At 45.6% G+C, this 142141-nt stretch overlaps 5 protein-coding genes and 2 long non-coding RNA genes across 21 annotated transcripts; 4 read left to right on the forward strand and 3 right to left on the reverse strand.

Moving 5' to 3' along the window:
• Nucleotides 1-4960: 4960 nt before the first annotated feature.
• ANP32B (acidic nuclear phosphoprotein 32 family member B) lies at nt 4961-29692 on the reverse strand. 5 transcript variants are annotated; one of them, XM_020890977.2, is made up of 7 exons: nt 29275-29692; nt 19815-19964; nt 15817-15939; nt 10348-10537; nt 8134-8258; nt 6371-6446; nt 4961-5440 (listed from the first exon to the last, which is right to left on the reverse strand). In XM_020890977.2, the coding sequence occupies exons 1-7, from the start codon at nt 29326-29328 to the stop codon at nt 5373-5375; spliced, it is 786 nt and encodes a 261-aa protein (XP_020746636.2). In that variant the 5' UTR covers nt 29329-29692; the 3' UTR covers nt 4961-5372. The 5 variants fall into 5 exon arrangements, with proteins under 5 accessions (XP_020746636.2, XP_070336312.1, XP_070336311.1 ...); XM_070480211.1 differs by lacking the exon at nt 29275-29692 and adding an exon at nt 24030-27257 and having other exon boundaries at nt 6371-6438; nt 8210-8255; XM_070480210.1 differs by lacking the exon at nt 29275-29692 and adding an exon at nt 24030-27256 and having other exon boundaries at nt 6371-6438; nt 8210-8258.
• HEMGN (hemogen) lies at nt 27487-80618 on the forward strand. Of its 8 annotated transcripts, XM_070480204.1 has the most exons (9): nt 28966-29304; nt 39398-39505; nt 42282-42364; nt 43630-45483; nt 60929-61045; nt 70007-70131; nt 71934-72027; nt 76376-77481; nt 79846-80618. In XM_070480204.1, the coding sequence occupies exons 6-9, from the start codon at nt 70053-70055 to the stop codon at nt 79950-79952; spliced, it is 1386 nt and encodes a 461-aa protein (XP_070336305.1). In that variant the 5' UTR covers nt 28966-29304; nt 39398-39505; nt 42282-42364; nt 43630-45483; nt 60929-61045; nt 70007-70052; the 3' UTR covers nt 79953-80618. The 8 variants fall into 8 exon arrangements, 7 of the variants coding, with proteins under 7 accessions (XP_070336308.1, XP_070336307.1, XP_070336305.1 ...); XM_070480205.1 differs by lacking the exon at nt 42282-42364; XM_020890980.2 differs by lacking the exons at nt 42282-42364; nt 43630-45483.
• Nucleotides 48058-49160, forward strand: LOC139039462 (LYR motif-containing protein 2). Its single transcript, XM_070480203.1, has one exon. It carries the CDS (start codon nt 48104-48106, stop codon nt 48368-48370), a length of 267 nt encoding a protein of 88 aa, XP_070336304.1. The 5' UTR covers nt 48058-48103; the 3' UTR covers nt 48371-49160.
• LOC139039463 (uncharacterized) lies at nt 76037-81680 on the reverse strand. Its single transcript, XR_011492718.1, has 2 exons — nt 81554-81680; nt 76037-76371 (listed from the first exon to the last, which is right to left on the reverse strand). It is a non-coding gene; the product is annotated as an uncharacterized lncRNA (long non-coding RNA).
• A 791-nt stretch (nt 81681-82471) lies between these two features.
• On the forward strand, nt 82472-93649 carry TRMO (tRNA methyltransferase O). Of its 4 annotated transcripts, XM_020890985.2 has the most exons (6): nt 82472-82637; nt 82975-83188; nt 85328-85502; nt 86305-86462; nt 89425-90066; nt 93180-93649. In XM_020890985.2, the coding sequence occupies exons 2-6, from the start codon at nt 83050-83052 to the stop codon at nt 93437-93439; spliced, it is 1374 nt and encodes a 457-aa protein (XP_020746644.2). In that variant the 5' UTR covers nt 82472-82637; nt 82975-83049; the 3' UTR covers nt 93440-93649. The 4 variants fall into 4 exon arrangements, with proteins under 4 accessions (XP_020746644.2, XP_070336313.1, XP_020746645.2 ...); XM_070480212.1 differs by lacking the exon at nt 82472-82637 and having other exon boundaries at nt 82970-83188; XM_020890986.2 differs by lacking the exons at nt 82472-82637; nt 82975-83188 and adding an exon at nt 83200-83326.
• Nucleotides 93650-125297: 31648 nt separating this feature from the next.
• FOXE1 (forkhead box E1) lies at nt 125298-127830 on the reverse strand. Its single transcript, XM_070480163.1, has one exon. It carries the CDS (start codon nt 127828-127830, stop codon nt 126709-126711), a length of 1122 nt encoding a protein of 373 aa, XP_070336264.1. The 3' UTR covers nt 125298-126708.
• An 858-nt stretch (nt 127831-128688) lies between these two features.
• Nucleotides 128689-130320, forward strand: LOC139039415 (uncharacterized). The gene is made up of 2 exons (XR_011492674.1): nt 128689-128844; nt 129614-130320. It is a non-coding gene; the product is annotated as an uncharacterized lncRNA (long non-coding RNA).
• Nucleotides 130321-142141: the final 11821 nt, after the last annotated feature.

Raw genomic sequence — 142141 nt, forward strand, 5'->3', positions numbered from 1 at the left:
TGCTTGCCGCCCCAGGGTCCCGTCCCCACTCCGACTCCTCCAGGGCCCTGAGCGCCCCTCTGCTCAGACGCCCGCTCCTTGCCCGCTTGCTGCTGCGGCGGCAGTTCCTTGGTGCGCTGCTGTGCACGACCCTGGCGGCATGCAGCCGGCCTAGGCTGCCACCGAGAGAAGCCCGTGGTGTAGGCTGTTCCCAGCCGTTCCCCACATTACCCCTCATGGTGTCCAGCACTTTCACACTCATTAACTTAAGGCAGAGAGTGTGCAGGGCAGCCCCAATTTAGGAATGGAAAACTGAGTTCCAAGAAGCAAAGCCTCTTTTGCTGGCTCGCTAAGTTGGTATATGGCAGGGCTGCTTCTCTCAGTGTGGAAGTATCATGATTAAGAGTGGTAGTTGTATTTGTAGAATGTTTGCTGTCTGCACCCCTGAAACACTTCATGGTTCCACTTCTGAAACCTAGCTCTCTTGTTACTCTGCCCTGAGCCTCATGTTAGCCTGCATCTACTTTGCTCCAGACTGAGAAGAAATAGGTCCACTAACATGCTCATTAGAACAGAGTCAGGGGTCAGACAGTCCTAAGCAGGAGCATTTAGCCATCAGCAGAAGCTGTGAATTTGGGCAGAGCTGGGTTGGAACTCCAGCTAGGCTGGCTATTTACTGGCTACTTGACTTTGGAGGCTCTTCACCTCTAAATCCTGCAGTTTCCACAGCTGTGAAGTGAGGAATACAATTTCCCTCCCTCCCTCCAACTGAGAACATTAGTGCCCCCCAGGGGCAGATATCCATCCTGCACATGCTATGGTGAGTCTATAATGCTCTAGATACTCCCCAGACGACTAGTCTGACTTGTTCAGTTGCTCCGTCGTGTTGGACTCATTGCGACCCCACGGACGGCAGCACACCAGGCCTCCCTGTCCTTCACCATCTCCTGGAGCTTGCTCAAACTCATGTCCATCGAGTTAGTGATGCCGTCCAACCACCTTGGCCTCTGTCGTCCCCTTCTCTTCCTGCCTTCAATCTTTCCCAGCATCAGGGTCTTTTTCTAATGAGTTGGCTCTTCGCATCAGGTGGCCAAAGTATTGGAGCTTCAGCATCAGTCCTTTCAATGAATATTCAGGGTTGATTTCCTTTAGAATTGACTGGATTGACTTCCTTGCAGTCCAAAGGGACTCTCAAGAGTCTTCTCCAATACTGCAGTAGTAAAATGGATTTACTAGTATCCCTGTTGCAGTTTTTGGAAGACACCTCATTCACCATCAGTCTTAGTGGTGCAGCCCTCATGCAGACTTGTCCGGATAACTGTAACCACCTCCGCACTGACCTCTTGCTACAGGTCTATCCCCTTCTACTCCATCAGCCTAAGGCACAGCTTTCATATTTTCCACCAGCCCAAACCCTTACCTGCTCCTCAGGAAGGCGGGGTAAGTGGGAGTAACAGCTTGAGTAACTACTATCATGTCTATTGCTGGTTAGAACTTGGGAGTATATATACCTTGTCCCGGATGTATATAGCTATATCAGTGCTGCAAGCTCACTTAAGCTTGGGCTTCATCTTTCCAGTCGAGGAACTGAAGCTTCCTCAGGAGAGTCAAATATCAGCTCGTGGCCGGGCTGGGGCTAGAACAGATCTCCGGGTTCTCTTTGAGGCTTCCCCCACCACACCTCCACTCCTCTTCTCCAGGGCTGGGCTGAGGCAGTGTTCTAACGAACATCCACAAGCTGGTCTGGGTCAAGTCCCCTTAACAAGACAGAGTAAGGGTCATTCTCTTTGTAATGCCCTTCTGACACCTCTGGGACAAGTTGTAATATACTTGGAGATTACGAAGCTGACCTAATTGGCTCTAGAAAGAACGTCTACACTTGCTTCAATCTTGGTGGTTTTCCTGCAGAGCAACTGTTTGGCAGGTGAAGCGTCAGTCAGTTGGTAACTTGAGTCCCTTTTCAAACTGTCACCACAGTGGTATCACCAGTCTCATTAAAATTGATGTCAGCACAACTGACAGGGCTGGAGAAGAGGGAAGGTCATAGCCTAGGGACAGAACCACGTGGTTCTGTCTCGTCCTTCTCTGACGGGAGGGCGGTGCAGCCCGAATAGGACGCCAGATGTGAAAAGGACTCTAATTCTGCTCACGTGTCCCAGGTAGGAGTCCCAGCGGTGGCGACGAGGAGCGTGGGCGAGCATTTTACACAAAAGTGCTCCGAATTTCCATCAGAAGTGTCATTCACTCTTTAGGGCCTGGATTCCTACAGCAGGAGGAAACTAAAGTTAAGAGCCAAGCTGAGAACAGGGCCAGGTTCTTTCACTACTTCCTCAGGAAGCCTTGGGCCAGCCCTTGATGCTTTTCTATGCATGTTTCCCCGTATGTACACGGAGCAAGAGTTCTCTTGTTTTCTGAGTATCTATTTGGCTGCACCGTGTGGGACACAGCCCCCAGAGCACACGGGCTCTCGGGAGTTGTGGCGCGCGGGCTCAGCTGCTCTGCATGTTGGATCTTGGTTCCCTGGGATTGAATCTGCGCCCCCTGCATTGCAAGGCGGATTCTTAACCACTGGACCACCAGGGAAGTTCCTAACCCTTCCTTTGTTTTTAAAAGACAAATGCAATCATGACATTCCGTGTCACACAGAACAGGGTCATTCTTGGACCTGTGTGTGGTCCTTGGAGGGCAGCTATGTGTGGGAAAGACCCCTCTCCCCACCCTGCAGGAGGCAGGTAAGGACCAGTTATCCAGCCCATCACAGCTCCCACCCAGCTCAGATGTTTAACTTAAAACATTCACTGCAAAAGCGGAGAGCAAGTCCACTCCAATGTCTCCTTCAAAGGAGAGAGAACTCCAGAAACAGGGTTTGCTCTGTGACCTCATCACCAAATAGCCTGTTTCTCAAGAAGTTTAAGTCTTCAGTCGAGAGCACCTAGGCCTCAAGGCCCTATCAGAGGTCTGCATGTTACAGGCTTCTGGAAATTTTCATTTTAAGACAAGGAAAAGCAGGTCTGATGGTTCCCTAGAAATCCTCATTGGCCACAGGTCATAGGTCAAACTGACATTTTGTAAAATGAATGCGCAGAAAAGCTCTGCCGTTCAAGTCCCGCTGGGATAAGGTCCCAAATCACTGCTCATGTCTCACCTGCCATTCCTCTCTTCCTCCTCATTCTCTGGTCAAACTTGCCTATTTGAAGCCAAGCGTACACAATTCCCTACCTCTGACCTCTGTCCATCATATTCTTCCCTCCTTTCTCCATTCGTATTTCTAGTCACCCATATCCGCATGTGTGGCTCAAATACTTCCCTTTCTAGGGAACTTCTCTAATTCTCCTAGTTGAAAGCTACCCTTCCCACCTCTGAATCACCCTCTTACTGGACCACTTGTTCTAGGTCTTGGTAAGTATCACTCCGCGTCTTCTCTTCCTTACATTTCCAGTGAGCATCCAAGAGCTGGCTTGTCTCTATCCCAACCCCCTCCCTCTTGCCCAGCCAAGGAGAGCCTGGCATATCCCAGGAGCTTGGAAGATATCAAAAAGTTCTATAAACTTGAAAATGCAGGAAAACAAAATCATCCAAAGTTACTGTTCGTTATTTGACAATATATACAAAACTTATGAACACTTAGGTTGTACAAATAACTTTATAATGTATTGAAGGTGTGCCAAAGGGCACTGATTAAGACCTCGTGGTTGGGGAAAATATGTCAAACCAGAAATTGATTTTCCTAATATTCCTTTGTAAAAAGCAACATCCACTCTAAAGCCTAGTTGCTGTTGTTGTTGGTCAGTCATGTCCAACTCTTTGCGACCCCATGGACTGCAGCACGCCAGTCTTCCCTGTCCTTTACCATCCCCGGGAGCTTGCTCAAACTCATGTCCATTGAGTTGGTGATGCCATTCAACCATCTCATCCTCTGTCGCCCCCTTCTCCTCCTGCCTTCAATCTTTCCCAGTATCCGGGGGTCCACTGACACTATGTAACTTTTGCTAGAACTAAATTCAGATTAGGTTCCAACCTTTAACATTGCTTTTACATGTGTAAAACCCCACTCATTCCAGTAGCTTACAGCTAAGAGTTACCAAAAAAATCCTCTACAGTCCAACTACAAAAATTATTGACAAGTCACACGTGTATTGAACCACTGCATACAGACTGCAGAGTATTTTACCCCCCTCCCCAAGTCCTTTTAACATCTTTAAGAGAGCAAATTTCCATCTTTCTGCAAAAGAAAAAAAAAAAAAAAGCCGAGCTGACCTCAGGCAGTGCCGACCCGCTCCCCAGCCAAGCTTCTCATGTCATCCTCCTTAGCACGCCTGCCTTTATAACCATACTCTCTCCACCTGTCAGTCAATCCCTACATGTTTCAGCCTTAGCACAAAGCTCATTTTTTCCTTCAGACCTTCCTGTCAGTGAGGGTCAGAGACCATCAGTGCTGCAAAAGACTGTCAGAAGCCATTTGGTGGCACCCCCTCGATTTTCTAGACTGGGAGGTAATCCAGAGGGCAACCCAAGGTCACACAGGAAACAGCAGCTGAGCCAGAACTACCCAGATCTCCCGGACTCTTCTCTGTCATGTGACCCACCTTTCCTTAATCCATCTATTATTTGGACCTAACATTTTTCACTGCCTTTCCGGGGTTCCACAGCACTGAATTTCAAACATCATTTTTCAAAAGTGTACATCATTTACTTCCATAGTCGTCAAGAATGAGGATTAGGTTTAAATGCTCAAAGATCCTACACACTTGTGTATTTCTCAACAACCAGTAATAAAAAAAACACCAAAGAAACCAGTTCTTTAGTGTGTTTTAACACAGGCTTACAAAGTCTTAATTTACAAATGTAAGCATACAACTAGGCTTTATCAAAGAGGAATGTGTTTATTTCACTTAAATTCTTAAAAATATTTTTTTGCCAGTTGTCACAATGTCCTAATGTAAAAAAAAAAGTCTTTGAAAAGAAAAGCATGAAAAAAACAGACCCAAAATGTTAAGATTTTATTTACAAAGCTTCTTTGTTGTACAGAAAGTAAAAATGCTGTTACAATCTTGGTGTGACTGGCAGCCACGGACAGTTGACTCACCAATCACAGCTATCCACACTACAGCAAGTCTTACACAAAAACCTAACAACGCTTACAATTTTGTTGGGGTGAAGTCCCCAAGCTTGGTGGTGGATTTCCAAGAGGGACTAAATGGAGGAAGGTGGAATGTCACAGGAACTATTCTTTGGCTCTTTGGGTGGGTGGGTGTCCTGGGGTTTGTATCACAGCTACCTTTTTTTTTTTTTCTTTAAAAAAAAAAAAAAAAAAAAAAAACAGCTACCAAATCCATGTCAGCAGTCCAACCAATACTCAACAGTTCTTTTTTTTGCAGGTTACTGGGGTCTTATTAATCATCTTCTCCTTCATCATCTGTTTCTCTCTTCCTCTTTTCACCTTTCCCGCTTTCTTCCTCTTCTGTATGAGAACAAAAATTCACTTTGAGACAACTGGAAAGGCATATATGTACTTTCCCTAACTGCTGCAATTGGAAGTAACAAGAATGCATTTCACGGTTAGGAGGTGAGCGCCTTCAGCCTATTTTCTCACTAGTGAAATAGGGACAATGGCATTGCCTCCACAGGGTCATTCTGAGGATCAGGTGAACCAGTGCAAAGTACTCAGCCTAGAAAACGGCAGGACTCAAACTGCAGTCCACATTAACTTTTAAGAGATTTCTTAGACTCTAGGTATTTGAGACCCAGAGACTTTCACATCGTTCTGTCTTTTCAACTACTAAACTCATGATTACTTTTATGAAGTTAACTAAATCTGCACTAAACGCTGTTTTAAAAATCCCCCTGAAGGCAGAGACCAGGCCCTGATCACTGCTGTATCCAAAGTAATTTAGTTCTGAGACGGGCACAGAGCAAAGATGCTGCTGGGAAGTATAAACTCACAGAAAGCACAGCAAACAATTCAGTGCTCTGAAACTTACACCAGTGCTAAAATCTACTTTTTAATAAACAAGTGTTTCTTTGGTTTAATTGTGGCAGGGAAAGGAGAACTGGAACAGTGCCATTTATCTATCCTGCAAAGATTACACTCCAATTAAAAAAATATTTTTTAATGAATAAATTCTGAACACAGGAATCTCCTGCCTAACAGTGACACAAATGACGGGGTCTAAAAACACAGCATGCGGGGCCTGAGGCCAGGGCCTCCTTCCCTCACACAGGCATCACTACCTGCTGTGGAGCAGGAGGGTGAGCCAGTACACACACACTCACAGGCCTTTATCAGTGCCTCTGAAGACCACCAGGGCCAAAGGTATTTTATTTTCTTCTCCATGATTTCCAATTCTGTATTAATGAACTGAGGGGGACCAAAGTGCATGCCTTAACCCACCTTCATCTTCATCTTCATCTTCATCCTCATCCTCATCATCTTCATCAACTTCTCCATCTTGTCCAAATTCTTCTTCCTAAAGAATGGTAAACAGCATACCATTATTAGATTGTACTTCTCAGCTGGGCAGAATTAAAGAAAAATAAGAATTGTCAATAAACTTAACAGTTCATTCAAGGAGAAAACTGTAACGTTACTTTTATTTATTTAAGATACTGAGAGCTGCTGGTTTTTCTTTAATGGGCTTAACTAAAAATTTTCTTTAAAAACTGCTTTTCAGAAGCACTTTATTTGCCAGGCGTTTTTCATTAGTATACAACTTACAATGGATAACTCCAGAATTAATTTTAAAGCCTTCAACTTCAAAGCAGGTTTGGACAAAGATTTCTTAATTACTTCTCGGCTCTGCTGGGCCCTCACCGCTGCAGGCAGGCTTTCCCCGGCTGCAGCGCGCCAGGTTTCTCATCCAGTGGCTTCTCTGGCTGTGGGGCGGGAGCTCCGGAGCATGTGGGCTTCAGCAGCTATGGCGCAGAGGCTTAGCTGCTCCCAGGAACGTGGGATCTTCCCAGACCAGGGGCTCAACCCACGTTCTCTGCACTGGCAGGGGGATTCTTAACCACTGGACCACCAGGGACGTCCCTGGACAAATATTTCTATATCCACCCCCCCCTTTTTTAAATAAATAAAATGCTTCTTTCAGAAACTTAATTTCATTAGCTATCTACAAGATTATACAAATGCTCAGTCTTATATCTGTACTATAAAAGAACATTTTTTTAATGATATCTAATTTTCTTGGCCTGTGGTGTTGAAGAAGACTCTTGAGAGTCCCTTGGACTGCAAGGAGAGCCAATCAGTCCATCGTAAAGGAGATCAGTCCTGGGTGTTCATTGGAAGGACTGATGCTGAAGCTGAAACTCCAATACTTTGGCCACCTGATGTGAAGAGCTGACTCACTGGAAAAGACCCTGATGCTGGGAGGGACTGGGGGCAGGAGGAGAAGGGGATGACAGAGGATGAGATGGCTGGATGGCATCACCGACTCAATGGACATGAGTTTGAGTAAACTCCGGGAGTTGGTGATGGACAGGGAGGTCTGGCCTGCTGTGGCTCATGGGGTTGCAGAGGGTCAGATATGACTGAGCGACTGAACTGAACTTTCTTGGCCTGTTTTTACCAATCCGCATCAGGATTAAAGCCACTCCTTTCTTATCCTTCCATGGTTAGAAGGATAGCTACGGCTTCTTCGTCAGCTCCTCAGAGACTCTGTTATTACTACACGTCCCATAAGTTAGACCCCTTGCAAGCTCCTTCAGAGTATGACCACATTTTTATTCAACTTTGCACCCTTAACTCTTTATCACAGAAGGTACATAATGTACTTATTTCTTTAAGCTGTATATACAAGAAGCTTAGACTTGGTAAAGATACCTTTCTTTTCAATACAACAAAAGGAAGGACATCTCATCAGTTCTCGATGTTTCCAGCTTTCTCACCCTACTGAATGAATCCTCAACTTGTTACTGCCTCCCAAAGTTAAAGGGTCAAGACTTACTCTGCATAGCCAAGCACGGTCTAGTTTAGCGGTTCAGTAAGTATTCCATCTAGTATTAATATTTAATAAAAGGGGGACAAAAGCTAAATTAGTCAAACCACTATTAGTCTATTTACAAGTATAATAATTTCTTCAGAAGAGTTTTCTTTTTTAAACAATCCACACTTTAACTACAAGAGGGAAGCAGGGCAGCAGGAGGTGCACTGACCTCCCCACTGACTTCATCTTCATCCTCCTCCCCTTCTACATCTTCATCTTCATCGTCATCCTCTTCATCATCAAACTCTTCTTCCTCGCCGTCTTCATCCTCCTCCTTATCCTCATCTTCTCCTTCTGAAAACAGTCCAAAAGGAACACATCAAGGAATGCCTACTGAGGTGGCAGAGAGCTTTGGGTTGGCCCACGGACAAATGCTGGGCCACACCAATATCAGGGAAAACCATGAACCACAGTCACCTCCTTCCTCAGAAGCTGCTGAGGCTCAGGTCTTCTGACCTAAGATCCATAAAATCCAGAGGCCAGGAGTCCTATGTACATTATAATACTTACTGATGAAATGAACTCCCAAACAACCAAAATCCCCCCACCAACCTCCTCCTCTGGCGTTAACCCGTTCCACCACAAACCAGCTGTGCCAATCAGGAACCTGGGGAACACCGGCAACAACTCCATGACGGGGACAGCGGTGGCGGCCAGGCGCCCGTGTCCTGTATCTTTACTGCATTTGGCGCAGGCCCCTAGTCAAGCCGCTCTCACCTCTCCAGGTCCTGGGGCTCACTGTGCCTCCTGCCCCCTCCCTCTCCTTCCTGTATGACTAACCCCGGCTCAGCCCTCAGGTCTCAGTCAGACATCACTTCCTCAGGCCAGACCCGCAGCCTCAGCTATACGCTCTCACACACGCACCGGGGTCCTTCTCCGTCACCACAGACTTTGCTCACTTACAAGTATTTATTTAGTTTGATCACTTAACATTTCTCTTCTTAGTAAACAAGGGGACAGGAAGCATGTTTGTTTTTCCCTGAAACCATTTTCTGCAGCCTGGCGTGCAGGAGACCCAGATGCCCGCCTGACTGGTCCTGCTCTCAACTGCCTTTCACTCTTCACGGGGTTTCCTCTGCAGGTGCCTGCACACGAGTGCTTCTCCACCCACTTACGGTGAACTTAGCCAGCCAGCCAGACGGATGTGTGAGAGAGGCGGGGAACCAGCAGTGAAGGGGCTAAGTGACATGAACATCTGGAACAAGACGAAGCATCCTATCCGGTGTCCTATTCACTTTACCTCTAACATCCCATGTCTTTTTGCCTTGTCTCAAATCTGCTGCAAAACAAAACTGTGAAATGTCTCCAGAGTACTATGCCACTGATTGCAACATGGCGTTCTTCACTGTTCCTGGTTATGTCTGCCTTACAAACGTCTATCTTTAAAGAGATACGAGCTCTGCTCCTCTGAGCCTCTCAGGTGAGAGACCTTCCAGCCTGAGAGCGACTCTCGCTGAGTGCGGCCCTGTGCAGGGAGAGCACAGGCCGAGCGGGAGGGTCAGTCTGGGTGGAAAAGGTATTAAGGCTCCTGGAGGAAACAGGGTGAAAACCTGATCAGATGTCAGAGGTAAAACTACATTCTAATTCCATGTTACAGACAGAGATTATTTCCCTTATTAAAGAGAAGATGGAAGTCAACATACAGTGCTTTCAAATCACTAACTTTTAAAACTCTAGCCATCTGTTGAAAGTAGGAAAGACATTTATATTTGAATATAAAAACCATGGCCCAAGTACCCACCAAGAGCAAGGGCCTGTGAATGAAGAGCTAAGAAGGTAACCACAGCAAAGTCAGAAGAGACAAGACTGGCAGAGTAACAAGGGCCGTGAGGAAGGTAAGCGAGGGAATGCTCAGGCACACAGGAACTCCGGCACCACAACACGCTGCCCGAAGTGCTGACAAAGGTGAGTCGGCAAGGATAAACAGGCAGCAGTCAGGAAAGGGGAACTGCTGGGAGAAAGGCACGAGACTCGAGGCAATGGTCCTGTTAGTAAACCGTAAACCACTTCAGTGGGCTGGAGCACAGTTTACGATCTCTCGGCTCCAGATTCAAAGCTAATTAGCCAACAAACCACTGTCTATTTTGAATCATTTGAAGACTTCAAAGTCCTGGTGGTTTGGTCACTAAGTCATGTCCGACTCTTGCAATACCATGGACTGTAGCCCGCCAGGCTCCTCTGTCCATGGGATTCTCCAGGCAAGAATACTGGAGTGGGTTGCCATTTCCTTCTCCAGGGGATCTGCCTGACCCAGGGATCAAACCTGGATCTCCTGCGTTGCAGGCAGATTCAATGTCCTAAGAACTCCAAATTTAACAGAAGGCCTATGTGCATGGATATAAATTATTTTTCTTGATAGCAAGAGCGTTCAGTGCCCACTCACCCTCATCATCCTCGTCTTCATCCACACCATCCACCTCGGCATCTGAATCTGGGGCTTCACGATCCTCTCGGTCATAGCCGTCCAGATAGGTCAGCTGGGGCAGGAGCCTGAAGACACTCTCTCGGTAGTCATTGAGGTTAGTGACCTCACAGTTAAACAGGTCCAGGCTCCTCAGACATTCCACCTTTTTCTGAAGGAAAGGATCAAGAAACACACCTCCTAAACCAAAGGAACATAAGCAGCAAAACCCATCTCCTAAAGAGGTAAAATTCTAGGCTCTGAATTCAATAAGCCTATTCAGCCTTGTACACAGGAAAACATCTCAAGTCCATCACAACCTTTATGACTGGTCACTAGATTCTTACTAGTGTTCCCTTCTACCACTATCCTCTCAGAGAACTGTTTCCTTCTGGCACTACGAATGAATAATCTTAAGAAATATGAATTTTAAATATTAAAGGTGGATCTTTTTACAGTATGAGACAGATCAGAGACTTGAGTAATCAAATGACCAATAAGACCATGCTGGGTTATCAAGCAATCAGTGCTTTTGGGGTAGAAAAACAGGGGAAACATTTTTTTCAGTCACACCAATTCAGTCAGCATCAAGGTCCTTGGCATTTCTACTTGGGGACACAGATGCCAAACACTCGAGAACGGAGCAAAGTGAAGCACAAGGTGTGGGGATGTGTTTTCTGGGAAGACAGGAGTCGATGCAAGCTGGCGGAAAACAAGGGGAACTCGAGAGTTGAAACTTTGGGAGTAGAGAAACTTTCACTCTTTTCTTCTTTTTTAGTTTTGGGGGCAAAGACTGATACTATTACCAGACCTTCCTGATACAAAAATCTTCTGATTTTACCATACCTTGAAGTTTTGTTGCAATAACTCATTTGTTTGAAACCTGTTTCATTATCTACAATAGTTAAGATCTAAAAACTTGGCCCAGGAAGTTTTCTGAGCAGCCAAACTGATAGGAAAGTATATGTGTATTCTACTCAGATCATTTGGTATTACCTCAGTGTACTAGTATTTCAATACCAGGTCTCTTAAGTTTTGATTAAGGGTGAATTAAGAGATTGGGAGGGCAGAGGCAGTATTACAGACAAGCAAGCAGAGAGCAACAGTAAGTGACAACAGACCCTCACAGGGAGAAGAGGGGGCAAACCGATAAAGGGCAAACACAAACTGTGAGCTACTATGTGGCTCGGAGCCTTTTACAGTAGGGAGTGGGGGTGGGGAACACGGATATATGGATTCCTAAACTTAACTCTTTAATGGTTCTGAGTCAATACAAAAAGTTTGGCATTCTCTAAATATTACTAAGAGGATCTCTTTATGAAGTAAATTACAAAAAATAAATGCTGTTTAAAGACTGATGCTTTCTTGAGAGATCTCCTTCAACTTTCACAAGCACCTGGAAGACACAGAGACAAAACAAAACTCTGTCTTCAAAACTTGAAGAACCTGTGTAATTGTTGGGAGTTACGAAGTTTTACCTGAACACAGCCAAGCTCACTTGTTTATGATCATGTATGGCTTCTCTTCTGCTCCAATGGCAAAGTGGAGAAGCTGCGACACTGCATGGCCTACAAAGCCTAGGTCTACCACCTGGTCCTGCAGAGGCAAGGGCTGCCGACCCCCGCACTCACCACCCTTCATATTCCTCATCAAAAAGGTTCCCACCCTGGCTCTATTCTCACTGAACAGCCCCTGGGAACATAAAGCCAGGCAGGGAACACGGAACAGGGTTATAGCAACAGGCAAATGTATTCCTCAAAACACCAATGTGCAGTTATCCAAGAGTTTGTGGATCCAATAATGTGCTTATTAAGTTAGTACTTAAAGTCTTAAGAAAGCTGTCCCCAGTCCTGATTGTAGGGAGAACGATTTTTGTGTCATGTAGCTTTCAGAATAGGCTCCCTACTGGACAGCCTGACCCCCAGATGTCCAGGCATGACTTCTTGCCCAAGAGAAGAAAAACGCTGAAATACCACAGCAGGTAACTGGGGAAGCTTTTCTCTTCCCAAGTATGTTGACACCATACCACTTAAGCTAGAACCATGAGTAAATCTGGTAGCTTTCCCACAGAGGCTCAGTATAAAATTCTTCGCTCAAAGGAACGAGCCATTTATTGGCCAACGTTATTTCCTAGGAATGGATGTGCAAAAATACATACAACTCCTGGTCTTTAATGTTCAACAGTGCCCCAAGCCCGTTTTCTAACTCCTTTGACTAGCCTAGTACACAGGGCCTCCAAGGCTTCCCAGTTTCTGAAACTCTGAATCTATAACATTTTTTGCTACTTCTTCAGAACGGAACCATTATGAATAACTCAGACGTGCTGAACAGTATGCTAGAAAATGAAGTGAAAGCAAATAAACAACAAAACCCCAAATAACTGGAGTACTCTAGAACTGTTTACAGCTCTAAAATTGTGCTTTAAGACCCCAAATACACTACACACAGATTATTCAGGATCCCAATGTAATATGTAAATACTGCTTAAAAAAAAAAAATCACAACTCTACCATTTCAGAAATTTGGCCTAAAACTAATAGGCTAGCCATAATAAACAGTAAACATTTTATTAACAATAATTTTGCTTGCCTTCTTAGAATTTAGAAGGGCTTTGGGGGATGGTTTGGATGGCCCAGGTCTCTTAAAAAAGGTGTCCAAGGAAGTTTGAATTGATGCCTTCTTTGTCTCTCGATTAATGTCCCTGTAGTAAGCAGAGGCATTCACAATCATTGCATTGACTGTAAGAACTGGGCTCAACGTAGACGGTGTTCAAAATGCATGTGGTTGATGAGGATGAGATGGTGTTTTCCCCACTGAAGAATACTTTGAGAAGTTAAAATGGACCCAACACTTCCCCCCTTCACCTTCTCCTACAATATTATTTATCCTGAAGTTATAGCTTCAGGAGACCCACCTGGCACCCCCAGGAACTGGACGGCAAGTTGAGGAGACGAGCAGGAGCTCTGCCTTCCCCAGACAGTCCTGGGCGCGCGGTGCCATGGCTTTGTCACTGGCAGGCCAAGTGTGTGACTCTGGACAAGGGATTCAGCCTCTCCTAAGCCTCAGCTTCCTCATGTGTAAAATGAGGGCCATGTTATTTCTATCCATTTTGTGGAAATGTTGAGGATTATTAATGGATAACATACAGAAAGCATCCACTACCGTGTATGGCACACAGTAGATCCTCCAGAAATGGTAAATATTACATAATGATTATTTCTCATACTTCACCGTTTCAGGGGATTACGACTTTCATTGCCAAAGGGTCCTACTATATAAATCACTTATCAGGTCGGGAGCACTCATGCAAACAACTCCTACACAATGTTTGCTTCTGCTCTGCCTCTGAATGCTAGGACACTGATACAAGCTTCTGATGAAACATCAAAGATGACTGAGGTTGCCATGAGAATTAGGCAATGGCCAGTGATCTCGCGTGGCAAGGCATGGCCCGGTACTCGGTTCTAGAGAGGAGTTCCTGTGCTTACACTTACTGTGAACTGACAGGGCTGTCATTAAACACACAACAAAGGTTTAGTATAGCCCATGGGACTGAAGGGAGACCATCAGCGCTTAATTTACTACTGGAACTCCCTGTTTAGGTCTATTGGGGTATGGAGTAAATTTATAGGTTAAAAAGAGAAGAACAGGTTCCAAGGGCAGTGGAAAGAATGGCCTTGGACTTGAATTCCTGCTCACCATTTATTCCACAGCTACTGTGTAATTAAACTCAGTCTCCTCATTTCTAAAATGACATTCTCTCTTCTCTGCATTACATGAGGATACAATGGGCAAATGTTAACATCTCTGAATAAGGAAAACTGTAATAAAAGTCTGCTTATACACAAGAAATGGGAATTGACTTGGAGGAAAACAACAGTGAAACAGGAGGAAGCCTGGGTGTCTGAGTGTACCTAATATGAAAAAGGAGGAAGCCCGGGTGTCTGAGTGTACCTAACAGAAAAAAGGGGCAAAAAACGGAGCAAAGGTGAGCAACAGGCCCCCAACATTTATGAGAACTAAGCTGAATGCGTCCACTTAATGGAACATAAGAACAAAGGCTCTCGGTGAACAGTGATTAAATTTACAGTGGAGTGCAGCCTCGATTACTGATTAGGAGAGAAAAAAACTCATTCGTTCCCGCAGGAAGTCTTCATTGAAGGAAGTCATAATTTAACTCTTATCTCCCTTGAAATATCAATACGTTATGCAAATGATAAGAAGCTCAAATATTTTAACATACTGTGAAGTCAGAAAAGGTGAGAGGCAGCAGAAGGATGCCTTTTCCTCTTGACTTCTGCTCTGCTGGATCCTGAAAGACAGCTCTTATCTCCTGACCAGCCCCTCTCCCAATTACTGTCCGCAAGTTAAGTCCCATGGAAATACTGACTTTATGTAAAACAGAAAAAAAGAAAGCCTCCACAGGCTTCTTTGGGTGGTATGAAACAGGTTTGAGTTTCATCAGCCTTATTAAAATAGAATTGTACGTCTGTGAATAGAATGTCGTGTTTAGGGGGGAAAAGTCAGTTAATAATCTTGAAATCACAGGAATTTCCAGGTGCCATCAAAAGAAAAGAGTCTGTGGGGCTATCCCCCACCCGCCATTAACTGGGAAGAAAACAGGACTAGTGAGAAAGGAAGGAGCCCAACTATCTGAGTGTACCTGCAACAAGGAAAAAAAAAAAGGCAAAATTCATGGGGCAAAGGAGAGCAACAGGCCCCCAACGTTGCTTCGTAAGCTCTTTTCTGGTCACTACAACTTCCACTTAACTAGACCCCCATCAGCACAGCTTCCCAACTTACAATGTAAGCACATTACCTTATTTTATTCTCAGAACTCCTGAGTGAGGTAAGTAAGGCAGGGATCACTATCCTTCCTGCTTCATAAGGGAGGAAACTGAGGCCCAGAGAGAAGAAGCAACTTGCCCAAGGTCACACAACAAAGTCTATAACCCAACTGGCACTTAATGGAACTTTCTACAGTTTATCCCAGCATGTAAGAGGAGGAGAATTTGGGGGTTCCATGCAAACAGTGACCCAGCTGGAGCTCAGAATTGTGAATCAGAAGACCTAAGCCTCACCGGAGCTGCCTTTGAGATGCCCACCCGGTACAGCCAGCCTTTTCCATAAACGTACAGAACAGCCTGGCCAGTCTGCGGAAAATTTTTTAAGATAAATGTTTAAGGCTATAGTCAATATATGACATTTAAAAAGAACAAAAAAGAAAAGAATTCCCCTTTGAAGTTAGCGGCCACAATAAACAGGGAGGGAGAGCAAAGTCACAGGAATACATGTAATTAAAGGTTTTGATCTTTTACTCTGGACTCCTTCTATAAAAAGTATTATTAAAAATCCACCTTCTCATTATTTCCAGTTATTTCCCTCACAATAAAGAAATATGAAAATGAAAATGACCAATAAGTCCTGGTTTCCAAATTCTCAATTACTTACCAAAGGTTCCAGGGTGCTGATATCTTTCAGTTTATTTCCACTTAAGTTTAGATGTGTAAGATTTGGAAGTTTTTCTGCTAACATATCCAGACCTCCACAGATTCTATTGTCACTGAGCTCAAGCTGTTAAGAGAAAATGCACACAGCACACAAACACACAGAGAAACAGGCGTCATTAAAGCGTTAGAAGCAACAAATACAGTTCTCAGACACTTACCAAGATCAAATGACCTCTATTTTTCATTAGGGCATGTATGTTCATTTTGCTTGATTAAACCCAAATTACAGATCCCAGGAACACTTCAGGGAAGGAGAGACATATAAGGATGAGAGGGTTGCATTTTCTTAATCAGCTGCTAATTTTAACAGTTTGGGCCCTAACATCAGTGAATACATTTTCTAACCTAAAAAGTGGGTCAAAGCAAATTAGAATTCTTTGACTATCCAAAAGTCTACAAGCAATAAATGCTGGAGAGGGTGTGGAGAAAAGGGAACCCTCTTACACTGTTGGTGGGAATGCAAACTAGTGCAGCCACTATGGAAAACGGTGTGGAGATTTCTTTAAAAACTGGAAATAGAACTGCCATATGACCCGGCAATCCCACTTCTGGGCATACACACCAAGGAAACCAGATCTGAAAGAGACACGTGCACCCCAATGTTCATCGCAGCACTGTTTATAATAGTTAGGACATGGAAGCAACCTAGATGCCCATCAGCAGACGAATGGATGAGGAAGCTGTGGTACATATACACCATGGAATATTACTCAGCCGTTAAAAAGAATTCATTTGAATCAGTTCCAATAAGATGGATGAAACTGGAGCCCATTATACAGAGTGAAATAAGCCAGAAAGATAAAGAACATTACAGCATACTAACACATATATATGGAATTTAGAAAGATGGTAATGATAACCCTATATGCAAAACAGAAAAAAGAGACACAGATGTACAGAACAGACTTTTGGACTCTGTGGGAGAAGGCGAGGGTGGGATGTTTCGAAAGAACAGCATGTATATTATCTATAGTGAAACAGATCACCAGCCCAGGTGGGATGCATGAGACAAGTGCTCGGGCCTGGTGCACTGGGAAGACCCAGAGGAATCAGGTGGAGACGGAGGTGGGAGGGGGGATCGGGATGGGGAATACATGTAACTCCATGGCTGATTCATGTCAATGTATGACAAAACCCACTGAAATGTTGTGAAGTAATTAGCCTCCAACTAATAAAAATAAATGAAGAAAAAAAAAAAGAATTCTTTGAGAAGTTGCAATATGCTGTATGTGCCAGGAAAGGTAAACGCATTCTAAGCGGCTATTCTGTGTGTCAAGCAAAACTCATGATCCCTACTTGAAACGCAGTTCGTTTCCGTCCAGTGCGGACTCGCCACGGGGCCCTACACCTGGAAGCCACCAGGGAAGGCCGCCCCGAAGGCTACAGGGATGGTACAAGCCCTGAGAGGAGCTCCGTGGCTTCAAGAAAGGGGCTGTTTGGGGCACCGGCTTCAGGGCTGGGGGGTCTCTCGCGAGCCTTTACAAGGATTCTAATTTCTTTGCTGCAGGTCAAGCTGAGTGGTAAGTGGCACGCCAATGAGGGAATGAGGCTTCACCAAGCAACAGTACAGTGAAAGGAACTGGAGCCTGGAAAAGTAACGACCGTTGAGAGCATCTAATTCAAACTTCATTTAGCAGATGAGAGCGCTAAGATGAGAGCTGGTTTCAATTCTACTGTAACTGCCAACAACAATGGTAACTGTATCTAATCCTTGCTACTGCTGCTAAGTCACTTCAGTCCTGTCCGACTCTGTGCGACCCCATCCCTGGGATTCTCCAGGCAAGAACACTGGAGTGGGTGTATCTAATTCTTACATAGTACTTAAGTGTTAAGTACCCAGGTGCTTATGGCACTGCTCAAAGAACTAGAAATCCATGAACTCATTTGATCTCACAGCCACCCTATGGGTAAGTAGAATTATGACCCCCATTTACAGATGAGGAAAGTGAACTAAGAGCAGACTACACAACATGCCCGAGATTACAGAGCTGTTGCAGCGGTGAGCCTGTGACTCGCAGCCAGGGAGACTGGCTTCAGTGTGCCCCTCCCTAGGCTGTGTGCCTAGAATAGAAGGAAACTTAGGTAACTTAGTCTGGCGTGCAAAGAAACGAAGTAGATGATGCAGAACAGAAGAACTCTAAAGAACTGAAATATTCACTGAAAGACAGAGTTTTAAAGACAAGAAGTCTGTTTAGGTGTTTTTAAGCATTTCAGAAGAGAAAAATACCACATTTCAATACATTTGTTTCCCCCTTCTGATGGGTATTCCAGTAAAATACCTAAAATTTCTCTTGGTTGGTTAGAATGTTGACATATATAATATTCACAACCTTTCAACACGAGTATCTTAGGGAGGAGAGATAACAAGGCAATCTGCCAAAACATTTGGTGGCATATTTCTTTTGAAATGAAATCAATGTGTAACTTAGGACACTTGTGACATTTCTTTCAGAACCTGTCTCTCGTGACTTTCTGAGTAAGGATGGCAGTAGAGACCACAGTAATTCAGGAAGCGGAAGAGAACACAGCACACAGTAGGAGCCCGCTGGTGTCAAGTCCGCGTAGACACGGGCTAAAATGCCATCATAATTTCTAATGGGCTTATTAGAGCTTCCAATGTCATGATAATCTATATAAACAAAAATGGATTACACTTGAACCTCTAAAGTAGATACTGATCAGAAAAAAGAAAAAAAATTTACAAATTTAAATATAACAGAATTCTTTTTAATAGCAGGGTTGCCCTGAAACTCAAGAGGACTGCCTGAGCATTTAAAACACACAGCACTTCTGGATTTTAATTCATGTATTTAACCAAAAAACAAGTCCCTCTCAAGATTCAAGCAAGCATATAGGAACAGCTTACCTATCTGTTGCCTAAATTTCATTTGTTTTCTATGTGTATCTTTCTTAGATGAAGCTTCAACTTAAACTCCCTAATAAAGAGATTAGGTAAACAGTGGAGAATTCTGCAACACTGCCAAGACCACACACATTTTCACAAGTAATGAAAAAGGTAGTGGGTCAGCAAATAAGAAATATGCTTCTAGTTTTGGCTCTAGTACTAAACCACTTCTGTGGGTGGCTTTAGGCAAATTACTGTACCTGTCTGGGTCTACTGCTGGGTCTGTGCCTATAAACAAGGCTAGAAGATCTTATAAGTTTCTTTCAGTTCTGGCAGAGGCTTTGTGACAGGTTAATGTGCAAAGACACAAAAAAAACATTTTTCTTGAGAATTTTTTTTTCTTGGTGCGTGGCAAGGATGAGGGTGTGTGTGTGTGTGTGTGTGAGGGGTGGGCAGTGTTAAGAGAGCATAGTGATTGGTTTATAATTAGACCAATAAAGCCCTAACAATGGACCATTAACTAGGCAAGGGAAATACAGCAGTTTTGTTTAAATGAATTCTCAATCAGTCACAACACATTTTAAACTCCCTAGTCATTAAGAATTACATAATGGATTTGAAATATCATATGCTACAAATTTGAAAGGTCTATACTTAAATCCTCCCTTAATCAACATTAAACATGAAAAGCAGGAGGAACCCATGGTTCCTAAACCAGAGCATACTAAGAACAAAATGTAGTTACATTATAGCAACAAATCCATAACAATTATTGAGTACTGAATTATTCATCATAACTATTTATTGAGCATCCAACATGTATTATTTCCAAACATCATAGCAATTCTGCAAGATCAGATGGTATCACCAGTTTACGGGTGAGGAAACTGAGTCTTAGAGAGATTACATAACCTGAGAAAGAATCACCCATCAGGGAAATGATAGAGCTGGATGGAACGCTGAGTTCCAGATCTGCCCAGTTACAAAGGCCATGTGCTCTCTGTTACACTCAATGCTTCCTTACAGATAGAACTGTTTATTTTTCCCTTCCCCAGAATGGTTCTCTTCTATTGTTAAAAAGAAAAAGCACTTACCTTTTTCAATTTAGGTAGTTTGGGAAGATTTGAAACTGAAATCAAGCCTACATTTATTAAACTGAGGAACTCTAAGTTCACAAATTCAGCTGTTAGGCCCTCAATTTTCCCATCATTTGATTTGCAATTGTCCAGGACAAGTTCTCGAACCTGTGGGTGACAAAGCAGGGAAGAAAAGCTTTCAAAAACATACAGAAAACAAAGAACAATGCAAAACCTCCAACCATAAATACTCAACAAATCACCCACATATAGGGGCAGCCTCTACTTAGACCCAGATCATAGTTATAAATAAATGAAAAAATGATTAAGCCTTTAACAACGATATTCTAATAGATATCATGGGTGAAATGTCAGACCATGGTTACAAATAAAGATTTTAACTCTACTTTCCAGAGACAGAAACTACAGCTCTTAAGATGTTAAGTGAAGAGAAACAATACCCGCTCTTAGTCCTTTTCCCAAGGCTGTTCCAAGAGGCGCTTTAACCACAAGTGCAGGAGAAGATACCTGCCTCTCTTCTTGGCCCATCCTACCCATAAACTCCTTTAGGCCACAAGGCCCAGGAGACGGACACAAGAAGAAAACTTAACTTTTCCAGCAAGGTCACTAAGAGACTGTGGCTACGGGTTTCTGGACTAACATTTCTACCTCTGGTCTTATTAATCCTTACTAAGATTATCTTGACACTAGGAAAAGACCAAGATCCAAGAGCTCTTAATTCAAAACCAAGATCACTTTGTTTTATGTGTAAAAAAGATATTTCTAGGGAAGAGAACAGTTAGATATTAGATTCCTTTTTCAGGCCATAAAATCTCCTTTAGAGGTCCTGAAATTCAGAATTCAAACCCATCCAAGAGTATCACATGTGAAGATTCTGAATACTGATTACTTAATGAAGTCTACTGTGTAAATATCTACCATGCTAATCTCTACTGCCATTCTTGCTCTGTGGTTGACTATGACACTTCCTAGTTTTAAACACGTTTTGATAAATTTACACGGATGCAAATAAGTTTTAACTGCCAAAGGCATTCTTGCAGTAAATCTAACACACTTAATGGCATTAAAGTGTAATCAAGCATGTATGATAGCTCTAAAATGAAAATAGGAGTTAGTATCTTTATCCTCCCACACAAAATCCAAAGATACTACTCTAGCAATTGCTAACATTTATGGAGAATTAACTCATTCTTCTTTTCACCACCACACCCGCTGCCCCCACTTACAGAGGAGGAGACAGATTTAAGAGCTGGGGATACCCACACAGCCACAACTTCTCACTCTCTACTACTCCACTTCCTCTTCAGAAGCCTCGCTCTCAGGATGCACACAGGCCTATTACATCTCTTTCTTTCTTCCCTTCCTTCCACTTTTCTCTTTATGGATAGTCTTCCCTCTTCTGATAAAAATTAGCCTATCTGAAAACTTAAAGTAAACTGAGGAGAGCTGGGCGCCAGAGACAGATGCTTAGGGTCAATTTCTAGCCCTGCCACTTACAACCTCTGTGACCTTAGGCAAGTCACTTAACCTATCTGTGCCTCAGTTTCCTCAAGGTGAAGTAGAACTGTTATAGAAAGTAGTGCTTTAGACACAGTGAAAGCTGAGAAAATAACCTCTGGGAAAAGGTGTAGGAGAATGACAAGTACATGTGTCTCTTTTGCATTAAAAAAAGGAAAACCAAAAAATCATTAAAAAAAAAATTCAACTCTAACTACCCACCAACCTAAGCAGTATATTGCAATATAACTAAATGTTTCCATTTGATTTGGGGCTTTTCTACGACTATATCTGACAGAGATTCCAAAAATGCTATACAGAATGACACCAATATGCCAAGAGCCAAATAAGGAGGAATTTAGATGGCCATTTTGCCTCCCAGCCCATAGGTGAAATCACCTCTTGGACATTTCTCTCAACTGGTAAAATTCCGCTTTAATTAGAGTCAAAGAGAACAAGCCTGCTGTTTGCTTCAGCAGAACAGGAATCAAGAAAGAGAAACTGGTAGGGAAAAAAAGATGTTAAAAGTGGTCCAAATCTGCAAACTGAATTGTTGGGTCTGAAAGAAGATGGAGAGGAATTAAGGTTCTGGTTTAAAAGAAATGGGAACTATGCAACTGGATGGAAATAGGAAGGAACGGTTTTGGGCACGGGGAGGGGAGCAGGTATGTAACGAATACTACACAAAGGATATCAAGTTTAAGGTTCTCATGAGAAGTCCAGGTGAAAGTATCCCCAAGGAGCTGGACAGGAGAATTTGAAGTTCAAGGTTTAACTTCTGTGTATGGAAGTCATCAGAGCAGAGAGTAGTGGAAGGGGATGGAATTCCTATGAAGAGGACCACAGATGGAACCCTGGGGATCCTGCAAAGGAAGCTTGAGAAGAATCAGAGTAGCAGTGCCCAAAGGTGAAGCATTGGTTTCAAACACATAGAAAGGCTTAGGAAAGAAGGCCTAAGAAGTCACCGGGGCAAGTGGGAGGGTTGAAAAAACTATAGATAATTTGTCCATCAAGGAGAGACATCTCCAGGAGACACTGGGGGATGAATACAGAAAATGTTTTCATTTATGTAACCTGTCACACATTCACTTTCTTATATTCTTCTCAGGGAGTAAAAGTGACTGTCCTGGGGACTTTTCCATAATCTTATCTAACATTTTTACAATGAGATTATTGATCTATTAAAAAAAATTAAGTTTAAAGAGTCAGTACTAGACTTTAAATTTCATCAAGCATCACGATGGCAGGGTCATGCCTATTTTAGTTACCACCATATTCCGGGAGTTGGTGATGGACAGGGAGGCCTGGCGTGCTGAGGTTCATGGGATCACAAAGAGTCGGACACAACTAAGCAACTGAACTGGATATTCCAATATGAGAAAGAACATTTACAACAGTCAAACATGGAAAAATTGGCATAGGACCTTGTGTCAGGATTGTAGGGACTGAGGAAATGATGAAACAGGAAAGATATAGAAAGAAACTACTTTCTGATGATAGGCATAATCACATGCGAAGCATGTTGCTATTTGTCACTTAATATTTTGGTATTTTTTTCCGTCTTTGTATATTTTAAATATAGTAACATGAAACAGTATTACTTAATTAACAACTATACTTTTTAATGTCTAAAGAAATGAAAAGATATGATGTAAAATAAATTACAATACTCCCTAATGAACATGTTTCCCAACTTTCCCTATTATAAATAATGCCATGCTATCTTTTTATGTGAAATTTCTTTTGTAATAAGGATTATCTCCTCACAATCTATTGCTAGGTAAAAAAACAAACATCAGAATCTTTTGAGTTACAAGTTCTTTATCTTAAAATGACAATCAACCTCTCTCAAGATTTTTTTGTTACCTTTCTTGATATATGGAAATTCTAGGTATATGCATATAGTTACTTTTTTCTTGAGCATATTGGTTTTACCCTGAGGAAAAAACAAATACCCCAAAAGAAATACTGACAAAAAAAGCAGACAAGTCATAAAAATGTAAATCATCAGTAAACAAACTCATTTGACTACAACAAATCACAAAAGATACGTATTAAAAATGGGATGTCATTCTACTCTGAGGATGGAGAAGAGACAGGATAAGAAAAGGAGCTGCTAAGTTTACAAGTGGGGAGTGAGAAGCCAGGGCATACATACCTGAGACCTTTAATTTTCTCCATGAGGAGGAGGAAGCAATTTATTGGGTGAGCAGAGGGGAGGGCTTAGGGCTCAGCAGTGAAGTCATGTCCCTGAACTTTTCCAGCAAGGCTGAGGATGCAGTAAAGAAATGTGTCAACCCCAGAACCAAGTCCAGAGTCACAGCAAGAAGATGAGCCACAAACAGGCAGACAGCGAAGTGGAAATTACTGCAAAGCCCAAAGGAGGCTCCCTCAGTGCTGTGCCCAAGGATGACAGGCCTGAAAAGCCTGCCATAAGCACCCTTCCGGCCAGCCTCAAGTCCTAAACAGGACTTTGGGGAAAAGGTGTCTGTTCTCAGGCATTATGTCAACAGCATGTAAGATTAACCAGGCTTTCCCTCTCCGTGAAGTCCTTCCCGAGTGTGACAGGATGGGGGACCTATGTTGTCACTGCCTCCTGATAAGTGGAAGGTTCGAATCCAGGAAAAACAGCCCTCGTTTTCCTCCTTATGTCCCAAACCCTCCCCGGGGGGGGGGATGTTGGCAGGCACTTGTACCTCTGTGTGTACCACTTACCACTATTTGATCCAAGGCACAGTTAGTTGGCCTTCTGCTTGAAGATACATGACAACTTTGGGGGCCAAATTCACTCTTCCTCATCCCTTATTTTCCAACTAAATTAGTTCTTTTTCCTCAAACATAAATTTATGGTAAACACTTAAGAACTAAAAACAAAAATCCAAACTATTTCCTATGCAACTTTTTAGTTTTCTATAGCTATCAGCAAAGCTGATACTCTAGTTTTTCCATGAAAACTCTGAAATACACGGTAGCCAAGTTACAGAGATTGGGGCTAGGAGCCACAGAGGAGACCAAGGAGTTTCCCTTTCATCCTCTCCACTTGGTCTCATTTCCTACTTCCCTGGTTGGTGGTGGTTTAGTCATTAAGTTGTGTCTGACTCTTGGGAGCCCATGGACTGTAACCCACCAGGCTCCTCTGTCCACGGGATTTCCCAAGCAAGAATACTGGAGTGGGTTGCCGACTCCTTCTCCAGGGGATCTTCCCAACCCAGGGATCGAACCCACGTCTCCAGCACTACAGGCAGGTTCTTTACTGAACGACCTACCTAGCTACTCTTGGGGTGACCTTCCCCAATTATCAGTTACAACTGTTATAAGAGGAGGAAAAGACAACATGGAGAATTAAAGATCATTGTCATCAATTATTTTAGTTAGAAAATACATGATTATTATAATGAGTAAAATAATCCAAACACATGGAAAGTAACTCTTGCCACCCTTGACAACTCCCGTCCTTCTGAGTTAACCAAACTTCAGACCTTCCACCCTACTATTTTAAAAGAATGTCTGCAAAATGACAATAGAACATTAGTAGTACTGAAATGTGTTTGAGTGGCAAAACTGCCTGTATGAAGGAAAGAAACACTCATCCTACTGGCGTGTAGGTCAAAGAGAGAACCATTCTAAAAAGCAATTTGGCAGAGATTCACAATACAAAATGTTCGTTACAATACTAATTAAAACAGCAAAAAACTTTCTAATCACCTAATGAGGATGGTTAAATTATGATCTATGCAGACATTAACAATGCAAGATAGATGTTTACTATACTTTAACAAGGTATTATATTCATTAATAGTAAGATCCAAGTTCGGAAAAAACTTTTCCTGAGGACTATACCAGAGTATCTTGGTGGTAGAATGGGTGTGTGTGAGCTCCTGGGTTTTTTTTTTTAAAGTTTTTTAAATCTATATCTATTTTTTTTTAGCTTATCTGTATCTAATTTTTCATTCAATGACGCTGTAAACTAAAGAACACAAGAAATATATATTCTATATAAGAAAAAGAACCCAACTGGCTGCTATGCAGCACATTTGAATAAGCCCTTGAGTTTAAAATAACGAGACACAATAAATGCCAAAAGCTGGGGGAAAGGTCTTTCTCACGTTATAGATTTTTTTTTTTTTTTTAAGCCCACTGCCGTGCGGCACGCAGGATCTTAATTCCCTGACCAGGGTTCAAACCCATGCGTCCTGCACTGGAAGCATGGAGTACTAACCATCGGACCATCAGGGAAGGCCCCTCACATGATGTATTTTAAAAAAATTTTTGTCACTATCTTGGGACTAAGGAAAAAGTGTTCTTATTTGTGGAACATGAAATGTCTCAGTTTAGCATACAGGCCACCAGTGTTCCCACCAGTGCACCGTCTGCAAACCACGGTAACTGCATGACTTTCTAACTTTGAACAGACTGGAACATCAAGGGCAGATGTCCCTAGATTCATTGTTAACAAGGTGCTCCTATCAGTGGCATGTCTGGCATAATAGGAAAATGACAGTCTCACATAAAGACACTTTCCCTCCAATTCTGGAATATATCTAAATTCCAGATCTAGATCTAGAGTGCATCAGTATCTCATTACTGCACGTGTCACATCTGACAGTACCATCAACTTCTGTGGTGCACCTGCTATGTTCTACTGCTAGACAATTTGCTCTCAATGAAACAACTGACAACACCAATGTTTTGAATAAAATAATTCCTACCCTTTGCCTGTATTTTAAAATAGTGATCACTATCCTTTTTGAAGATTACTTTATGCCATTTTAAGCCATTTTTCCACTATGAGAACAAACTTCTGATATAAAGAGGTGTTTTGGACTCAGAAAAAATTCAATTATGTACTTCTTTATGAGCCACTCCCTCAGGTAAACAGCACACGTTAGTAACAGGCGAAATGGAACCCATTCTCTTGGTCTGTCTTATGTATTTTAAAGAACACAAGAAGGTAAAGTGTTACCAGGGTCTTCTTCAAACTTCTAAATAAAAAAATAAAAACAAGCCATACTCACAGAAAAAAAAGCCCATCTGATCTTCAAACACAAACACTGAAGATCAAACCTCTACTTACCCTCCTCAGTCTTTTATCTCACTCGATGACATCAAGGTCAACCAAGGAATATACTGCTGCGCATTTAAGAGCCTCTGGTCTTACACCAATAGGCTTACAAGAGGTAGGATTCTTCCTCTTTTCCCAGAGGTCAAGCCTACTCCAACAGCTGGCTCCCAAACAAATACATGGAGCCACATGACTGGCTGACTTAGAATCATTTTGTAACTTCTCACTTACCTTAAGGATGCTTTTGTGCAAAACATTTTTAAATTAATCTTTTAAAATTTCCTTGAAATCTACAACCCCACTCGTCCACAGCTCAAAAAGCCTTCTGTTTAAGGTCAAGGCTTTCCTCTCCTAAAAACCTAAGGCCCACTCAGGCTCCCTTAAGTCCCCATGGGAGCCATTCTAACCCCACAATCTTGCGTGGCTCCCACGACACTCTCCCAAGGCCTCCAACTTGCACAATGCAACAGGCGCCACGGGGTTCTGAGGCTTCAGGAGGGAAGGGGCTGCTCTCCGCCTTGTGCACACTGCTTTTCCAGGCCCTGCCATACTGTTGGTACACAAATATTTATTTAATAAAACCAGTGGATTATAGTAGGAGAGTGAAGTCCAGTAACGTAGCCAATAGTCACCTGTGGCTTGAGTACCTGATATGTGAATAGTGCAACTGAGAAACTAACCTTTTAAGTTAAACAGATACACGACTTTAGCCTGCTTTTGGCAAAAGGGCAAAGCTTAAGTTGATTCTTGAGAAATTAACACGTGCACATGTATATGTATTTTAAAAAGCAATAATTAGTTATTTCAAATACAAAAAAATCCATATACAACCAGGCCAGTTGTGTTTCCCAGAAGGAACAACGGTGCTCTATGCACATTCGAAGAATTCAAATGTTACATTTTAAAGCACTGTGAAGATTCTTGTGTATTTTCTTTTGGAAAATTTGGCTAAATCAAATACCTTCATATTCTACTGACTTGGAACTACGCAGGAATAATTCAAACGTCTTAAATTAACAACGCCTCAAAATGAGATCACAACTCTGCAAGTTTTACGGTGTGAAGAAGCTTAACAGTTCAGGATACTAGCACGTGGCCGAAACAAAATGTCTGACTGATGGACGGCAGGGACGAGCGCGGTCAAACCTCAACCTTAGAACTCGGAGGACCGAGTCGAGACGCTCACCCCTCGAGGCCCTCCAGGGACGAGTGGGGAGGCCACGAGGTGCCACAACCCCGCACTTCATTTGTGGGGACCTCAGGGATTCAAAACCTCGTGCGCACAAGTGAAGGCCGGGCTCACCAATTTCCACAAGTGGGCAACTTGTTACCACAACCCTGACCGCACGAAGCGAGCGCATCGCCAGCCCGGGCGGAGATGGAAGGACCTCCCTTGGGCTGCCCCAGGGACAGAGGACGCCACTCACCCGAAGAGGGGGTTTGGCAGTGGCGCGGCCCCCCAGCGAGGGCCGCAGGAAGCTGCTCTAGGTCGCGAGGAGGACGAGGGGAAAAGAAGAAAGACGGTTCTTTAAAGGCCCACCCGCCGCGGCAGGCGAGCGCCGGCCTCGGTCGACGGCCTGTAGCACGTGCGGGGGCAGAGGCCTCCCGGCCCGCGAGCCGGGCCGAAACCCGCCCGGACCCCCTAGACACCAACTCGGGCGGAGGCGGCCGCCTGGCGTTGCCCTTTTAAGAAGGGGGGAGGGGACGGCAGTGCGCCCAAGAGATGAGTCGGCGGCGGCCGGAGCGCGCAGCTCCCGCCAGAACGAGCCGAGCCCTGGCGAGGCGGGCGCCAAACAAGCCGCAGGCTCGGCCCGGGGAGCGGCGGCCCACAGCCACCGCCGTGACAGACGAGCGGGGCCTGGCAGGCCGAGCCAGCCTGTTGGCTCACGCGGCGGAGGGAGACGAGCGCTAGCCAACATGGCGCTGTGTCGGCTTGTGGCGCGCCCGGGCTGACGCGAGGAGCCGCCGCCCGCCCACACCGAGGGGCCAGCCTCCCGGGCAGGGGCCCCCGGACTCCGCCGCCGCGGCGCGGGGGGAGGGCGAAGCCGTCTACGCCACAACGGCCGGCCGGGCCGAGCGACGCCCGCCTTGGGAGGCCGGGACGGGGGAAGGCCGGGGCAGAAAGGGGAGCGAGAGAAATGGAGGAGAAAGTTTTATTTTTAGGCTTGAAAAATGGCGGGAACCGCGTCCTTTTTTCAAACTTAGCCTGGGGAGGGGCGGCGGTTGCGCCACCTACGCCGCCCGGACTCGCCCCTCCCCCGCTCCGCGCGCGCCCAGCCGCGCCCGCTCTAGCCCCCTGGCGCCCGAGGGGGCTTCCCGTCCCCCTTAGAGGCGAAGAGCCCCCTTCTTGCCCTTCGGCCCCTGCCCGAGTCTGGCCGGCGCCAACCGCGAGGCCTAGCCTGAGGAGACCCTCCCCCGCACCCCGAGCCCCGCACCCCGGCCGGCCTGGGGCGCGCGGAGCCCAGCCTGGCCCGCAGCGGGCCCGGCTCCGGCTGGCCGCGCGGCTCCTCGGCAGGCCCGAGCTCCGCCCGGCCGCGCATCCCGGGAGGCTGCAAACATGGCTCCCAGCGTTACACAATCCCCTCCTCCCTCCCTCGCTGCCGGCCACACGCACACGCGCTCCTCAGGGAAAGGACCCCGGCGGGCGAGGAGCTCAAAGTTTGCTTTTCCCTACCCCCACTGCCTTCCCCGGACGGCCGCGGGCTCCCGCGGACTCCAAAGAGTTAATCCCCGCGCGCTCGCTCCCCCCTCAGCGCCCGCCCGCCTTCCCCGTCCGAGCCCGCGAGCTGCGCTCTTCCCCACGCCGGGGCCGGCGAACCCGCGGTCCGGGCCCCGCAGGTGGCCACCATTACATGCAAGTCATCGGGGGGAGAGGGCGCCCGAAGGGGGTCTGCTTACAGCTGCCGGGGTCCGGTTCCTCAGCTCCAGGTGGATCCTCCTCTTCATGTCCATGTTTCTCTCTCTTCCCCCCTCTTCAAACTTAACTTTCCGCGGCGGGGGCGGAGGGGGGAGAGGCGTCCCAGCCTGCGCAGCGAGGGCCGTCGGAAGGGGTCTGCTTGAGGCAGAGGCCGACGGCGCGGTCCTGGGTGGCGGGCGGCGTGCGGGCAGGCGAGTGGAGCCCCCGGAGCCAAGTTACTCGCGGGAGCGGAGAGAAACCATGGAGGGAAAAGGGGGCAGGAGCGCAGCTCTGGTCTCACTACCGCCGCCCCCGGCCGCGGCCCCGCACTGCGCTTAAACCGGCGACGCGGCGCGGGTGGCTCCTCGGCTCGACTCGGCCCCGCGCGGCGCCGCTCGGCTCGGCAGCCGCGGCGCACCGAGGACGGGGCGGGGAAGAGGCGCGGCGGGAGGGGCGGAGGCTGGGGTGGGAGGGGGAGAAAGGCGCAGCCCCGGGGACTGGAGCGACTTACTCCCGCCCTCCGATCGTACTGGGGTGGCTGATGTAAGACCCGCCTGGGGGCTTCCCCGCCTGCCGCTGAGTTGAGACCGTGGGGTCCCTCCTCCACGCGGCCGGAGGCGCGTCTCCACCCCCTCGCTTGGACGTTTGCTGGGAGGGCTGGGGGGAGTAAATTACTGCCCGGCCTCGGGGGTCCCTAAGACCAAGTTCTTCCGCGAAGACTCGACCAGGCCAGCCCGACACCCGCGAAGGCGGGAAAGGTGTAGAGAGCGTGGGACAAGGGCTTTCGGGTTCACCTTCCGCGCCTCCGCACCGTGTGGGGCCAGCAGCCCGAGCCCCGCGTCTCTTGTGCGGATGGGTCTGGAAGTGCTGCGAAGACCCCAGTCGGCGGCAGGAGCGCTGCGGTCCGGGGTTGTACCGCGTGGCACCGGGCGGAGTCGACCTTCGCGGCCGGCGGGGACCGGGTAGCCCGGGCCGCTTGCCCAAGCCACAGTGGAGCCGAGAGTCCCCCAGTCTTAGAGGATCTCCCTGGGTTTTCTAACATTTAAATATAGGCTAACGAAGGCAGCAATTAGCATTTCTAATGGGGCCTCGGAGTTAGAGTTTCCCCGAATATTTATATCTTTAAGGGCACCCCTGTGAGGTGTGTGAATTCTTGATGGGCTCCATTTCGGGAAGCTTGGCAGGTAGCCTTTGTAATGGGTTGCCTCCGAGAGCTCCCTGAGAGACAGGGTTAGAGCCCTAGGCCGGCTTTGCAGACCTACAGGATGTAATGTAAGGTTACATTCCGCTTAAAATACGTCACTTGTCAGATCAGATACCATCTTAATTCTAGTATAGACGAGGGGCTCCAAGATTGAGAACAATTTATGAATAGAGAAAAGTATAATTCTATGCGTTAACCTCAGTTTTTCTTAATGTTAAGAAAGACTGCACTCTTCCATTTAACTTAAATTCATTTAGTGGCAAACAAAACTATCAATTTTTAAAACATCAGATGCATTAAAATGCCAAAGCAAAAAAATTTTAGAAGGATTATGGAAAAAAGCAAAAAAAAAAAAAAAAACAATTTCTAGTATGTTGTTTCCTAAGTCTTTAAAATGTTAGCCTTAGAGACATCTCTGTGAGCGAGGGAAGTGCTCTTCAGGATGTCACAGGAAGTCTGTAACTGTAAGCTTATGAGAACCACAGGGCCGTGAGATGAAGCTAGCAAATTAGTTACATGAGTTGACAAGCAATGATTGAACATCCGCTTTTAGGGCTTGATCCTGTTCTTTCTAATTTAATACAATAGTAGATTGTATTTTAGTCATTTTTAGAGATGCAGAAGTGGCCGACAAGAGGTGGAGCCAGGGTTTGAACTTAGATGGGTCCGACCCCAAGCCTCTTCTGGTACACCATCAGTCTGTGGAATGCAGTCATATAGCGTGGGGGTCTGCTTTGGAACAGTAGGTTGGGTACAATCTGTAGAGAGCCTTTAATATCAAACAGAGGCTGCAGGTGCCATCTTGTAGGTAAAGGGGAGATGCTGAAGGTGATGTGGCAGCTCTGTGCTAGAGGAGAACCTGGTAGCTCATGGGAGAGGTGATATCAATCCTTACGGAAAGAAGGCAAAATCTTGGGGTCCTTATCCTCTCCTTATGAGCAACTCAAGGGTGAAGTGAGTGAAAGTCGATCAGTCGTGTCTGACTCTGTGACCCCATGGACTACACAGCCCATGGAATTCTCCAGGCCGAAGTACTGGAGTGGGTAGCCGTTCCCTCCTCCAGGGGATCTTCCCAACCCAGGGATCGAACCCGGGTCTCCCGCATTGAAGGCAGATTCTTTACCAGCTAAGCCACCAGGGAAGCCCAACTCAGGGGTATGAGGACTCAGAAGATAAATGTGTGTTTTATAAGATTAAGCTACAAAGTAATTAATAAACATAGCCACAATGTGCAGCAAATGAAAAGAGAGCAAAAGAGGCAGAGGGGAGACTACAGAGCCAGTACTGTCCCTTCTGACACAGCCGGTGCTGGCATGCACCTCTGCGAACAAAGAGCATGTGTTCCAGTGACACGCGGCTTTGTCAGGGGCTTCCCTGCCAGAGGCATAAATAACAGGCAGAACAGGGTGTGTCTCACTGGACTGTCAGTCCGCGGGCCTGAAGGGGCTGTTGTCACACTGCCCTGGGTTTGAATATTGCTGCACTTAACATCGTTCTGTGTATGCATCTGGCTGTGAGAAAGAAGTAGAATATTGAACTGCATCTAAGCCCCAATTATTATCATGACCATGAATTTGTGGTTTGGAACGACTAGAAGGGAATAAGGAAAAGAGAAAAAAATCTTAGTTTGTGAGGGAATCTGAACTATGGGTAAATCTCTTTTTACTTCCATTGATGTTAATGTTTGTTTAATAAGTAATAAAGATCTCAAACATTGCCTTCTTTTGGCACGCCGTTGAGTCTTAAAACTGCTTGTTAATCAGAATGTATGTATTCCAAGTATCTCCAAAATGTCTGAGGAGAACACTCTGAGCTAGTTTGTAACTCCTTGGACCTGCTGTCTATCCCAGCAACGTCATCGGACGATCGAGCCTTCCACAAACTTTAAGTATATGAACAGACTTTAACAAATCTAAAGATGAGAGGAAAGAGCCCCACACAGGCATTGGCTTAACTGGCCTTGAAACCATTTTAGCAGAAGGGGCACCTTTTCTCTTTAGGAAAGACAGTATATGAAACACATGTGGGTGAAGAAATCATTCCTCTTTAAATCCTAAATACTTCCATTCTTTCCCCCTCTCCCATACGCATGTGTGTGCACTGGTAAATCTACCCTCCGAGTCTCCACAGCATGGTGTGTGCCTCTTATAGCAGTTAGGCAACACGTGGGCGCTGTTGAAGGATCTAAATTCTCAGCGAGACTATGAGCTCATACAAATATTTCTGGATGATATGAATGGAGAGCAGGAGCCTGGGGCCATCTTTAGAACATAGGTGCCCTGCAATTGTATGTTATGTTGAAATAATGTCACGTGTACTCAAAAAATACTATTGAAAGACAGCTGGGACACTGAGACAGAGAAGGAAGGCAAATGGGTGAAAATGGGTTAAGGAATGAGATCCTGTTAGTCTCCAGATGGCAAGAAAAAGAAGATGGGAGAGTGTCAGGTGTGCAGGCAGCTGCAGGTCCAGTAAGGGGCTCTGCCAAGAGAGCCAGATTCTGTTTTGCTCTCTGAAACAGCTGGAGGTGCTTGGCCTTCCGGGGGCAGCAACGGAGAGCTTTGACCACCAAGAGTTGAGTTTAATATTTATTAAGCACTATCTTTATGCCAAGTACTGTGCTTGGGACTTTTCGTGTACATTGCATCTCAGTTCATCCTGGCAACGGCTCGCTGGGACAAGACTTTATAATCCCCTTTCATTGTTTAGGAAACAGGCTTAGCAAAGCCAAGTAGAACTCACATAGCTAGTAAGAACCTGGATTTCTATGTAATTAAAATCTCACTGTATTCATTCTCATTACTTTGATCCACTAGTCTTTACAACTGGTTCTGAAAATCCTTTTTGTTTTCTCTGTTTTAAGAAGATTTACATGCTCGAGGAGGAGGTGGAGAGGAAGTTAAAGAAAAACTAAAGAAAAAAATTTTTAATTAGATTCTTACTATTGAGACATATCCACCATTAAGATGTATATCCTTGTAACTTTTTTCTATTATTATACATATTTTAAAACCAATATTGGCGTCAGATACTTGTTTTTCCACCTACTATGATAAGTGATGAGTTTATGTGCCCAGTCGTGTCTGACTCTTTGCAACCGCGTGGATTGTAGCCCACCAGGATCCTTCATCTATGGGATTTCCCAGGCACAAATACTGGAGTGAGTTGCCATTTCTTTCTCCAGGGGATCTTTCTGACCCAGGGACTGAACCCATGTCTCCTGTGTCTCCTGCACTGAGGAAGGATTCTTTCCCGCTGAGCCTCCGGGGAAGCCCAGTGAGTTAACGCTCACCCCTCCCTTCGCCTTGGCGGAGGCCCAGAGCTCGCTGGCCTCCTGAGGGGCTGGCGAAGTTCTGCGCTGGCCGTTAGTCTTCTACTTCTGCTCCAGGCCCTTCATCTCCTGTATTCACTCTGCCCCTTAGGCTGAGGGAAGGCTCACTTCCAAACAATATAAGGTATTTTTTGTTTTGTTTTTGTTTTGGGGGGTTGTGCTGCACAGCTTGTGGGATCTTAGTTCCCCCACCAGGAACTGAACCTGGGCCACCACAGTTAAAGTGATGGGTCCTAACCACTGGGCCGCCAGGGAATTCCCTAAGCAATGTAAGTGTCGACGCTGAAGGCGGGTGGACTCATGTTCTCCCTCATGCAGCCCTGGTCTCTCTTGAGTGACTGGGAACAGACTCCTGGAAAATACCTGTGTGGCTTCACAGTGTTGGGCATCCTTCTCATCCATAATTAGCCAGCGTCCCCACCGTCTGGACTCTCCTACCTCACGGGGCTTTTCTTGTCCACACAGAACTAAGGTTGATCCAAGAGCCCTGCTCCTGCTCCCTGAACTCTCCCATCTGTTCTCAGGCTTGCTCTACCAGCTGCTGCCCAGCCAGGGCCCCTTGGTGGGCAGGCACGGCGGTCCTCCCTCACTGCAGACTCTGACACTACCACGCTGAGCTGGCAGGCGTGGCCCTGATTTGCCAGTCTCTTACTTTGTAAAGGCCCAAAGTCCCAAATACCCTCACACTCTGCTGCTTTGAAAAGTGGAGCAGCCGCTTTCCTGATCTCTTTTGTGTGTGTTTATGCACATACTACAGAAAACTTGGAAAGTATGCTTAACAAAAAAATTAAAATCTCAGTTCAGGGCTAAGCATTGCTCACGATTTGGTGTCTATTCCTCCAGTCTTTTCTCTACACACATATGGCATTTTCTCAGGTCTCAGATTGCCAGAAGCATCATCTCATTAATAACAGCTTTGCAGGCAGGCAAGGAGGGGGAAACCACTACATTAAATATTCATATTGATGGCAAGAAACATTTTTATTTCAGAAATAGTAAGTGGTGAAAAAAGGTATCATAGTACCTAGGAAATACTGTGTATATTACATTTAAAAAATTTAAGTGGGATACTGTAACCTGCTCTTTTCAGTTAACATATTATGAACATATTTCCATGCCATTGAATAGTCTTCTAGGATATATATTCCTTGAGGACATTTTTCTGCAAAATGAAAATAGCTTTTCTCTTTCTGAATATAAAGACAATACATATTCATGGTGCAAATACATAAAAAGCACCAAAAGTATAAAGAAGAAAATACAAGCTAGCTAAAATCCCATTACCTAGCAGCAACCACTGCTAACATTTCTTGTTAGCAGTGAGCTGTTTCTATGAATGTAGATGCATATGTAAAATATATAAGTGGAATACTACTATAAAGGGTGCTTTGTAACATGCTTTTATTTTTCACTTAGCAGTAAGTCACAGTTATTGGTCCAAGTCAATAAATCATTTTGTCATTTTAAAGTCTGCATCTATTTCATTGAGCAGCTGTAACACAATTTATTCACCTCATCTTCTGATAAACATTTATGTTACTTCAGTTGTTCACCATTGGATACCCTGGAGAAGGGAATGGCTATCCACACCAGTATTCTTCCCTGGAGAATCCCATGAACAGAGGAGCCTGACAGGCTACAGTCCATGAGGTCACAAAGTCAGACACAACTGAGCAACAGTTCATTCATACATCTTTTTACAGTTATCTCCTTGAAATAAATTCCTAGAAGTACAACTCCTGAATCACTATGTATTTTTCAAATCAGATATACGTGGCAAATCACCTTTCGGAGGCTGTTCCTCAGCAGTGTGTAAAACTTCCCCTCATTCTTGCCTAAATTGGATATAATCTTTAAAAATCTTTATCATTTTTCACCTAATGACAAGGTGGAAGGCCAAAGGGTGCCAAGACAATTCAACATGAAAGAACAGTCTTTTAACAAAATGTGCTTTGGACTCGTTGGTTCAGCCGGTCAGTCGTGCCCTACACTTTGCAGCCCCATGGACTGCAGCACGCCAGGCCTCCCTGTCCATCACCAACTCCTGGAGCTTGCTCAAACTCATGTTCATAAAGTTGGTGATACCATCTAACCATCTCATCCTCTGTCGTCCCCTTCTCCTCCTGCCCTCAATCTTTCCCAGCATCAGAGTCTTTTCCAATGAGTCGGTTCTTCGCGTTAGGTAGCCAAAGTATTGGAGTTTCAGCTTCAGCATCAAGACTTCCAATGAATATTCAGGACTGATTTCCTTTAGGATGGACTGGTTGGGTCTCCTTGCAGTCCAAGAGACTCTCAAGAGTCTTCTCCAACACCACAGTTCAAAAGCATCAATTCTCATATATCCACATGTGAAAGAATGAAGTTGAACCTCTGCCTCACAGCAAATACAAAAATTAACTCAAGATGGACCATAGACTTAAATACAAAAGCTAAAACTATAAGAGGCTTCTCAGGTGGTATAGTGGTAAAGAATCTGCCTACCAATGCAGAAGACGTAAGAGATGAGGGTTTACTCCGTGGGTCGGAAAGATCCCCTGGAGTAGGAAATGGCAACGTGCTCCAGTATTCTTGCCTGGAAAATTCCATGGACAGAGGAGCCTTGTGGGCTACAGTCCAAGGGGTTGAAGAGAGTCAGACATGACTGGGCAGCTGAGCACACACACAAATAAAACTATAAGACTCAGAGGAAACCAAGTAAATCTCCATGACCTTGGATTGGGCAAAGCTTTCTTGGATATGACAGTGAAAGGACAACAAACCAAAGAAAACAAGAAATAAACTTGACTTATTCAAAATTTAAAACTTTTGTGCTTCAAGTGACACCATCAAGAAAATGAAAAGACAATACATAGAATGAGGGAAAATATTTGTGAATCATACATCTAATAAGGGATTTGTATCCAGAATAAAGAACTATTAGAACTCAATGACAAAACGAAAACCCAATTAAACATGGATAGAAAAGTTTGAATAGACATTTCTCCAAAGAAAATATACAAATGGCCAGTAAGCAAGAAGCTTAACGTCATTAGGCATTTGGGAAATGAAAATCAAAACTACAGTGAGATACCACTTCAGACCCACTAGGATGGCTGTAATTAAAATGATGGATAATGAGTGTTGGTGAGGATGTGGAAAAATTGGGACACTTGTGCATTGCTGGGGAGAATGTAAAATGGTGCAGCTGCTATGGAAAACAGCTTGGCAGTGCCTCCTAAAGTTAAACATAGAGGCAGCAATTTCACCTCTAGGTATATACCCAACAGAATAAAAATATATGTCCATACAAAATCTGTGCATGAATGTTCATAGCAGCATTATTAATAATTGTCATAAACTGGAAAACAACCCAAATGTCCATAAGCTGATGAATGGATAAGCAACATGTGGTATGTACATAATATGGGATTTTTTTTTCAGTCGTAAGAAGGAATGAAGTACTGTTATGTTCTACAACATGGATGAACTGTAAAAATATTATGCTAACTGAAAGAACTTTGACAAGATGACTGTGTGATTCCACTTATATGGAGGGTCTAAAATAGGAAAATCCATACGGACTTCCCTGGTGCCTCAGATGGTAAAGAATCTGCCTACAATGCAGGAGACCCATGTTCGATCCCTGGATCAGAAAGATCCCCTAGAGTAGCGGAATGGCTGCCCACTCCAGTATTCTTGCCTGGAGAATCCCATGCAAGGGGAGTATGCATGGGCTACATGAGGACAGAGGAGCCTGGTGGGTTACAGCCCACAGAATCCCAAAGAATCCCACACGACTGGGCAACTAACGCTTTCACTTTTTCATAGAGGCAGAAAATAGATTAGTGGTCACCAAAGGCTGGGAGTAATCGGGAGCGACCGCTAGTGAAACCGACTGGGGCCCTGGGGGGCTCCCAGACACAAAGGCCTTTCTGTCCCCATTTCCTGTAGTCAAGACTCCAGTCATGAGTCTGAGTGACCTTCCATGAGTTCCAAAGGGCAGATTTAACAGTTGCTAATCAAGGGAGGTACTCCAAGAAAGGTACACCGAGAAATCAGCTGAGGCAAGATTAAAGGGACTGGAGAAGCTTGTTAGGACTAGGAGATCCACCACCTGAGAGAGGCTGAGAGAAGGGAGTGCAAGACCAGCTTACACCTTAATCTTGTCAGAGACCCCACTTTTGACTCACTGTTATAAAAAGCAAGAATCAAGTTCTCTGGGACTGGGACACATAGTTTTTGAGGTAGAGACTTGGTGTGTCTCCCTTTTCTGGCAAAGCACTGAAGTTTTTCTCTGCTACTTCACCCAAAGCTATCTGCAGGATCTGATTTGGCACCAGTGTACAAAGAGGGCTTCCCAGTAAAGAACCTGCCTGCCAATGCAGGAGATGGAAGAGATGCTGGTTTGACTCCTGGGTCAGGAAGATCCGTTGGAGGAGGACATGGCAACCCACTCCAGTATTCTCGCCTAGAGAACCCCATGGACAGAGGAGCCTGGCGGGCTACCGTCCATAGGGTTGCACAGAGTCAGACAGAACTGAGTATGGGGTTTCTTTTAGGGTAACAGGAATGCTCTGGAATTTAGAAAAAAAGAAAAGTATTTGCTTATTTGGTTGTGCTGGGTCTTAGTTGCTGCATGCATGTGAGATCTAGTTCCCTGACCAGGGATCCAACCTAGGCCCCCTCATTGGGAATGCAGAGTCTTAGCCACTGGACCACCAGGTCAGTCTCCAGGAATGCTCTGGAATTTGATACTGATGGTTGCAGTACTCTGAACATACACTAAAAACTACTAAATTGTCATCTTTAGAAGTGAACGTTATGGTCTCTGAATTACATCTCAATAAAACTGTAAAAAATTTTTTATCAATTAAGCAAGTTGACAGTGATATATCATTTTTACTTTAATTTGTTCTTATGTACAAATAGAACCCGGGTCTCCCGCATTGCAGGCAGACGCTTTAACTTCTGAGCCCCAAGGGAAGCCCATATAACTAATGGGGTTGAATTTTTTTTCAAATATTTAAGGCTGTTTGTTTTCCTTTGTAAGTTACCTGTTTATGTCCTGTTGGTATTTTAAAATTATTAACAAGTGCTCCATATATGTTAAGAATATTAACACTTAGCCTGATATTGATCTTCAAGCTATTTTTCCACACTTGTTGTTTGCTTTTAAAATTGTAGGTATGTATGTATTAATAAACATACACAGACACTAGTGAGGATGATGAAAAATTTTTAATTTTTATTTAAGATAAAATTAATCTTTATTGCTCTTATGTCATGAGAGCTTTTCCCATCCCAAGATTATATCAGTATTCACATATATTTTCATTCTGATATTCTGTTTTTTTTTTCTTTTTATTTTTCTGGTTTCATTTTTATGTGAAATCTATATAGATTAATATTTTAATGTATGGCTTGAAGTAAAGGTCTAGTTTTCTTTATTTTTAATGGTTAGCTACTTGCCTGAATACCATGTGTTAAATAACCATCTTTTCCTCAATGAATATGAAATGTAACCTGTATCATATGCTAAATTCTTCATATTCTTAAGTCTATTTCTGGACCTCCTTCTCTATTCACTTATTTTTCTGTCTATACCCTCTAGGACAGTTTAGCAAATGGGAAGCCAGTGGACAAATGGCAGAAGACCAGAAATTTACTCTCTGGAGGCGTGGGCTTGGAGCGGCGCTGGACTTGGGGACGTCAGGCCCAGGTGAGAGTGCATCTCCACTGACCACATAAAAGGTGGAGAACATGCCTTTCAGAGCGCACAGCGACACCACTAGTCCTATGCTGCCCATCATATTTCTCCCTTCCTGTTTCTTATCATTCGTCCCCCAAAGAATACACAGTTAACCCTTGAACAGTGCAGGTTTGTACTGTGTGGGACCACTTACACGTGAATTTTTTTCAGTAAATGTAAATTACATTTGTATACAATATAAGGTTCACTGAATCCACGGATGCAAATTGGATATGAAGAGCTGGCTCTGAGGTTTTGCATGAATCTTCAACTTTAGGGAGGATGGGCAACCCTAACCTTGTGTTGTTCAAGAGTCGACTGGATAATCAGACAAGATGTAACATGGTATCAGAGGGATTTCTGGTTGGTCATGTGGATTCCTGGAGTGCTACAGTCCATGTGATTGCAGACACAGCTTAATGAACAGCAGCAGCAGTGGCGGATTTGTTGGGAAAATTTTCCCAGAAACTGAACAAAAAGATAGTGAAATATACTAAAGGACAAATAAAATCAAAGGATCAGTCTAGGAGGTCCAATATCTGACTAATCAGAATTCACGAAATAGAGACAAGATAAAATGGAGTCCACATCCCAAATGTAGGTTCCCCTCTGACTCCCCTTCCCCCACTTAGTTCCAGAATGCTAATAGCTATCTCCAAAGGCAGGAGATTGGAGGATTCTTTTCTGAGGAAAGTGACTGGTTTAAGAGTAAACATCTAAGATAACCAAATTTTGTTCTGTTTTAGCTGTAATCTCCAAGGGAGGGCTCTTTTTTTGTCTTTATAACTATTCATTTTTATAACATCCTATTTTTATGTCATTGATATAACACCTCTTATCTTTGAGGAGATAAGTTTTATCATGATATCTGAACTGTCTCCATTTTCTCCAAGTTCCTTTTTTTTTAATTGCAGTTATTTGGCTGTGTTGGGTTTTATTTGCAGCACAAAGGGCCTTGATTTATCACTCAGGATCTTTCACTGTGGCCCAGGGACTCTCTAGTTGTGGCATCTGGGCTTGGCTGCTTCACAGAATGTGGGATCTTAGTTCCCTGACTAGGGATTGAACCCATGTGCCCTGCATTACAAGGTGGATCCTTAACCACTGGACTACCAGGAAGTCCCCTCCAAGTTCCTTTTTACCAGCTCAGATTTCTGGCTCTTGTATTAGAGTCTGTTAACTGACATTGAACAATAACAGCCAGTTATTTTACCAGCAAAGTGAATTTATTTGGGACCAGCAAAGAATTGCAACTTGGGACACGAAACTGTGGTGAACCACTGGCAAGTCCAGTTAAGAAAAAGGAAGGAAACTCTTTTATAGAAGAGAAGGAGAAATTGGGATCTGCTGTTAAAAACAAAAAGTCCATTGGAGGAAACTGGCTGAGATGTTACCAGGCAAGGAGAAATTTTTCTTCCTCCCAAGGTAGTATAATAGTATCACTTCCTCCCAGAGATGCAAGAGAGGTCTCTAGGTGTGGGGATCTATATTGATGTTGTGTAGTACATGCATGAGAGCTCCCCTTCTGGCCTCCCAACTCTATTTTAGTGAGGTTTCTCTTTGGTAATATTCACAAGTCTTTCCTGAGTATATGGTCATCCTTGAATATCTATTCACATTTACGAGAGAGGGACTTAAAAGGTGATCAGAAACTCTGATGTACTGGTAGGTCTTAGAGACTAGTGGGTATCACTCCATGGTGATCAGGAAGCAAGCTGGCATTTCCATGGAGAGACCTCCAAATGCCAGTATTTTCAGTTCCTATAGCTGAAAAGGATGAAATTATCAAGCAATAACAAACGCAGTTCCTCTGGATTTCCAGACTGAAATGGCCCATCAAGGCATATTATAATGAAAAAACAAATGAAAGTGTCCTAAGAGAGAAAAAAGTTATAATGAGAAGCTCAAAAATCAAAATGCATGAGACTTAACAGAACACGGGTAACTAGAAGACAGTGGATGATTTGATGCCTCCTGAGGAAATTCTGAGAAAAAAGGATCCGCCTCTTAGAATGTGCAGGAGACATGGGTTCAACCCCTGACCCCGGAAGATCCCACATGTAGTGGAGCAACTGCTGAGCCCGTGCTTCAGAGCCTTCGAAGCTGAGCTCGTGCGCCCACCTGCCACAACTGCTGAAGCCTGCAAGCTCTCGGGCCACAAGGCACAACTGGTGCACCACTGTATTGCGCCTGCTGAAGCCCGTGCGCCGCAGTGAGAAGCCCGTGCACTGCAGCTAGAGAGCAGCTCCTGCTCCCTGCAACTAGGGAAAGGCCCGCGCACAGCAGTGAGGACCCAGTGCAGCCGAACTAGCAAATAAAGTCGTGTGTACACATCATAAGTAAATTAGAAGGGTGAGCAGTGTCTCCTTAAAAAAAGAGCATGCACGCTGGCAGAGGTGGCTCCTGACTGTGGGTATGGATGCTGGGAAAAGGTGCTTTGCCTGCCTGAGATCTATTCCAAAAGGGCTGGAGGTCCCCAGAGCACAGAGGACAGACGGAGGCCTCCCCACCCTTTCTGAGGCAGTCTGCTTCTGGAATGGAGGTGGGCATGATAGGAGCTCAAAACTGGGTCAGATTCGCTCCATCCAGCTGCAACACACACTTTATAAGAGCAGAGATGTTGCCAAGTTTCTGGCATGACAGTTCTGTCAGTGTTGGGGTCCCAAAGAGTCGGACACGACTGAGCGACTGGACTGAACTGAACTGGGAGATCCCTGATTTCCCAATTTCTTAAAATGTGTTTTAGAGAGCAGTTGAGAGAGGGCAGGGATTACTCTGAAGCTACTGTATTTGGACATCCAGTTCTCCTTTCTGCAACAGCCTAAGAAGGTCAGCCTCCCTCTCACTTGCTTTTTCTCCTATGTTTCTCTCTTAAATTGAAGAATAATTACGTACAATGCACAGATGTTAAACTTACAATTGGTGACTTTTGGGGTAACTTTTAAAAATTTGAAAAAGTTTTTCTTTTGGCTGCACTGATCATAGGTTCATCTACCAGGGATTGAACCTGCGCCCTCTGTGTTGGGAGCACAGAGTCTCAGCCACTGGGCCGCCAGGAAAATCTTCAGTTGGCTACTTATGACAAAGGTGTTCAGCTGTGTAGCTGGCAGCCCAGTCAAGACAGAAAGCATTGCTATAGCATCCCCCTGTACCCCTTCGTGCCCCATCAGAGGCAGCCCTTGTTCTCAGTTATATCCCCGAGAGATGATTTTGCCTGTTTTGGACTTCATGTGGATGAAATCATACCACCTGCACTCTTGTGTGTCTGACTCCTGTCACTCAACGTATTTTTGAGATTCATCTGGGTTGTTGAGTAAAACAGTAGCTCATTTCTCTTTATTTATGAGTACTATTCCAGCATATGGATGCATCATGATTTAGTTATCCATTTTCTAAATAAGTCTCTTCTCTCTTATGACTAGCTTTATTTCTGAGCTGGAGCAAGTCTTCTTTATGTGACCTTTTTTTCTTCACTAACACACTAATGGGCTTGTTTCCACAGCATGGAGTTGAAAGATTAAAAAAGAGACTTTTTTAAAGGACTAGCACAATTTACACCCATGTTACAAATGGAAATTGGGTATGATACAGCCTCATTTAGGTTAAAGCTATTTGTGGACTAGGAGACCAATTAAAAGCCTCTGAGAGCAACCCACATGTAGGATGACTGAAGTCTGCACCAGTGTTTCTGCTATGAAAAGAGAAGGTGGGGAGCAGATAGGTTAAATGTTTCACAGGAAAGCTTGACAGGGCTTTGTGGCAGGTGTATGGGATGAAGGAGCAGGATGAAGCAAGTGCTGCTTCCAGGTAGTCATTTGCCTCGTATGTCCTTCTTCTCTTTAGGAAGGACCTGGGTTGATCGCTCCCTTTGCAGGCTCTGTCGTGTTAGGAAACGTAAGGAGCTCTTGTTCAGCAGCTCAGCCTGCCTTTTGGGCCCACTTGTTTCGTCCTGGGCCTGGTAGCTAAGCTCTTACCACACATGGTGGGGCTATTGAAAGTCATAGTGACATTTTGGGAAAAACACTGAGTTTGGATTTGGTTAGTTTTTCATTCTTTTCTTCACTGAGGCTCCCTAAGTCTTGGTTTCCTCTTAGGTGAAATGAAGATGAGTGCATATCCCCGCCCTACCAAGATGGTTTTGAGAATCAAGGGAAGTAACTTCAAATTTCTTATAATGATTCACAAGAAACTAATAAGATCACCTATAGGAGGGGTAAGACGTATTGGGGGAAGAATGGGAGTGAAACTTTTAGTGCATACCTTTTTTTTTTTAAACCATGTGAGCATATTACCTTTTACAAAAAATTATAAACAGAGTTAAATAAACTATCTCTATAAATGGTTAGGCATTCTAGACTGCTGAAGAAGACAGAGTCTGGCTACCTCCTGTCTGTGAGAATCTTTCGGTCCATTAGCCCAGAAGTCCTATCACTCCAGGATAACTTGCCGATAGCAATTTAATGACCAAAAAAAAAAAAAAAAAAAAGTGGGTTTGGGGCTGTAGCAAGAACTCAGCTTTGAGAGTAAAGAGATCGGGATTCTAGTCCTGGCTTTGCTGTGTCCTTCAGGTGGGTTCCTTCTCTTTTCTGTGGTTTCTCCTATTGAATGAAAGAGCAAGACTGCATGATCTTTCAGATGCTTCCAGCTCTGATATCTAGAATATGCTCCTAATTTCTAAGCCACAGAGGGTCTCATAATGGATTTGCTGGTGACGTTTTTGTAACTAAGACTAGAGTAGGGCAGTGAAACACATGCTTCTCTTTTCACCTTTTATCTCCTTTGATGCTGAAGTATCCAGAAGCCATGCATCAAGTGGAGTGTGTTTTCCAGGAAAAGGAAATTGGGTTGCGCTTCAGTAGAACCATTGGCGCAATCCCATTGCTGTGTGCTATTGACATTAGCTGAAGGGTGTATGGGTGATATGTATATACAGCACTTCACATGGATATCAATGAATAGGAATTCAAAAATCATATAATTCAAATTCTAAGACTCAAACAATGGCCTTTGGTGCCAAGGAACTCACTACCTCCTGAGGTGCTTCATTCCATTTTCATATTGCTCAAATCATTAGGAAACCGTTTGGGTTGAGCTGAAATCTTGACTTTATGATCACCATTAGTGCCAACTTAGCTCTTTGGACTGCAAAATACACCTGTGTGCTCTCTGGCCAAGATCACAAACTACTGAAATGTGGGCCAGTACCAGACCATGTTTCAAAATATTTAAATTAGATTTTGACATCAAAACATCATGAGGGGAACTTTCCTGGTGGTTGAGTGGTTAAGATTTCAATTTCCAATGCAGGGGGTCCAGGTTCAATCCTTAGTCGGGGAGCTAGGATCCCACATGCCTCTTGGCCCCAAAACCAAAACATAAAAACAGAAACAATATTGTATCAAATTCAATAAAGACTTTTTAAATAGTCCACATTAAAAAAAAACAAACCTTAAAGGAAGGCTTTATTTTTTTTACATAAACTGTTTCTGACTTCTCTTGATAGATCCAAAGATCTGGGTAGCTGCCTCACCAATGATTCTTCCCTTAGTAAACAAAAATTTACTAAAGTTTCCCCCTTTCGTAAAGTCCCTGTCCCCTCTGGTTCAGCTTATGTGTGTTGGAAAGATGGATCCCATCCCTGGTTCTAGAACATGACATGCAAACTTATCTGAATTCATCAGCACAATCCTACCTTTTGTCACCTTTATGGATTCAGAAACAAGCACTGTTGTAAGATTGGGTTCCTTGGGAACAGAATCTGAGATGAGACTTGGATGCTCAAGGTTTACTGAGAGAGAAGGTTACCGATCGGGATGCAAAGAAGACAGAGGTGGGTGTGGAGAGAAACTGACCAGGAAAGTAGGTGCAGCGGCAGTTACCACCACAGTCTCAGCTGACCCCAAGAACTCGAGGATGCGGATGACCCTTCAGAGTCGTCACGGATTGAGGTAAGGGGGCCGGACGTTTGAGTTCCCACATCAGCCAGTCGTGGGCCTCAGACTGCACCCTGGAGGGGGTATGAAACTTTGCGGGCATGGTTTCCTGAGGCTGAGAGCAAGACTGTTCCCAGCAGCTGAGGGACAGGTCTGTTCCCCTGAAGAGGGGATCAGGGCGAACCCCCATAGCATCTCCTACGGGTGCAAGTCCACAGAGACTTGCTAGGCCCACTGAGAGAAAGGTTTCCGGAAGTGACCTGTACCCGTCTGGATGTGGTCGAAGGGCTCTGGGGCTTGTCTGGAACCATCTCGCATCGAGGTCAGCCTTGATGACGTGGGTGCTGGGCCGAATCAAAACAACCCATGGGCTTCCCTGGTGGGATCTGCCTGCAGTGTGGGAGACGCGGGTTTATCCCTGGCTCAGGAAGATCCCCTGGAGAAGGGAATGGCCACCCACTCCGGTGTTCTTGCTTGGGTATCCCATAGACAGAGGGGCCTGGCGGGCTGCAGTCCTCGGGGTCGCCAACGCTGGACACGACTGAGTGACTAACACTGCACACTTGGATGTGGTGTTTGCTGTGAAGTTCATCGCTAAGTCAGCTTTCTGGCTGTGTTTTAATTATGTGCATACGAACATAAGTGTCAGCGTTGCTTTGGTACGTTCTGCTAATGGGGAGCTGCATCCTCTGGCAACAGCCTGCTGGGTAGCAGCTGCCCCTCTTTAAGATGGGTCACTTGGTTTCCAGCTTACTCGTGCCCACCCAGCTTTTAGAGGTGCTCGCAGAGAACTGAATCCTCATCTTCTAGTAATAGTCAAGAGATAATATCTAAAGTGGAAAAAACCAAAGCATAGAACAGAAGTGTGTGTCTACAAATACGAGGTAAACATCAGAAGAAACAGCTAAAAACTTGGCGGTAGTTGCCTCTGGGGAGACCCATCAGGGTGGGATGGGAGTAGACAAGGGAGCTGGTTTTCTTGGGAAGCCTTGAAGTGCTCTTTATTTTGAAACTCTGTGTATCACCCGTTGATAATGCATGTCGTTGGCAGCTTGCACTGCTCTGGGACTCTCCCATCTCCTAGTTCTGTGGCCTTTCTCTGTCTTTCTTCTGGGTAGGGGGTTTCTTAAATGCTGGTTGATAATAATTTAAAGCTACCCTTTCTCTCTTTCTTATTTTAAGCACTCTGCACTACGACTCCTGATCTCACCTCTTAACCTCCAGATCCATATTTCTTCCACAGGATCACCTTGGAGTTTCCCCTCCCCAATCTCCAACTTGCATGAGGAGATAACCAAGGTCTCTCCCAGGTCTCACATGCTATGAGGTCTAAAAAATATACGGAAATATTTAACAAGTCACGAGAATAAATCTCTTTCATTTACTTAATATTATTAGCCACTTTTTATTTTTTATGTCAACTGAAAAATATACACAACCTAAAAGTCAAGAATTATGTTTTATTTGGCAGACAGAACAGAGCTTTAAGCCCAGGACACAGCCTCTCAGATATCACTGAGACTGCTCTGAGGAGGTAAGGGAGGAGGAGCTAGCATATGTAGGAGTATTTGCAACAAAGAGCAGGTGGTCGGAACTTCAAAAGATTTGTTGTGCAGTCACTAAGTTGTGACCAACTCTTTGCAACGCCATGGACTGCAGCATGCCAGGGTTCCCTGTCCTTCACTATCTCCCAGAGTTTGCTCAAACTCATGTTCAGGGATGGAACCCATGTCCCCTGCAGTGGAATCACAGAGTCTTAACCACTGGACCACCAGGGAAGTCCAAAATATTATTGTGAATTAAAGAAAACCAGACAACTCAAGTTAATGAATTTAACACTTTTCTGTGTATGGGGAGATGCAGAAGCCTGGGCTCAGTGACATCATCCCTGTGATGGCACCCCAGCCTTTCTGCGACCAGTGCCCTGTGCTTTCCTGCCCTGAGTCTCCTCGGGGTACACCTTGTGAGCGGCTGCAGGGGCTGCTGGCTTGATAGCTGGCAGCCGGTTTGCATGCTGAGTTCCCTCAGGGCTCACCGCTGGGGTGCTGTAAGGTGATAACTTGATGGCGGCAGCATCCTTTGTTTACTGATGTGGCAGGCGACGTTTTTTCACTCACAGTCAGATGAAACAGCCGTTTACTGAGCACCAACCAGGAGCCACGTGTGACTCCAAATGCCATCATGTGGCTTTGCAGTCACACCGTTTTGCTGTTTTAACGCCTCTTCATGCCCTAAAGTATTTCTTTCCTCAGTTTAACCATCTATGAAATGTATATAACGTTGTAAGGATTAAATTAGTCAATGTTTATAAAGCCTTTTGAAAAGTACTTAAAGTTATTAATTAGTACATTTGGAGAGCACTGTGTGTGTGTGTGTGTGTGTGTACTGGGCTTCAGAGATAATAAGAAGGTACTGTTAAGAAATACCTTAACAGAGAGGCAAAAAGTGATGTAATGTATTGTAACTGTGATGCTAGGTCTTATGTCAGGAGTACCACATAGGGAGCATGACCAAAGCTCTGTAAGGAGCTAGACTGAGGGAAGGGGTGTGGCTGGGGGTGGAGGCCCAGGAAGATTTCGTCAAGGGAATGTCATTTAAAAAGTAATAATGGGGGGACCCGCGCTGTCGGGACGACATGGCCACCTCCCGCCTGCCCCCAGCGACGCTAACGCTCAAGCAGTTCATGAGGAGGCAACAAGTTCTCCTCCTCTACAGAAGGATTTTGCAGGCAATCCGGCAAGTTCCAAATGATTCTGATCGCAAATACCTGAAGGCCTGGGCAAGAGAAGAATTCAAAAGAAACAAAAGTGCCACGGAAGAGGATTCAATCCGGATGATGATTACTCAAGGCAATATGCAGCTCAAAGAGTTAGAAAAAACACTTGCTTTAGCCAGATCTTAACTACAGCATTGTTCTGAAAGGTTTTCAAAGTCTCCATATGTTTAGTTGAGCTTAGGCTCAATCATGGGCAGCCCAAAGCCAAGTGAAACTGTTTATATGTAGAACCCTTGCGCAAAATATCAGAACATGGAGCATAGCATATGAGAGAGAGCCAAGAAAACTGCATCAGAGCAATTGTCTTAGCACAGACAAACACACCCGCTATTTTGAAAATGTTTTTGGATGTGTCAGCAGTATTTTGTAAGAAGCAAAAATCAGTCCAACAGGTAGCACATAAAAAGATGTTCAACACCATTAATCAGTCATCAGGGAAATGCAAATCAAAACCACCGAGAGATGCTATTCACATCTACTAGGATGACTGTAATTAAAAAGGGAAGTAGCTGCAAATGTGTGTGAGGATGGAGAGACTGGAACCCTTACACATGGCTGGTGGGACTATGAAGTTGTGCAGCCACTTTGGAAACAGACTGTCCAGTCGCCCAAAGGGTAAAACAGCATTATTCATAAGAGCCACAAAGTGGACAATCCAAATGCCTATCAACTGATTAAGGACTAAGTTAAATGTGGTATACCCATACGATAAAATATTACTTAGCAAACGAAAAGGAATGAAGTACTGATACATGCTACACCTGAACGAACCTTGAAAACATTAAGAGGCCAGTCACAAAAGATTACATATTGTCTGATTCCATTTATATGAATGCACAACTCAATATACTAAAATCTGTTGAATTGTACATTTTACATGTATGCAAATTCTCTCTCAATAAAGCCATTTCCCCCACCCTGAAAAAAAAAAAAAAAGTAATAATGTTCTTTATTTACGGCTTGGCTGGGTCTTTGCTGCTGCGCGGGGGTTGGGGGCAGTTACCCTGCCCGCCGTGAGGCCTTCTCACTGCCGTGGAGTCTCTTGCTGCGGAACACGGGCTTTAGGGCAGGCAGGCTTCAGCAGTTGAAGGGAATGTCATTTTAAGTGGACTTCAAACAACAGGTAGTAGCCTTCCAGGTTGAGAGAAAGGCTATTTCAAGTATAGACTAACATTAGGCAAAGTTCAAAGAAGTAGTTTTGAAGGGCTTAGCCTGTTAGGGGAATAAGGACGAATGTTTCATACTTTCAGAGTTACAGCTATTGAAAGACCTAGCAAAGAGAACTTCCAGGGTTAGAAAACCCTCCAGAAGCTTTAATATTCTGGAAGGAAAGAAGCTCTCATGGTTCTTTTATTTTTTTGTTTTATTTTATTTTGGGGGGAACTGTGCCATGTGGCATGTGGGATTTTAGTTCCCTGACCAGGGATCAAACCCATTCCCCCTGCAGTGGAAGCTCCAGGGGTCTCAACCACTGGACTGCCAGGGAACTCCCCTCATGCTTCCTTTAATGTGCAACCTTTCCTTTTTTTTAATTGTTGTAAAATACAACAAAATTCACCATTTTAAACCGATAAAAAAGAGACAATTTAGTAGCATTTAGTTGTGCACCCACCACCACTGCTGAGTTCCAGAACATCTTCACTCCGCCCGGACGGACACCCCGCACCCATTAAGCAATCCCTCCCCCCTGGCCTCCCCCAGCCCCCGGGAACTCCCTACCAGCACAGAGGGATGGTCATGTCCCCGTATCCCACCTGAGGCCTCCCCACCTCAGCTTCTCATTTCCAGTGAAAACTCGGCCACTTCCTGCAAAGCTGAGATCAGTAACAGAGCAGTCTCTATAGATGCCTCTCATGGACATTTTATATAAGTCGAGTCATATAATTTGAAGTCTTTCAATACTGTGAAAAAGCCAACTAACATCTTAAGATTATTATGAAAATAATTTTGTCCTTATGGACCCCCTGAAAGAGTATCAGGAACCCCCAGAGGTCTGCAGAGCAGACTCTGAGAACTGCTGCTCTAGGTCATCCAGGGTGTGGGGTGTCAGCCAGCTCCCCATGACAGCTTCTGTCCCAGCACAAAGTGATGGTCATGTCCGCATATCCAACCTGAGGCCTCCCCACCTCAGCTTCTCATTTCCAGTGAAAACTTGGCTACTTCCTGCAGAGCTGAGATTAGTAACAGAGCAGTGGATTCATGTTCGAACTGCTTGAAGGAACCAAACCATCAAATGAGGACACATTTTTATGAGCAATAAATCTAAATGTGTTTTAAAAAAAACTGTACCACAAATTGATTTCCAATAAACTTCTGATCATTTCTTCCCACTGTCATTACATTTGATAATCACAGTAATTACCTGTTACCTGTGATGAGAGCTGTCATGTACTTTTGAATAGCAAGCAGCAGCCATGCCATAAATTGCTAGCCCCCTTCTCCTCCAATGATCACAGCTTATTTTATTCTTCGAGTATTCTTCTCAGAGTAATTAGCACGCTTATTATACAGCATATTCAAATGTTAATGTGCACACCAAACTGACGCTATTGTGAGACCCATTTTGCTCAGGAGCTAAAATTATGTTGCCATTTTGCTTGGTGCTAGAGACTCCGTGCTTAAAACCTGTTTCCCACATACAAGGAGCCATGGTTATTTACTGAGAATGCTGAGCTAGAATGAGAGGAGTGACACTTAATATAGAACCTGAAAGCTAAATGGGTCAGCACATGCAGGGTCTACACATTTTGAATTAGTTATCCATCACTGCGGAGACAATCAATATTTGAGCAGACTGGCTTTGGGGCCTGTTTAACATCGCTTCTCCAGGGTCTCTACCAAACTTCGCCTCTGCAGAGGTTAAACCACCCGAATCACAGTTTTGTCAATTGGAAGCATTTTCCTCAATCTGAGCGGAAACCTGCTCGTGTTTTCACTTGTCTGTTTCGGCCCTGCCCTCTGGAGCCGTGTAAAACATGTCTGCGTTCTGTCCTGTGACTATCCTGTAGAGATTCAGGACAGTGACATCGTCCCCACGGTCTGCTCTGGTAAGGCTCAAGTGTCCCAGGTCCTCACGGGACAGGTCACCAGCCCCTCAACCACTGTGGTGATTCAGCTTGTCGGTGTCCCTCTTGAAATAAAAACGGTGAGGTGCTCAGAACCTGAAGCAGTGATCCCAGCGTGGGCTGATCAGGGTGGATATCAGTAGGTCTCTGTTGGATGTGAATGCTCTTGTTGGATATGATTCCATTAGTGCTTTCTTAGAGTATATTTTCTTTCTCGTTATCCATCACTGATTCCTGAGTAGCTAAAACTACCAAATCTTTTAAGCCATATATTGGTACTTAGGCAAGTATCCATTTAGACCCCAAAACAGGATCTGAGATTTATCACCATTACATTGCAGCTTGTTAAGTTTGGCCCAGTGCTTTGGTCTATCAAGAACCTTTTTTGTGTCCTGAATCAATCCTTTCCATCAACAAGTGTAATCAACCTATCAATATTGCTATCTGTTTATAAATCAAAGCTTAAAATGCCTGACAGGCGAGGTCTCAGGATGGAGCTCTTCACCTATTTTCAGATACCTGAAATCAAAGTATTCATTCAACCAGTTATGTCTCTATCCCTCCCCATCCAAATATACACACCCCCATTCCAACTCTAACTCAAGCTGGCAGGGAGGGAAAACACCGAAGGATATTCCAGGTTACTAGCTGGCCGATTAAAGTGACCTAGAAAGGAAACAGAAAAAGACAGGAGGGAGTGGATAAGACCTGGTGAAGGGAATACAGGTTCTCTGAGGCTATTTTCTCTGGGCCAACACACCAACACAGGCTGGGGGGTGGGGGTGGGTGTTAAGGTATGAGTCACATGGAGGATGGTCCAGGGTTCTGTGGTGATGAGAGACAGAGGAAGTCAGTAACCAGGACACAGGACCAATGCTGGCAGTTAGGAGTAGTCCGTTAGTGCATCAAGCAGGAGGGCCTAGGCAGAAGATAGCAGAGATGGGCGTAAGGAGTGAAGCAAGAAAGACCACGTGAAACAGAATCTCGGCTTGCTAAGTGGGCTCCAGAGCTGTGCTGTCCTTGATAGCCACTAGCTACAGGTGGCTATTTAAATTAACATTCATCAAAATTAAATTTAAAATATCAGTTCTTTAGTCACATTAGCCATATTTAGAATGTTCAAAAGCCACATGTGACTCATGGCTACCATATTGGATCAGACAGAAGAACATTCCCAACACTGTAGAAGTTCCTATTGGACAGTTCTGGTCTAGAACATTCTAGATGTACTTCTTTAAAAGGGCTAGGGACTTCCCTGGAGGTTCAGAGGTTAAGACACTGTGCTTCTAATGCAGAGGGTGCTGGTTCGATCCCTGGCTGAAGAACAAAGATCCCACATGCTTCATGGTGTGGCCAATAAATAAATAAGGGCCAAGACAGGTAGGATATCATTGTAATGTACTTATATTCTCTTTGCTTTTCCCTTCATGACCCAGCTCAAACATCACTTCTGGGAATTCGCCACATGTATGATCTGTGAGTGTATGCTATAGACTGCCGAGCATTCTGAGTTACACAGTTGTTAGTGGTCACACATGGGTCTAGACAGTACTTAGAATGGTGATCTCGGCACAGTTATTTGTCAATCCTTAACCAAATGGATGTGTGGCTTCTCTGGTAGCTCAGCTGGCAAAGAATCCACCCGCCATGCAGAAGACCTTGGTTCAATCCTTGGGTTGGGAAGATCCCCCGGAGGAGGGCATGGCAACCCACTCCAGTTGTTCTTGCCTGGAAAATCCCCATGGACAAAGGAGCCTGGTGGGCTACAGTCCACGGGGTCGCCATGACTGAGCCACTAAGCACAGCCAAACTGTGGCCTTTCTGTCTGGGGAAGGCATCCTCCTGGACAGAACCATTAGCCTTGGGGCTAAGACTCATGCGACAGGAAGGGAAGGATGAGGAACTCTGGCCTAGCCAGCCAGGACTGCTGACTCCACCACTGTAGCTTTAAAAATAATGTGATGAAAGCTTTTGACCTCCTGTCCATAAACATTACATAGGCCATCTCAGCCAGGCAGTCAAGAAATGGAAATCAGGGAGTTATTTGCTTGATGCAAGATATCTTGTCATCTTACCTGTGGGCCTCACAAAATTTTCAGTCTGCCTTCTGCCTCTGTTAATTTCCTGTGCTGTTGCTCTTGGAATTTCTCATAAGATCTATCGATTGTACCTTCTAAATCTGTCTAGAATCTGTCCTTTCCTCTGATACCCTCAGTGGGTTTATCTTCTCTGTCTTTTCTCACCCAGCCCCCATGACGCTCCAAGAACTTTAGCTGACCGTGACCTTCTCCTTCCTGAAGCCCCACGATGTCACGAAGGCTCCTCGCTGGCCCAGCTCGCCCTCGGGTCTCAGGTCCTTTCAGCCTCTGATGTGTAGCACGCACTCCAGCTCCTCTCTTCCTGCACCAGAACCAAGCCGCCCTCTCACGTCCCTCTGCCTTTGCATCCTCACAGCTCTTCCTGTCTGAAATGCTCCCCGCTCCACCTTTAATCCCCCTGGAGAATGTCTACACCCTGGTTTAGATTTTAGTCTTACAGCCTCTGAGAAGCCCACCCTGAGCCCTCAGACAGACTCAAGGGACCCATCAGCTGTTCCCAAACACTGTGTGGGCATTGGTCATAACATAGCCTCTACAGAAGACTCCTGAGTCTGTTTCTCCCACTAAACTGTGGGGTCTCAAGGGCGGGCAGCATGTCTGACTCATCTTTTACCCCTGGCGGCAAGCACAGGCCCTGGCTCGTAACGAACACTTACTAGGTGCCTGCTGGAAAGAACCACCGTCCGTGCCACTCTGAGCTTGCGCTACGAGGGTCCTCTGAGTGGTAGCTGCCTCGCTCCTCACGGGTCACCACACTCACAGAGACTGAGGGCCAAGAGGCGCTACTGCTGAGGATGCGCGGAAAAGCAGGAGGCCTGCAGCTGCTCCCACTGAAAGCCTCCCTGTATGCGTGCGACTTGTTCCCTCGCAGACTCCGTGATCTGCACAAGCCCATTCATTGTCTTTCACGAAAAAGACACAGGACCCCTTGGAGAGTATTCTTGAAGGGACACATCTGTGGGTAAACTCTATGGGGGGGAATTATGGGCAAGGGGGAGAAACATCTTAATAGAATGGAGAGGGATGATACATTGCTATTCCTGCTTAGCAAGAGGAGGCCACTGGCAGGGGAATGAAGGTGCTGGTAGCAAGGCTTCTTATGTTTTAGAAAATACAGCCTATCCAGTGGTTACCAAGACTTTCCACTTCTATCATCTTCTTGAGCCCGTTATCCACCCTGGGGGGGCAGGCAAGACAGAACTGGGTTATTATTTATAGATAAGGAAACTAATATCCAGAGAGGTGAAGTGACTTGCCCAAGGGCATGTTTTGAGCAAAGACCCGCAAAAATGAAGCGACTTTCCCAGGGCTGGTTGTGAAGTAATAATCAGAACTATAATTCATGGGGTTATTTGTAAAAGTCTCTGTGGGGTTTTCTGTGAGAAAATTTTTGAAATGAGAAACATTTTCTAGTAAATTGAATCTGTACAGGGTTTTCAGACATCTCTTGGGAAATCTGGCTAGATGACGTGAAAGAGTCCTTCCAGCTCTGAAATTCTCTGAACTGTTTTTCACTCTGTCCCAGGTTCACATGACTCCATGTAGTACAATTATAAGTTTGCGAGTAATTTCCAAAACAAATACCTCTGCCGCCCATTTAAGCATCCCTGTCTGACGTGCCGAAAAGTCTCAAGCCCATTTCTCCCTTAGGGTATCACCCAGTCATCAGTCTGTTCTCTCCACCCTGACTCACTACTCTGTGACGACTCAACTACTTGACCCGTTGTTCACTTCACTTCCTCTGTCAGAGATGACTGGAAAATAGAGTTACGGATATAATTTCTATGTAAGACTAGAAAGCAGAACTGTCACCATGTATTATTGAGATCCTAATTTAATTTCCACTAAAGGGGAATTGAATTGACTGGATTAGTGAAGGTTCATGGTATTCATTGGCTTCCCCGGTGGCCCAGATAGTAAGGCATCTGCCTGCAATGCAGGAGACCTGGGTTCGACCCCTGGATTGGGAAGATCCCCTGAAGAAGGAAATGGCAACCCACTCCAGTACCCTTGCCTGGAAAATCCCACGCACAGAGGAGCCTGGTAGGCTACAGTCCACGGGGTCGCAAAGAGTCGGACACAACTGAGCGACTTCACTTTCTTTCACTTTCTGTGGTACTCATTCCTCCTCAGAGAGATGTCTGAATCCTTGTGGGTGCCACATTTGGTAGTGGAATACAGGAATGCAGTTTTACATAGATCAGAGTAGGAGTAGGATTTTTCTAGAAAGGAAAGTCTGTCTTGGTTGGATGAACCAAGTTATTTAAATTCCGCCTGATAATTCTGTCCAGTCTCCTTGCTTGAGAACAAAATATTGTACACCCATCTGAACTGGATACAAACAGAAGTTAATAGCAGCTCTGTGGAAATAGATACCCTGCTTATCTTCTAATCCAAGAGTCCAGGCTCTATCTGCTGCACCACACACTCTTCAGGGTGATAATTACTCCCATTAGTTAGTGTTTGCTGAGAAGTGAACTATGGTATCCAATTTCAATAATGAAGGCTATAGCAATAATAACACGTAACAGCCTGTTTTATTTTCATCAAGAAGACCAAGTCCATCAGATAGAAGAGCTATGGGTAATTCTGGGTGTCTTGCTGGATATCTCTGAAGTTGGTTATCCTGTGGGGGTTTGTTTTAATTTCTCTCTTGACTACCAAGAACATCTTGACATTGAAAAATAAGACGTCCTTGTTGCTGATGGGGAGGGGAGGGCTCATCACAAAGCAGTGGGCCAGGGCTTCCTTGGTGGCACAGTGGATAAGAACCTGCCTGCCAGTGTAGGGGTTACGGGTTCGATTTGGAAAGATTCCACAGGCCTTGGAGCAACTGAGTCCATGCACCACAGCCACTGGGCTCTCGCGCTGCGCCCACTGAAGCCCGGGCCCCTGGAGCCCACGCTCCACAGCGAGAGAAGCCGCTGCAGTGACAGGCCCTTGCAAAGAGTAGCCCCCTCTCACCGCAACCAGAGAGAGCCTGCTCACAGTAACAGAGACCCAGTGCAACCGCAAATAAACAAATACATATGAAAATTTAGAATGAATAATAATAAAAAACTCTTCACAAAGCACTGGGCCAGAACTGCTTGCTTTTTTCTTCCAGTGGAACATCAGACTTTGCTACATGACTCCCACACTGGTGTCTATCACAGCTTAGAAAGGCTGGCTTTCCTAAAATGAGATGAGAGTATTAACAATAGAGGGTGACAATACAGAACATAAAGAAGCACAAAGGAAGTCTTCATCCTCACGTTGAACTTGCCCAGGATACATGCTGATAAAATCAGATCCGATCACATCTCGAGCTCCATCTGTTAAAAGAGTGTTCACAACCGCTTAGGAGAATACCAACGAGGAAAGACCTGGAAATATGTTTTCTGCCTGCCCAAGTAGTTCCCTCTCTTCGCTCTCCAACCTGGCTAAAAATACAACCAAAGTGTCAGTAAAACACACACACACACACACACAATACTAAAAAGCCTAACATTTGTTGAACAGATTGTGGCAGAGTACCAGCTAGCTTAGTGTTCGGTATGCAAACATCCTCGGTGCTAATTCATCCAGAGGAGGACTTGTAGGGAGGGGGAACAGAGAGCGTCAGAGAAGAAGGGAGCCAGGTCATCGGCTGCCTCTAAGGGGAAATGCCAGAGCCTAGCTGACAGGTCAGACAGGTCAGACAGGTCAGACAGGTCAGACAGGTCAGAATGGTGCAGTTGCCTTCCATGTCCGTCCAGTGGCAGCGGTTCTAGCGAGAGTCCCCTCTACCTCAGCTGGTTCAGGTGATGACCGTCTACGTGAATGTATACCTCGTGCTGGGCCCTCAGCGGGCACTGAACCATTTGGAAGCTTGCAATTCATCAGCCGAGTTCAAGGACTTGTCTAGGTTATTCTGACTCTAAACGTCAAGCCCAGGGGATGTAATCTGCTGGAAGCAGGGAGGTGAAGTTTCCAAATAAAGAAGACTAATGTGGGGCTTCCCTGGTGGTCTAGTGGTTAGGAATCTGCCTGCTAATGCAGGGGACATGGGTTTGATCCCTGATACAGGAAGATCCCACATGTCTCAGGCGGGACAACTAAGACCATGTAGCACAGCTGCTGAGACTGCATGCTGCAGGTGGTGAAGCCCTGTGCCTAGAGCTTGTGCTCCTCCGCAAGAGAAGCCGTCCATGAGACGCTGCCCCTGCAGTGAGATGCCCCCCGCTGCAGTGAGATGCCCCCCCCCGCAGTGAGACGCCCCTCCCTGCAGTGAGAAGTCCCTCCCTGCAGTGAGACGCCCATGCTCTGCAACTGGAGAGGGGTAGCTCTCCATGAGATGGCCCCCCCCTGCAGTGAGACGCCCCCCTGCAGTGAGACGCCCCACCCTGCAGTGAGACGCCCCCCTGCAGTGAGACGCCCCTCCCTGCAGTGAGAAGCCCCCCCTGCAGTGAGACGCCCCCCCTGCAGTGAGACGCCCCCCCTTGCAGTGAGACGCCCCCCTGCAGTGAGGCGCTCCCCCCTGCAGTGAGAAGCCCCCCCTGCAGTGAGACGCCCCTCCCTGCAGTGAGAAGCCCCCCTGCAGTGAGACGCCCCTCCCTGCAGTGAGAAGCCCCCCTGCAGTGAGACGCCCCCCTGCAGTGAGACGCCCCCCCTGCAGTGAGACGCCCCCCCTGCAGTGAGAAGCCCCCCCCTGCAGTGAGCAGCCCCCCCCTGCAGTGAGACGCCCCCCCCTGCAGTGAGACGCCCCCCTGCAGTGAGACGCCCCCCCCTGCAGTGAGAAGCCCCCCTGCAGTGAGACACCCCCCCTGCAGTGAGACGCCCCCCCTGCAGTGAGACGCCCCCCCTGCAGTGAGACGCCCATGCTCAGAACTGGAGAGCAGCTCCGCTCGCCTCAATGAAGACCCAGCACAGCCAAGTTAATTAATCCTTTTTAATTATGAGAAAATATTTTTACAAAGATGAAAGCAACATGTTAGGTTCTAGGACATATTCTATGCCAGAGTAGCTAAAACTCCAAGGGATGAAGAAAGAGCAAAAATGGGAGAGGTTAATGTTCAACCAGAGACCCCGTGGAGAGTAGCTAAAATGAGTAACAGTGGGTCAGTGGCAGGACAGGGAATGATTTTGAGTCTTTTGCTCTGTCCCTTTTGAATTATAAATGAGTTACTGTAAAGGGCAATTTGGTTTTAGGATAATTTGGACATGATCTAGAAATTTTGTGAAATAAAAAGAATTCAGTGATTAATTGCATAGGCTAGCATTTCTTTTTCTTTTCTTTCTTTTTTTTTTTTAGGCTAGCATTTCTTAAGAGGTGGTATACACTCATTCCGCTTGGGGTAGTACAGAAAATTTCAAATGAAATATCTTTTACTTTAATAGTTTGGATGTTTATTTGAATGTGCCTTAGAAGAATTTGTTATACCACAAACTTGTGACTTCATAGGTGATATTGTTGGTTTTCCATTGACATTAGGGATATGAAATTTTCATTTTAAACACTTTCAGTAAAAATAAGTTTATTTGAAGAAATCTTTAAATAAATAATAATATAGAAGCTGTTATGACAAGAATATGGCAAAAATCATGAAGAGAGAATGTAACGATTGGAAAGTTTGGGAAATACTTCATCAAACCAGGGGATAAGGTAGATTGCCTTGTAGATAGAAGGGTCTGAAATAGCAGTCAGGGAAAGGGAAAATGGTAGAACTCTCAGAGGGTCTGGATTCCGGTTCCAGCTGCCACTAGGCCCATATGAAATTGACTCCCTCTATAAAATAACTCTCCTGTCTCACTTAGCATTATTATTTAGTGGTTCTATTTCACTTACTGTTATTGAGATTATGAACAATCATAATGACAGCCAGAGCAGGAAAGTCTGCTGTGTGCCAGATGCTTTCCAACAGTCATCATTCTTTTTATAAAATTATTTATTTATTTGTTTTTGGCCGCACTGTATGGCATGTGGGATCTTAATTCCCCAAGCAGGAGTTGAATCTGCACCCCTGTATTGGAAGGTGGAGTCTTAACCACTGAATGGCCGGGGAAGTCCTCAAGAGTCATCATTCTTAATTCTCATAATAGTCATGTAAAGTAAGTGTAGTAATACCCATTTCATATATGAGGGACTCGGTGCTGGAAGATCTTGGCCGCACAGAACCTGATTTGAATGAACTTAGATCTGACACTGGAGCCTGTGTTTTCTCCTCTGAGCCTGACTGTGTCATCGTAGCAAATTCCTATTCACCCTCAAAACTAAGCTCGAGATCACATATTCCAGGAAGACTCCTTTGACCTCATCTCTCCATCTTGGTTGGATGTCCCACCTCTGTGTTCCCTTAATTTTCTATGGAGGTTTCTATTTGCATTTGTATTCCCAGCACCCTACATACTTTGGGGGCACAGATTACATAGTCAACAAATTGCGGAAAGAGGGAGAGGATGAGGGTGAGGGAAAAGGGAAAGAGAGAAGGGACTGAAAAAGAAAATACATTGCTGCTTTATTCTATTAAATATGAAAGGAGTAGAATTGAGAGGCAGGACTGTAAGGTGGTGAAGCAAATGGCCTCCTAGATCCAAAACACCCAGTTTTGCCACTTTCTAGATGTGTGGCTTAGGGCACAGGTTCTATACCTGTGCTTCACTTTCTTCATCTACGGAATAGAGATGTCAATAGTACCTACTTTAAAAGCTGTTGTAAAGACCAAATGAATTATCGTATATAAAGTACCTAGAAGACTGACTGGCAGGTACTCAGTAAACATTGGCTGTTATTATCTCCATCATGAGAGGGGAAGGGTTAACACTATTGCCAAGTGAAGAAAACAGCTAGTACCGTAACACAGAGAACCTCGTCATTTTCCCAGTTCTACTTGTTGACCAGTGTGGAGCCCTTCCAAAGCAGTTACAGTGAAAGAGAATTACAGCCAAGGATGCACTATTTAATATCTTTATCTTTCCACTTCTATGACAGCAAAATTAAAGACTCTATCTCTACTCTTAGAACATCCTGAAATACTGATATTAAAATTATCACACTGAATTACATTCTAAACTTAGTTACTTGTGGTCTACCACCCTCAACTAGACTAAGTTCCTTGGAGGAAAGGATTTCTGTTTGTTTCTTGTCCAGCTCTCAGTAAAGGGGATGGCATGAAGTAAGTGTTCAATACATGTTTGCTGAATGAATATTATAGAAAAGATGTGCACCTGTGAACACTAAGATGAAAAACATTACATGATATTTATCATAAAGAGGCTCAAATCAAGTGACACTTCAGCTCAGAAAGGAGAAATCACCTCTATGTAGGCAAGGTAGTAGAAAAGAATGGATGGTCACATCTGTGAACTTTGGAGTCAGACTGCTTCAGTCTTGAGCCCTAACTACAGCACTTATGAGCTTATGTGACCTTGGGATGTAATCTAAATTCTTTAAACCATAATTTCCTCATGAGAGAAACAAAGATAATACTCCTTAGAAGAATTAGGTGATCTCAAGTGTTTGTAACATGTTGTAACATGTCACTGCCTATTATGGTTTGCAGAGTGACCAGCATGCCATCATCAGTATCATCACCAAAGGCTTTGTGATAGAGGCGCTCACTATGTGGATGGGCAGACACAAGGGAGGAGCGCCGAAGAGCCAGGAGGTGTGAGTCAAGGTACTGTGGGTGTTGGATAGATTCAAGGCCGAACGGGAGGGCACGTGGCACTGTTTGACTGGATCACTGGGTATTTTCAGGAAAGTAAGGGAGAGAGGATTGGGAAATAACTGTAAATACCAGGCTGACAAATTTAGTCTTTATTTTACATGTAACACTGAGACTTTACAGGTTTCTAAGCAGGATAGTGACCGGTTCAGAGCCAAAGTTTCTTTTTTAAAAAAATTTTATTTGTTTATTTTTGACTGTGCTGGGTCTTCATAGCTGCTTGGGCTTTTCTGTAGCTGTGGTGATCAGGGTCTACTCTTCATTGTCGTATGCAGGCTTCTCATTGCAGTGGCTTCTCTTGTTGCAGAGCACGGGTTCTGGGGCGCTCAGCTTTCAGTATTTTCAGCACGTGGGCTCAGGAGTTGCAGTTCTGGGACTCTAGAGCACAGGCTCCATAGATACGGCACACGGATTTCATTGCTCCCTGGCACGTGGGGTCTTCCTGGATCAGGGATCAAACCCACGTCTCCTGCATTGGCAGGTGGATTCTTCACTACTGAGCCGCCAGGGAAGCCCTCAGAGCCAGCTTTATTTTATGGGGAATGTTTTGACTCTTTGTGCAGGACAATCTGGGGAAGGTGAGGGGAGATGGGAGCAAATTAACCACTTAAGAAGCTTCTCCAATACTTCCCAGGAAAAGTTGAGGTCCCCCACTGGGATGATGGCTTGGGGAATGAAAAAAGCGATGAGCGTGTGGGACACTGGGAAGAATGAACTCACAGAACTGTGTCCAGCTGGATGTGAAAAGCCAAGTGAAGGGGCAGAGGCAAAGACAATTCTGGACTGGATCGCCAGTTAGAACTGGACAGCCGGGAGCATGGTGCTGCTGTTTGCCCTGCTATAGCAGAAGAGCTGAGAGTGGCAGAAATAAAGCGTAGGGGAGCCTGGCTTTAGGGGGGAAAATATATTTGCTTTTTGATATGCTAAGTTTAAGGTGCAGTGGGATATTCAGGTGAGGAATGATATTCAAGAGACACTTGAAAATGTGATCTTAGAACTCAGACCGATAATTATTTAGAAGGCGTCTGCATAGAGAGAATAGCTAAAGGTATACAGCTGGATTGGCTGTCTGAGACAGAGAGAAGAGACTCGCGGAGTCCCCCTTGAGTAGTGCTTCTCCCAGCTAGAAGAGCGAAAGAGACGTGTGTGGAGGAAGATGACGGGGAGGCGGGAGGGATGAAGAACATTACCACCAAAACCAAGAACACAGTGACTGAAGTGTTCAGAGGGATTGTGAGTTACAGCGAAGTCACAGAGAGAATTGAGAAGGGACCGCCGGCGTTGGCCATTAGGAAGTCATCGCTGACTGATGAGAGAACAATGTGTGGAAGAGAAAACTAGATTGCAGATGCAAAGGAAAGGAGAAGTGATGTGGGGGAAGGAGGCGGTTGACTTGAGCGTACACTGTTCTGGAAGTTCAGGAATGTAAGGACAGCGATGTGATGGGGGAGCAAGGTGGGAGCAGTATTGTTCTTCCCAAGGTAAATGACCACACATCAGTGTTTATCCAGAGATGCTAACCGTCTATATGTTAAGAAGTAGAAAGCAATATTGGTGGAGGAGACTGGAGGAGGGAATTGGAAACTAGATTGAAAGTCAGGTTACAGCCATTCTAAAGTCTGGGACCGTGTTATCTGTATGTGTATGGCAGCATCTGTTTCAGCAGAGACAGGGGACTTATTTATCACACATCAACAGGCTGTGAGACAAGAGGGAACTGAGAAACTCTCCCTTTCCACTCAGGAAAACAAAGCTTGATCAACTCTTAGAAAAGAATTGAAAAGCTTTGAAAAAGTATTTTAGCAAGGAAAGAACACTAAGGGAAAAAAAAAAGGCATATGATAGCTTCCCTTTCTTTCCTTTTTCCACCTAAAAGCACTTCGGGAAAATGCCCAGGTGCATCATAAGAACTCTCTAATAATATTGTTAACACTGTGCGTGTTTATGGCATGTCTGTCTGCACAGTGCTTTTCGTTTTATAGAAAGCTCTCACGATTTCTTTTATCCTCCCAGAATCTCTGGGAGGTATTACTTTTTCTCTGTTTTATAAGGGAAGAAATTGAGGACCAGAAAGAATCGAGCAATTTCCCCTAGAGCCCCAGATCCCTTGCTCTTTTTTCCTACATGCTTTCAAATCCCATTTATGCGGTCTTCACAGTATAAGCCTCCGTGTATGGGGTAACAAGTCAATGTGTAGTGAAGTGACCATCCTCATTTCCGTATTTCTATCAATGTGAACTAAAATTACATGAGTTTGGGGGCACTTTTTCATCAAGTCCTATTTCTCACTGAGTAGTATCCAATGCTTCTTTTTCACCCCTGTCATAAGGAGTCCCAGGGCAGAAGTTCTTAGCAGCATGTTTCCCTCTTCCCACATCTGCCCAGTTCAACCGGACCTCTGACGTGCATGAATAGGGCCTCAATACTTAAACCTGCTCCGCGTGGGTCAGGAGACAGGAGCGCAGTTCTTTCCCTCAATGTCTAGTGCCCGAGTAGGAAGAAGGCCAGACTTGCAGGCTCGGTTTCACACAGAGACTGCCACTCAACACTCTGAGCCCCAGTGCCATGCTCTGAAAAATGAGGATACTAACAGCTGTTTTATAAGTTTGCTGCAAAGATTCAGGCAAGCACCTGTGATGCGTTTGCTATTCTGCTGTAGCTGTCTTGAAATTTTTAACACTTTTCAAAGTAGGAGACCTGTATCTTCATTTTGACTGGGCCCTGTAAATTATGTCACTGGCCCTGCCTGTGTGTCCTTGGCCAAGTCACTTAACTTTTCTCGGCTCCAGTCCATAATTAATTAAATTCTTAGGATGATTCTCAATCTTTCTTCTACCTTCTATTAGCACAATTTGATATGGTTGGTCACACCCTCCTTGAAACAGTTTTTCCATTTGACTTCCAGAACACTGCACTTCCCTGGTTATTCTCATCCACACTGGTTGCTCCTTTGCGGTTTTCTCCTTAGTCTATCAGCATGTCCCAGACTAAACTCCTGATCACCTCCTGCAAGCCTGTTCCTCCCAGTCTTCCTCATCTGTTAATGGTAACTCCATCCTTCCAGTTGATCAGACCAAAACCCTTGTCTTTGTCTCTTTATCGCTCATTCCATATCCAGTTTGTAAGCTACTCCAGAGTCTGACCACTTCTTCACCACTCCCATTACAGTCCAAGCCTTAGTCGTCTAGATTATGCATGATCCTTATAATTGGTCTCCCTGCTTCCACCTCCTCGCCCTGTCCCCATGGTCTGTTCTTTATACAGTAGACAGAATAATCCTTTATTTATTTATTTTTTTATTTTTTCATTTATTTTATTTATTTATTTATTTTTTATTAGTTGGAGGCTAATTACTTTACATCATTACAGTAGTTTTTGTCATACATTGAAATGAATTAGCCATGGATTTACATGTATTCCCCATCCCAGTCCCTCCTCCCACTCCCTCTCCACCCGATCCCTCTGGGTCTTCCCAGTGCACCAGGCCCGAGCACTTGTCTCATGCACCCAACCTGGGCTGGTGATCTGTTTCACCCTAGATAATATACATGTTTCAATGCTGTTCTCTTGAAACATCCCACCCTCGCCTTCTCCCAGAGTCCACAAGTCTGTTCTATACATCTGAGTCTCTTTTTCTGTTTTGCATATAGGGTTATCGTTACCATCTTTCTAAAGTCCATATATATGTGTTAGTATACTGTAATGGTCTTTATCTTTCTGGCTTACTTCGCTCTATATAACGGGCTCCAGTTTCATCCATCTCATTAGAACTGATTCAAATGAATTCTTTTTAATGGCTGAGTAGTATTCCATGGTGTATATGTACCACAGCTTCCTCATCCATTCGTCTGCTGATGGGCATCTGGGTTGCTTCCATGTCCTGGCTATTATAAACAGTGCTGCGATGAACATTGGGGTGCATGTGGCTCTTTCAGATCTGGTTTCCTCAGTGTGTATGCCCAGGAGTGGGATTGCTGGGTCATATGGCAGTTCTATTTCCAGTTTTTTAAGGAATCTCCACACTGTTCTCCATAGTGGCTGTACTAATTTGCATTCCGACCAACAGTGTAAGAGGGTTCCTTTTTCTCCACACCCTCTCCAGCATTTATTGCTTGTAGACTTTTGGATAGCAGCCATCCTGACTGGCATGTAATGGTACCTCATTGTGGTTTTGATTTGCATTTCTCTGAAATGAGTGATGTTGAGCATCTTTTCATGTGTTTGTTAGCCATCTGTATGTCTTCCTTGGAGAAATGTCTGTTGAGTTCTTTGGCCCATTTTTTGATTGGGTCATTTATTTTTCTGGAGTTGAGCTGGAGGAGTTGCTTGTATATTTTTGAGATTAATCCTTTGTCTGTTGCTTCATTTGCTATTATTTTCTCCCAATCTGAGGGCTGTCTTTTCACCTTGCTTATAGTTTCCTTTGTTGTGCAAAAGCTTTTAAGTTTCATTAGGTCCCGTTTGTTTATTTTTGCTTTTATTTCTAAAATTCTGGGATGTGGGTCATAGAGGATCCTGCTGTGATTTATGTCGGAGAGTGTTTTGCCTATGTTCTCCTCTAGGAGTTTTATCGTTTCTGGTCTTACATTTAGATCTTTAATCCATTTTGAGTTTATTTTTGTGTATGGTGTTAGAAAGTGTTCTAGTTTCATTCTTTTACAGGTGGTTGACCAGTTTTCCCAGCACCACTTGTTAAAGAGGTTATCTTTTTTCCATTGTATATCCTTGCCTCCTTTGTCGAAGATAAGGTGACCATAGGTTCGTGGATTTATCTCTGGGCTTTCTATTCTATTCCATTGATCTATATTTCTGTCTTTGTGCCAGTACCATACTGTCTTGATGACTGTGGCTTTGTAGTAGAGTCTGAAGTCAGGCAGATTGCAGAATAATCCTTTAAAAATATGTTAGGGACTTCCCTGGTTAAAACTCCACACTTCCACTGCAGGGGGCCTGGGTTTCGTCCCTGGTCAGGGAAATAAGATCCCACATGCCGTGGGGCACAGCCAAAAAAAAAAAAAAAAAAATCAGATGGCATCAGTCCTCTGTTCAGAACCATCCCATGACCATCCATCTCTCAGAGTAGAAATAGGAGCATAAGTTCCCTCTCGGGACCTGCCTCCTGCCACTCCCTCACCTCGGGCCATTCAGCAGTGCCTCTCTGCCGACAGGCCCTCCAAGAGGGCTGCCCAGCTGGCCCCACAGTCTCCTCCAGTTCTGCTCAACTGTCGCCTTGTTTAAAATAGCAACTACCAGCAGCTTTCCTCCCTCATTCCTTATCCTGCCCTTATCCTATCCTCATTCCTATTCCCTGCTCACTTTTCTCCAAAGCTCTCGTCACCATCTGATAGTCATACACCTTTTTATTTGTATGCATATTGTTGGTTTCTTCCATTAGCATGTAGGCTCTATAAGGGCAGAGACTTATCTTTTAACTGCTATGTCTTCAGCACATGGGTCAGGGCCAGTGAATGACAGTAGAAAGAGCTCTGGAACAAATGATGATGTTACTATAATTAAGTCACAGCAGCATCAGCCCCTCTGAGTGTGCAAAGTCCTTGGACAGGCTGCACGCCCGTGAGGCTGACAGCGCATACAGGAGTGAGGGCATCTATGGGGACAGCTCTGGGCCAAGCCTCCCACTAGATTATACCTTGGAGACAGAAAGATGAATCGAGAGTGGTCTCCACCCTGAGAGAATTTGTGGCCTAGAGAGAGGTATCTTGTAGATATGCAAATAACTCTAGAAAGAGTCAGCCTTTGTTGAAAATATTTGGTCTTCAATGCCTAACATTCTGTGATACCTTCTGCTAACTACTCTAGACTTCCCTACAGAGGGAAAGGACAATGAACTATGGCTTGTGAACTTACTATGTGGCTATTTCTGTTCCAGACAAGTTCCTGCTGTGGCCTGCTTATCACACCAGAGACACCTTGCCTGACTTCCAATCTGTTTGCTCCACACTCCCTCCACCAGCTCCCTCCACCCAATATTGCTGCCTAATTTTTACTGTTAACTTGAGACCCCACCTTCACATAGTCCCTCCACATTCTGCTTCTAGATATCAGAACATGAGGCAGGCAGGGGTGGAATCATCCTGGGGAGGCTGGCTGCAGCAGGGTGTAGAGAGTCTAAATGTTATTTCCCTCCAACAAAGATGTGCATATCTCTATGGTCCCACAGTACACAGGACCCAGAGACAAACATCTGTTCATCTCTGCAGCCTGACAGCTTGCTCAGTACATGGCACAGAGGAGACATTCAGTAAGGTTTGCTGAATCACTGAACTGGGCCTTAGAAGCTTTAAGGATAACTGTATTTAAGAAGTAATTTTGCATCTTCTGTAAGGTACCCCAGAAATATTCTAAAAGCTTATCTTATTTCATTATCATAAGAAAGAAACTAGTCAGTCAGAATTTAAACATCTCAAATAAGGCTACTAGTATTTAAAATGCCTATTTAAATTATAAAACACTCTTATTCTATAATTTTCAAAGTTATTTTAACCTGTATTTGAGTTTTTAAAACCTTGTATCTGAAAATTTAAAAATTACCATGAGATAAATTACAAATCACTCTTTGCATTCCCTTCTTGAAATAGGGACTTCCTGAAGCTATCTGAGTTTTTAGATAGAGATTTGCTTATGAGAAAGTCTGCAGAGCCAAGAAACTTAAAGGTAGAGCTTAGAATCTGGTCATTAAATTCCACATTAAGTTTTGGTGGGAAGTCCTGGAGTGCTTGTTATAGAATTCTCAGTGTGTTTAAAAGCTTTCTTCAAGCCTCCAACAAATAAAAATAAAAGGAAAAAAAATTTAATAAAAAAAAAATAAAAAGCTTGCTTCTCTCATATGTTCACATCACACGTACATTTTCCTACCCAGGTGAGATCAAGCATTATAAGATGACCCACCTTATAATCAGTAAGATGTGCTGACAGCAATAAGTAGGAAAATTTAGGACAGGTGAATCCTTCCCCTCCTAGTTTCTCAGTTTCTCTGTATATAAAATAGGAGGAGGGACTAGATGGTTTAGGAAGGGATGCTAAAGCCTTATGAGTCTATGAATGTGGAGGGCATCTATTCATATGATAAAGGTTTTCTCTTCATAAAGAATTTCCTTCAGATTTTCTCTGAGTTTCTTTAAAATGTTTAAACTGTGACTTGACTTACTGAAACCTTGCCACTATATTTTTATTACTAATAACAGCAGCTAACACTTATTAAAGGGCTTCCCTGATTGCTCAGCAGGTAAAGAATACACCTGCCGTTCAGGAGACACAAGAGACAGGGGTTTGATCCCTAGGTTGGGAAGATACCCTGGAGGAGAAAATGACAACCCACTCCAGTATTCTTGCCTGAAAAGTAAACATTTATTAAGCAGGCTAGATATTCTAGGCACCGTGTATTCAATATGCCAGGCACCGATAATATGCTTTATGTACGTTGTTTTTTGTTTTGTTTTAAATTTAATGAACACTTCGTTTTTATTGATTTATTTATGATTTTTGGTTGCCCTGGATCTTCACTGCTGCGTGCAGGCTTTCTCTAGTCGTGGTGAGCAGGAGCTGCTCTCTGTCGGGGTGCCCGAGCGTCTCATTACTGTGGCTTGCCTTCTCGCAGCACACGCTCTGGGTGTGTGGGCTTCGGTCGTTGCGGCATGAGGGCTCCAGTAGCTGAGGCTGGTGGGCTCTAGAGCGCAGACTTAGTTCTTGCCCGCGGGTTTAGTTGCTCCTTGGTATGCGGAATCCTCCCGGATCGGGGATGAACCCATGTCCTCTGCACTGGGAGGGGATTCTTATCCGCTGGACCACCAGGGAAGGTCCAGTACATTGTTTGATTCAATCATCCCAATAACCTCATGAGATGCGTACCAATATTGTCCCATATTGTAGGGAGTATACTGGCTCCAAAACTAAGTTGCCTAAGGTAGCTGAATTAGGGAATGTGGCAACACTGGAATTCAAACCCTCTTCAATCCCACATCTGACTCCAGACAGATTGTTAACCCTTCATCTCACAGACTAGGTGCCCGTATCAGGAGGTAGTCAATGTTCCTTTCCTAGGGGAACAATCCTGGTGCTCTATGACCCTTTGCCTTCACAGATGCGGTGACCAATTGAAGACAGGTGATTCCTTTGGTTTCAACTTAATTTCTATGACATAATGTGCTGATACTTTCATTAAGAAATGCTTTTTGACTTTCCCTGGGTTTATGCAGAGGATTTAACTAGTTGTCTTGAGTCACTTATGAATGATCTGGTGAGCAGAAGAGGGTTCAAATTTGTTTTGAATTGCTATCTTTTTGAATTTATATCTTTTTGTCTATTATATAAGTCCAACAGCAAGACTTTCCATTATTTTGCATACAATTAAGGTGAAAAAATGCCACATGCAGGAAAACACTGCAAGATTAATTTTACATCTTTATAATTTTCGCATTCATTATATTCACTTTCACAAGAACTATGTGAGGTGGGCAAGTCAGGAATTAATTCATCTGCTTTGCAAATGAAGAAAGAGAATCACAAAAAGGGGAAGTGATTTGTTCAAGGATATCGAGCTGGTTAGGTGCTAGACTTCATGTCGTTCCCATGCTATGCCACCTCTGTATGTGAAAAGGAACATCAGACTTGAGCACTTCTTGGTGTGCAGAGACAAACGGCTGCCATGCCAGAGGCTGGGGTGTACTAGCCTGCAGCCCTGTGGCTGCCTCTGTAACTAGCCACTGTGCTGGAGGACGAGGACAGCATCAGCCGTGACCCTGCTCACACCCGTGCAGGATGATAAAGAAAGTAGAAGTAGCCAGCAGCTGTGGTCCAACTAGATAAAACTTTAAGGCGGGAGGTCAAGTGACAAGTGAACTCATCTATGTGTGTGTCTTTTAACTGTTAGTTACTTTTGACATTTTAAAAAAGGCTTCTTGTGGAAGTCAGACCAAAAGCAGGAAGATACTGCAGCAAGATGGATTTGGGAAAGGACCAATCTCTCTCAAAGCTCCATCAGACACCTGATCCTCGTCAAGGAGAGACCCAGGTTCCAGGTAATGAAAGAAACCTTAAGAGACAGTGGCTGTTGGGAAGGATTGGGCTATGATTATTTTCCTCTTTGTACGGGTTTGGCAAAAAAGGGGCATCATTGGGTGGGTACATTCATGTATTAGAAAGGAAGAAATTAGGGGCTGTATAACTTTCTGAGCTGGCTTCTAGCACTAAGATTCTAGTAAACAGGAGAAACACGAGGAAATAGTAAATAAATAATTATATATATATGATAATGAAAATACCCAATAATGGATGGTGTGGTAAAACAAGTACAACCATATATGTAGCACAAATATAGTGTAACTTTTGGAAAGGTATCTGGCAATAAGTATCAAGAACTATGAGAGTGTTTATTTTGTTGACTGACTAATGTTAGTCTTTGTGTATATCCTAAAGCAGCATTTTGGCTGCTCTTGCAGAACGCTAGGCCTTGAGACAGTGATTTAAAAATTTTTTATGCCCTTTGGCTTTCTGCTGAAACTCTAGACACCTTCTTAGGCTAAATTTTTTAAATACATAAAGTTAAATACATATGATTACAAAGGAAGCAGTTATATTAAGAAAATTATAAAAATAAAAAACTTTGATATAATAATATATGTGCTTATTTACAGGTGCATTAAATAATAAGATCCAGTGGTGGATCTCATTACCACTGTATCAAATCAAATATTTCATCTCAAATAAATGATATTCTAAGGTATCTGTAATAACTGTAATGTGATATGGAAAAAGCCCTAATTTCTTTTTGTGACAAAGTTATATTCTGCTAAAACCACTGTGGTTTGTTATCTACATTCATAATTGAAGGAAATGGGCATTTAGATTGGTAAAAATAAAGGTGTAATTTCCCCCCATCCAAGTTCACCATTAAGGACTGCTGATCTGAAATCAAAAGGTGTCACGGTCCATGAGGTGTGTCCGCTTTGGGAGGTCCCAGTGCAAATTTGGAATCATTCCACTGGCTCCAAGAAGTTCGACATCAAAGACCCGTTAACTTTTCACAGTCTTGGATGGCAACGGAACTGTTGTTAACAGTAACTTTAATATTCCAAAGGAACTTGGAGAAACATCATCCAAAGGAAAAAAATACAAAAGAAAAAAAAATCTGTGTGTGTGAAATGCTTATGATAGTTGATCTACAATGGCAAAAACAAAACAAACAAACTGGCAACAACCTGAATGTTCAGTATAAGAGGAATGAGTGGATAAATGAGAATATATCAACTTGATTAAATATCATGTAGTCACTAAAGTTACAATTATGAGGACTAGATGATGGAATTTACTTCTATGGTTAATAAATGGTAAAACTGTGGTATGCAATCATTGCAACTTTAATATAGGAACTAGATGAATACATGGAAAATCCCTTGGACAGAGGAGCCTGGCAGGCTACAGTCCATGGGGTCGCAAGAGCTGGACATGACTTAGCGACTAAACCACCACCAGATGAATACAATGAATGAAATGAAAAGCAGGTTATAATGTTAAGGATGGCAGAACGTGGCTGGTTTTTTTCTTTACTTTTATGTTTGTACAATATGCACACTGTTTTGAAGAAATTAGCACATTTATGTACAAATACTGACCTTCTCATTTAAAAAATGTTGACTGAATGTTTGCTCCCAGGCATTCTTCGGGAGGCACAAGGATAAATGAGAGATAGCCCTTGTCCTCAAAAGGGTGGGAGAAACGCTTAGACACTCAGTAAGGGGATTCTATCATTTTGCTATAGGACTCTTGCTGTTAATGCCATAATTCATCACTATCTCTCACAACTTTCATTTTGCTCCTACAGAAGTCATTGGAACTTGGAGTTTGCGAAACAGAGAGCAACTCAGAAAAAGAAAAGCTGAAGCACAAGAAAAGCAAACGTCACAATGGCAAATTCGGTACAGTATCACTGCAAGGGGGAAGGGACTGACGTTTACTCAGCCTATGTTACCTGTTAAGAGGTGCTGAGAACTTTTATGCACTATAGATCATCTTTCCAACAATCCCACAAATCGGGAGCTGTTATCCATATTCATCTTCCACCCCCTCAAAAAGAAAGAAACCAAGTCTCTGAAGGTTAAATCTCTTGCCTAAAGTCACGCAGCTAGTAAAGTGATGGGAACAGAATCTTTTTTCTGTTCTCTTTTACCAGGTGATCAAATTATGTGTATTGTAGAGAGGCCTGCTGTTCTACCACTTTAGTAACATAAGCATTGTTGTTGGGAGTGGGAGATACCACTGAGAAGACCCCCAAGCTTGTTCTCCAAGCTTTCTATTAGTAAAATTCTTCTTTAATGAGTGTAGTTAACTCTCCATGGAGTAAACCAAAGCACTGTCTGTAAGTGAGTGATGGAAGAGTCTGAGCGTTCCTGTGTCCAAAGTCAGCTGTATGGAATCTCGGGGAGGGAAGCCGTGAGCATGACTATACAGCAGGCGGCATCTAAAGGCCCCATGTAGAATATAACTATGAAGACAGAGGTATTGCGTGCTTGGAGGTAGAAAAGGGGAACCCAGAGAGCCCCAGTACGACATCCATCTGAGCCAGGGTTTCTCAACGCCGGGGTCACTAATGCTGTGGGCAGGAGAATCACTGGCCTCTAGAAACCCATGGAACTTTCCCTCCTCAGTTACGACAACCTGAAATGCCTCCAGACATTGTTAAACGCCTCATGGGGTGGGGGGAGAGGAGGTAAAATTGCTCCCAGTTGAGTGCCATTGATCTAAGTGCTCTTCTTCTTTAAAAAAAAAAAACCAAACTTTATTTTTCGGTTGTGCTGAGTCTTCGTTGCTGCCTGTGGGCTTTCTGTAGTTGCAGGGGCCACTCTTCATTGCCCGGCACGGGCTTCTCTTTGAGGTGATTTCTTCTGTTACGGAGGATGGGCTCTGAGTGCACAGGCTTCAGCAGTTGCAGCATATGGGCTCCGTAGTTGTGGCTCATGGGCTTAGCTGCTCGTCTGTATATGGAGTCTTTTCCGACCAAGAATTGAGCCCATGTCCCCTGTACTGGCAGCTGGATTTTTATCCAGTATCACCAGGGAAGTCTCCTTACAAAATTTTGATTAAGATTTAGCTATGTATTTCTTCATTTTTGGAAAAATGTGTCATTCAGTGGCAAAAATAACATAGGTATACATTTTTCTATGCATCATTTTTGAAAAAGCATACAATGCAGGTGTTTTAAGTTCCTATTCTCACTGTGGACAGAATATTGTCTGTTCTGTGACAACATGTGTTTCTATAACACCAGTTAGCTCACATGTAATTGGTAAATAGTAGAGTGGTGTCAGTTTTAGTGGAAGTTGTGTTAGTTTGTAATTTTTCCTTATCAAAAGAAGCCAGAATAGTGGGAATAGAATTAAAAACTTCAGCAGGAAAGGAAAAAGCCTTCAGCTTGGCTGCTGTGTAGACAGGATTCTTTTCAGCCTGCATCCGGGCTCCTTCCGCAGGGAAGGACATCACTAGCTCTGCAGAAATCGCCACATGTAGCAGGTTGCACTTCCTTCTGTGCTTAGCGGCAGCCCTGCTGGCTCAGAGCATCATCCTTATTTGCATGATCTCAGCACTGAAAGCCTGCATTCACACTGGTGCTTTTGTGCATTTTTACCATCCCCGAGGCAGCCTCCCCGCAGAAAAAGCTGCCTGTCTGGACTCTCCCAGTTATCTCCCCTGTAGCAACTATTGTTTATCCTAGTGTTATAAAGTTGCATAGGATTTGACTCATTTGCCCCATATTGTTTTTTTCCCCATAAGCACTGTCACTTTTAGTGCATGATTTTGCAGAAAGTGAGGTTTTTCAGGAATGGATGTATGTTCTAGCGGAAACGTCTGTATTCAGGTCCTCTGACAGGTGACTCTGTTGAAGAATACCTGGTTCGCTCCCTGACTTCCATACTCACCAAGCAACCTTCTGGTCATTATTGGTTTCTCAAGTACTTGCTACAGAGAAAGTGCATTGTCACTTTGCTTTTCTCACAGTTCATTTAAAAATTGGCCTTTAGGTTTATGTGTCAGGCCCCTTGAGCTGGTTGCTGAGCCCTGACTCGAGAAATGGATGAGGCTGATTTCAGTATGTTCTTAGAACTGGGTTTCTGTGCTCGGTGGGTCGGGGGAGGGTCCAAGCCTGAAGAAATCACCAGAGTAGGTGGGACCTCGGTGAACCTCTTGGCAGCGGGCCGGCCTTGCTGCTGTGACGGTTTCCAGACTGCTGAGGGCTGTACTCACCACAGTGAAACCTCATTTCCAGAGAGAAAGGACAGAGTGTAATGGCTAAGAGCCCGGTGGCTGAAGTCAGATGACTTGATGTGAAGACTAGCTCCCTCACATCCCAGCCATTTCACCTTGGGCAAGTTACTCAGAAAACTGTGCTTCAGTTTTCTCATCTGCAAAATGGAGCTTATAATAGTATCTGCCTTGTAAGTTTATGTGAAGATCACATGAGATAACAGAATAAGTAAATTACTTAAAACAGTGCCTGACATGGAAGAAGCACCATATGTATACATATATATATATATACACACACATATATGGTATATTCTGTATTAATATGAGTACAGATTTCTATTTGGACAATTCATCCATGTAAGTTATTCCATGCTCTTACAACAACTACATGAGGCTGGGTAGATATTATTTACTCCATTTTACCTGGGAAGAAACTGAGGTTTAGAGAGTTTGACTTGCCCATGATCACATAGCTGATAATTAAGAGTACAGGTTAAATTTTAGACCACACAGATATATTTGTATCTTTTGAGAAACTCCTGGGAAGAACAGGAAACATTGTATTACTCAGACTCCCTCATATAGAGATCTACATAACAAATTATTTAGGATTTGATTTCTAGGATAATAAGTGTTTCCTGAAGAGTTCACATACATCAGTTTTTAAAAATGTTTTTTTCATTTTTTTAAAAAAAGTTTTAAATTAAAAAAATTTTATACAGCATCTTTTAAAAATTTGATAATAAGGACTTTATAATTTATCTTGTTACCTTGGTTACTTGAAATGAAACTTCAAAATGCTGAGCTATCATTTTTACCTTCATATCATCATATTATTCCTACCGTCTATATTATTTTTAATATTTCTTTTAAACTATACTATTACAATACAAACCTTTCAAATATTGACTTCAAACTGGTTTTGATGAGACAGAGTCTTAAAAAAATTAATTATGGGAATTTTCAGACACAACAAAAATAGAATAGGGTATACATTTTTTGAGTGTGCATGAACCATGAGAACTGCAGAGGTGTAAAAACCACTGGTTTCAGCTTGAAAGAATGTCCAGTTTACTGAAAGAATTTGGGCTTCTCCATTAAGCATAATCCTCCTAATAAATCCTATAGGAGTGATAAGCATGGAGAACCTTTCACCCCTGTGGCCTGTTAGAGAAGGCTCCATGGGGCAGATAGCATGCAACAAGAGTTTCAGTAAGTTTAGAAAGTGATGAAATGCTTACTTATAGTACCTCCCCCCACCAGCCCGTCTGTGTTAGCCTTCTGTATTTGGTTATATTTGCAATACCTAACAATTTGTCATTGGCTGCAGTTCTCATGCATATCTTTCCATCTTCTAGATCTTTAACTATCAGTTCAAAGTAGGTGTAATATGACCACTCACACCTTTTCGCCAAGCTGCTTGACCTCAAGAGCATGTTTCTGTAGCTTTGGGCCCGGCTTATAGTACATCTCATCCGACTTGCGCTGCAGCCTCTTAGCCTGTTTTACACCAGACAGTGTATTAAGTGAGTGAGCCACGCTCATCACCTGCAGGCTTCGCAGACGTGACGCATCGGAAGCAGGGCTGCGCTGCAGACCTAGCAACACAATCGCATCAGTTTTCCCCACCGGCACAGAGCAACGAATTCACACAGGCTAAACCCAAAGAGACATATGTAAAACAGAATGCCAGTCTTCTCATTTATAATATCAGTAATACATTTTCTATAACCAAAGTTTAAGTATATGCTCTCAAACACACACACACCGCTCACTAAGAAGGTTCTTGTTTAAGGAGTCATCAAAGACAAAAATGTCCTAAGGGTCATTTCCTCTCCGGACAGTTGAGAACATTCAGCACTGCTTCTTCATTTCACACACAAGGAGGTTGAGGCCTGGAGAGATTAAGTGGCTTGTTCAAAGTCACACGATGAGGCAGTGGGAGTCCTGGGACAGTTACTGCCAAACATTTATTTGAATTCTGGAGTCCTGTTTTTGACAGTAATTCTGATTTCTCCCTAGAGAAAAAAAACACAAGTGGCAACGAACAGGGAAAAGAAGTGAAAGAGGCAGAAAGAGACAACAAAACACAGAAATGAAGGTGGAGCTTCCGTCACAATTAGAAAAGGAAGCGATGGAGAAAGCGCCAGCACCTGGAGAGACAGAAATCGAGCCACCTGCGCCTGTGACCGAAGCTCTCCTTCCGGCAGTGTCCCCACAAGGAGTTGCGCCTGAGAAACTTGTTTCGGAAGTAGGTCAACAAAGTGTTACTCTTCAGGAAAATTCTTCTGAGTACCAAGCAACAGCGGTACAAAACCACTCTTCTGAAATATGCCAAGATAGGGCTGAATCTGAAGACCTCTCTCCTAAAATGTGCCAAGAAATAGCTATATTTCAAGACCAGCCTTTCAAAATGTTCCGTGATGTGGCTCAGCCTGAAGACATCTCTCCTAAAACATGCCAAGAAGCCATCGCAGCCAAAGTCCTTTCTCCTAAAACATCTGAAGATACAGCTGACCTTGAGGGATGCTCTCTTGAAACATACCAGAAAAGACCTGAGCCCGAGGAACCTGATTCTGAACCAGGTCAAGGAATAGTTGAGACTGAAAGCTTTGTTTCTAACACACAGCAAGAAATGGCTGAGCCTAAAGAGCTTTCTACAGAAATACACCAGGAAACAGTTGAACCTGAACACTTTTCTCGTAAAATATATGAAGAAATTGCTGGGTCTAAAGCCCCTTCTCATAAAACAGCCCAAGAAACATCTGTTCCTGAAAAATATCCCCCAGCAATGTACCAAGAAACACCTGGATCTGAAGAATATTCACTTGAAATATACCAAGAAACCCCAGGACCTGAAGATGGTGCACCTGAAATATACCAAGAAACAGCTGGACCTGAAGATGGTGCACCTGAAATATACCAAGAAACCCCAGGACCTGAAGATGGTGCACCTGAAATATACCAAGAAACAGCTGGACCTGAAGACCTCTCTACTAAGACAAATAAAGACAAAGATGTTCCTAAAGAATGCTTTTCCAGACTGTACCAGGCAATAGGTGGACCCCAAGACCAGGATCCTAAAGCACAGCAGGAAGATGCTAAGGATGTTTATACTTTTCCTCAAGGTATGGGTTTCTTACTGGGGTCAAGTTAGTGACACTGCCATTTCTTAACTGCTCCCTGTTCATAATCAGAGCACCAAATAGGTGTCTCTCCCTTGGAGCACTAATTTATAGCCTTCTGTGACAATCCTGGGTTATTCCAGTTATCTCAATAGGTATCTTTGATGTCTTTGTCCAGTTTTAAGTGAAAAATGTTTATCATTCAACTGATATCTATTTGGTATATTTCCATGTAATTTAAAGAAAATAATTGAAACTATAAGTGTATATAGTGGGTACCTATACATACTATGCATTTTGGGAAGCTTTAGTAGGTGAAGAAAAATGAACCCTATGTACAGTCAATTACATGCAAAATATTCTGGACAATTACATTTATATTAACATAAAATCTTGGTGAATAAAGTTTTTTTTTCCTAGAAAATTAACATTTCCTGGCAAACTAAAAGCAAATAAATTCATGGTACAAGGTACTGAGAAAGATACAAAGACATAAAAATAGGATCCTGATACTAGGGAACTCGTTGTTGTAGGACTTAACAGGCTTACCTTTCTATTTCAATATTTGTCCCTGAAAAGCATAGTATTTTAAAAACAATGGGATCTTTATTCAATTTTACTTGTCTCAGGGACATAACTGAGAGCCATGGTTCTCCTTGTTCTGTACTGTTCTCAGTGTAGAAAATGGGCTGAGCTGAGCAGTCTATCCCCAGAGAATCGTTTTCTGAAGAAATTCCTTTGGTAGCTTATTTTCTCTTTCTCCTAACATATGAGTGCAACAGGAACCTGGGCTTAAGTTGGGTTCCAAGCAATATTGGTTTTGAGGAAATACCTTTTTAAAATTACAGTAAAAGCAGACATATGAAACACTACCTGTATTGACGGGATCCCCTGCTGGAGTCGCGGCTCTAATCAACATAGCACCAGATTCTCAGGGTTTTGTTCTAAACCCAGTGAGGTTAAGACAGGCAATTAATTAATTATTTTATGCTTTTTGGCAATTAACGCTTATCTTGTTTTCTCTTTGTCTTGCCAAACAAGTAGAAATGTCTTCCTTTTTTGCTGATTATAAAATTGCTATAATGATAGTTATAAATGTTCATTATAAAAAATTAAAGCAATATCTAAGTGACTATAAAGTGCCCTATGATACCACTTCCTATCTCTGATCCCCAATGTTAGGTTTTCGTTTTAACAAATGAGATGGTACAGTACATTCTATTTTATAACCTGCTTTTTTTCACATGCCATATATATTGCGGCCATCCGAATGACATCTTTGTAACAGTCGTCCAGTATTATGTTATATATACAGCAATTTATTCAACCAGTCCTTATAATGATGAACACCTAGGTTACTGCTAAGTTTTACTATTGTAACAATGTTCAATGAACATCATGGGAAGTAATGGTTGTTTAACTAAAGTTTATATAGCACTTTCTATCTGCCAAACTCTCTATTAAACATTTTTTGTGAATTACTTTATTCAATGTTAGAAACCCGAGTGGATGAATAATATGTCTGTATTTTATAGATAAGGAAACTAAGGCACTGGAAGCTTAAGTTGATCTGATTGCTTCCTTGGATCAATTTCTAGGAAATTGAACTGCTGGGCCAAAGGGTACCAGCATTTAAAGTCTGGATACATTCAGTCAGACTAGCCCAAAAGTAGCAATTCACAGAATCCAAGAATTAATGTAAGTGCATAGTCCCCATGTCCTTGCCAACACTGCACGTGATTATGTTTTAAAATTCTGCGCCTATCTGCTAGGTTTTTAAAGACCAACCAACCTAATTGTTTTAATTTCCACTTTTTTTGATGACCTATGATACCAGGCTTGCTTTTATGATTATTATGAATTTAAGTTTTTCCTTTTGAGAATCACCTGTTTGAATACTTGCTCCATTTTATATTTTGGATATCTATCTTTTTGATTAAAAATCTCTTTAACTAATAGTTATTAAATCTTTGCCTACATATAAGTTGAGTCATAAACATTTTTATTCTTGTTGTTAACTTTGCTTATAGAGGTTTGGACATCTATATGACCAAAATTTTAATGTTAGTTTTTAGTTACTCAAAACTTGTCATGATTTTAGTTTTTAATGATTCAAACCTGTCAGTCTTTTTTCTTTATGGCTTCTAGTCTGTGATCTGCTTAGAAAGGCTTTTAAAATCTTAAGATTAAAGAAATATTCTATTGTTTCTACAATATTTATTATATCTTAATATTGAAATCTTTAATTCATCTGAGATTTGTTTCTGTGCAAAGTGTGAGGTAGTTTTTTTTTTTCTCCAAATGGATAGCCAATTGTCCCAATACCGTTAATTGAATCTACTTTTACATTTTTTTTTTATTTTACAGAAATGAAGGAAAATCCCAAAGCAGAAGAACCAGAGATAATAGAAATTCCAAATGTGCTTCAAGAGAGTAACCCAGAAAATGACACCTATAGTTATGTTTTGTTTTAACAATGTTCAACCATCATAGTCATCCAACAAAATACACATCTTAGTACATCATATGTGTGATTTTCTCAAAATATGGTAGAAATCTCTATAATATTCATTAATATTTTAACAATATCCCCCCACCTATAGATATATAGTCTATAGGCATATAGACTATATCTGAGAGAGAGAATTAGTGTTTTTTCTCAGGCTCTACCACATAGACAATATTCTGCTAGTGTGTATGTGTGTGCACGTGTGTGTGCACATATGTGTATGTATGTGTAATCTGGGGAGAGGACAGTTGTGGGAACAGACTTAATAGCTTTACTCCCCTTAAGAATTAATCAAAAAAAAGAATTAATCAAATGTTTGCTCTTGGGAGAAATTATCAACCCCTCCTTTTTTTCCATTTTTAAGGCTGAACAATTAAAATTTGGGGAAGTATATACTTTTCTTGTAAACTTTGATCAATTATTAATGTAACAATAGTATCAACATTTTATGCAGGCTTCAGTTGGCTTTTAGTAATTTAATAATTTTAACAATTCTTATTATTCTAGGACTTCTTTAAAGATATTTTCGAGTGATGTTTGCACTTGCATATTGTGATTTTGATTTTCTATTTTTACTTTTAAAATATTGTAATTGTGCAAAATGTAAATTAAATCATTAGTACATGTTTAACTGTGTGGACAGCATCATGGTAAGCATTGTGAGGGTCAGAAGATCTATAACACATAGTCCTTACCTACTAGGAGTTTAATCTAGTCTCATGGAGAAACAAAACAGAAAACAAAGAATTACAAAAGAAGAGAGTAAAGCTAATGCCGTTTGGACAGAAGATACAACCAAGGGAATACTCACTTTTTTGCCAGAGTGACCTGAAAAAATTGCACAGTGGAGCATTGAAAGTTGGAGAAGATTTGTAATATAGGTGAGGATAGCAGCATTATTGTATGTGACACAGAGAAAGGCAAATTCAAGATATGTTCAGGAACTGCATGCAATGTACTACAGTTAATGCAGGGCCCATGTGGAATAGCAGAGTTAAAGTTGGGCAAGAATCCATCTAGCCCTACCTTGGGCTACCCTCCTCTCATTGTGGGTGCAACGGTTGTTCTTTAAAATTCACGAATCTTATGATATTAAATCTAATATGATGTGTGATAAGATCCAAAGCTTTAATTTATTTTCAGAAGGATCCTTCACTCAAATGAAAGATTAAGAATCATTATACTGGGACACCCCTGGTCGTTCAGTGGTTAAGAATCCCCCTTCCACTGTGGGCGATGCAGTTTGATCCCTGGTCAGGGAATTAAGGTCCCATATGCCACGGGGCACCTAAGCCTGAACACGGCAACAAAGATCCTGCAGGCTGCAACTAAGAAAAAAAAAAAGAATCATTATACTGAGAAGTGTTTCTCAAAGTGTAGGCACATACCTACTTTGAATCATTTAGGGTTTGTTTTTTTTTAAAGGCAGATTCCTAGATCTTACCTCTAGAGGAAATGTTGTATCATAAACTACAAATAATCACATATAATGGTTATTTATATAATCATATATCCTCTAGACAGGATAACAAAAATCGCAAATCATATAATGAAAGCGCTACATACTTAAGTTCCTGCTTTCCATAAGGAGAACGAACTTTTTCCTTTAAATCAAGTAGCAATCTACTTCACCAATGTCTCCAAGTCTGCTGTGCATTTCAGAACATGTCACACTTGGTATCGTATTTTTGGCGTGACTGTCATTGTGTAGATCTAAGGCCAAGAAGGCAAATACCTCTGTTGGTCCACAAAGCGACTATCACTTTTCGCAACACCCCCATCTAGTGGAAAATTGCAGCCATTACGGCCCCAGTTTTACGTCGTGCACAGAGCCCAACAGTTCTCAACCCCTGTTTCATAGCTGTCCGGAACTGTTCCCTCCTGGAAACATAATAAGGGCATTCTTTTCCAAATTTCACGTGGAAAAAACCTATCAGAGGACATGTAGGGATATGAATTTTATCAGTTTTATAAAAAAAAGTTTTTGTTTTAAAACCCACGATCCTCTCTTTAAATCTTTAACTCTTGATGGTTATTTTCTGATAGTGGTCTATTAGTTCATGACACATGAACATGTTTAGGAACAGCTTTTCGTGGTTGTTAAACTTTTAAATCTGTGGAGTTTTATGATCCTGAATAATTTGTTTTGCAGGCAATATGTCTCTCTCCCTCCCCCCGCCCAAGAAAAAAACAGGATAAAAAACTCAGAAGTAGAATTAAGTATACAGAGAAACTTCATAAATATACCGGTGAGAGATAAGGTTACAAGTAAGTAGGTAAGAGGCCTTGGTGGCTTAGATGGTTAAGAATCTGCCTGCCAAGGCAGGAGACCTGGGTTCAGTACCTGGGTGGGGAAGATGCCCTGGAGAAGGGAATGGCTACCCACTCCAGCATTCTTGCCTGGAGAATTCGATGGACAGAGAGCCTGGCGGGCTACAGTCCCTGAGGTCACAGAGAGTCGGACACACACACACACACACACACACACGTGAGAGGCCGGGTCAGCGCTGCAGGGGTAACTGGTCATCGCAGCGGCTGAAAACTGATTCTTGTAGGCCCTCAACTTTTTAGAGCTTCCGCAAGACAATCACTACAATCCCAATGTACACGGCCGTTGACTCACTTTCACCCTCGCTTCAGTTCTCGTGAGGTACGGAGCACAAGGAATGGTCCCCACTTCTTATCCCTCCCTAGTCAGGTGTAGAGCTACACATCCGTTAGATTTGAAACGAGGTTTATTTGGGTTTCTTTTCTGACAAAACATCCTTTTTCTTATGGAAAAATTGGGAGCATACAGAGTATAAATGAGCACCTGTGTATTCCCACTACTCAAGAAGTATTAACATTTTCTAACATCCCGTCATCTCGCTATGGATAACTGCACATACATATTCTTTTATTTAAAAATTAGCGTCATGCGTTGGATGTGTAGGTTGCTTATCATTTCGAGTATCTTTATACATAAATCTTCATCGACTTGTTCTCAGTGAAAGGGCGGTAACTTGGACCCTAAAACTGAAGCGGGTCCGCGCGACACAGCACAAGACAGATCCAGCTGCGGAATGAGGCCTCCAACTTCCAACCGCCACCTAGCGGCAGCCTGGACGTCCCCCTCCCGGCGCCTCACTCCCCTAGCGCCCCCGCCCCGCGCGTGCTCGATCTTGGCGCCATCCGCCGGCACCGCTACTACGCAGGCGCCAGGTAGGGAAACCGGAAGCGGAAGGTTTGAGCGCGTTGGGTGGGCCCCGGTGTGACCCGTAGCCATGCGCGACTTGAAAGAGTCCAGGCCTCGCCCCACAGCGACCCCGTGCGGGTGTGTGAAGCCGGCCCTGGAGACAGGTAACTTCTAAGAGGCTGCTGGTTCTGCGCGCGTTAAGACCTCCAGGAGCGGGGAACCGCTTTTACTGCAGAGGGGGGACGGGCCATGCGGGACCTGGAATGGACAAGGGTTGTTTTTCCTTTTTATTGCGGAGTTACGGATCATGTGCTCAGGCGACCACGTGACGTGTCTGAGGCGAGCGGTGATGTCATCTCTCTCGATCTTTGGTGGCTAAGGTTGGCAAGCTCTTGGCAGAACAGCCACGTGCACTGAGGACTGCTGTATACTGTGACCCCGTGCACTCCCTTTATTGCTTAAAACTAGTTCGTTTCATGTATTGCGTTTTCAATTGAAAGCATCTTCTATGCAACCGGTTTCCTTATCTTTTATTATTCTTTGCCTTGTATTTAACACTCCACTCAATCAAACTGGTTCGTTCTCTTCTTATGCTAGAAAATTTGTCATTTAACTTTGTGCACCTTATTCCCTCTATTTGAAATACTCCATAGTCCTGGCCAAGGTCACATACATAGTTATGGTAGCATAGAATTTGAATTATAGTTATGGTAAGTCTTCTAAAAAGGAATTTTTCCTTTCACCCATGTTCTTTCCAGTTTATTATCTAAAAGGGCATAACAATGCATATGTATTGATGAGGATATTTGTATGTACTTACGAATGTTTTAAGAATCTTGTTTTATAGTTGTGTAACATCTGGTGTGCTGTGGTCCATGGGGTTGCAAAGAGTCAGACATGACTGAGTGACTGAACTGAACTGAACATCTGGTAGAGGTTTCCCTGGTGGCTCAGCGGTAAAGAATACACCTGCTGAGGCAGGAGACACAGATTGGATCCCTGGGTCAGGAAGATCCCCTGGAGTAGGAAATGGCAACCCACTCCAGCATTCTTGCCTGGAAAATTCCATGGACAGAGAAGCCTAGCCAGCTTTAGTCTGGGGTGTCACAAAGTTGGACACGACTGAGCATACCCGTGTGCACAAAACATTTGGTAGATTTTAAAACTATGAAGTCATTGCGTTAAAGAAAACACATCTTCCTACATCTTTTCTTGACCTCTTTTGTTTGTTTGTTTTTGCCTGCTTGGAAAAGAAAAATAATGATGGTGGGTTTTAATACATTGTGTTAACACTATTATGTAGAAAATTGTGCCTTCTCTTTTAAAAATTTTTATATCTTATTCTTAAAATTGTTTATTGAAATATAGTAGATATATAATGTATTAGTTTCAGGCATACAGCAAACTGATTCAGTTATATGTATGTGTGTATTCTTTTCATACATTCTCTTCCATTATAGGTTATTATAAGATATAGAGTATAGTTCTCCATACTGTACAGTAGGTCATTTTTGGCTGTTTTATGTAGAATAGTGTGTATATGTTAAGCCCGAACTCCTAATTTATCCTCCTCTTCCCCTTTTGGTAGCCGTAAATTTGCTTTCTATGTCTTTGAGTCTGTTTGTTTTGTAAATAAGTTCATTTCTATCATTTTTTAGATTCCACCTATAAGCAATATCAAGTGTTTGGCCTTCTCACTTAGCATGAAGTCTGGTTTGCTTAGCGTGATCATCTCTAGGTCTGTCTGTGCTGTGCTTCGTCACTCAGTCACATCCGACTCTTTGGCCATCCCATGGACTGTAGCTGGCCAAGCTCTCTGTCCGTGGGGATTCTTCAGACAGGAATACTGGAGTGGGTTTCCTTGGGCTCCTCTGGGGGATCTTCCCAACCCAGGGATTGAACCCAGATCTCCCTCATCGCAGATGGATTCTTTACCTTCTGAGCCACCAGGGAAGCCCAAGAATGCTGGAGTGGGTAGCCTATCCCTTCTCCAGGGCATCTTCCCAACCCAGGAATCAAACCAGGGTCTCCTGCATTGCAGGGGGATTCTTTCCCGGGTGAGCTACCAGGGAAGCCCCTACGTCTGTCTGTGTTACTGCAAATGGCATTATTTCATTCTACTTGACCTTTTGATTAATGATTTCTCACCTAATTTTCTTATGTAGGGAATCTTTTAACTGAGCCAATTGGTTACTTGGAATCCTGTTTCTCAGCCAAGAATGGTACGCCAAGGCAGCCATCCATTTGTAGCCATTCACGGGCTTGTTTGAGGATTAGAAAAAGCATCTTTAATAATCCTGAACATTCCTTGATGGGCTTAGAACAGTTTTCTCATGTTTGGTAAGTTGTTTTATAGTTAGAAATGGTACTCTGGACAAGAACTTGTCTCTGAGTACTCCAGTTGGAAGTACCCTTGGAGACTGCCATCCAGACCACCCTTATCTATTGCATGGGATTCTTGGACTGTAGACATGAATGTGAATGTTGGCATAACTTGGACACCCTCAGGGAAGTGTGGGATCCACTGAGGGGGCAGTTGTTCTAATTGTGATGGGTGACTTCTGTTGAGCTGAAATCTGTAGACCTCAGTTTTGCCCGTGGGTCATCATTCTGTCTTCTAGACCAGGGGTCAGCAACCCATCTCTTCTGTTTTTGTAGGTAAGTTTGTGGGAACACAGCCACGAGCATCCATTTATGTGTTGGCTGTGGCTGCTCTTGTGCTTTAGCAGCAGAGTTGAATGTTTATAGCAGACACTGGTTGACCTGCAAACCTTAAAATATTTTCCAGCTGCTCCTTTAAAGAAAAAGTTTGTGGCTTTGCTCTAGACCTGTGAAGTATTAAGTCTACTCTTGCTAAAAGACAAAAGAGACCTTAGAAATCTTGGTATTTTTAAGGTAAAGTGTTAGCTATATTAAGGCCTATGTTATACTAGCGTTACTTGCCGTCACTTAAATTTTGTCTCCATTCATTCTTCCTCACCCCAGCATTTTTTCCCCCCACTGATCATGTTTTAATATTATTAAAGGCATTCTTTCTGTTTTAGTTTGTGAGGATTAGAGTTTTTTCCTCCTTCATGTTATTATGATAGATTAATTTCTTTGTCTTCTTTTCTTACTCAGTAATTTGGTTTATTTTCAACAGGATTTTGTTTGTTTTTCACAAAAATGGTCACTTGAGCTGTAAGGCAAAAGTACAGCCTCCTAGACTGAATGGTGCAAAGACTGGCGTTTTCTCTACAAGGAGCCCACATCGTCCCAATGCAATAGGACTGACCCTGGCCAAACTGGAAAGGGTAGAAGGTAATTTATACTTTTACCTCTTTTTCCTTAACCAAAAGAAGTCTAATAAAATCAGCATAGTACTCAGCACTGGCTGTTATTCACAGAAATACAAATGGTGTTAGCCCCTGAGACCCACCAGATACTGAAGAGAACGAAATGATTAAAGGAATGTGAGCATTGAAACACTTTGAGATAAGCTCTCATAGGATGCTCAGAGTGAGTTTATGTCACTGCACTTATCAGAAGTTATTATTTCAAAATAACTCTTAAGATTTCACAGTCATTAAATTAGCAACCAAATTTTTTCTAACTCAAAATTCTGTAAATACAAAATGATCTAAAAATAATTGGACATGCTCAAAATTTAACACACAGAAACTGGTTGCTCGTGCATATGTGGTCAGCGCATGGGGTGGTCGGTCATTTCTTCCTTGCAACCCTGAAGAATGAACGCGCATCTCAGCTGCAGTGCTGCTGTCTGCTGAGACGTGAGGCAGAGAGCTGAGATGAAGTCCCCTTAGATTGAACATGGGTCAGATTGTGGGAGAACCTCTGTAGAATACTAGATTAGTTTTAACTGCATGCTTGTGTATAATGTTGTTACTGAACTGTTCATTTTTGAAAGCTTCTGGTTCTCAAATCCCTCCAACCTGATCAGCACATTTGTGAACGAGGCAGAAGATGGAGTGGCAGGTATATGGGAAATCAGGGGACATTCCAGGCTTCAGCTTGCTTGTTTGTAAAGTGGCCAAAGGAGAAGGATTCACCATGGGATATTTTTTTGAGGATCTTACGAAGGCTCTAAGGGTGCATTACAGGCTAAAAGATGAGAGCCATTACTTCATTTGTTCTTTCCGAGAGCTTGAACTCCCTTGCTGGATTATATTCAACAGGGCCTTGGTTAGGTTTTCCTGAAAAATTCTAGAGCCAATCCAACTTGAGTTTTCTCAATTTGTGATGGCTAACCAACTTGGGTAATAGTACTAGGACATTTTCTGATTGTTTGTGCAACCCACATGTATTTTCTGAGCACTGAATATGTGTCAAGCATTATTCTAGGTGCTGGGGATATAGTGGCAAACAAATTTAGATAAAAACCCCTGCCCTCCAGAGGAACTTAGCATTCTCATGGGGAGGATCAAATCAGAGAGGTAAAGACAAACACGGCAGCTCTGCAGACACTCTTATGTAAGTAAGCATTATAGGGAAAACCAGTGTTTCTGTGGTGCTTTGCAGTTTATAAAGCGTGTTCATGTATGTTATCTACAGTGGCTCGTGGACCTGATAGAGCAGCAGTCTGACTGTTGTGGATGAGGACACTGAAGTCTTGGATCTTTGATAATTTACCCAACGGCATCCAGACAAGAGCTTGTCTGACTTCAAATCCCTTGAACTCTCACTTGTACCCCCGTGTCTTTTGCAGATGTCATTAGGCACAATCTATCACTTAGAAAGTCCAAAGTCTTCATTCCGAAGTTCCATGTTCATTCACCATAAGCATGTTTTAGAAATCAGAGTCCTTTGTTAGTCATGTTTTTCTTAAATGAAGATAGGATCGAATGTGATCACATGGAGTTTTTTGATTCTCATTGGACCAGTTTTCCAAGGGTCAAGTTAGAAGACTCTGCAGCAGAGTCTACTAGCCGGACAACAGCTGCGTAAGTGGGAAAGCAGGAGGCCTTTCCTTAGTATTTGGTAATGGTGACTTACGTTCTGCTTAATTATGTGATGGAATATTATATTTCTCTTGCTGTGTGACATTACCACACCCTATCAGTTTAAACAGCACATGTTTATTACATGTTTAAGACATTATGATGTTTCTCTGGGTTAGGGAGTTGGGACACAGCTTAGCTGGGTCCTTGCTTAGCGTCTCACCATGTTTCAGTGAAGGCGTCACGTGGAATGAGTTCTTTTCTGGAGGTTTGACTGTGGAAGGATCCACTTCTAAGCCCACTCTGGTCATAGGCAGAATTCACTTGCTTACAGTCGTGATCCTGAGGGTCCTGGCCTCTTGCTGGGTTTTGGCTGGTGGCTGCCTCCAGCTCCTAGAGGCAGCCCATAGCGCATCAGGCAATGGCTTGTCATATGGGCTTTCCAGCATGGCTGCTTGCTTCATCAGGCCCACAAGAAGAGTCTCTCAAGTGAATCTGCAGCAAATGCGGGAGTCTTGGGTAACATAGTCCCTGGAGTGATATCAGGTCATAACACACGAGGAGGGGACTATACACCGCTAGGTGATGAGCATCACAGGGCCGCCTCAGATGCTGTTTGCCACTGGAGAAACCATCGTCAATCCCACAGAGGTAATACTGAGGACTGATGTACCTGGGCTTCCCTGGTAGCTCAAACGGTAAAGTATCTGCCTGTCACGTGGGAGACCTGGGTTCAATCCCTGCATCAGGAAGATTCCCTGGAGAAGGAAATGGCAACCCACTCTAGTATTCTTGCGTGGAAAATTCCATGGGCAGAGCAATCTGGTGAGTTACAGTCCATGGGATGTCAAAGAGTCGGACACGACTGAGCAACCATCTTTCTTTCTGATGTACTTGGAGCAAAGTTAGAAACCTCCAGTGATGCAAAGGTGAGCTGGCCCCACCTAGTGCTCGAAGGCCTACTCACTGTCTAGGGGGAGAGGCTCTAAGCAGGCCGCTGCCAGACCACGTGACCAGGGCTCCAGGGAAGTTTGGGCACAGCCTCTGCAGAGCCCGTAGGAAAGATCACTTTTGTCTGAGAGCCGGGAAGGGCCTGGAAAGGAGGTGTTGCGTTAGAGCCTTGAAGAGCACGTGGCAGTCTGACGGGTTAAGGAGAGAATGGGTTTCTAGGCAGAAAGAGAAGTGTGTATTGGCCCCAGCTGTAAGAGGGCCTGGTGCGTGAGGGAGTCGTGACTGAGCCTGCTGAGGTTTAGGCGGACAGTGTTGAGTCTCTGATTGTGCTGTTCTTCATTGTTTATATCTCTAAGGTGTTTTTCACATTACAGGTGGAGCTGTATACCTTTCTGGAATTGACATGATTCATGGCACCCCCGTACTAGATATAAAGCCCTACATAGCTGATTATGACTCACCGCAAAATGTGATCGAGTCTTCAGGGGAATTCACCTTACAGAATAACCAAGATAAGCTGAAAACCGGGTCCCAGTCTGAAGGTAACACCGATAGCTGTGACTGGCAACAGCTCCCAGGGCACAAGGAATCACAGCCCTGCTGCCGCTCTAAGGAGAAACCCAAGAGTCCTGAAGCCAGAATGTCAGGGGGAAGCAACGTGGGATCTGACGATGCAGCAAACAGCCAGCAAAGCTCACCTGAGCCCAGGGAGCGAGCGGCAGAGCTGGGGGAAGAGTCCAGCCCCAAGGTGGCACAGGAGCAAAGTGGCCCACGGAGCCAGGAGGAGAGCCCTTCAGAGGAACACGAAGATCGCAGGCTGAAGAGGGGGGCAGGAGCTGTGGTCCCGGAAGGACGCGGCCCAGAGATGCCCCCCAGGGCTCCTCCCAGGGCGGCCGGTGCAGCCCAGCGTGCCGTGGTCCCCGCCTGGGTGAGCGAGGCCCCCGTGGCCAGCTTGGAAGTCCGGTTCACTCCTCACGCAGAGATGGACCTTGGGCACCTCGGCTCAGGTGGACCAGGTACTTCCCTCTTCTCGTTTGTGGGGAAGAGATGAGCCTTTGCTAGGGGATTTTGTGAACTGGGTGTTTCTCCCATCCAAATACTAACCAGGCCCGACCCCACCTAGCTTCCGAGATGACATTTGGCGTGCTCAGGGTGGTATGGCCATAGACCACACTGGTGTTTCTGAGGGCAGGTATATGCCCTGTAAAGCAGCGTAGGAGTGCAGAGTCAAGCTTGGACAGTGTCATCATCCGATGGCTCTCAGCCAGCAGCTGCTCAGCCGAGACCCAGCCGCTCAGTCACATGTTCACTGAGGACAGCTGCCGCCCAGGAATAGGGCCTCTTGTCAGCTCGCAGCAGTCGTTCTTGGAGTTCTCAAATGGCATTCTGATGCTCAGTTGTGCTTGTCCTATACTTAGGTCGATTTTCTTTCGTCTGTTTCACTCGCTGACTAGAGAAATGTCTCATCTTATTTTAACTGTCGGGGCCAATAGCTCAGCCTTTGGCACGGAGCCCAGTAGTAAGAAGCAGAGTGTCTTACAGAGAAATTGTCCCTGTAAAGTCCCGGCACTGCAGAAGAGCCACCACAGGGCTGTTCTGTGGCACCTGTTTAACACATAATGTTAACAAACATTGTTATCTGGTTTTTCAAGCCCACAAGCAGATTCCAAGCAGCTGTCTAGAATGAAGGAAGGAAGGGCCTGTTAAGAAGGGGGTTCAGTGGCTCCAGTAAGAAGTAGCCAGTTAGTTAGTTGTTGCCAAGGAGATGTCAGATCTCACCTGCCTCTAGGTGGTGGTGCTTCTTGTTCTATCCTAAAGCTTTATGTTTAAACAGAACATTTAATTTTTAAATTGATCTCTTTATTTTAAACGTTTCGTGAACATTGTTTAATCACTTCATCTAGTTCATGGGGGTCCTCCCTCATGGCTTATGGGTAAAGAACCCGCCTGTAATGCGGGAACACCTGTTTGATCCCTGAGAAGAAAACAGCAACCTGCTCCAGTATTCTTGCCTGGGAAGTCCCCTGGACAGAGGCGCCTGGCGGGCCACAGTCCACGGGGTCGCAAGAGTGGGACATGACTCAGTGACTAACCAGCAGCCGCGCAGCTCACGGGAGTGGGAAGTCACCCCGCCTGGCTTGTGGTGTCTCGGTTCCCTGACCAAGGATTAGGTCCACACCCTCAGCAGCGGAAGCTCGGAGTCCTAACTAGTGGGCCACCAGGGAATTGCCAAGGAAAGTCAGTTTTAAAAAAGGATTTTGTGGTAGAACAAGCGGTGCTGCCTGAAAGGCACCACATGTTCGCGCCTTGTTTGGTGGTTATCACGAAATGCTTTCTGCTTTGGAAAGTTTTGTGTTTTTCAAACTGCAGTTCATTGAGAGGCTACATTATGTCTTACTGATTTAAAAAATGGTTAAAAAGAGAAATAATGAACTGTAACTGTAAAATGGGGGCTGATTGATTTACAGCAGCAGAATTGTGAGCCAGGACAGAAATAAGAAATGACTTCAGAACGTTTAGAGTCTAGAAAGGATAAAAAGATGTTGGAATGGGGAGGTGGGATTGGCACTGAAATAGAGTGCTGTGGGAACAGGCAGGAGAGTGTATTCTGACTTGGGGAGCAGAAAATCTGGGGAGGCTTCCATCTCCTTGGGGAGGAAATCTGAGAAGGCTTCTTGGAGGAAAGGGTAAGTATTTGGGCTGAGCTTGGAAACATAAGTAGGCAGGGAAGTGAGGGACCTGCACCAAATGAACAGCCAAGCGAAGACCTGGAGCTTCTACAGGAAACGGTTGCTGAAGAGTGTGGTATTTTGGGAACTTGACTTAGAGTGGCCTTAGAGTTGTTTTATGTACCGTACAGGAAAGGAATCTTAGCGCTGCATAATTAGTCCTCAGTTTTTGACCAGAGATTGCATTTCAAGACTTTACTTACCAACTTTCTAACTGGACATAGCCCAGAGTGATATTTGGCTGTTTTCTGAAATCTGAATTTGTTTTCAGAAGGATAGACAGCACCTCCACCCCCCACTACCACTCCAGATGATATTTTGAACAGGAACAACATTCTGTAAAGTACCTGTCTTCCTGGAAGAGCCTGGTCTTCGTTTGGATGTGTGTTATGGGGCAGCTGTTAAAAATTAGGTCACAGTTAACCTTTTATTTAAGTTCTGTGTGTAACGTATTTTTAAGCATTATAACGCACCCACAGTGTTACGAGCCCGGGGAACGGGGTGGCCTCCTCCCGGTGGCGGCGCCGAGCTTGCTGCACCTGCCTCGCCATTCTGACAAGGGCTCTCCCATCCCTCGTACAGAAAGTAGCGTGGCTTCGCCTGTGGGTGTGTGACACCCTGCCCTGCCTTTGGGCAGTGCTCTGGCCATGTGTGCCCTTCTGAGAACGCCGGGACTGTCATGCCTTTCAGGGCGCAGGCCTCCATTCTGAGAGGAAAATGACAAGGAATTGAATTCAAGTCTATGTTGGGCTTCCTGAGTGGCTCAGCTGGTAAAGAATCTGCCTGTGGTGCAGGAGACCCGGGTTCGACCTCTGGGTTGGGAAGATCCCCTGCAGAAGGAGGTGGCAACCCACTCCAGTGTTCTTGCCTGGAGAATTTCGTGGACAGAGGAGCCAGGCAGGCTACGGTCCATGGGGTCACAAAGAGTTGGATAGGACTGTGCGACTAACTTTCACTTTCTACATTGAGCATAGGAAAGTGACATTTTGGGTGCACAAAAGTGAAAGCTCAGCTTTCCTGCTTAGGAGACTGAGGAAAATTATTGCCATGATTTTTTTTTTGTTCAGCAGATTTCTAATTTGGGTTGAGTGTGCATAAATTTAATCTAATGACAGTACCACTTGAAGGTGACACTCTTTATGATGACTAAGTAGATTTCCAAGTGATATTCAAGGGTCCAGCCAGCCTCCACACTGACACTCGCTGTACTGAAATTTCACTTGCATGATTTTGATAATTAAGCCATGGGTCTTTTTTTGGGGTTGGGGGGTGGGGGCTGTGTACCCTGTGGGAGCTTACTTCCCCAGCAGGAATTGAACCTGGGCCCATGGCAGGTAATGCATGGAGTCCTCACCACTGGACTGCCAGAGAATTCCCAAACTCTGTTCTTCTTCCTGCAGGTGTTGGTCAGGCTTCATTTAAGTATTTTCAGTCAGCGGAGGAAGCAAGGCATGCCATCGAGGCTGTGCTGTCTGCCGATCCTCGGTCTGTATATCGACGGAAGCTCTGCCAAGATCGTCTTTTTTACTTTACAGTGGACACTGCACACGTCACATGCTGGTTTGGTGATGGTTTTGCAGAAGTCCTAAGGATCAAGCCGGCTTTTGAGCCGGTTCAGACGAGCAAGGCTGCGGAGTCCCCGGGGTCTTTGGGGTCGTGAGTATCCGCCATGGAGCCTGTAAGACAGCCTAATTGACTTGGGTGTGGCTGTTGGGTTATCAGTACAAGCTAATGATGTGCCGCCTTTGCAAAAGGAAGCAGCATGACACTTTGTGATCTCACTGCTTTCACGTGGTGATTTGGGTTGTTCACCATATGTATTTGAAAAACATATATTTTAATAAACTAAGAGCTATAGAATTTGGAGAAATCACCAAGTCATGATTGCTTTTGATCAGTTAATACTGAAGAATCCAAAGGCGACGCTGTGTCAGGGTTTTCCGAAAGAAGTCAGCTGTCCTCCGTACTTGGTAAAATTGGGCAGAAGCTACGGGATGTGGTCAGCCATTCATGTTGGGTTTTTTGGTCTGAAAAAGCCTGATCTCTCTATTTTGTTATAAATCAAACTGAGTTACGATATCTTGAGAAACTAACAAAATTAAGTTGTTATAAAGCTCTTTAGAGACTTTGCTCCCCGCACCCACATATGTGTATATATTTAATCCTGATTCCAAAATGGTGACTTTAGGATTTCTTTGGATGCCTTTGTATCAGAAAAGGAAGTCATTCTGAGAAGTCCAAGAAAAATAGCTTAGCTACTGGTTTCTTTCTTGTTTATTCTGTGACCATTCACTGAGCACTGCCGTGAGTGGGGCTTCAGTGGTGGAATGAGATAAACTGGATGCAGTTCTTGTTGCCAGCCACAGTTGTGGAGGAAGAAGACACAAATGCACTGTTGTATTACATCAGATAAACAGAGTAATTAAGTCTACACGGTTTCCGTGTGAGCACCACACGGGAAGCAGCTTCAAGAATGTATTGCCCATAGGTGACTTTAGTGATGTGATCCCAGATAGCTGAAGATTTATGATCAGCATAACCAAATTAGGCACCTGTCGACATGACACAGGCTCTCCTAATCATAACCATAAATCTTAATAGCTGATTGATCATGGTTTTGAAATGAGCCCTGCTGCCCGTAGATACTTGCAGAGTCATTTGTGGCTCACGGCACTGCATTCCGGAAACAAACTGGATTGCCTTTGAGGTTACCTAGAACCTCTTGGGGAAGTATTTTTAATTTGATTTGTAAAAGCTTTTTATTTAGAGAAAAAAAGGTTCATATCTGTGCTGTCACTATGTGTAGGTTCATGCGTGTGCTGTCATTTCAATGTGTCCGACGCTTTGTGACCCCATGGACTGTAGCCTCCAGGCTCCTCTGTCCATGGGGATTCTCCAGGCAAGAATACTGGAGTGGGTTGTCATGTCCTCCTCCAAGGGATCTTCCCCACCCAGGGATCAAACCCTCATCTCCTGTATTGCAGGCGGATTCTTTACCACTGAGGCACTGGGCAAGCCCTATAAATTCATAGGAAATTGCAGAAATAGTGCAGAGGGCCCGTGACCCCTTCACCCAGCTTCTTCTCATGGTAACATCTTACATGACTATGGTATAATGTTAAAACTAGGAAATTGACATTGGTAACAATCCATCCTTTATTTTGCTTTTGAATTCCTATCTCTTAAAATCCCTTTGAGACTGAGTGAGTTCCCTGGTGGCTTAGACGGTAAAAGTGTCTGCCTACAATGCGGGAGACCTGGGTTCGATCCTGGGTTGGGAAGATTCCCTGGAGAGGGAAATGGCAACCCAATCCAGTACTCTTGCCTGAAAAATCCCATGGACGGAGGAGCCTGGTCAGCTACAGTCCACGGGGTCGCAAAGAGTCGGACACGACTGAGTGATTTCCCTTTCACTTTCAGGTCTTGAAACACAAAATGTTGATATTTAATATGGAGAAAATAACTCTGAGGACCATACCAGTCAACTTTCTAGCAAGAGGACTCTTGCATTGTTTGCGGTTCTGATATACATTCTCAGGGTTTTAGAACTAAAACCCTACATGTAACCCGGCTTAGTTCTCTGCCAGCTGGTCAGTCTCTGCGGTGTCCCCAGTGTTTGGCCTTGCCCCCTGCATGGGCTCCCTCAGTGACAACCCTTCCCCCCTGCGCGGCGTAGCTCAGTATTAAAGGCTTCTTCCTTCACGGGAGATCAGATCTGTTCTCCGGTGACTCCACTCTCTGGTGGGGCCGTAGAGCGTGAGGCTCATCACCCTCTCGTGTTTTTTTTAGCTGTTTCTCACACAGCATGTTCTCCAGCCTCTACCCACCCCCAAACCTTGAGTCCCACGTGTGCGCTTTTGTCTGTAGGCAAGAAGATGTCCTGTTGTGAGGAAATTCCTATCTGGGTTATGAACTTCCATCCCTCAGCAACAGAAATCATTGGGAGTAAACCTTCTATTCCTTCTCATCCCGGGAACTTTTTCAGAAGAAAGGGACACAGATGACGTCCACCTTCCAGGTTAGCCTTGGCTTTCCGGTGCCCGTAGGGGGAGCCCTGAGAGCTGATAATTTTCATTAGCTTGGAGAGTAACTCCAGGAGCTCAAGCCGTTCAGGTAATTTTGGCTTAGCGCCCATGTGCTCCAGCTCTGCAGAAGAGTCACTAGCACAGGGGATGCTGATACTTGTCAGTCACATATACATAGAAGGGAGAAGGATGAGTGCCATTTATTACATTTTAATATTGTAGTTGGCTCAAGGTGTGGGATAGATTATTGCAGTGTGTGGAGGCTGGAATTTGCTAAACCCATGAGCTGTTGGTTTGTCAAGTTCTCGTCGGTAGTTTTCTCTTTATGCTACGGTCCCAAAGGACAAAGGCGCCATTATAATGACATCTGTGTCAGCTACTACAGTTGTAGCGGGTCCTTGGCACTGGGCTGCGTGCTTCCCTCCATTGACCAGGGGTTAAGTGGTGTGCTCAGGGTCAGCCAGGCACTGAGGATGTCAGCCCTGTCATCCGAGCTGGCCCTGGAGTTGGCTCCCTTCCCAGCGTGGCTCTCACGCCTCCCCCTGTGCAGGGGCGGATGCTCAGCTGACCCTGCTGTTGTATTTGAGGCTCCATATGCTTCACTGGAGAAGGAGATCGCAGCCCACTCCAGCATTCTCGCCTGGAGAATTCCATGGACAGCGGAGCCTAGTGGGCTACCCTCCATGGGGTCGCCCAGAGTTGACAGGACTGAGCAACAAACACACACACAGATGCTTCATAAGCAGAGCGTGCTGCTGACAACTAAATGAAGAACCACACAATGGGGATCTAACCATCAGTGAAGAGGGAGGAGAATAAGGGCAGAGATGCCCATTCCCACTAGATCTGCCTGGCAGCTCCGCAGCGTGGGAGCTGTGGGGAGCACCGTGACTGGCCTCGGAAAGTTCACGCCCTGCTTTCCGCTCAGCCCTGTGCTACCCGTGTGACCTTGGGCGGGTCACTGAGCCCATCTCCACCTCCCTGACGCCACGGACCCGTTGTTACAAGGACAATGCTTGGGAAAGTGTTTTCTAAACTCTTGTGTGGTCTGTACACTTAGGTCATTTTAATTTTATTCCTTGAGAAACAGGCTCGCAGATGGATCGATCTTGGCCGTGCGGGGCTTGGCTGCTTTGCGGGGGCCCTTCTCCAGTTGTGGAGCACGGGGACTGCTCGTCATGACTGCGCGGGCTGCTCCCGAAGTGGCCCCTCTTGCTGAGGAGCGCGGGCCCCGGGGTGCGAGGGCTCGCAGCTGGGGCTCACGGATCCAGTTGCTTCGAGGCAGCTGGGATCCTTCCAACCTGGAGTCAAACCTGTGTCCCGTGCGTTGGCAGGTGGACTCCCCAACCACTGCAACACCAGGGAAGTCCAACCTAGGTCATTTTTAAATTGTACCTGTCGTCATCAACACGCTTTCTCTGACAGTCTGCTCTGGCTTACGGACTGGATAAGCAGACTCAGGAGAATCAAGGGGTGCTTAATGTCCAGCATATGGAAGGCCTTATTTTATGATGATGATTATTATCATTACAGAATTTTCTTTTAAAGAACTTTTAGCCAGTTACAGGATGTTTTGCTGAGGGATCTGTCACAAAGTGTCCCCATCTTAAGGGCCCAGGTGACTTTAAGCCACCTGCCCACCTGCTGTCCCTCCTGAAATTGTACATGTACCAGGGGCTGCCTTCACTGCCCGCACACCATCCCTAGCTCAGGCCCGTCCTCACGCATGAGCCTTCTCAGCACCCTTTCTCTCCTGCCTTCTTTCCTGATGCCAGCCCAAGTATTTCAGGGTAGTCTGCACTTCTTTTGTATGAAGGTAGAATTGTAATCATGAAGTGCAGTTATTAAGGTAAGTTCTACCTCTCTGACAGAAAAGAGGTGAATCATAAAGATTAAAGCTCAATGAAATACAATAAGGATTTTTGGCCATTGTTAGAAATAAGGTTCCTCATCTAGGTGGTTATCAAATGACTCTGCAGCATCCTTGTTATTCTGCCGTCTGCCCCTTCTCTTGCCTTTGTGAGTTACCAGAAACGCAACTCACGGAGAACTCGAGACTTAGGTCCATGCACGTGAATGTAAGTGCCAACACCAGGAGCCTTTCTGCTGCCGCAGGAGTTGGGGGAAGAGGCGGGAACTCAGTGGTACTCTCTGTCTTTACTGATGGAGGGGGCTGCTTGGCGTATGAGCTTATGCCACACAAATCAACCAAGTTTGGGCCCACGTATATTTACACTGTGTTCACAAAAACAGTAGGATTGGATGTAATACAGTTCCCCACCTCTTCTACCCTGTAGATAACTGGAGAATTCTATTCAGATTCTTCACTAATTCTTCATGCAATTCAAGATATAGAAAACTTTTAAATTCAGTGTTAACAAATTTTATTTAAAAAAAAAATTACCCACAGGCTAACCACTGAAGAAGTGTCGTAATTCTTCACAGTGGTGTAGATGTTACGGTTTGCAAAGCCGTTGAAAATATATTGACTCATTTGGTATCTTAGCAACATTTTGGGTGGATTTTGCTTCTGGGTGCTAAGCTGGGAGCCTAACTGGTATTTCAAACAGGGCACAGCAGACTGTAGTCTGAAGGCCCAGTTTAGCCCACAGCCTGTTTTTGTGCAGCTTAAGAGACAAGATTGGTCTTTACTTTTTAAAAAGATTGTAGACAAAAACAAACAGCCCCCCAACAGAACCAGTGACAGAGATCACGGCCTGCAAAGCTGAAAATACTGGCCATCTGGCCCTTTACAGATGTTTACGGACCCTGACTTGGAACATTATTTCTCCGAGAGGGTGTTTTGAGTTCTAGAAAAGCTATTTATAAAATAGGTTTTTGAGTTATCACGTGCTTCTAAATCATGGACTATACATTTTGGAAAGATTTAGTCATATAGCGACATGAGAAAATTTACCAATACAACATAAACAGTAAACTATCTGTTACAATGTTCTATTCACACATGTAAAACAGAATTATAACAAATCCATATTTACACATATGTAGAAAACTTCTGGAAGGATAAATATAGGTATGCTAACAATGGTTGCTTGGTGGGGAGGCATGTTCTCTGGCAGCTAAGGGAACTTTTCACTTTCTTCTCTACAGTCTACTGTAGATTTTTTTCTAATCGTGAGCATGCAATTTTTATTTATTTTAAATTTTTTATTTATTTACTTTCTTGGCTGCGCTGGGTCTTTGTTGCTGCACGTGGGCTTCCTCTAGTTGCCGTGAGCATCAGCTGCTGCCGTCTGTGGTGCGTGGGCTTCTCACTGTGGGCCCTCTCGATGCAGAGGACGGGCTCTGGGCTGGGTGGGCTTCAGGAGTTGCAGCTCTTGGCCTTAGTGGCTGTGGCACACGCGTTTGTTGCTCCATGGCATGTGGAGTCTTCCTGGACCAGGGACCGAGCCTCCGTCCCCTGCGTTGGTGGGTGGACTCTTAACCACTGGACCCCTAGGGAAGTCTGGCCCCTGTTGTTTTTGTATGTGGAGCACAAGGAGAATAAAATGTCCTAACTTAAATAAGTTCAATTACATAAATATGAAACTATGTGTCTTTGTTCTCTCCCCCCCAAAAAAAGATCTGGTAAATATAGTTAGAGACACTTTTTTTCTCCTAGAGCATCACCTGTGGATCAGAGAACCAGAAACCACCCAGGTCACAAAGCTGTGGAGCTGAGCCATTTGGGGCAGGTGAACTGGCTGGGGCTGGGCAGCTTGTTCCCAAGTATGTACTGACCTTTTCTCCTCCCAGAGACCAGGTTCTGGATAAAGCATTGTGCCTCCAGGCAGAAGACAGGCGCCTGTATGGATGGTGTTTTAGGCAGAGGGCTGAGCCGCTGAGAGCACCTTAGACCCATGCTTGCCAAACCTGTGCAGTTCATCCAGTCTGGAAGAAGGAATGGGTCTCTGCTTGCAGGATGCATTTATGTGTCAGCTACACCCACTAGCTGTACGTCTGCTTGGATTCAGTGAGTTCACGGCCCATGTGATGGGGGTTGCTCTCCCTGGGTCCCCAGGGCCGGCCCTTACCCGCTGGATGGGAATTCTGAGCTTAGCAGGAAAGCAGAGACTGAGAACTGGGAGTGAGCTGTTCCCTTAGGTCAGGGGGAGGTGGCAGTGGGCAGGCTGGCCCAGTGGCAGGTGGCAGAGCCGAGTCTGTCGGTGGTGGTGGAGTGGGGCTGTCGACAGCTTGGAGGCTCAGGCTCTCCCTGGGTTGGGGAGGGATCGAGGTCTGAGAGAACTGGCAGAACCAAGGCAGGACGGAGTCCCAGAGGGGTAGGTGGGTTATCCAGGGACTTCAGGGACAAGAAGTCAGGGACCCCCTCACATTGGAGCTGGAGATTTTTATTCCTTAGTTCTTTGCCCAGCATCCTATATTTGCCAAGATTTAAAAGATCACCTTCAAAGTTACCTTACATATAGGAGGATGACAGGAATAAGAAGTGCTTGGAAACAAGAAGGCGGGGGGCGGGAGGTGCCAACATAAAGCGGGCTGATTGGTGAAGCAGTGCACGGACTATCTGCTGGGTCCTGCGGTGGGAGGAGCTTGGTCCTCAGAGCTTGCCCTCGCTTCCTCTCGGGATCCTACCACACAGACAAGTCTGCATTAGCCTACTGGATGGTTAGTGATACATGGCTGAGTCTTAGCTGACACCGAACTGGTCCCCAGACATATAAGTGAAGTTATCCTACATCATCCAACTCTTGAGTTGGCCGAGATGGCCCAACCAACACACAGAATCTTGAGGGGAAACTTTTATGTCACTGTTTTTGGGCTGATTTGCTATAAAAGAAAAGCTAGCTTGTACATTTAACTGCCACTGTCTTGAGAGGAGCAGTGGAAGACTGGAGTTTATTTAGCAGGAGGGTTAACATGACAAAATGCTTAAATGAAAAAGGGGTTTTTAAGGCAGGATAGATTTTTGTGATGAAAGTCATGAAAAAGTAATAATAGGTAACATGTTAGGTACTGGAGTTAAGAGTATCGGTATGGATTATCTCTTTATAAGGAAAGATACTGCTATCTCTGTTGTACAGATGGGACGCTGAGGCTCACAGACATTAAATTACAAGGTTTCATGGTTAGAAAGTGGGAAAATTTAGGACATAAATCCTGAGTCTATCAGACTGCACAAACAACATCTTAAACACTAATAACTCCAAGGTTTCCAGCCCAGAAACATTTTTATTGTTGTTTAGTCACTAAGTTGTATCCAACTCTTTGTGACCCCACGGACTGTAGCCCCCCCAGGATCCTCTGTCTGTGGGGTTTCCCAGGCAAGAATACTGGAGTGGGTTGCCATTTCCTTCTTCAGGAGATCTCCCCCACTCAGGGATCAAACTTGTGTCTCCTGAATCGATAGGCAGTTTCTTTACCACTGTGCCACCTGGGAAGCCTTCCAGCCTAGAAGAATCGACAAATCGTGGTTCCACAAACTCCAGTGGAAGAGCCATAAAGTGGAACTAAAACTAAGTACACCACCTCGCCCTCAAATCACATCTCTGATTTCTGGATAAACATTTAGTGAACCCATGCAGTTGTTTCTGCTCCCTGCTAAAATCCCAATAAATTGCAGCAAAAAGGGAAAATTAAACCCAAAGCAGAAATCAGGGAAACAGAAAACTAAAAGTAGAAACCAGTAAAACCAAAAGCTGGTTATTTTGGGTCAATTTGATAAACTTTCTAAATTGATTAGAAAAAAAGAAAACATCAATTAACAGTATCAGGAATGAGAGGTGACACCTCTATAGACTGTGCTGATATTTAAAAGGAATATTATGAACAACTTTGTGCCAACTTTAAAAACAGAGGAAATGAATAAAAACTATGAATATACAAATTACAAAAACTGACTAAAGAAATAAGTAACTTGAAGCACCTTTATATCTATTAAAGGAATCAAAATTGTAGTTAAAAACCTTTTCTCACAGAAAACTTCAGGTGCAGATGACTCCCCTGGTGAATTCTATCAAATATTTAAGAAAGAAAAAAATTCTAAATAAGCTCGTAAAATCCTGAAAATGAGGGAATACTTTCCAACTCATTCTGTGACCCTGACATTACCATGATGCCAAAACCAGGCAAAAATATTACAAGAAAGAAAACTATAGACCACTATCTCTCATTTGGAAAAATTCTAAACAAAATTTTAGGAAATTTAATATAACAACATATTAGAGGATAATATATCATGACCAACTAGGGCTTACCCCAGGAATGTCTAGTTAGTTTTAACATTAAATAAATCAACACAATTCACCATATTTACAAACTGAAAAAGAAAAACTCTATGCTCGTTTTGATAGATGCTTAAAAGACATTTGACCAAATAGTCAATCTGGTAACAACTGTCAGAAAACCAGGAATAGAATGGAACTTCCTCAGTTTGATCAAGGGCATCTACAAAAAAATCTACAGCTAACATCATACTTCATGTGAAAGACTGAATGCTTTCCAGACTAAGATCAAGAACAAGACAAGGATGTCTATACATACCACTTCTATCCAGTATTGTACTGCAGGTACTAGCTAATGCAGTAAGGCAAGAAAAAGAAAAAGCACACAGGTTAGAAAGGGAGAAATACAATTTTCCTTATTTACAGGTGATACATCTATGTAGAAAGTCCTAAATAGTCAACAGAAAAAGCCACAGGACTTATAGGTGAGTTTAACAAAACTTATATGGAATATAAGGTCAAAAAACCAAAAATTTTTAAATTAAAAAAGTTAAATTTTTTTTTTTTTTGCTGCACCACATGGCTTGCAAGGATCTTAGTTCCCCAAGCAGGGATCGAACTCAGGCCCATGGCAGTGAAAGTCCTAACCACTGGACCACCATGGAATTTCAAACAAAAATCAATTTTATCTTTCTATTAGCAGTGAACAATTGGAAACTTAAAATAGCATTTATGTAAAAATATGAAATAGAGATAAAATTTATCAAGGTATGTGTAATATCTGTACACAGAAAAGTACAGAACTTTTGCCAAGGGAAATGGAGGAAGGCCTAAATACATTGAGAGATCTACAGTGTTTGTGAATTAGAGAATGTGGTATCATTAAAATAAAATATAAGCTCTCCTCAAACTGGTTTATGGATGGAAGGAAATGGAGCAGGCAGACTCTCTGAGCCAAGGAGAACTTCAGTGGGAGGATCCTGAGACCGGCTCTGCCTCTCTACCTGCAGTATCAGCCTCAGCCCATCAGCAGGCTGCTCATTAAGGCTTGGCCATTCCAGATACTGGCAACCAGCACTCTTCGCGGGGGGCGACGATTCTTCGGCCCCTGGGCCCCCCGACCACTCGGACGCCCGTTGAGTGGCCGTGCGTCTCCCAGCACACTGGCTCTCAGGACGTCCTTCAGTCGTGGTTCAGGAGCTGCAGTCTTCTTGGACTTCTTCCCTGGACTCTCTGGCCTTCAAAGGCATTCCTAAATTAACCTCCAACATCCTCTTCCTAAAGTGGAATAAGATGCTCCCCCCCAGACCTCTTCCTCTCTCTCCTCTGCCTCTGGGTCTCTGCTCCTCTGTGGCGAGTCTGCTGGGACATGCCCCCACTCTCATCTCCTGGGTCATGTCCTGCCACTGTTTGACTTGGAGGGACTCCACACTGCCTCTCTCGTCCCCCATTCATTCCTGCTCTAACACAGTTTGTCCATGATGATGCGTGTGAGAAGTTTGTCTGCTCTCCTCAGACTTAAGGTCCTGTGTGGACCGTGGCCAACATCTCAGGGCCCTCTGAGCTTCCTTGTTTACAGCTGAGGAGCCGGGAGAGGACTGTCCGAGATGGGGGCTGAACTTTTGTGATCAGCTTGTCTCCTGACCTGCCAAGGGTTTCTCCCTCAGCTAGCCATCCCTCATCCCAAGGGCGGCTGAGAGAGCAAGGTGGACTGAGGAAGAGGCCATGATTGAGTCTCTGTTTGCTAAATGGTTTTATGGATTCAAGAAGCTTGAGAGGTAAGCCCTCACTTTGCTGTTATAATCTGGGCTTCTGGTGCTTGTCTAACATCTGATCAGGCAAGAAAACTTCCAAGAGGGGACTTCCCTGATGGGACAGTGGATAAGAATTCACCTGCCTATGTAGGGGACAAGGGTTCGATCCCTGGTCCAGAAAGATTCCACGTGCTACAGAGCAACTCAGCCCATACTGCACAACTAATGAGCCCAAGCTTTAGTCTTCAGGCTGCGACTCGTGAAGCCCATCTGCCTGGAGCCCATGCTCTGCAACAGGAGAGGCCGCCACGGTGAGAAGCCCAGGCACTGCAGCAAAGAGTGGCCCCTGCTCACCACGACAAAAGCCCCCACACAACAACGAAGACCCAGCACGGACAGCGATAAAGAATGTTTTAAAGAGTTTCCAGGAGGTATTCAGATGGTGCTCCTGACTCCCAGGAGGCAGCAGTGCACAGGGGGCCACACGCCATGAACCCCACTCACCTACAGGGCTCCTGCCAGAGTCACCCCCCAGCTGAATCCTGTCCAGTGAATCTTCAGGGTGTTCTCCAGTTGCCTCTGATCTGATTTCTCCCTTGAGTCCCCCAGGTCACTTCCTGTCTCCTCAGAGTCAGACCCTGTCCTCCTCACAGGGTGGCTTTCTAAAATCCTGGGTTATTTGAGAACTCTCCCTCGGGCGGTGTGCCAGGGCTGTTGTGGGCCACGTTGCCAGCACTTTGACACGGAAATGTCCTGGCTGCCTCAGTGTCCTCTGGCCGAGATTCCTCCTTGCTGCTTGGGCCCCACCACAGAGGGCTCCGAAGCTTCAGGATTCCTGCAGTTTGCCCCGAGGCTGTCTCTGCACCAGCTGGGCCCAGTGTTGGATGAAAGCTGCTCCCAGATCTCAGTGCTAGTAGGAGGTTCTCCAGCCAGGGTGGAGCCTCGTACCTGGGGGCAGAGAGGCCATGTTACACTGAGGAATGCTGGGAGTGAGAGGATGAAAGTCTTCCTGAGATCTCTGGGCCAAGAGTTCCAGCTGCTTCTGCTGTTAAGTGCCGCTCTTGGAGTTAGGCCTGAGAGACTGTACTTCATCCCGGGGTTCGGAGAAGGACACTGCGCAGGCCCTGTCTGGGGTGACAGAGTAGGAGAGAGATTGCATGTAGGCCTGAGTTAGGGGTGGGATTCAAGATCAGAGTGGACTGGGGCTACAGTGGGGATTCTTTAGCCTGAATATGGACCGGGAATCTACTGAATAAGACCAAGAGAGTCACTAGTGGGGACCAGCCCCCCAAGGCCAGGACAGTAGCCCCAGGGGCTCACTGTGCTGAGAGGGGAGATCCTGAAAGAGCTGGCTCCATTTCTGCTGCAGAGAGTCCCTTCGAGCTTTGGGACTTGGGAGCTGCCGCGGACTGCAGTCCCTGTGGTTTGCCTATGATGCTCTCCAGGGCTTGGGAGCCTGTGGGTACCCTGTGGGTCCACAAGAGACTCTGAAGTGGTCCTGGAAGATTTCCTTGGTAGTCTGCCTCAGTTGCTTGGTAAGCTGCTTCCTCCTTTTCTCTCTCCTCCATAACTCGGAAATGAGCTCTTTTTGTGAGTTGTGTCTCCAGGAGCCCCTGGAGGTCGGGGCTGAGGAAGATAGGCTACCAGCTCAGCACACCTGCTGGCTGAGTTCCCCAGAGACAGGGAACCTCTGACAGAGGGAAGGGCTCTGAACTGTGGAAGGCAAAGGAACATGGAGGCCACTGCAACTTCCCAGCCTCCCAGACATTGGAAGGTGACTGCTACAATCACCCTGTCATGGTGCTCCTAGCAGGGATCTTCCACAAACTGTCCCCATCAAGAACCCTGCCCAGATGGCTGCAAAAACAGGATGTTTAAACTACGGTTGGGAGCAGGATGGGGACGTGAGGGCTCAGCAGGCTGGGCGGGAGTCACATTCTCCAGATCACTAACTCGAAGATGCTACTTTTATGCCTCAAGGAGGGTCCCTCTCACATCCCCTTCCCTGCAGAATTACCCTCCCATGTCAACCACGGTTGCACGGGGGCCCTGCAAACACAGAATCCACGCTAGGAAGTGGGGGACAAGACAAGAAATTCATCAATACCTGCTTTCCCAAAGAGCAAGCGGGTCCCATGTCATATGCACTCCTTTGTGGAAAATTCCCCCAGGAAATCAGAAGACTTGGTCACATGTAGGGAAGGAAGGAGCAAAGAATCTTATATGAGACTGAGCAAAACCAAATGAACCAGTCTTCTAGATAACGGGCGACTTTTGATGCATCTTTGAATCGAGCATAGCTCCGTGCTCAGTGGCTTATATATCTCAGATACTCGGTGTTTTTGTTAAAGGGAAAATTTTGTGTAAATGAACAAAGGAACAAAGAATAGATGAATAAATGATTGGGGGAAAAAAACTGCCCTCTGAGGGAAGCTCTTGGGAGACTAGATTTCAAGAGCCCCAAGCCTTAGCATGCAAGGTCAAACAGTGACAACAGCAGACAGGCTCAAAGATGGGATAGCGTTTTATACTTTATCCCATCTGATCCTCACAATCAGGCTGTGAGGGGTGAAGGTCACGTGTGTCTCAAGAAATCTGAGCCTTAGAAAAGTTAAAACAATCTGTCCTGAATCGGGACCCAAGGGGTCTGCCTCCGGACATCCATTCCACTGTGTCTCACACTGCCCCCTGGTGGGCAAGACACCCGGCCGGCTCCACCGTTCTCCACTCCCAGGACGGACCTCGCAGGGACCCAGCGAAGTCGGCTTGCTTGTCTTTCCTTAGGGCTTTGTTTTCTAAGAGGGTTGAGCTCTAGCAGACTGTGGGTGTCTACCTGGGTCTCAGAAAAGGAGAGATAAGGTTAACCCTTGAGTGCTATGGACTGAATAGTCAGAACCTTAACCTACCAAATGCTCCCCTCTTTGTTCTTCCTCCCTCCACACTGATGCTGAAAAACCAGAAAAGAATGAGGGGCTTGGACTCAATTCTTGTTCTCCCCTCTTTAGGCAAATCATTACTCACAGATAAATCTTAATACATTGCATTAACAGAGCCCTGTTTCTATTTTATTCATTTAAAAAATGGATTATATATATTATATATATATATATATATATATATATATCTAAAGTTGTCTGTGTGGGGTCCCCAGTTGATTTTCTTCCATTGGTAGACCTCTCCTGAACAAAGGGACACACTCTCAGACAGGATTTGCTCCAGAAGGTGAGGTTCTGCTCCATGACAGGACTGTGGCTTCAGCGTCTGCTTCTGAGGCTCAGCATTGCTGTTTAGATCAGCTCTAACACAAAGGAGAGGCTTGGCTAAGACACCTGGATGCAGGGCTGGGGTGGGATATGACTGATGAACCAGTGTTGAGGACTGTTCTTCAGTTTTTCTGAACTCTCTTAATAATCCAGTCCATGGCCCCTGAATTGCATGGCTGGGTTTTTCCCCAGAGCCAGTTACACCACCAAACAGATGGCCTGTGGGTATTGGACAAAGGCCCTGTTAGTCTATATTCTAGCCTCTCTCTCCCACAAAGATGGTAGTGTCTTCTTTCATGAGAGTTCCCATCTCTGTTGTTTCTCTGGGCCAACATAGTTAATTTAGAAAACTGGGAAGAGGGAAGGGAAAGAAAAACCCTCAATTTCTGCTGGGGGCTCATCTTCAGTTTCTCTAGGGTGGTGGTTGGGGGGTGGGGAGATAGCCTCTCAGCCTAGCAGTCCCTCAAGCTTTTCTAAATTCTTCCACTCTTCTCTGGGTCTTTTTTACTCTCCACTCCATATTTTCATCATATCATTTATCTTATGCCATTTCCTATTTCTTCCACCTAGAACTAGATATTAACCAGATCTTTCTTTACCCCTGGGAAATCTCAACCTAAACTTCATCAATTCCATAGACTTTGAAACTCTTTCAGTTCCGGAATTTTTTGCTCATTTCCAGGGATTTACACTGAAGTCTTTAGCTCCAGCCTTTCCATGTAATCTGTTTTTGCCTTGCATCAACACAGACACACAACTCATCCTTTGCTCCCTTCATTATTCTCAGAAAAATCCACTTACACATAAAAGAATTAGTGAGCAATGCAGCCTTTTTTAAAAGACCGTGTGGGAGTGACCAGAGGGAGAGAGGCTCATAAACATACACCATAGTAAACAACTTAAAAATCCTCTCTGATGAATTCCCTTTCTTTCAAAATCCCTTTGCTTGAGTGTGCCTCTCAGGGCTCTCAGCGCTCCCTCCTTCACCCCTGCAGTGTCCACCTTGCTGGCCCCTCCTTCCTCTCTCCCAGGTGCCTCCCCTTTCCCCAGCATTATAATGCTTCCCCCTTATTACACACGCAGTTCCCCTCTCCTAAAGCCCTGCCCAAACCTGCATATGCAAACCCATCCTGATTTGAAGAGTGGGCGAGGCCTTCTCTTTAAGCATTCCAACTTTTAAAGGCAGTAGTTGGGATTACACATGAAAATATACTTTATTAATTTTGAATCAGGCTTCCCTTGTGGCTCAGCTGGTAAAGAATTCGCCTGCAATGCAGGAGACCTGGGTTCGATCCTTGGGTTGGGAAGATCCCCTGGAGAAGAGAAAGGCTGCCCTCTCCAGTCTTCTAGCCTAGAAAATTCCATGGACTGTGTTGTCCATGGGGTTGCAAAGTTGGACACAAGTGAGCAACTTTCACTTTCTTTCAATTTTGAATCATGCCTAAGATTATTTCTTCCATGAAGGATTTCTTGATTTTTCTCATCTACTTTTCATATTTTTACCACCCTCTCTATTGAAATAATCTCAACATTTTTGTCTTTTGAGATCATGCATTTCATATAGTCAAATTTTCTTTTTTAACAGCTTTATGAGGCACAGTTGTTTAAAATGTACAATTTGATGAGTTTTGACATAGGCATATACCAATGAAACCACCACCACAATCAAGAAGATGAGAAAATTAGTAAAACACTAATTAGCAAAACAAATTCCAATCAAGAAGTCCAACTGATAAACTGTAATATATACTCCCATACTGGTGGCTTCATATGAGATTGAGCAGGTGTGACCCTGCAGAGCCCAGAGGTGCTAGGCTGGGAAGCTCAAAGATGCATGTAGCAGGACACTGGGTCTAGTGGTGGAGCCACAGATGCCTCCCAGGCCATCTGGCCTTCCTGCTGGGGCGCACACACCTATCGAGGTCTCCGACTGAATAAGTGCACTGTGTCCTGAAGAATGGCACTCTGTTCTTTCAGCGTGTTGCATGGTACATCAGTTGTGCCTTTAGAGGGGCATTTCAGTATTTCTGTGAGGCTGGCTGCCTCTGGCTTCATTGGGTGATTATCCAGCTATTCATCCCATGACCATGGGCCATCCCCCTACCACTTTGACTGGTCATATGCCGTGCTGGGTGGGATTCCATGCCTGTGGATTAGGCAATTCTTATGCCCATAGGGGGTCAGAGTAATAGGATGAAGATAATGGGAAGCATATTGAGAAAACAGAGGGTGTCCTGTTTAATAATAGGCAAGATGAGTGTCTATATAAAGCAAAGGGAAAGAAAAAGGATTCTGTAGAACCAGAAAGTTACTCCTGTTCGGTCAACTTGGGTAGAAGCTAGCCACTTCCAAAGTCTGCCAGTTTGGGAAAATTCCTAAGAATCTTGTCTGTGGTCTGATGGACTGGATGGTTTGTAGTCGGGAGAAAGTGAGGCATGTCTTTTCAGCTGGCAGACATGTATCCAAGGATAAGACTTCGGAGGTTCATGCTCTCAGTTAATAGTGGCTGATGAGACCCTCTCTATCAAGGCTCAAGGGCAGTTTTCCTTTGATATCTTTTCCAGAAACCAAATCTCCATATTTCAGATCATGCAGAGGTTGCTTAGGTGGGTATTTTGAAAATTTCTAAAAGCAAAACCAAAAAAACCATTATTTTTTTCAGCCACCGTCCCGTCTCCTGTACCCATTTCTTGTACGGATCTCCCCAAGACAGGGAATGGGGGAAGTCATTTCTTAATCCTGTCTGGCTTCCTTCTTCCCCAGAGACCCACGCAGAGCGGGTGCAGGTAAATATCTAGAAACAATGTTGAACGGCATGGCAGAGTGCCCGCCGTGCTCGCAGTGGGCCCGCTCTCTGCCAGCCGCCGCCCGTTCTCTCCGCGTGTCCAGCCCGGTGGATCCGTGCCGTGGCATGCACCGCCGCAGTCCTGAGAGCCTGGCCACCATCCAGGGCAGGACTCGCTGCCTGATGAAGCCAGAGGAATGCCTGCAGCGGATGAGCACATTCCCAGCCCAGGTGCGAGCGGCAGTGAAATCACTGCAGCTTCCGGTGAGGAGTGGAGCGCCGTGACCCCAGCAGGAAGGTGGTCGTGGACACGTTAGCAGGAAGGTTTTCCGGAATGCAAGCCCCTTGCATCTTACTCTATCCAGGGTCCTAACCATTGAAGGGTCGCTCTTTTCTCTTCTTTTGACGTCCAGTGTCATGAGGTGGCATTTATAAGGGAAGGTGTTTCTTGTAGCCTCACTTGCTCAACTGTGGAATGGGCTGCCGTGGGAAGTTTGAGTTTCCTGCCTGGGGTGCTGGATACCATCTCGGCAGAGCCGTTGTGGCGGTGGGAAGGGAACTCCCAGACCCGAGATGCTATGAGTCTTTGGCGCCCTGTCCCTAGGACGCCGCCAGAGGTACGCAATCTGATGCGGATTTCGCAACGCAGCCTTGAGGTTAGTGATGCAAGTTCATTCCGGAGGAAACTGCGGCTGGCGAGCCGGACCCCAGGATGCTGCTGCGGCTCGAGGGCCTGACTCACGGCTCGCAGCCCCTGCCAGCGTTCCAGAGGGAAGCGATGTTGTCTCTTGTTCTCTTCCTCCGCTCATCGCCTCGAGGTGGGCGGCTGGTCTTCAGCCTCCTCTGCATTCCACACAGCCCGCCTGGGAAACCTCAGCCACACCCCTGGCTTCAATTCCTGTCTCTGCGATGATAAATTCTGACGTTGTGTCTCCAGCCTTGACCTCATCCTTTAGCAAACGGACCAGGTAGCCAGCAGTTTATTGGACATCATCATCTCATCAGTCCTGCGTCTCAACACAATGTGTCCCGAACTAAGATGTTTTTCTCCTGCCTTCGAACCTGACACCCCTCACCCAACCAGCCACCCCACACAGGAACCTTTCTCTGTCTCTCTCTCAAGTACACTTCTCCCTTGCCTCCACATCCGATTTGTTCCACCCTATAGTGCCTCTTTTTATCAGCCTTTTTAATTCCCAGTTCTGTTGCAGCGGATTTCATTATGCCTCCCCAGGGCTGTATTGCTTGGCCTCCTGGCTGGCTTCTGTGTGCCAGCCCCCCCTTTTCGAAGCACTATACTCTGTGTTAGGTGGGTGTATATGTGGACAAAAGAACTGTAGAGAACTAGTCGTATCTATTCAGGTAGACACACATGCCCCCTGCTCCGTGCTGAGCCACTGCAGTCGTGTCCGACTCTTTGCGACCCCATGGACTGTGGCCCACCAGGCCCCTCTATCCATGGGGATTCTCCAGGCAAGAGCACTGGAGTGGGTTTCCATGCCCTCCTCCAGGGGATCTTCCTGACCCAGGAATCAAACTGGGGTCTCCTGCATTGCAGGTGGATTCTTTTCCAGCTAAGCTACCTGGAAAGCCCATGCATACCCTATGACGCAGCAATTCCACTCCTAGATATGTACCAAACAGATGGACATCTGTGAAAGTACCAGAAGTCAGATGCAAGAAGTTTTATAGCCCCAAACTGGAAACTAGGTGATGCTCATTAATATTAATAATTGTCATATCTTCATACAATGGGATATTAGCATAAAGATGAAAAACAAACTATTTTTATATATGGCAACATGGATGAGCCTTGAAAACATTGTGTTCTGTGAAAGAAGCCAAATACAATAAAATAGGGACAACTAATTTATGGTGTTAAGATCAGGATACTGTTTTCTCTTGTGATTGGGTAGTTCCTGAAAGAGGGCTATTGGGTTTTTAGTAATGGTTTCTTTCTTTAGCTGGATGCTGTTTACAAAGGTGTGGTCAGTTTGTGAAAATGTTTGCACTTCTCTGTATGTGTGCTATACTTCAATTAAAAGTTTACCAACACCCTTCCACCCACCCACACACCAAAGCAAAATTCCTTCCATGTTCCTCATAACCAGCAGAAACATCTCCAAACCCTAGCAGTACATTCAGTGCCCTCTGATACGACCCAGGGCATCTCCTTCCCACCTATGGCACGTGTGGCGTCCACACTGAGTCACGCCCCGTTCTGCCGGCACATCTCTGGGCCCTTGCTTTTCTAGTTCCTCCCTCTGTCTCTGTGCTGAAAATGCCACCCCTTCTGTGAAGCCTCCCTTGATTTCTCAGGCCAAACAGATCTCTCCTGGGCTTGTGTTCACATGGCATGCTGCTTCCCCCTCTCTCAGGGCCCTTAGCTCTCTCTGCTTACATGCGTTTCCTTGATTGGTGGTAAACTCTGTGGTGGCAGGAACACTGCCTCACTCACCTTTGTGAAACCTCCCGGAGCCAGTGTTGTGGCTGCTACAGTGCTCAAGCTAATGAATATCTGACAAGTGATTGAATGCATGCTCTGAGTTAAGCCTCAGTCAGTACTGCCAGAAAGCCAAGACACCCAGCTTGCCTGCAGAAAGCTTTCACTGAGAGCCAAGTCCTTTTGGAAGGAAACACGTCCTGCAGTCCTTTGTTGGCTGTTGAGAGCCAACCAGATGTAAGTGTGTTGTGCAGCATTGTGGGCGTGACCAGTTGGACTGAGCAGCCCCACTAACATGAATAGCCGTGCAAATATGTGTTTAATGACCATGTTGCTCCGTGTCAAGTCTTAATCCCAGATAATTAGCAGATAGATAATTGGTGGAAGAATGGGAGGTGCCGATGGATGTCCCATCACTTGGGTGAAGCTAGTGATCCTCTATGGATTAAGACCCACCCTCTGTAAGTGTTGATGGCTCCTATTTGAAATGCTCCTTTTGAAAGGGCCTAGGTCCAAGAAGAGGTGTCAGGAGCTCCAGAATGGGGCGTTGGCATCAGCGCTAATTCCCTGGACTGCTTCCATGCAAGATGGGCGGATGGGCCCCACTGCCACCAGCCTAGTGCTGGCAGCTCAGAGTCCTGTACTGACACTGACTTGTGGGTCGTCTTGAGTAGGTCCCACCTCCTTTTTTGCCATTTGTCTACTGGCAAAGGGTAGAAGGAATGGGGTGGACATGCTGAGTTGAGAACCCACTGTAGACAAGATTTTCCCTACTCTGCTCCTTCCTGGCCATGTCAGAGGCGTGGTTAGTTGGCCTGGATGTCAGAGTGCCTTGAAGGGGATGTTCTGGGAGTGAAAGCAGACATCTGAGAAGAGAGTTGACGGTATCATACTTGCATGGTGACCCTGGAGTTGCACATCCAGGCAGCACTGGATCGGATGACTTTCACCTGCCACATTTAACAAACTAGTCATGCTCAAGAGAATGGAACTTAAAGGCAGCTCTGCTGTGGGTCTGGGTGTAGAGGACGAGCTCTTGACTAGAAGTCAGGAGGCTAGTTTTGAGGCTGTTATCATACGAAGTTTAGTGTGAACACAGTCTTTATTTCTCTGGGATAAGTGGCCCTGAGTGCAATTGCTGAGTTGTGTGGTTGTTACCTATTTAGCTTTATAACAAGCTGCCAAATTGTTTTCTGGAGCAGCAGTACCATTTTACATACCCATCAGCGTTGTATGACTGATCCAGTTTCTCTAACTCCCTGCCAGTATTTGGTGTTGTCATCGTTGTTTTTTTTTTTTTTTTGGAGTCACTGTGATAGGTATGTAGCAACATTACATTGTGGTTTTAATTTGCATTTCCCTATTGACTAATGATGTTGAACATCTTTTCATGTGCTTATTTGCCATCTGTGTATCCTCTTTGGTGCAATATCTCTTTTGTCCATTTTGTAGTTGGATTGTTTCCTTACTGGTGAGTTTGAGATTTGTCTATATATTCTAGATAGGAATCTTCTGTCAAATATGTGGTTTGAAAATATTTTCTTCTGGTTTGTGGTTTGTCTTTTCTTCCTTTTAACAAAGTCTTTCCTAGACAAATGTTTGTAACTTTCACTGTCCTATTTAGCAATTTTTTTTTCTTCTATGCATTGTGCTTTTTTGTGTCATTTCTAAGAACTTTTAGTTTGCCTAATTCTACATCCCAAAGATTTTCCTCCCATTTTTTTCCAAAAGTTGTGTACTTTTACATTTTATGTTTAAGTCCATTATCCACATAAAGTTACTTTTTGCATAAAGTATGAGATTTAGACTGAGGATCAGATTTCTTATTTTTTTGGCCTACGACTGTCCTGTCGCTCCAGCACCGTCTGTCTTGCCTCTGTTGGATTGCTTTTCCACCTCTGTCCCAGATCAGCTGGTTATTTACGTGGGGGTCCATTCTGGGGTTCTCTGTTCTTTTTCATGGATCTGTATGTCTGTCCGTCTACCAATACCAAGATGATCTTGAACACTATAGGATATAAGAAGTGTTGAATTTGGTTGAATGATTCCTCTCCCTGAAATGGACTAAATATTCCTGTCCCTTCAAAATTCAAACGTTGAAATCCTAATCCCCAATGTGAGAGTGTTAGGAGATGGAACCTTTTGGAGGTCATTAGGTCAGGGTAGAGCCCTCATGAGGTGAAATTAGTGTCCTTTTTAAAGGACCCCAGAGAACTCTCTTGTCCTCTTTCCACCATGTGAGAATCCCGGGGAAAGTCGGAAGCCTGCACCCGGAAGAGGGTTCTCACCGGAACTCGGCAGGGCTGGTACCCTCCCGGAACTGTGAGAGAGAATTTCTACTGTTTATAAGCCCCCAAGTCTGCTATTTTGTTATAGCAGTCTGAACTCACTAAAAATATACTCTCTTTTTTCAAAATTGTTTTAACTATTCTAGTTCCATTGCCTTTACATATATTTTAGAGCGATCCTGTCTGTATCAGTAAAAACTCTTGCTGAAATTTTGATAGGAGTTACTTTAAACTTGTATGTCTACTTTGGGAAAAATCAACTTCTTCATATGTTGAGTTTTCCAACCTTGCATATGGTCTGTCTGTCTGTTTAGACTGTCTGTGGTTTCTTTCATCAGTGTTTTATACTTTTCAACATACAAATTCTGTACATGTTTTGTTAGATTTACCACCTTTTTTTTTGAGTAATTATAAATGGTATTATATTTTTAAGTTTGACATACACACTTTAACTGTTAATACGTAGGAATATAACTTTTTTGGTATGCTTGTCTTATAGCCTGTGGACTTTTCTGGACTCACTCATTAGTTCTAGGAGTTTTGTTGGTATTGTTTTCTCCCAGTAGAGTCCTTTGGATTTTCATTGTAGATAGCCATGTCATCTGCAAATAGAGACAGTTTTATTTCTTCTTTTCCATTCTATGTAACTCTTAATTTCTAGTCTTTTTTTTTTTTTTTTTTTGGTACTGGTTAGAACTTCCAGTACAATGTTGAGTAAGAGTGATGAGAATGAACATCTTGTCTTGAGCTTGATCTTTGGGAAAAATATTCAGTCTTAAGTATGTTAGCTATAGATTTTTGGTAGATATTCCTTGTCTAGTTGAGGAAGACCCTTCTGTCCCTGTATTTTTGAGAGTTTTTATCTTGATAGGTATTAATTCTGTCAAATGCTTTTTATGCAGTAATTGATATGATTATGTGATTTTTCTCTTCTTTAGTCTATCAATATGGTGGACTGTAGTGATTAATTTTTGCCTATTGAACTAGCCTAACATCCTCTGAAGTCAACTGTGTTTGGTTATGCTATATAATTATTTTCACATATCACTGAATTCTATTCACTAATATTTTATTGAAGACTTTTCTGTCTATATTTATGAGAAATACTGATTAATGGTTGTTGTTCCATATGACCTTAATCTGATTTTGTCATCAGGTTAATACTAACTTTATAGAAAATAAATTGGACGTATATTTTCCTCTTCTATTTTTTGAAAGAGATTGTGTCATTGGTATTATTTCTTTAAAATTTTGGTAGAATTTTCTAGTGAAATCATCTGGGCCTGGACATTTCTTTTGGGGAGTTTTAAAAAATCATGAATTCAATTTCCTTTATACTTATAAGGCTATTCAAATTATCTATTTCATATTGAGTAAGTTGTGCTTTTTTGGGTTTTTGACACTGGTCTGTTTTATCTAAGTTGTCAAATTTATGTGTTTTTAGTTTGTAGAATTCCCTTATTATACTTTGATATCTGTAGGGTAGTAGTGATAGCTTCCATTTCATTCCTGATATTGGTGATTGTGTCTTTTTTCCTGAATCAGTTTTGTTAGAGGTTTGTCCATTTTATTCATCTTTTTAAAGAACTCTTTATTTCCTTGATTTTCTCTGTTGTTTTTCCGTCTTCAGTTTCAATGATTTTGACTCTTTATTGCTCCCTCCCACCCTTCCCTGATTCCTTCCTTCTTTCCTTCCAGCCTAATAGACCTACAACAGTATGTTAGTTCTAGGTATATAAGTGATTCAAGATTTCTGTATGTTACAAAATAATAACCCTGATAAGTCTGGTTACCATCTGTCACCATACAGTTATAATATTACTGGTTGGATTCTTCTATTTTCTTGAGGTGGAAGCTTAGGTTATTGATTTGCGATTTTCTCTTTTTCACACTGTATGCCTTTAGTGCTATAAATTTCTCTCTTAGCATTTTATTTTTGCTATTTCCCACAACTTTTGGTATGCTGTATTTTCATTTTCATTCACTTCCATGTTTAATTTCTCCCCCGACTCCTAGAGTTTCTCTTTTACCCATGGACTATTTAGAAACACACTGAGTACAGTGTTTTCCATTCACTGATAAACTAAGTCAGTTTCTGGATCTCTCTGTCTTGTGTGTTTCATTTGTTTTACTGGCAAAAGCAAAGCCCTGTAAGGGGTGGCTTCACTGCTCCTCAGACTCAGGTCCATCTCCATCTGACTAATCTGGAAGTAACGAAGTTCATAGGTCTCCTTGTCAGATGCAACCCTTAAAGCCAGTCACCAAAACTTCTTTTTAGGGTATTTCTTGGTAAGATATTTTAGATACCTTTTAGAGAACTGTTTCTCAGAAACAACCATGATTTTATTCTTGAAGCATTCAGTGCAAACATTGTTCCCAAGATTTCCAGGTTTTCCATTCATTTTAACCTTCACACATAGAGACGGTTCAAAATTTCCAGAATCAAAAATCCCGTCTTCTCCTGGCTGATTAAGATCCAAATTAAACTTCCGGGTTGACTTCTTGGGCTTCCTTGTCTTGGGCACCAGCTTGCAGGTTGGCCGTGCAATCAGAGAGCAGCCCTGAGTCTTTTGACTTCTAGCCTGGTGCTCCTCTAACCCAGGAGCCTCATGATGCAAAGTGTTATCACTTAGACATTCTGGTGCTCAACTGCCTGGCTTCAAACTGCTCCCCCTGTTCTACTTCATGATCACTACCTTTCAGGGGGGTTTGTGGAGACAAAGCACTAGATAGTGCCCCCCCCCCCCACCGCAGTGTTAGCCATTGTGACTGGTATCAGAGAGGGAGGGCGTTGTTGTGCCCATTTTATTGTTGAGGAAGTTGAGGCTGAGACTTGTGCAGGTACCGGAGCCAGGATTCGAACCAGTGCATTTGTGACAAAGGTGGGCAACTGCTCAGAAAATAGGAAACTAGCAAACAGTGTTCAGATTTGACCCTTACTAACAGTGTATCAGACTCTAGATTCATTTTGTGCATTTGTGTGTAGTGGTGGGGGGGGGCAGTCCAGGTTTCCTGAGGATAGATTCAGGAGGAAATCTTCAAACTGAGACCTGACAGGGCTTATTACCTGGTGGCTCAGTGGGTAAAGAATCCTCTTGCCAATGCAGAGGACACAGGTTCGATCCCTCCAGAGTGATCCCCATGCCACGGAGCAAGTAAGCCCATGCGCCACAGCTGTTGAGCCTGTGCTCTAGGGCCTGGGAACCACAGCCCCTGAGCCCGCATGCCCTCGAGCCCACACTCCGCAACGAGGCCACCGCAGTGAGAGGCCCACGCACTGCAGCTCGAGAGGGGCCCCTGCTCGCTGCAACTAGACAAAAGCCTCAACAGCAAAGAGGACCCAGCACAGCCAAAAATAAATAAATAAATACAATTACAAAAAGAGAGAGAGAGACCTGAAAGCCACTTAGTGAGAAGTGAGGTGTCTGCCAGGGCATGTAACTCGCCGGCCAGCCAGCCTTGTAGTGGTGTTTCAGAAAAGTCATTTATGTTCATTATAGTTTGGGGTTTGGGTGGAAAGCCTCTTTCAGTTCTGGGGTTTTGCTCTCCTATCAGGCCGGCTGCAGGTCCAGACCGGCCCCTGTTGGAAGGAAGCTGGCCCTCCTCCCCTCAAGGAGGAAAGGCCCTCCCGTCTGTGGTCGCTGCATTGTACTTGCTGGATTCCAGGCTGTCAGTCTCATGGAGAGCTCCCGGGACGCTTAGCCTGCAGATTGTTTTGTTAGGTTTCTCCTACAATTAATTTGGAAACCACCCAGCTGCCCACAGCCTCTCCCAGGTGTTCTGAAAACCACAGGCCTGCTCCTGCAGACTTTGCCTTGGTGGGACCATCACTGGCTGAAGCTGGGTGGGTCAGGGTGGGGTGAGAGGAGGGTGAAAAGAGGCCCATGGTGGCAGAGCTCGTTTTAAGCCACGTCCCCCTCAGCTTTGGCACTAACCGTCCTGCTTTGTAGGATCTGGAGCAAGCAGATCCACACACTTTGCAAACTTTATCTTTAAGCCTCACACGCCCCGTGGAGGTAAGTCAGGGGCGTGTGGAGGATCCACCCTACTCAACGAGAAAGGATTTCCCCCAAGCTGCAGTCAAACCCACACGCAAGCCTCCCGGTTCCCATATCCAAGGAGCGCAAATCCTCACATGCTTGATTCATTTTGCTGTGAACTTTGTTACACCTGGACTGAATCCCTTGCAGACAAAGGTGTGTGACCTTGAGCTTGCCCTCTTTTCTTGGACCTTACTTTTCTCATCTGAAGAATTGCACCTGAAACCTGCTACTTCCCAGGGCAGTTGTGAAGGTCTAAAGGAGAGCACATGTGGAAGTTCTTAGCACAGCATGAACAAAGCCCCTCTTGGGTAAAATGAGAGTTACGTTAGTCTGCTGCGCCGTGGCTGAGCCGCTTGAAGCTGGGGAAGAGGCATGGTGTGCTGAGACCTGGACAAGGACCTGAGATGTTCTAGCTCCTTGTACCGCTGTGGAAAGTCTCCTTCTTTATTTATGTGCTCAGTCGTGTCTGACTCTGTGACCCCATGGACTATAGTCCACTAGTCTCCTCCGTCTGTGGAATTTCCAGGCAAGAACACTTGAGTGGGTTGTCATTTCCTTCTCTGGAGGATCTTCCCTTCCCAGGGTTGAACCCGTATCTCCTCTGTCTCCTGCAGTGCAGTTGGATTCTTTACCTGATGAGCCTTTGGGAAAGCCCAACCTTGCTTTTTCCTTCTATAAATCAAGAGGTAAGATTAGATTACCTTTCAGCTGTATGTTTTTTTTTTTTTTAAATATAAGAATGGCAAAGGAAATCTCAACGGGAAAACCAAGAATCAATTTTTTTCCTGCCTCCAAAAGGGTCACCTTCTTTAGTTAGCATGCATTTGGCTGCAAGTAACAGAGAGATTTAAATGGCAGGATGTTTGCTATTGCACACAGGTATAATGAATTGCTCCAGGGTTGGTTCTTTCAGTAGCTCAGTGATGTCATTAGGTACCCAGGTTATTCCCACCTTTTGGCTCTGCCACTCTCAGCAGGCTGGCTTGTTCTCTTAGGCTGGTACCCTCCAAGCCCAACATGTCTGTCCCACTTGCAGGAGTCACACTCTAACAACAGTAAGAGGAAGAAAATGGCTATTTCTTGCCCCCTGTTGCTTTAAAAACAAGAAAATAGTTCCCAGAAGTCCTGAGCAGACTTTTCTGTATATCTCACTGGCCTGAAAAGTATCCTGGCCCTGTTTCACAATAATCAGTGGCAGGAGTGACAGAATCATCACCATGTCCACCTTAGACAAGTCCAGACTGAGTCAGTGGGCACTCCAGTGGGTAAGACATCCCCTATAACACATGACCAATTGCAACCTGAACAAAATCAGGGTCTTGTGAGCAGAGAGGGGGCAGAATGAATGGGTAGACAGCTATCAGTACCTGGCACACCTTCTTCTTGAATAAGCCAGAAAGAGCGTGTTGTTTTACTTCTGTCCAGGGTTGCCCACTGTTCAGTTGTCCCCAGTATGCTGCGTCTCAGCTGTACCATAAAGACCCCCTTGTCCAGTCCCCTTGATGGGACACTGTTCTTTCTTTTGAGCACCAGTACAGAGAAAACGTGAGCACACCCCAATGTTGAGTCGTTGTATGAAGCTTGGATGAAATCTAGGATAAAAGGAAAGTGTTACATGGGAGGGGGAGATTTTGAAAATGCTCATATTAAGTATAACTTTCTCATAGTGTAAGAAACCCTTGGACTTCCGGGGTGGTACAGTGGATTAGAGTCTGATCCCAGTGGAGGGGGACATGGGTTCGATCCCTGGTCCAGGAAGATTCCACATGCCTCAGAGCAGCTCAGCCTGTGCGTCACAACTGCTGAAACCATACACCTGTGGCCCGCAGCAAGCGAAGCCACTGAAAGGAGAGCCCATCCACTGCAGCGAAGAGTAGCCCCTGCTTGCTGCACCTAGAGAAAGCCTGCTCGCAGTAACAACGACCCTGCGTAACTAAAAAAAAAGAAAGAAAGCCTTCACAAGGCTGCTCACGAACACACAGGCTTCTGATCTCATTCCCTTGTCCCGAGGTCTGGACCTCCACAGCAGAATGACATGATCCGTTCATGTTTGAGCTGAGTCACACACTGGCTGCTGTGGGCAATGAGTGAGGAGAGGAGTGCAGGGATCAGGGAGCTCTGTGTGTGAGGCCGATGCTGTGAGCCAGGAGAGGGATGATGGAGGCTCTTGCTGGGTTTTGTCCTTGGAGGTGCTAGATGGGATTAGGTGGTTCCTGGAGGGGTAATGGTCAAAGCAAATTTGGGGTGACTGGAACACATAGGGGTGTCTAGGAACCGCAAGTGGGGTGTTGGCTGGAGCCTAGAGGTGTAGGAAGGGCAACTATGGGAGATGAGGCCAGGAAGAGGGTTGGCATAAGGATCCTGCAGGGTCCCAAATGCCAGGTGAGGAGTTTGGGCTCTCTGCTACAGACAAAAGGGAGCCTGCGCCCACAGGACTGCAGCTCAGCTTCTGGAAGTGGGGCTGGCAGTGTGGGCAGAATGGGGGGTGGAGGTAACAGCATAGAGTTGGGCTGTATGAGGCTGAGCTGCTCACACTTCATCTCTGCTTGCCGATTGCCTCCATGCATGGAAAATCATAGCTGGGCAGCCGCTCCAAGTTCTCACATAGTGAGATAAGCCGGTGTTCTGACCAGGGCAGAGATCCACCCTGATTCTGGCTCCCAGTCCCTTCCTCACCCTGGGAGGGGCTGCCAGGCGGTCCCCAGGGCCTCTGCACCCGGTTAACCTTTCTGAGCTGAGCCCGAAATCTGAGCCTCAGCTCTCAGAAGAGGGCTGTGGGGCTGGCAGAGGGGTATGGGGAGGGAGCTCTGCCGGAGCAGTCGTCCTTTCCATCCCAGGAGCGCTGCTAGCTTTGGCCCCCGCCTGGAGAGCTGAGGGAGGGCCTCGCATCCTCCTTCTGCCCCACCTGTCTGCCCTGCTTTTCCTTAAGTTCGAGGCTCAGTTTGGGCCGAAAAGCGCTGGCCACACTGCCTTCCCTCTGGGTAGTTCTAAGCTGTGTATTTAACTCATCCCAGGCTCACTTTACCCATCCATACAATGGAGGCCCCCCACCCAGTTGCACTCCTTCCCCATCCCTCAACCCCCATCTTCACCACCATTTGATTACTTCCATTTCCACATTGCCTTTTATGAGAATGATAATCAAATGTAGTTTCCCTTGACAGAGGCATAGGTTTTAGTCAGGCTTGGACACTTAGAGCTATGAGAGCTGGGTTAAGTCATGCGTCCCTTTAGCTCTGTAGAAGCTCTATACAGATACATCGTATTCCTATTTATTCCTATTATTGAAAACTCATGTGAGCACTGAGATCAGAGTCCTGGTTCTTCCACTGAGCTGTTCTGTGATTCCGGGAAGAGAATCCAGTCTGGTACGTGCCCCTTGTCTGAACCACTTTTCATCAGGGACCCCCCACCCCCACCCCCAGTTATCCTGTCATGCCAGCCCTAGCAGTCAGCACTTCTCAGGGACAGGATGAGCACAGAAACTAAATTCTCTAAAAAGCTGTGTGTATCTGGGGTGGGAATGGGGGGACTGTGGGGATGGGGGCGGGGGAAGATTCATTAGGGCACTCATGATTTTGGGCTGTTCCAGGGACCCTTAAACTGCTTTACTGGAGGATCCTCCAGCTCTTCCTGCTGGCTGTTGGGTCCTGAGAAGTGAGCTTTACTTTTCTCCTAAACCCCAACTAGCCCAGACTTGGGGTTAGAGTTGCCAAGCTTAATCCGCATTTAGGCAAACGACTGCCGCTGAGAAGACAGAGAGCCCAGAGCCCGAGGTCTCCCAAGTGGCTCAGCCTGGGTTCCTGGCCAGGCTCTGACACCCCAGCTTTTAAGATGGCTTCAGATACACTCTCATTTAAGTCACTGTCACAGTCACACCCATCAGACAGGGAACATGAGATGAGACACATTTGAAAGGTGAGGATTCCAAGACTGTAAAGTATACCCAAGGCTGGAGGTGAAGGGCTCCACCCAAGCCATCTCTCTCCACAGCCATCTCTGGTTGGGGTTCTTGCTCAGAAATGGGAAGCTTCTGGAAGTTATTCTGGGGTCTCTGATCAACAATGTAACACTTTACCCCTCACCGACCACCCCCCCCCCCCAGCCCACCCCACACTTCTCTAAAGCTTTGCCTCTCTACCTAGGGCAGAGAATCGCTTCAGGTCTTGTTGAAATGCAGTTTGTGTTTCAGTGGATCTGGGTAGGGCTTGGGAGTCTGCATTTCTGTCGAGCTCCCGGGGGATGTTCATGCTGGTAGTCTGTGGTCCACACTTAGAGCCACAAGGCCTTCGTCTCCTGTGCAGAACGGCAGGGACAGCAAGCCTGCTGCCAGCCTTTCTACTGGCTCTTGGAAAACAGCATCCTGGGTTCAGACGACCAAAAAAGGAGGAGTTCAAGAATGTGAGCGTGAAAGGGGACCTGCCGCCAGCTTTGTAGATAGTGCAACATAGGCTGGTGCAACCTCGGTTAAGATCTCGAAGCATTTCAGTGACAAAGTTGGGACTCAGGCCTCTTGCAAAGGAAAAACAAAAACGAAAACTAGAAAAGATACTCACTGAGGTGTTCTCTGTGCTTTCTCTGGGTGAATTAATGTTACTTTGGCTCTTTTTTTTAACAATGAAAGTGTACCAATTTTGTAATAAAAACGTAGTTTTAATGAAAAAATTCTCACGAAGTTCTTAGTAAATGAGATTATGTTTATGAGTGTTCTGGATAAACTGTAACTGTGTACAGCAGCTTCATGTCATGACTGTGGAATTCAACCCAAACGCTCACGAGTTCACTTCAGTGAGGTTACACGCACTCTTTCGGGCGCACGGGTCGTCCAGTTGGAAGGCGATGCCGTCACCGTCCACGGCCGCCGACAGCAGCTTCCTACGCCCGCTCGGCCTCTGCTGTGGGAACGCTTCCCCTGGCGCTGCGGGAATCTTCCCCCCCTAAACCGGGCAAGATTCCTTAATCCGTTTTCGTAGTAAACGACCTCGGGCCAAGACTCCTTTTGTGGCTGGTTTCTTAAACTTAATTGCTAGCAAAGTTAATTTGAAAGAAAATAAATGTTACAGCTCTGGGGCGAATTCTAACGAGCCTTGGGAAATTAGAAAAGAACGCATCTAATTACCCACAGCCCGTGGGGCGCCTGCACACGACGCTGGGGGTGCAGGGCCCAGAGAGGGGCACACAGTTTTTTCTGGTTTCAAGATAGGAAGAAGAAAAAAGAGAAACGCACCTCCCGACTCTGAGCCCCTAGAAGGGGAGGTCCTGTTTCGCGGTTTGGGGGTTCGGAGAGTCGGGCTCTCGCTAGACGCAGCAGTGGCTGCTCTCAAGGTCCTAGAATCGCGCGAACGGCTCGGCCGCGTGGATGATCGGCTCGGCTCGGCCCGTCTGTGATTGAAGCGTCCGGCTGGCCCGCGAGCTTTGGGTGCCGCTGGCAGGCAGGAGGCCGAAAAGCGCCGACGTTCTCCAAAACCGCGAGGTCCCGCTGTCTTTCCGCGCGCTCGCTGTGCGCACCCAGCTCCCAGCTCGCAGCGCCCCTCTCCCGTCACATACTCTGGCTTTTGGCCCCATCTCACCTGTCGTCCCAGTTTCCAGGGAGAGTTGGGAATGAAGACGCGTGCACTTTGCCTCTCCATCTTTCTCGTTCGCCCGGGTTTTACCTCGACGCTCCAGGAGGCTTCAGGGTAAGGCGGCGCTTTGTAATTTTAAAGCCCTTCTTCCCTCATGTGCCAAGCGCTTTACAGTTTACATAGCGTATCTACCTCTCTTGATTCGTTTAACCTCAGGAGGACTCTAAGCGAGGGGTCACACATTCCCACTCACAAATGAGGACCCTAGAGAAGGGACTGGTTAATGACGCTGTCAAAGCATTGGACTTGCTAAATAAAACACTGAGAATGGGTCAACCGCCACATTAACCGGGCGCATAGACTACCCTTTTCCAGCCCTAATCCCCTAGCTGGGCTTTAGGCAGCCAAGGACAAGACCCTGGGGTGGAAGTCTTTCAATTTCTGACTACTGCCAGCTAGGCAAGGCATCCTGATTGCTGCCTGGGAGAGCCAGACTGTCTAGCTGCACACGAGAACCTCTGAATTTCAACCTGTAAGGATCCATAGGGAGATAAGGGAGGCCTAACACCCAGGCATTTCCAAGGTCACAGGGCTAGGTCTGAAATCGGGACCTACTGGTCGGAGGGTCAGCGCTGCAGCTGCTCCCTGCCTCAGGTGGTCGTTCACTACCGTCAGAGTCAGGAAGGACCAGTGTCTAGACTCGCGCTAACACCGTAGCCATCAGCCACACACTGCTATTGAGCACTTGGCTTGTGGTTGGTCCAAACTTAGATGAGCTATAAGTGTAAAATACACTCCAGATTTTGAAGACTTAGTATGAAAAACATAAACTACCTCAACAATTTTTACACTGATTATGCCTTGAAATGATAGTTTGGACAAATTGTGTGAAATACAGTATATTATCAATCTCACTATTTCACTTGTTTTTAAAATAAATGGAGCTACCAGAAAAATCTTAGTTACACGGGCAGCTTGCATGATATTTCTATTGGGCAGCACTTATTAGGCAGATAGATACCCTTCTGGACTGAATTACATTCACATGTCTTTGTGAACAGGATAGAGCAATCCGCGAAATTAAAAATAAAAATTACCAATGGTTTTCAGTCTTCTTTCCCACACTCCCCAACTCTTCCCTAGTAAATTAATTACGCAGAAAGAGGCTGCCTTTCTCTTGCCAGAACTCACTTACTCAAAGATCTTTATTAGAAACAGTTCATATGAACACTCAAGTTTATCTGAAACTGCACAATGAGCCTCTGAAATATTTAATGCTAGAAAGTTTTGCTCCAGAATTGAAACTTACAAGATTTCTCATGAGAAAGGTGGGGAAATGGTTGGATTTATTATTTTTTTTTCTGATCTTGGTCATATTGTAGCTTAAAAGAAATAAATGGAAACAAAACAAAGTTAAATACCGGTTTCTTTCTAAAGCCTAACTGACTGCCCCAGTTAGTTTTTCTCTTTCTTTTTTTTGCATTAGGAGGCTACCGAGGTACGGCAAAGGGTGCCAGGGGTGGAAGGGCCAGCCCACAAAATGAAAGCCGGCACCAAGAGACTCAAGACAGTTTTGTCATCTGTTTGAATTTTAACTCACCCATTGGGTCCAGGGCTTAATGAAAAGAAAGAGTGGGCAATGGACAAATGTATTTCTACCTGCCTCATTGGAAAACCACATTTATGACCCAGCAGTAATAGCTGCCGAATGATCAGCACATCATGCTGAAAAGATTCAAGAAATTATGACATAATCGGGGCCTGGAGCTAATCCAGAGTTGCTTGCCATGAGCTCTGTTCCCATTCCCTGGAGTAAGGTTAGGCCTTGGGTGGCCCACTCATGCTGCCAAATGTGCAGGGTGGCAGCAACCCTGATGGGCCCTTAAAGATCATATGGGGCCCGGCTGAATTCTGCAGCCCTCCTGTATATCACATGGGAACACTGGGGGTGTGAGTGATGGAACTGGGTCACACTGTGGCAACCCAGCACAGTCCAGATTCAGAGCCAGGTTTGCAGTTCTTAGAGGCTGGGAAAAGCAGGCCTCGGTCAAGCTAAAGAGATCTTTTCCCATTTCTTTTTTTTTAAGTTACTTCTTTTGCAAATTAGTCCTCCTCACCTTCTGTAGGAAGACGCTATAGGAGTCTTTTATTGTAATAAGGTAGTCAAAGGCACAAGAGGTCGAACTGTGTAAATAGTTTCGAAAAGTACCGGGAAGAGTGAAATCATGTGATCCTCCACCATCCCTCTAGACTCTAGAGTAGACGCTACCTTCTGCCCCCTTTAGAGCCGAGGGCCCTCCCCGGTAGAATGTCAAAGGCAAGACCTTTGGAGTTGCGCCTCTATGAGGGCCTGTTGTCCCAGCCCATGGGCCTCGGACGCTTCTCCCCACCTCCCGTTTTCAAAGCCGCCCGGCAGGCGCCCGGGGTACGCGGTGCCCCGAGTCTGCGCCTGTCACGCCGGCTCGGTCCCTGCCACGTGGCTCTCAATCTGGCCGCCTGTCCAGTCCTGTCCTCAGGTTTCGTGGATACTTAGTTCGTAAGGACAGTCGAGGTATCTATGACTTTTCGCCTGTATGCTCCGCTCACATGGCGGACACGAACCGATCCACCGCGCCCGGATAGGCAGCCGCGTGGCGAGCGTGGTAGGCGCCTCCACTGCCCGCTCCGAGCTGCCCACCAGGATTGTAGCAGGGCCCCAGCGCTCCGAACTGGCCGGGCGATGTGCGTCCATAGAAGTCCACCGCAGTCTCGACGCCACCGCCGCTGCCACCCGCGGGGGGCGAAGCGGGCCCGGGCAATCGGCCAGCCGCTGCGAAGAGGGCCCCGCCGGCCCCTTGCGAGTACGTGCCGTCGGGGCCAGCGTAGGCGGCCGCATAGGCGGAAGTGTTGGCGGGTCGGGCACCGGCGCAGCCGCCCGGCTGGTAAGCGGTGCTAGTTGCAGAGCCGCCGGCCGGGGCAAAGGAGCAGGAACCGGCGGGCCCCGAGGGCGCGGGGCCCAGTTCTGGGCTGAGCGGCCGCTCAGGCACCAGGCCGAAGACGCGGCACGGGCCTGGCGAGGCGGCCGGGTAGTAGACCGGGGGCGGCGCGGCGAGCGACGGTGCGGCGTAGCCGGCATAGACCGCGCCGGGGTAAGGAGGGCGCGCAGCGGGCACCCCGCCCGGGAAGATGGCGGCGGCGGCGGCGGCGGCGGCGGCGGCGGCGGCGGCGGCCGCGTCGTGCATGTAAGCCGGGTAAGTGGACAGGTCAGAGCGCTTGAAGCGCTTGCGGCGGCGCAGGAAGCTGCCGCTCTCGAACATGTCCTCGGCGTTGGGATCGAGCGCCCAGTAGTTGCCCTTGCCCGGGCGGCCGGCCTCGCGCGGGATCTTGAGGAAGCAGTCGTTGAGCGTGAGGTTGTGGCGGATGCTGTTCTGCCACTTTTTGGGGTTGTCGCGGTAGAAGGGGAAACGCTCGGTGATGAACTTGTAGATGCCGCCCAGAGTGAGGCGGCGCTCCGGCGCGTGCGCTATGGCCATGGCAATGAGCGCGATGTAGCTGTAGGGCGGCTTGCCCCGCTGCAGGGGGCGCTTCCGCCGCCGCCCACCGGCGCCGCGACCCGCGGCCTCCGCAGGTCCCCCGCCGGCCCCCGCCTCAGCGCGCTCCTCCTTCACGGCCGCCAGCGCCTCCGGCTGCTGCGGCGGCGGCGGCGGCCCGCTCTCGGCCGTCATGGCGCAGCCGTCCCGCGTCCCCGAGGCGTCCCCGCTGCCTTCGAGAATCGGGCGGCGGCCTTGGGAGCTGCGGGGCCCGGGACACCGGGTCACGGGGACCGACGCTGGGCCCCTCTGCAGAGAGCTGAGAGGGTCCCCGCAGCTCGACCGGACCACAGCTTCCCTGCCGGGGGCTCGCAGGAGGCTCGGCGCCCGCTGTTTCCCGACCGGCCGTCTGCGGACCGAAGCTCAAGTGTCCCGCCTACCGACGGCGCTGCTCGTGTTCTGGACCTCGAAGCCAGGCGCCGGCAGCGACGCTGGTACTGGAACTAGACTTCTGTCTGGGGCTGAAGGGTCCTTTGCGCGCTGGTGCCAGGCGGTCAACGGGTCTGGAATTGGTCCTGGGGCTGAGGCGCCGGCATCAGTTCTGGGCTTCCCGCTGATTCTGAGGATGACCGTCGAGGTCGCGAGTGCAGAGGAGGTTGCGGGCCCCAAAGCCTGAAACGGTAGCAGTTAATGCAGGCGTGGGGGCGCCGTGTTGGGAGCGGCCCACGCCGCGTCCCTGAGGCCGCGGCCGCTGAAAGCGCGGAGGGCAAGGAGGCGAGGCGACGGTGGCGAGGTCGCGGCGCGGGCCAGGCGCGGCGGCCGGCCACTGTTCCTCTCCCTAGGGTTGGCCTCCAGCAGTCAATACTTCTGGCGAGGCGCTCCCCTGCACACACCCGGACCGGCTCCTCCCTCCGCGGGTTTCTCCTCCTTAAAGGCGCCGGGAAGCTCGGGGCGGTGCCGGTTCCCCGCCCGCCCCCCACCCCCCGACTACCCGCCCCCTGGGCCCCGGCGCACCTCCCCAGGTAGGAGCAGCTGTGGCGGCGCGGCGGGACCACACGGTCGGAGCGCGGAGGGCGCTTGGAGATGCCCCCGGCCTGTCCTCTCTGCGCACCGACGGGGAGAATGAGGCCGAGAGAGGCAGGAGCTGTCGGCGCCCAGACTCAGCGCTTCCGGACTTCATCAGCCTGTACAGAAGGCTGGGACCCGCAGGTGAAAGGAAGGGCTCGCTTCACTTTTTTGGCTGGGGAGGGTGAGAATTGATGGGGTGCCTGGTTCTTGTGGGTGGGGGCGAGGAAGGGAGAAGACGCTCCCAAGGTCTCTGGGGTGATTCTCAAACCCTAAGTCCAGGCTGCCCTGGCCATTCTCCATCCAGTCCCTCTTCTTTCAGACATAATTCCTAGGTCTTATAGAGGATGTGACTTGCTGCAGTTCCACCGCAACTTCGCGGATTCCCCAGACCTCACACCTGCCTGCCTCTGTTAGTGCGTTTCCTCGCCATGTGCCAGAGGCAGCCACTTCCCCTCTTTGGGTGCCAGGCTCCCCGACTGTACCAAGGTTTTGTACCTCGTGTCCTTCCATTGTTGATATTTAGGGAAACACCGCACTACCCCCACCTCCAATCATCTGGGTGGCTCGGGACCCCTCTCTATGTGATGGGGAGTGAAGCACAGCTTAAAGAGGATGAAGGCTGGGCTTCTGCCCTCTCGTGGTGCTCTCCTCCAGTTCGCTCAGGCCAAGCAGGCTGCAAGCAGCCGAGCAGCTCCATCCCGAAGCGGGGCGGAGGGCTGAGAGTAGCGGGGGGCCGGGGGAGGGGGCGCTTCTCCTTGGAAAGGGGCGGGCACAGGGGACCCGTTTGCTTCGAGGGTGTCCGGTTTCTGAGTTCGTTTCCTGCCACCTCCCAAGACCGAGCTCTTCCTCACCCAAGACTTCCTGCATCGATGGCCCCGCAGGTCTGGATTCTTTTTATGATCCTTTGCAGGTAGACCTTGGGCCAGTCCCTTCCCAGTCGCAAGCCCACAGTTTTCTGAGAATTGAAGGCGGAAAAGCACGTGCAGATCTTGGAATGAGAAGGGAGGAAGGCTTCTATCCTTAGAATTTTGAGACTTGGTGCCGACCCCAGAGGCTCCAGCCGAGATGCAGCTTTCCGGCTGCGGGTGCAGGGTTGGGGGGAGTGAGCCGCGAGAGCTCGGGCGGCCAGCCTTCAAGGGTTTTAGCTCCGGGCTGGCCCAGCCCCTCCAAACACTGGGCAACTGCCTTCGGAAGCAGGGCGCAAAGAGTCCAAGTCCTCGCTCCGCCGACCCGAGTGTGGAAGCCAATCGAACAATTTGCATGAGGACCTTCCTCCGCGGATGCACACTCGAACGACTGGAGAGGCTTTTCACTCGCTCGAAACACTCCCAGCTTCCTTCTTCCAAAGTAACCACGCTGCGAAAATCCAGGTTTCATCCTGTTTTTTTCCAAAGGGGGAAAAGGTTTAAAATTGTTAAATTTTGACCAGATTACAAAATAGCAGTCTTTTAATACTGAATTTTATGGTTCCAAGATTCAGATTTCCAAATGTTAAAATTTGTACTACTATCCTAGCATGAATCCCTAAATCAAATAATGTGTTTCTGTAAGTCTAAGATTCTATGACCAGTGTCTAAATTCTTTGACTGTGATTATATTCCTATGACTTTAAACTTCTTTTCAGAGTGTAAAAGCATATTCCTTATATTTTTAAGATGCTGGGAGTAAGATTTTGTGCCTGAAAATATGATGCCACTGTTGGCAGTTGTAGCTTCTCCGTTTTAGACATTTTTACAGCTCTGAGGTACATATTGCTTAATTTTAATTCCTGTCTAGGAATGTCTGATTGGAAGATTTGGGTCCTATAAATCCACATCTCTCTTATTTAATTCTAAAATATTAGTACTAGATCCACTATTCTATAACTCAAATAATCTAACAAGTCTTATAATATTTATGACCATATACTTTAATGCCTTTAAGATGGATGGAGACTTTTAAGCTCCAGTTACTATCGTTAGAAGCCTCATGTCTCAGGATGTTTTGATCCTCTTTGTTTTGTGACTGTGGACACACTCTTCTAGAAACCCGATTCCTTTTTCTCAAACTTTTCAGCTACTGAGCTCTGCCTATGCATCAGACCAAGCGTTAGCATCCTGAGATTAGAATTATAAAGATTATGATTCTAGGATTTCATGAACAAAGAATGCTAAAAATGCTGTTCCATAAATGTTTTTTTCTAATAACACATTTCAAAATTCTGCACTTTGAAGATGTAAAATTTGAATTAAAGGATTTGAGTGCACTGAGACAGTTAACCCGTTTGGATCAAAACTATTCAGAAAGATCCGCTCAGTGCCAGGCCACTTCCTCAGTTTTCTCATCCAGTCTTCACCTCTTCTCTGGGGCAGTTCTCCTGAGTGTGTATAGGATTAACAGACCCATTGAGAACTGTTTGAGAGCTACAGAGTTGGTTCTTGTCCCTTGGAAATCATTCTTCTAGTCCAGCTGGGGTGGGTTGATGTTGATGTGGACAGATGCTGGGTGCTTTCCATCCTCTTCTGACTGCCTAGAGCCCTGAGTGCATCCTCAGCACCTTTTGGAAAAACCTGCCCCCTCACAGGCTATTTTATGTTAAATTTGGGGGGTAGAGGAGGAGTGCTGGTGATCTGTAGAAGATGCTAGAGCTCTTCCCCTAAGAAGAGTTTCTTAAGTATAAAGGAGGGGATTCTAGGAGTTATGGGAAATTCCTCCATATCTCTTGACCCAGATGCCCCTGAAGGCAGATGCAGAGGTACCCTGCTCTTAAGGAAATCTTGGAAATTCAAGCTGGAAGGAAACCAGGCCCAGATTGCCAAAGGGGCTTGCTTGAAGTTGTGCAGAGGAGGTTCTACGCTGGAAGGGAAGTTCAGGTGTTTGGGCTCCTTGCCTTCCGGGCCTGCAGCCTCTGTCTTTCGCTGAGTTCTCTGTCCTCGGTTGTGCTTGAAGTCCGGGCCCTCGCCAGGCTCCTTACAGGGGACGATGGAAGCTCTGGGCCAGGTGCTTGCCAATCAGATCTAAGGGTCTCGGGCAGCTAGAACACAGGGACCTCTGGATTACTCTGGGACAGTCAGGGTCGGCGGGTTGCAGGTGTGGCCTCAGAGCGCCACAAAGGCAGTCCGTCCTGCGTCGCGCCCAGCCAGGCCGCTGGCTGCAGCAGTGGCAGCGCCTGGGAGCTGTCACTGGGCCCAGCAGCTTTGAACTATTTGTGTCCTTCTTAGGCCTCAGTTTCCCCATCTGGGAAGTGCCGGACTTCCTGTCACTTCATTTCCACCGGGTCAAGAGGACGAAGTGGGGCGCTTCGCCAACCCGTGATCATCTTGTCTTTTAAATTGTTTTCAAGACAAAAATGGTTGTTAAAAAAAAAAAAGACAGGCTGCTGAGGAAAATTAAAGTCGTTCCCACTCATAGGCGGGAATGAGATGCTCTCCTCAAAGAAGTAGCCGTAGATTAAAGCGAACTGTTTTCTGCTCGCCTAGAAGGCAGTATGTGTGTAGGGAGAGTGTTGGAAGTTTTCGAGTTCGCAAAAGTATGGCCTTATTTTGCTCCACGGAGGCGCAGGGACCCCCGGAGGTTAGTCGGGACAACACGGTTTCTAACGCTTTCTCCTGCTGGTTCCCTTAAATACCGCGGACAGAGAAGTACCATCATGCGGGCAGAGAAACTGGGGTCCAGAGAGGCGAGCTTTCTGCCTCCCGGCTGCCAGCCTCCCAGCTCACCTCGAGGAAGCTCCTAACCCCTGCCTCCGAGCCCTCTCCCAGCGCCGCCCCCCCCCCCCCGGTCTCGGAAAGGGGAGTTCAGGGGCCGCCGGGACGGCCCAGGAGCTCCGCGGCGGCTGCATCGACAGGGGCGGACCTCCTCGAGGACGCGGACCGGCTGGGGTCCGAGTGGAGCCTGAGCAGCCCCCGCCCCCAGGTTAGCTCCTCCGCCCTTCCCCAGGCGCTCTGCGGGTCCCTGAGCCGAGGACAGAGGGGCGCCAGGTAGATTCCCTCAGACCCAGCGGGAGAGAGCCGGGCTGTGGCGGGGGCCTCTCCTGGGGAAGCCGTGGCCTGCCCCCGGAGGAGGAGGTGAGTTCTCAGCAGGCCCACGTCCTCCTTTGGGTTCGCGGGCCTGAGGGGCAGGAGTGGCTCTCCAGAATCACCCGGCATCCTGGTGTCTTGGGTGTTCTGAGCTCTACCTGCGGCCTTGGGACTCAGAGAAGCGGGGAAGATTGTGAATGTTCATTTCAGTGGACAGAGTTCCCGGTTTGCGAGACAATCTCCAAGGGCCAGTGATTATCCTCTTTCCCCCTCAAAGCGGAAATGCACCAGACTGGATTCAGGTATCGTCTGAGACCCAGGAAGAAACAATGATTTGACCTCCCTTCCCAGGCCAGGCTCGGCCCCAGGCCTTTGATTCTACGCCTTCTGCCCAGCTGTGACTGTCAGGGCACTGCACCTTGAAGCACTCTCGGCTCCTGGGCTGGGAGCGGGACGTGGACCCAGAAGCTTAGAGCGTGGCAGTGCTCGGGCAGGGACCCAGCGCAGCTGCTGCTTGCTCAGGGCCCACCGCGCTGCGGGGGCAGTAATGAGGGAGCCCAGAGACACTTGTGTGTGGATGCATGCGGGCATGGGTGGCCAAGCTTTCCTCTGGCCTCTTTCCTTCGGGCTTTTTGGCATTGTTTGTCTAGCCTGAGGGTGTACATCTTTCCGAGTCTTACCCTCCTCCTTTTTTGCCTGTCTGTATGAACCGGCATGCACATCGTCCCTTCCTGGGTACCTTTCCCCAGAGTCGCTTGGAAGACAGCCTGAACACTTCAGCCAGGGTTGGGCTGCCCATGCCAGCCCCTTCCCTCCCAGAGGATGGTGCAGACAGCGTCGGGGCTGGGACAGACACAGGTTCTGTCCTGATCCTCAGCGCTTCTGCCCAGGCACCTTGGAAGCCCTCAGCTCGCTGACCTCCGCTGAGCCTGGATGGGGACGAGGGGAACACAAGATTCCCCATGCCGGCCTCTTGGAAAAATCTAAGAGTCCAGATAGGCCTCATCAGCACGGTTCTTCTGCTGAGTGTCTCTGCGCAAACTGGGCTACTTGGCTGCTCAAAGGCCCTCAGTGACCCCCCTCCTCCAGGGCAAGATCAAGTACACCTTCCCTGGCCTGGCAGGTCAGAGCCCTCCAGCACAATACAGCCCCTTCCCACCCCTGCTGTCTCCCTTGGTCTTCTCTGCCCCCAGCTTCAGAGGACTCCCTGCAAGTCTTCTCCAGTCTCTCATGTAAGCTCTTCCCCTCTGCCTGGACTGGCCTCCCTCCGCTCCCCCATCAGCCCAAATGTCTCCTCTTCTGGGAAGCCCTCCCTGATCTGCCCAGGTCGAACACTCCCTCTTTCAGCCTGCCCCAGCATGTTTGGGTTTTGGCACTTGTCACACATTTTTGTGGTGTAGTAATTTGGTTATGTGACTGTTGCTGTTCTTCTCTGGGAGTTTCTTGATGGCAGGAAGTGTTTCCTGCAACTGGGCACCTGGGTCATCAGCACAGAGCCTGGCCCAAGAAAAAAAATGTGGCCCTGCTGTGAGAGCCAGTTACTCAGAGTCACCAGTCCCCGGTCAGTTCCTATGTTTACCTCTTCTCAGCTCTGTGACTTTTGGTCACTTATTCACTCTGAACCTCAGCTTTTTGATCTACAAAATGGGGATAATACTAATGTCATAAGACAGCTGTGAAGGTAACTGTTATTAACTGCAAATACTGGCAAAATTCTGCTGTTTACAGATGCAGTTTGAAGCCATTTTGTGCATGAAGTACACTAACATGTCAGGAGACCTGCCAGCAAGTCTCTGGCCTGTGACTCACTGGGCACTGGGGGGACATCCAGGAGAACCGGCGGAGCACTGGCTTTAGAAGGAATAATGACTTGGTATGTCATCGAGGCAGGGAGACAGCTGCAAAAGAGCCCAGAAGCAGGGGTCTCAGAGGTAGTTCAGTTCCGTTCAGTCGCTCAGATGTGTCCAGCTCTTTGCGACCCCATGAATCGCAGCACACCAGGCCTCCCTGTCCATCACCAACTCTCAGAGTCCACCCAGACTCACGCCCATCGAGTCAGTGATGCCATCCATTCATCTCATCCTCTGTCATCCCCTTCTCCTCCTGCCCCCAATCCCTCCCAGCATCAGGGTCTTTTCCAATGAGTCAGCTCTTCGCATCAGGTGGCCAAAGTATTGGAGTTTCCGCTTCAACATCAGTCCTTCCAATGAACACTCAGGACTGATCTCCTTTAGGATGGACTGGTTGGATCTCCTTGCAGTCCAAGGGACTCTCAAGAGTCTTCTCCAACACCACAGTTCAAAAGCATCAATTCTTTGGCGCTCAGCTTTCTTCACAGTCCAACTCTCACATTCATACCTGACCACTGGAAAAACCATGGCCTTGACTAGATGGACCTTTGTTGACAAAGTAATGTCTCTGCTTTTTAATATGCTGTCTAGGTTGTTCATAACTTTCCTTCCAAGGAGTAAGCGTCTTTTAATTTCATGGCTGCAATCACCATCTGCAGTGATTTTGGAGCCCAAAAAAATAAAGTCTGACACTGTTTCCACTGTATCCCCATCTATTTCCCATGAAGTGATGGGACCAGATGCCATAGTAGATGGGGCCTAAAGGAAGGTTCAGATGCCGAACAGCATCTTCTGCCCTAGGTTCAGGTATGGAGGCCTCTGGGATGAGCCTGGGGCCATCTGAGAGGCACAGTTGGTTCAGCTTGATCCTGCTGGACTGAAGTCTGAGGGTGTCATGGGGCAGCCTCTCCCTGTGGTATCCTGGTAACTTAGGGCCCTGGATCTGTTATGCATCTCTGGTTTCTGTCTAGGCAGATCTGGCCCAACTTTTTGGCACAAGGGTTGAGGAGAGCTTCAACATGGAACTGGGCATATTTAGAGGCATGTTCTTCAGTCCTGAAGACATGCCGCCCAGTAGGGTAGGAGTCTGAGGGCCATGGGCTTGCCCTCCTGATAGGGATTTGGACATACACCAAGAGTAGGGAGAGGTGAGAGACTGCTCCTGGGGTGCCTTTAGGGGGTCGCACCCTGGCTAAGTGTTGTATGTGGCTCCTTGTCTTCCTTGAGTCCTGACCAGGCCAAACTGACCCCAGGTGCTGGGACCAAATGGACTGCTGGAATTTAGCACTGGGTCAGTGCAATAATATGGTAGCTTCTATCTATAGGCTTCTATCATTTTTTTCCCCACTAAGTTCTAACTTTCTCATATATAGCCTGTATGTAGTTTGTGGAGCTGATTGTGGGGGTATTTGCTGGCCTGGGGTCTTTGACATTGATTTTACTCAATGAGTGATTCATACAGTCCAAACTCAGGTAAGCATCTCCACCTCCTTCTCTGGTTCACTTTCCTTCCATCTCCTAGTCCTCGTCCCTTGGGAACTGGCTTTCAGTCAATTATGGAATTGAAATAACATACGCAGACTCACAGCAATGGAGGAAAAGAGTGTGCTCTTCACACCACATCACAGCTCTGTTCAGCATTTTATCAGTGATACAGAAGAAGGCATAGAAGGCAAGCTGATTGGGCTTGTGGGCCGACCGCACTGAGGTGCTGATGCTGGTAGCTGACAGATGCAAGACTCAGAATAATCACCAGGTTGGGAGACTGAGCCAGAACCAAGAAGACATTTAAAAAACTGTTATGAAAACATCATAACATTACAGAAGACAAAGCTGGAAGAAAACCGTCGCCCACATACCAGTTACCTATCATTCATTGACTGAGTTTTTCTATGTTCTGTTTTTTCTCCTTTGTGTTCTTATGCAGCTGTATATTTTCGCATAGGTGTAACAGTAGAGTGTGTACAGTTCTGTAGTCTATGCACAATTCGCTTACAATATTTTGTAAACATAGCTGCATGTTGCCCCTTACTTCCCGGTTTTCATCTTTAGTTGGGAGTGACGCGGTCTTGTGTTGATTTAATCCTTTTATGGTAGCTTGGCAATCAGGTAACTTCCAATACCTCTGATATAGGTAATGTTGCTATGTGTTTAAGAACTTTGTGTTTACTGTGAACTGTCCTTAAGATAAATTCCTAAGCGTGAGATTTATGAAATAAAGAACATTTTTGTGTTTTTAAATATGGTTCTACCATGTTGTCTCCAGGACATCTTGCAGCTCACCACAATCAAGATAATTAACATGTCCATCACCCCTAAAAGTTTCCTTCTGCCCCATGTGATTGATTTGTCCACCCCCCCCATATCTGTAGGCAATCACTGATCTATTTATGTCACTACAGACTAGTTTGCATTTTATAGAACACTATATAAATGGAATAGCAGTGTAATTTTTGTCTGTTTTCACTGAGCATAATTATTTTGATATTCATCTATGTTATGATAATCAAATTCTTTTTTTTTTTACTAAATAACATTCCATTACATGGACATACCACAGTTTGTTTATCCATTCACTTGTTGCTAGACATTTGGATTGTTTCCAATTTTGGCTCTTTTAAACAAGCTGCTATGAATAGTTTTGTATAAGTCTTTGTGTGGCTAAATACATTCGAGAAATACATAGGAGAAGTGTCTACCATCTGACCAATTTCTTAAATTTTTAAGAAATTGCTAAGCTTTTCACAAAGTGGCTGTATTTCTTTTATTTCTGTTAGCAGTAGATGAGTTTGAGTTTGAATTACTTCATCTGTTCACCAAAACCTATTAGTACAATCTTTTAAATTTTACCCCTTTTAGTATATAGCAGTATCTCATTATAGCTTTAATTTGCATTTCCCTCAGGACTAATGATATGTTTATTATCTATTGCTGTGTAACAAATTACCCCCCAAAATTAATGGTGTAAAACCACAATTATTTATTATGTCACAGTTTCTATGGATCAGGAATCTGGGTGTGGCTTAGCCGGGTGTGGTTAGCAGAACTGACCCATCTTAAAATGGGTCAAAGCTTTAGCTTTAAAGGTGTTTTTGAATAGTGCTGGATTTGAGGAAATTGGGGAGAAGAAGAAATGAAAGAACAAAGCACTGGAAAAATGGATAGAATTGACATTTTTGACAATTTGACAAAATTGACAATTTGTCAGTTTTGACAGTTCTGGGGAAAAAAAAGATCTGTCAAGCTGTCGTTTTCCTTACTGGATGAGGAGTTTGCATTTTCCTGATGATTCTGTGAAACAGAATGTTTGTTGAACAATGTACCTGTATCAGGCTTTGATGGTAGTTCATTTAGTCAGTCCTCAGAACAGTCCCATTTTACAGATTTAGAAACTGAAATCTGGAAAGTTAAGGAAAACTCCACCAAGGCCGTGCGCCTGAGAAGGAGCTGAACCCGCTCTATTTCCTGTCGAAGCCCGTGGACTCTCACTGTGGGCCCCTCGTCTGTTCACGCACTGTTACACTTCCAGCTCTGCCTCACGGCGTCCTGTGCCTCCGGGGCTCAGAAGGCCTCTTGGAGTAAGTTCTAGTGGACGGTAAAATGTGCAGGGCCTCCGATCACTCAGTTTCCGCTGACAGCCTGGGTTCTCCTTAGAGGCTGAGTGTGTTGCAAAACCTCCCCGCAGCCCCTCCTCTGAAAGGCTTGAGTGGCCTCTGTGAGGCTGACCTCCGTCAGCGAAAGACAGTAAGTCTCTACTCTGGCTATCTTCATGAATGATACCTGCCTTATAAAGGAAGAGTCACCTGTGGCCCACCTTGAGATGTCTTCTGCCCAGTCAACACCCCCTATTTCAGTGCCCCTAGATGCAACACATTTTGGTGGTGAAACTGCTTCAAGTTTTAGCTCCAAGTAGTGAGTGGGTGTGTGATCAGACCATCCAAGGTGGTGGTTCTCTCTCTGCCTCCCCTGCTCAGCCAGGCCCTGCCTCACCTGTACTCTACTCATCTGACTGACCTTCCCTCTTGATCATGGAACCTAATCAGCAAATGCCTAGGTACTTGCCCCCCTGGCCCCAGCTACTGATTGTTCTAAACTTTGGCTCAGAAGGTCTCCCTTAGGACCGTTTATCAAAGGGCAGTGAGGGGCACGTGCCTCTGACCATTTCCCTGGTAACCAATGAACCCACCTGATGTCAGTTCCCTCTGTAACTGGTAACCTCCCTCCCGCCACGGTAGCAAAGATGGCAGCCTGCCGTCCACATGCACGAAGGGGTGTCATTCCAGGACCGTTTTGTGATGAGACCTCCTGTCCAATAAAGCATTGTGTCCCTGTCTCTGAGCTCTTTCTTCCGTCTTGTGGCTGAGCAAGTCTAGGGCTTGCAGGCCTGCAGCTGCACCCCAGCAGTGGGTTTGAGAAGGTTCTGTTTCCTCTCCAGGCTGTTTCTTCAGCCATCGAATCAGAGCGGAAGATTTGGTTGGCTCAGTCAGCAGTCGTCCTTACCCCACGGAAGAGGAGAAGGCAAAGTATGCTCCAGTCCCTGAGATGACTAGGCCTTGTCTATTGATTAAGTCACTCATAGGTCTTGCCTCTGTATGTATGACTACTTTTTAAGTGTGTGTAAAGTTTTGTCTTAAATAAAATACAAATCCATTTAAAGATGTTACTGAAATGTTGGTCATTTTTTGGACCTGAAATTTATCAATCAATGTTTACCGAAAAATATGTCTAGCTTGTATGCACGTATGTCTACCTTACATGCATTTTGTGAGGACTGGGATTTATAGCTGTTAAAAACTATTCTCACACTCAAAGCAATTGAAAAGCACTAAAAGACTCGCTCTGGCCTCTCTAGCCAGATGGAATACTAGTAAACGTATTTAACAAACAGTGTGTTGTTCAGTGGGTATAAAGTTACAGTTATACAAGGTCAATCAGTTGTAGAGATCTCCTGTAGGACATAGTACCTATAGTTGTGCACTTAAAAATTTGTTAAGAGGGTAGGTTGCATGCTAAATATTCTTATCACACACACAGAAATTAAGGGATATAATGAATCTTTCTGAGATAACAGATATATCTGTCACTTTGAATGTGGCGATAGCAATCACAGATATATGCATATGTCCAAAGTTATCAAAATAATGCATTAAACGTGCACAGATTTTTGTGTACTTATTGTAGCTCAATAAAGCTGTTAAAAAAAAATCAGTAAGCCAGGGGTATTGACCAGTTAAGAGTATATGTGCCGGACCAGGCTGGATCAGAATGGAAGCCCGCTAGGACAGTAGCCGCCCCGCTGTTCGTGCTGTTTGAGGCTTTAACCTTTTAGTTACAGGATCTCAGGGGCATTCCAGGGGGGCACAGGGAAGGGCAGCTTGGGGCATGGGGCTCAGCAGTGGCTGGTTATCTGTGGGGCATCGCAGTATTTCAGTATCGTAATCTCCGGCGGCTGCACGGAGGTGGCGTCCAAAGCCTGGACATGGGCCTGGGCGCTTCCCTCCTGCATAGCTGATTCTCTGTGGCCATAAGCCCACCACACCCGTCTGTCCCCAGTTTGACTTTAAAATGCTCCATCGTGCCGGACAGGTTTTCCACCCAGATAGTGACCTCGTGGATGGGAAACCCTCTGAATCTTGTTTTGGTTGAACAAGGTCGTCTCACTTCCTGTGTTTACGTGAGCCCTGTGAAGGGAAGGAAGCAGACTTTGAGGTCAGGAATTGGTTCTGGGTTCACATCTCAAGTCTACTACTTTTCCTCTGTATACCCCTGGGGGCAAGTCAGTGAATGTGGCGGTGACATCTGCCCTGTCCCCGCATAAGTCTGTGCTGAGGTTCGAATGAGAGAAGGGAGGGGAGGCGCTTTGCAAACTGTAAAGTATTGGGCATACATGAGTGAGTGTCTATCCCATAGACCAAAGGACCTGACTTGAGAATGTTGCTTGTCTGCTTCTGACTGAACCAGGGATTACAGATCTGCCATCTATTTAGGATGTTTCCTGACTGTCCACATTATGTGACTATGGTATAGCTTTAGCTTTTAATGGACGGGGGAAGATCACTGCAGAAAGTGTGATGTTTCTTTCCTCTTAACCCTATAAAATCAGAGCTGATATGGGCTGCTAGAGAGTACCTAATTCATTTTATAAATGGGGTCACTGAGGTCCAGAGAGGGCCCAAAGCCACACAGTGAGTTAATGGCAAAGTCAGGGCCAGGTGTTTGGTTGCCCAGCTCCTTTCATCACAATATGTGATATATCTTGTGGCAAACCATTCATCGTGTTTTTGATCGCTTATTTAAGTCCTAGTAAATGCTGGGCTCTGTGCTGACTATTTTGTCTGTAGACAAGTTGGATGCAATTCTGCTCTCAAGGTGCTCATGGCACTGGACAGAGAATGTTTTTTCAAAATCCTGAGAGGGGACCAAGAAAGTTATTTATGTAAGTCCGGCCTGTATATATAACCCGCCCCCCACCCCACCACCCTGGGAATGGAGGTGGTTTTTTGAGAACAATCAAAACGTGTGATGAAGGAGTAGGAAGTGGGAGGGAGGTTCAAGAGGGAGAGCACATATATATTCATATTGTTGATTCACGTTGATGTATGGCAGAAACAATATTGTCAAGCAATTATCCTTCAATTAAAAAAAAATAAAGACAACCACTGATTAGAAAGAAAAGTGTGATGAAGCCCAGAAACGCTGACCCAACACCACTGAACAACCAAATATCCTCATCCACTATCTCATCCAATCTTCCCAAGGGCCTCACACTACTGATGGGGTTCCTGAAGCCCTGAGAAGGGAAGGGATATGACCGGGGGCACAGGGCCAGAGAGTGCAGAACCCACTTTGATTGCAAACAGGATGTGAGTCCGGGGCCTGTGGGTCTTGTGAACCAGCTTTTAGGTAGAAGGAGCATACATCTTGGTGCTGAGGAGACCTGGGTTCAAATCCTAGGTGTCCCATTTCCCAGCTGAGTGATTTTGGGCAAGTTCCTCCTTGGGAGATTGTTTTCTCGCGTGCAGCGTAGAGATAGTTTCCCTGGTAGGGCTCCTGCGAGGGTGAAATCAGTGCCCATGGGCTGAAGCCCGTAGATAGTGTCTGGCGTGTGCTGGGCACTCAGAACCTGTTCCTTCGCTGCCTCCCCTAGCCCCTGGAGCGGCAGCTTGACCGACAACCAAGGCCTCAAGCACTCCTGGCTTACTCCTGAGTCCTGTGTCACATGACAAAGGCTTGGAATGTTTTCCTCGGTTGAACAATAAAGAGGGCAGTGGTAAAGGTGAGGTTTGCTGCAGATTCAGGCCTGAAAACTGGGGCCTCTCTTGCAAAGCTCACTCTCTCTCCCTCCCTCATGGGTGGGGCCCAGTCAAAGCTCCTGAAGGCCCCTTTGGATGCCGGAGACACCTGCCATGCCTGACTGCACGGGGTGTCAGTTCTGCCTTGTTCCTGCTGCATTCCGGCCTCATATGTCAGCACCTCATGAAAATCTTCCAGGCCCTGGCTTTGAATAGCCCCTTGGCTGCCTGCGAGTGAAGAGGCCGGCTCTGTTTTGCCTGTCAAATCACCCGCTTTGTCTGTCTACAGGCAGGTAAG

The sequence above is a fragment of the Odocoileus virginianus genome, chromosome 18, assembly GCF_023699985.2.
Source record: "Odocoileus virginianus isolate 20LAN1187 ecotype Illinois chromosome 18, Ovbor_1.2, whole genome shotgun sequence".
NCBI classification, from domain to species: domain Eukaryota; kingdom Metazoa; phylum Chordata; class Mammalia; order Artiodactyla; family Cervidae; genus Odocoileus; species Odocoileus virginianus.

Excerpts from the sequence above, each read along its gene's own strand:
- ANP32B (XM_070480208.1), bottom strand. The coding sequence starts at position 24,113 with ATGAGGAAGAGTGAATTTGGCCCCCAAAGTTGTCATGTATCTTCAAGC. Across the intron at positions 10,538-15,816 it reads TCAGCACCCTGGAACCTTTG|AAAAAGGTGGAATGTCTGAG; the intron begins GTAAGTAATTGA and ends CCTTTCCTTCAG. Across the intron at positions 5,441-6,370 it reads AGATGAAGATGAAGATGAAG|AAGAGGAAGAAAGCGGGAAA; the intron begins GTGGGTTAAGGC and ends GTTCTCATACAG.
- LOC139039462 (XM_070480203.1), top strand. The coding sequence starts at position 48,104 with ATGGCCACCTCCCGCCTGCCCCCAGCGACGCTAACGCTCAAGCAGTTC.
- HEMGN (XM_070480204.1), top strand. The coding sequence starts at position 70,053 with ATGGATTTGGGAAAGGACCAATCTCTCTCAAAGCTCCATCAGACACCT. Across the intron at positions 70,132-71,933 it reads AGGAGAGACCCAGGTTCCAG|AAGTCATTGGAACTTGGAGT; the intron begins GTAATGAAAGAA and ends TTGCTCCTACAG. Across the intron at positions 72,028-76,375 it reads ACGTCACAATGGCAAATTCG|AGAAAAAAAACACAAGTGGC; the intron begins GTACAGTATCAC and ends ATTTCTCCCTAG.
- TRMO (XM_020890985.2), top strand. The coding sequence starts at position 83,050 with ATGAGGCCTCCAACTTCCAACCGCCACCTAGCGGCAGCCTGGACGTCC. Across the intron at positions 83,189-85,327 it reads CGCTACTACGCAGGCGCCAG|GGAATCTTTTAACTGAGCCA; the intron begins GTAGGGAAACCG and ends TTTCTTATGTAG. Across the intron at positions 90,067-93,179 it reads CCTCGGCTCAGGTGGACCAG|GTGTTGGTCAGGCTTCATTT; the intron begins GTACTTCCCTCT and ends TTCTTCCTGCAG.
- FOXE1 (XM_070480163.1), bottom strand. The coding sequence starts at position 127,830 with ATGACGGCCGAGAGCGGGCCGCCGCCGCCGCCGCAGCAGCCGGAGGCG.